The 144,179-nt window shown below is 43.6% G+C and overlaps 3 protein-coding genes across 4 annotated transcripts; 1 reads left to right on the forward strand and 2 right to left on the reverse strand.

The window, feature by feature from the left end:
• Positions 1-1,623: 1,623 nt before the first annotated feature.
• On the reverse strand, positions 1,624-28,604 carry RRP1B (ribosomal RNA processing 1B). Of its 2 annotated transcripts, none has more exons than XM_054973809.1 (16): positions 28,422-28,604; positions 27,982-28,064; positions 26,224-26,281; positions 25,272-25,357; positions 23,857-23,918; positions 21,915-22,044; positions 21,559-21,623; positions 20,716-20,876; positions 19,863-19,954; positions 17,261-17,358; positions 17,041-17,060; positions 16,527-16,652; positions 13,547-14,277; positions 12,588-12,722; positions 4,829-4,895; positions 1,624-4,289 (listed from the first exon to the last, which is right to left on the reverse strand). In XM_054973809.1, the coding sequence occupies exons 1-16, from the start codon at positions 28,564-28,566 to the stop codon at positions 4,099-4,101; spliced, it is 2,250 nt and encodes a 749-aa protein (XP_054829784.1). In that variant the 5' UTR covers positions 28,567-28,604; the 3' UTR covers positions 1,624-4,098. The 2 variants fall into 2 exon arrangements, with proteins under 2 accessions (XP_054829784.1, XP_054829785.1); XM_054973810.1 differs by having other exon boundaries at positions 28,391-28,443.
• Positions 28,605-40,156: 11,552 nt separating this feature from the next.
• HSF2BP (heat shock transcription factor 2 binding protein) lies at positions 40,157-84,377 on the forward strand. The gene is made up of 7 exons (XM_054974268.1): positions 40,157-40,253; positions 42,888-42,991; positions 45,630-45,779; positions 47,938-48,076; positions 50,650-50,767; positions 78,024-78,127; positions 84,169-84,377. The coding sequence occupies exons 1-7, from the start codon at positions 40,172-40,174 to the stop codon at positions 84,375-84,377; spliced, it is 906 nt and encodes a 301-aa protein (XP_054830243.1). The 5' UTR covers positions 40,157-40,171.
• Positions 78,893-79,339, reverse strand: LOC129326122 (60S ribosomal protein L35a-like). Its single transcript, XM_054974266.1, has one exon. It carries the CDS (start codon positions 79,265-79,267, stop codon positions 78,935-78,937), a length of 333 nt encoding a protein of 110 aa, XP_054830241.1. The 5' UTR covers positions 79,268-79,339; the 3' UTR covers positions 78,893-78,934.
• Positions 84,378-144,179: the final 59,802 nt, after the last annotated feature.

A 144,179-nucleotide genomic window follows, 5' to 3' on the forward strand; every position in this document is an offset into this window, starting at 1 on the left:
TGCACAGAAGGACGACGACGATCACATTTTTCTCCTTTAGCTGTCAGCACACAATCTAATCACACATGACATTATAAGCATGGATAGAAGAGACCACTTTGAATGTTACCAAACCCTCTCATTTTTCCTCTGAAGGTAAATTCAACAAAACTTTTCTAAAGAAATTGTGTATTTTGTGGTTGTATGTATCCCCTCATCATCTAATACATTCCTTAATTTTCTTTATTTTAACAGACTGTGACTTGGAATATCAATCCCCTATAGAACATAATGGAGGTCATAGACTTTAGGAAGCACAGCTCCAGCATGCCCTTTTCTTTTGAAATGTGATGTAGGAACAGGATCCCTGTAAGATCATCAGTGGTTACACTGCATGCATCCAAAACTGTTTGTGTTTTAATTAAAGCAGTAACACAGAAAAGAAACAAATACTGGAACCACTCATGATCTTACAATTATAAAAGCCAACTGCAGGCAAAGTATTATATTAATCAAATATGCAATGCTTTATAGGAAAGAAAAAACCCACTCAAGACTGTAAATGAAGTTGCCCATTCCTTTAACTGCATAATAAAACTAAGTTTTAATTTTCAGTGGAACTTGCCAAACGAACTTATTGTGGGGTTTTACCCAATCTGTTGAGGGCAGCAAGAACTTTGTTGTGGATTACATGGCTTGGTCCATGCAAACCAGTCTCTTGCTATTCCATGGTTTGGAATGCAGTTTATTAGAAACACTGCATAATCTTGGAATTGAACAGCATGATATTTCCAAGTCTCCTACAATGGGTTCCAAGTGGGGTTTTTAAAACTCTGTTTAAACCAATTAAAAGGTATGTAAACAAACCACCTCACATTCTACATGTTTTAAGAAGTTCTTATTTAGCCAATAAAATTATCTGAAAGAGCAACAGAGGGAATCTATATTCTTGAGAAGTTTGCAATCTTGTCCTATACATACTTGTGCCTAAGCAAGCAATATAAGATTTGTCCAGCATTTGCTAAGATTGTTAATTATAAAACACGAGAAACTCTTAAAAAGGGGTTGAAAATACCATTTTGCAGTGTGTAAATACAATGGGAAGCTGAAACTGCTGCAGCAATATAGCATGTTCCGGTGTATACTTGTTTTTCCTACATGGAAGGCATTATCAGACTGTGAAAACCAATTTTCAAGAAGTAGCCATATGTCAGGGCAGAGTATTATGTTAACTGTCTGTTTTTCAAAGCATGCGTTTGCAGTCTGGGGAGAAAGACCTGACAAAAGCCAAAATAAATTAGCTTGTTAAAAATGCAAGAACCTCCGTCATTCTTTGTAAGCATAAACTAATATCACTTTCTTGACAAAAGCTTACATACCCATATAAGAATTATTCTTGGTGGCTACTCTAAACAGAGGATGAATGTACTTCCTAAACAGTATTCTTTCCCTTCCCTCCCCAGAAGCACACCTTACTTGCTTCACTGTGTTCTGATGGCTAGAGCTAGACTGTCTTATTTTTGTGTTTTCAGAGAGATTTCATTTAAAAGTTTATGTTGGATTTTGCTTTAAAGTACAGAGGTACAATCCAAGCCTTAGGGATAAAGTAGATTTGCAGTTCAGAATAAGAAAAAAAAAGCCAAGTTTCATGAGAAGAAACAGCTTTATTAGCCAAGTCTAAGCAGCCTATTTTCATAAAGCCAGAGGTAAATGCCACATAATGGACACCCACTTCCCCATAACCACACATTACTTTGATAATAAGATGCAGAGATACCTTCTAGCCTTGAGAAAAACTTTTACACTCCTGAAGATTTTAAATACAAAGCTTTAACTCAACAGGTTTTGTTTCACCAAAACTTCAGCTTAATTACAAAACCATGTCGCTATATTTTAAAGAAAATAAAATCTTTATAAAGTTTTGTTTTTTAGTACAAGCCACTTAACTCTTTATTTTAAAATACATAAATGAATCAACAAACTGATTTGAATGCAGAGATTCCTACTTTCGACATAGACATGTCTTGGGGTGTTGTATTAATTTCAGTTCTCCCAAGTCCTGCAGATATGGCATTAAATTGATACTCTTATTTGAATTAAATTCTTGGCAAAGTACTGGGCAAACATGCAAGGACAGGAAAATGTATACTACAGTGCATGTTTATAGTAACTTTCTTCCAGAAATTAACCATAATGAGATTTACTCTTTCTAGTTCAGAACTCGTATTACCTTAACATTCAGGTAAAAAAGATTGTTGTCACCTTTGTCCTGACAAAGTCATTAATGACTATTAAGATAAGCATAAAACCCTGAGGTTTGAATAGGTAGAAGAATAAATGGAACTCTTGTCCCCAAAACCTTTATATACCCTGATTCTAGTTCTAGACTTAAAACTGGAGGGCCATTATAACTAGTTTTAAAATAATGCATTATGCTATACATTATCCAGACTCCACAAAATGCCTGTTCAAAGGAGCATTCCTAAAGTTTGTTAGTTGAAATTCTCTTAGAGTCCTACTAGCTTTTCCAAGTAGTACAACTGATTTCTTGACCAGTTTCAAGAGAAAATACTAACATTTCTGTTAAGATGTATTCTTTCCACTGGGATGGATTCAAAGTTTATTTTCTTTTAATCTCTGCTCCCTCAGTGGAAAAGAGATTTCTGATCTCCCACTACAGCCCACTGAGCAGCCTGAAATGCTGTTCTTGTGAAACAAGGAACCCTGAGGAACAGCACAAGGAGCTAACTGGGAGCCAGAGATGAGAAAGGGAAGTGGCAAACATTATGGATCCAAGCCACTATATTTCCTAATATATCAAGATCTAATACATCTGATAGAAGAACTCCACAGAATTCAAGTCTTTGAATTTTGACTAGTTTGTACTATTTAAAAGATTAAGGGAGGGAAAAGGCAAGCCTTTTTAAGCCTTCCCAAACCAATGGCACATGGACAAAACCATTCACATAGCACAGTCCACAGGGGCATCCATTTGTTAGCAATTTTCTGAGTTTTCTGGAAAACTAGTCAGTAATGTGATTGCCCAGAGGATCTATCCAACCTGAAGCTGAACTTCAAACATTTATGAAATATGCATTTGTCTGTCATTATTAATGCAATTCTATGCCTACATGCTTTCCTGAAATAATCTGATGAGGAAGGCAGATTAAGTAACAAACTATCTTCGTACTCCGTAAGGGTTGAAATCAACCCAAACTTTATTCCTTAAACAGCAATTCTCAGAGAAAATTAATAATCTGATTCAAAATTATATATATTTCTGTATAGTCGCATGTACATATTTCATTCTTAATGCACATGATATTGTGCACTACAGTTTAAGATATAGCCTTACTTTCAAAGCCACCTTACCCTGTAGTAAAAGATATTAAGGCTTATTAGAAACAAGTGCACTAAAGTTGAACCTTAATGGGAGACGGATAATATTGTTCAAAGGGTAAGAAGTAAATGTTTAAAATGCAAAGGTTCACTAAAGAAAAAAAAATTCCATGTATTCTCTTGCTCCAGAGGAGCAAAAATCTGAAAGAGGCAACAATGCCAATGCAAACAACTGGGAAATGCAAGCAGAGTACAGTAGCTGAGTTACAGTCAATATAATTCATTAACCAATTGATTACCCAATTAAGAAGATTCAGGTGGCTTTTCTACTAATATAATTCATCTGAGCAGATATTCAGAGTTTAATCCAAAACCTTTGGTATGAAGATGGAAGGCTTGTAAGGAAAAGGAACTGTGAGAGGAGTGTTCTTAGCTGCCTAGAGTTGCCTATAAAGATTAGTCCCTCTAATTTAATTGAGGTTTATTAAAATGCCCAAACAATAGTTTAGAATGAATTTTTACAAATTATCACGTGACAGGAATTTTTTAAAAACATACACACGATAGGGCTCTAATTAGAAGCTCAAATTACTTTTCTTTTGACAACATACACAAAGCTATTTCAAAAAGGTACCTGGTAAAATAAAGTACCAGTACCATAAGTCCCACTGACCTTACATATGCTATCCTGTCAACTTAAAAAATAAAATCAAAAATACCTCCAGAAATAACTGGTTATTGAAATACTCTGTTAAAAAAATCAGTCCTCTCCTTCTTTGCTCAGAAGAAGTCTACTGCAGTTGGTCTTTTCTTAGTGGGTACTGAAACGGATTTCTTTATTTCAAACGTTCCAGCAGGAGACTCAGAAGCCAACTTCAGCACTCCATGGAGGGGTTTTTGCTCAGGATTGAAAGCCACTCGGGAAGGTCCCTGGGGGCTGACTAAGATACTTTTGTCTGTCTTCTTAAATTCTGTCAAAGATTGAAAAACAAAAGCTTAGTCAAGGGTTGCACATCCTTAGCTGTTAGCACATTCTGGGGGTTACGAGAGCCATTAATACATGACAGGTTTCCAGCAACCAGGGGTTGTTTTTTGTTTGGGAGAAACAAAGAATCATCTTGAATATTTCAGCTTCTAATGGATTCTTCATCTACTGGTAACAGGCCTGTTGGTATGACATGCTGTATTTGTTTTAGGCTAGGGTTAACTGGAGCCATTCATTCCATGGGCAAAAGTAGTTCAGTACTCAAGAACAGTGTATAGCTGGGAGCAAAGCCTGCTCTTCCTTCTAGGTGAAGGCAATCCCAACAGCACTGAAGTTTGCCCTCACCTTCACACTGCCTCAGATGGCAGCCTTTTTACCTTCTCTCATTGTAACTGTTTTCTACAGAAGTACACAAAACTGAAGCCATTATTACATTTTCAAGCAACTGATGCTAAATAAGTATGCCCTATTCTCTTCTCTTTAACTGGTTTGGTTTCAGAGATGCAATGAAGGAAAGGTGCTCACCCGCTGTCATGTTCTTATTCAGTCCAAAGGTGACTTTTTTGGAGTTGGAAGATTGTAGCTTGGTTAACTACAAGAAGGAGAGAAAGATGGCAGATTATTTTTCTGGACCAATTAAAACCTTTCCTTTACTAAAATATTGTTCCTGCTTCAACTGTTGAAAGTAACTTGTAAAATAAACTTATAAAATACAATCAAATCACAATTGGTAGAGAGGCATCAACCACAATCCCATCAGTATAATAGTGTTTTATACCACCGTTTGCCAACTGCTTAGCTTACAGAGTTGGACCAGGAGTGGAGAGGACTTAAAATATTTTAAGAACAAAGAAATAAGTACAGAGAAAACAGAGTTGCGCTTACCATAACTACTGTTCACTGACGTCGTCTGTGCAGGCCTGCCGACCGGATTTTTCTTTTCTAGCTAACGTCCACTAGGGGGCGCCTGTACGCACCAATGCGCCTGCGCGGCTTTTCCCGCCCAAGCGACATTGGGCGATGTCGCCCCCTTCACCCTCAGTTTCTCCTTTGCCGCCGAATGCCTTCACATTATCAGGAAGAACACAGCAGGGTAGGAGGGAGGGTTTGTGTGCCTGCACAGAAGACGTCAATGAACAGTAGTTACGGTAAGCGCAACTCTGTTTTCACTGTCCATCTTCTGTGCAGTCCCACATGGGAGACTCACAAGCCACTTACCCAGGAGGCGGGCATGTGTTCTCATTGAAAAAGAGACTGAAGTACTGCTTGACCAACAGCAGCCTCTTTCCTATCCCACACATCTAGAGCATAATGTTTAGCAAACGTGTCGGAAGACGACCACGTTGCAGCCCTGCAGATGTCTAGCAAAGGCACTCCCCTAAGGAAGGCCGCAGAAGAAGCTTGCGCCTTAGTGGAATGAGCTTTCACTTCCAAAGGACAAGGTAACTTAGCATGTAAGTAGCAAGCTTTAACCGTCTGAGTAACCCAGCGAGAAACTGACTGAGCTGAAGCAGTTTTTCCCTTCCTGGGCCCATAGTAGCAAACGAAAAGTTGTTTGGCACATCTAAACTGCGAAGTACGTCGAAGGTAAAATGAAATAGCCCTTCTCACATCCAAGGAATGTAGGGCCCTTTCAGAATTATTAGTAGGGTCAGGAAAGAATATAGGCAGGACAATGTCTTGCGAGGTATGAAATTGAGTAGAGACTTTGGGTCTAAAGCGAAGGTCAGGTCTCAGAACTACTTTATTTTGATGGACCTTCAAAAAGGGAGGATCCCATCTTAAAGCTGCCAACTCGCTAACTCTGCGGGCAGATGTAATGGCGATCAAGAAAACCACCTTACAGAACAACCATTTTAACTCACAAGTAGCCAGAGGCTCAAAGGATGATTTCATAAGCCCCGCTAACACTACCTGCAACGACCACTGAGGAACAATTTCCTTGACTTGTGGGAACATGTTATACAACCCCTTTAAAAAGGATTTCGAGAGGCTGTGGGAGAAAACCGTCTTCCCATCTATCTTAGGGTGGAAGGCCGAAATGGCCGCTAGATAAACTTTAACAGAGGAATTAGAGAGTCCCCCATCTTTCAGAGACAGAAGGAACTCAAACACAGACGACAACTGGCAATCCCAAACATTCACTCCTTTGTCACTAGCCCAGGCCTCAAAACGCTTCCATTTAGCAGAGTAGGATCTGCGAGTAGTGTCCCTACGTGCATTAAGCAAAATCTCAGCTACTCTGTCAGACATTCCTTCCGACCCAGAATATGCCAAGCAGTGAGACTCAGTTTGGGTAGGTCGTGATACCAAACCCCTTCGTCGGACAGAAGGTCCGGGTTCAGAGCAAACCGATAACATCACCCCTGTGAAAGCTGCATGACATGTTGGAACCAAGCTTGTCTGGGCCAAAAGGGCGCCACTAGAATTATGTGAGGCCCATCTCTCTGAATTTTGCTGACGATTCGAGACAACAGTGGGAACGGAGGGAAGGCATAAAATTGGTGCCCTGTCCAGCGCATTTGAAACACGTCCCCTAGGGAATGGCGACCTAGGCCTCCCCTTGAGCAAAATTGTGGAGCCTTCTTGTTGTCCTCTGACGCAAAGAGGTCTATCTCTGGGAACCCCCAGTCCAAAAAGATGGCATTCAGGTAGTTGTCTGCTATGGTCCATTGGTAATTGTCGGACTGCATACGACTCAGTTTGTCTGCAATCACATTTGTGGTGCCAGGAATGTGGACCACATGAATAAACATGTTTCTGTCCATGGCCCATTCCCAAATCCGAATGGCCTTGTCGCAGAGTGCCTTGGATGTAGTGCCCCCTTGCTTGTTCAGGTAGAACATCGTGGTGCAATTGTCCGTGAGCACCTGAACGGATTTCTGCTGCAGCGTGTCTGCGAACGCAATAAGGGCATAATGGACCACTCTCAATTCTAACAGGTTAATGTGATCTTCCCTTTCCTGCTCTGACTAAACCCCATGTGCCCAAAGGGCCCCACATTGGGCCCCCCATCCTATCGTGGAGGCATCAGTCGAGATAATGATCTCGGTTTGGATGGACCCAAATGCAATACCCCCAAGGAGATTAGTTTCACTAAGCCACCATCGTAAGGAACGAAGAATCCCTCTAGGGATGGAATATCTCTTGTTCTGAGATTCATGTTCAAAATCATGAACCGAGAGGAACCACAGCTGGAGAGGTCGCATATGCAACCGGGCCATAGGGGTAACTGCTGTAGAAGAGGCCATAAGGCCAAGCAGTCTCTGGATAGCAGTGACCGACTGGAATCTACATCTCGAAAAAAGATTCACCATCCTGCCAATTTTCAATGCACGTTCTCGGGGCAGGAAACCTCTGTTTACCTCACCATCCAGTATCATACCGATGAACAGTATTCTCCTGGATGGGGTAAGATTAGATTTCTTGAGGTTAACCAACAGTCTTAACCGGGAGCAGGTAAGCATCACCTTATTAATTTGGACGAGAAGTGCATCAGCAGAGGGTGCTGCCAAAAGCCAATAATCAAGATAGGGATAGATCGTACAACCCTGTTCTCTCAACCATGCAACTACAACAGCCATACATTTAGAAAAAACTCGGGGGGCTGTTGACAGTCCAAAAGGGAGTACCTGATAATGGTAGGCCTTACTGTTACAAAGGAACCTAAGGTATTTCCTATGGTCAGGATGGATGGCAATATGGAAGTACGCGTCCTTGAGATCCAGGACGGCGAACCACATGTCTTCGGGCATTAGCTTGAGGACTGTATTCAAGGTAAGCATTCTGAACCGTTTAACGAGAACAAACTTATTCAATTCTCTCAGGTCTAAAATGGGTCGTACACCGCCATCCTTTTTGTCAACATGGAACATCCTAGAGTAAAAACCCCAGGAGGGGTCCTGAGGGAGAACCTCCTGAACCGCTCCCTTCTGCAGAAGCGCTATAACCTCCGTCTGTAACTTATCAGAAGAGGATTGCACTGCATAATCAGGAAGAGACAACACCGGGTAAACATCAAACTGAATTTTATAACCAACTGTAACAACGTTGAGCACCCAACTATCACGGGTAATCTCTGCCCATGCAGAGGCAAACTGAGCCAATCTGTTTCCAAAAACGACAGATTATTCAAATTCTAGTCAGAACTGTTTAGGTTGAGTTGCTGACTCTTTGGCATCGGGGCCTTGTTGATTGCGACGTGGGCGGTAACTAGGTCTCCTGCGCTGGAAGGCATTTGCAGGGGGCTGGAATTGCCTGTAGGAACCATAACGTGGATACGGTTGATATCTTTGCTGTCGACCACGATAGCTCTGAGACGAACAATATTGATACCGATTGTCGGTGAACTGCTTGGATGGGAGAATCCCGTAGGAGCGAGCCGTCAGTCGATCTTTATGCTTTTGCGAGAGGTACTCATCCGTTCTGGTTGAGAACAGAGATTGACCCTTAAAAGGTAGATTCTCCACCTTGTTTCGTGTTTCGACAGGCAATGCAGTTGTGCGGAGCCACAAGTGTCTGCGAAGCACGATAGAAGATGCTGGTGCTCTTGCAGAGGTGTCAACTGTGTCGCGACCCGCATTAATCTGTTGTCGTGAGAGTCGTAAGGCCTCATCGAGTATAACTTTAGCTAACACTTGCTGGTCAGCAGGAAGCTTCTCCATGAAGACCGCCATACGATTCCACAAAAAATTTGATAGGCTTCCATGATAGCCGAGTAGTTGGATATTTTGAGCGTCAGGGCAGCAGATGAATATAACTTTTTGCCCAGTGAATCCAACTTCCTGCTTTCTTTGTTGATGGGTACGGCATGGGACCCTTGGCGTTGACGAGCCTGCATCTCCTCTGTAATGAGGGAAGAAGGTGGTGGATGTGCAAAGAGATACGTACAGACGTCATCTCTAGTTTTATATAGAGCTTCCAGTTTACGAGATGTCGGGTAAACTGATGCTGGCTTCTCACAGACAGTGGTAATGATTTCCACTAATCCCTCAGTGAACGGGAATGCAATGGTTGGAGGATTCCCAGACTGGACATACTGCAGAATTTTATCCTTCGGTTTTGGATCTACAGCTGAAATCTCTATGTCCAGGGAACGGGCCATTCGGACCATCTGCTCTGTGTAGAGCCGGTAGTCTTCCGATGGAGAAATACGACCAGTCCCAATAATGATGTCCTCAGGTGACGGGTCAGACGTAGGGCTAGGGCTTGGATCTTGGTAAGGCCCAGGCTGCTGGTAAGGCAAACCATGCCTGGGAGAGCCATAGCTGGAGAACTCACTCCGTGTCACCCCAATACTCTCTGCCAAGAGACAGGGAATAGGATCAGTGAGACCTTGCATAAAGGGAGCCTTCACATTCATAAACTCTCTTTGACGAGTGATAAGGTAGATCCTCTCTACCAGCATAGTCACCAGCAGACCACGCATGGGCCACAAGAGGCAGAGCGTCAGGCAGGTCACCACCATCAGCAGAGGAATGGCACGATGGGGAAGACAGGTGCGGAGAAGGAGTCTTGGGCTTCTCCCATAACACCTCATCAGTTTGGATGGAAGTCGATTGTCTGTGCTTCGACTTCTTTTTTGCCTTCTTCTCACCATGGGAGGTCAAGACACGGTCGGTGCCACGACTCTGGCCGACCGGATCCAGTGTAGATAAGTTAGGCATTGGATCCGAAGCTTTGGGTTCTGACCTGGCACTAGTCCTCGGACCGAGGCTAAGGCGAGTCGACTCCGTAGGCTTCTGAACCGACGGCGTTGGTTCCGGTGCCGGATCCGACAACTTCAGAGCCGATGCAGTTGGGATGTTCGGATCCGATGAAGTTCTCTGTACTTTTGGAGTCAGCATGGAGGGCGGTTCCAACCTCGCCGGAGACTTGGAGCGGTGCCGTCGCTTCCGAGTCGGATCCGACTTTGGCGGATTTTTGCGACCTGAAGTGGACCCCGAGGCGTCTTTCGGATCCGAAGTTGGAGTACGTCGGAACCGATCCGGTGAGCGGGAGCGAGAGGTGGAAGTGGAGCTACGGACAGACTGTTCGACCACCGAGGGAGGTTCAACAGTCCCGCTCACTGGTGGTGGCCCTTGAGGGGTATCCGTGGCTCCCGATGCCCGCATAGACCTTCTCCAAAGTAGGGCATTCAATCTATTCGCCCTCTCAGCCCTGGCCTTAGGCGTGAATCGTTGGCAATGCTCACATTTCTCGACGATGTGTCCTTCACCCAAGCACTCGAGACAGACGGAGTGGCCATCCGTTCTTGTCATCTTTGTCGAACAAGTCGAACAGCGCTTAAATAAAGCTTTCTCAGCCATCTCTGAAAAGACGAACGATCTCACAAAATGGCGTTTCTTCACAGCGGACAGCTAGATCTTCACCGGTCGGCGGCAAAGAAGAAACTGAGGGTGAAGGGAGCGACGTCGCCCAATGTCGCTCGGGCGGGAAAAGCTGCACAGGCGTATTGGTGCGTACGGGCACCCCCTAGTGGACGTTAGCTACAAAAGAAAAATCCGATCGGCAGGCCTGCGCAGACGCAGTCCCATGTGGGACTGCACAGAAGACGGACAGTGAATGGTACACTTCTCCAAAAGCTCATGCTAGTGCCTCAGAGCTACTGCCCCTCCCTTGCTGCTCCAATCTGCCGAAAAAGTGGATTTCTGAGCCATTATTTTTAACACTGCATCCTATCCCTCCATTTTCGAACCTTTACTGGTCATTTTCCTTTGTATCTTAAAATACGGCTCCCCTTCTTGGATAGAAATACAGAAAACATTCTTCAGAGGAACTCTATGCCATCCCTAAAGTAACCTTTCATGACATCAGCTGTTCCTCCTTGCATGGGGAATGAAGCTAGGACTTCTATCCTTTGGCAATGCTAACCTATGAAGGAAAGAGCTGGAAGTATTGCATAGGTTTCCAGAGTAAAAGAGGGAGACTAGATGGGGCAGGCTTATACTGTCACCCTTAAAAATTCCCTCCAGATAAAAAATTGGCATTTAAGTGAGGTTAGGCTGGGACCCAACATCTAGTTCTTTGTGCAAAGCGATTTCTCTTTCATGTTAATCCCGCCTGCAGTCTGGAAGTTATATAGCCCCATTTCAAGTCTACCAGTTTTGAGATGGAATTAATACCAGCAGTTTACCAGAAAGTTCTGGGATTCTCTAGAGTTTCTACTAAGTGAAACAGTGTTTTGCAAACCTATTTATAGAAATGATTGTAATTGACAAGTATTTTTGGAAACATCACCTCCATAATGTAATACATTCATTAAGGGGCAGAAAAGCGGCTCAGCAACAGGCAGGAGTGCATCAACAAATTTAACAGGCTGATGCAGATTTTTTTAAAAAAGATTCCCCATTAGCCAGGAGCCAAACCCTATGAATGCCTGCTCTCATTCCACTACCTCTCCCCAGAGCAAATTTCAACCTTCTCCCGTAACTGCAATTCCGCAGTGCATTAGCAGGTTGATCCAAATGAGATGGTCATGAGCTTCCCTCCTTAACAGATGATCTATCTAGTTAGCCTTGATTGCGGTCAATGTCTGCACAACTGAACTGCTTAAGCACAATTCATAGAAATTGCCACTAATTTCTAACTATGATTATGGGAGCCAGTGTTGTGTGTTCAGCAGCCTAAGGATACTGATGAACTAATAATGCCACTGTTTTTGAAGGACGGTAGATTTTACAGTGCACTGAAAGTATAAAACAAGACCTCAGAACTGACCACTGACAAGGAGAAAAGCAAACTTTCCTGTGCAGCTAATCCTTCTCCTGAACTCTAACAACAGCACTTAACCGTTATTCTCCTTCTGCTTGGACAGGCCACTAGCATTTTCCCCACTACTAAGAAAAGATCCACAGATCTTGTAAGGAGGAAGAGCTGACCTCACAGAAATGCTCTTAAACTACTGCATTATAGTAGCAATACAGTAAAATTATGTACTGTATTTATACCATGACTTTTTGCCAATACCGATATTCCCCAGAGATCATCAGAGGTGTTTCGGCTGCTGTTGTGGCAGCTACTATGTCTGTAAGTGCTGCAATGAGCCCAGAGGGGATCTAGCCCTCCCTATAACACATTAAATACAATGTTAAATCTGACTATTTTTGCACAAATGATTTCAGGCAGACCAAGGGCCTAATGCCAGAAATCTGCAGGACAGTCACATCCGGCAAGATAAATGCCTACTTCCAGCTAACAGAGCATATTGGACTCACTATGAGGGCTTTTTTCCCATCTTGGTATAAACAAACTTCATGGCAGACAATTATTAACATCACTGTACCTGAATGGAAGTAAGGCTTCCTTTAGCTTTTCTAAAGAAGACTGACTTTGGCAGACTAGTCTTTTCAAATTTGATGAAGTCATTCCCAGCTTTGGCCTTCTTTTTCTGCGGCATAATGGCAATCCCACTGGTATCCTGTAGTGAAATAAAAGAGCAGCTGAACACACAAGTCAAGGAGTGATAAATAGTACGATGCTTGCAGTATTTTGCTTGGGATCCTTAGCCTAACAATGGCATCCATTACAGACAAAACACATTAGGTCACTGTTGGTATTACAGAAGTATTTGACTAGGAAGTTGCCCCATATATTTTGAAAACAGGACATCCACAGGGTGACAGCAGTTCACTGGCATATTTTCCAACACGCAAACAAGACAATGTGCAGTAGGGCATACATGAAACATCTATGTGCACAATAACCTGGATTTCTATAAAACTTTCCCACTATTTGTATATGTAGAGTTAGTTTGGTGTAGTGGTTAAGAGCGTGGGACTCTAATCTGGAGAACCGGGTTTGATTCCTCACTCCTCCACTTGAAGCCAGTTGGGTGACTTTGGGCTAGTCACAGCTTCTAGCTCTCTCAGCCCCAGCCACCTCACAGGGTGTTTGTTGTGGGGATAATAACAACATACTTTGTAAACCGCTCTGAGTGGGTGTTAAGTCATCCTGAAGGGCGGTATATAAATCGAATGTTGTATAGTAACAACAACAACAACAACAACAACAACAACAAGCTATTACATGCTCCCCCACCCCACCCCCCACGTACAATCACAGTCCTGCTGCTCATGATGTTTTTATTTTTTAAACTTTCAGCATGCAAACCAGCCACAAACAATATACTGGATGACAACTGTTTGAAACAAGGATTACCAACAATGAAACACCAGTGTTGAGGGGATGGACATGAGTGCACATGGTAGAGGCAGCATAAAAATTACACGTGGATTGACTTACGCTGGTTCTGCACTTTTTGTTTTCAGCTTCAAATTCATTTTCTTGTACAGTATTTAGGATTCTCTTGATTTTCTTTTTGTTTTTCAATCTCACTATTTTCTTCTTTGAACTTCTCATCTTTTCCAAGCTACTCAGTTTTTGTTTTTTTCTCAATTTAACTTTTTGGAACATGGTGGATGTCAGTTTTACACAGCTTTTCTTCTCTGACTGCTTAACGACCTCTTCAGAAAAACCATTTCCAGCAACAATCCCACACTCATTTTTCTGTTTCTGCTTAGTCACTTTATTACCATGATCTATAGGTACACAGTCATCAAGAATCTCTTTTGTACTAGTAGGAACTTGTCCATTTTGATTAATGGTTTCTACAGGAACTTTCTGCAGCGTACCACTTTTCTTCTTTGTTTTTTTCTTTATACTACTTATCAAACATGTTAATGTCTTCTGTGCTAAGCTGCTACTAAGCCCTCCTAGAGGATTGGTTGTTGCGACGGTTTCATTTGCCTCTATACCTAAAGACTTCTTTTGCCTTTTCTTCACATTTGTTGATTCAATGTTCTGGTTTAGCTCTTTTGATTCTTCTAATATGACAGGCACTTTTTGATGAGATCCACTGGCAGTGAGCGTGTCAATAACTTGACTCAACTTCCTCTTTCTCTTCTTCCTTTTCTTTTGCAACCCTGTGTTACCACCATCTTCCTCTGTGGTAATTTTTCTGTTTCCAGCATTATCTATCAAGGCAAGTTACATGGCATTAAATGGAAAGCAAGAGCAGTTGACTAGCACAGTCACACTTGTGGTTCTGTTTTAAGCAAGGTAGTGGTGGCGATAAGATTAGTAGATAGAAAGCAGAACACTGAGCTAGACAAGCCATGCATATGACCCTAGCAGGGTGTGTTGCTATTAAATAACATTTTAACTGTCAAGGTATCCCCAAAGCCTGCTTGATACTGGTATACTCAACAGACAGCTTGGCTTATAGCAGACTATTCCAGCTGATGCTCACATTAGAAGACTGATGGGGGAATTTATGTAATAGTACCCCTACTATCACTTACCTGCATATATTTCAAGAGACCAAACAGTGATTACAGAAGAAAAATGGGTTAATTATTTATTCAATAACTGCATGACACATTCCCCATTTCGGGGAGACATGTGTCAAGACTAGTTCCATTGGAGGGCTTTATATACCTTTAATGCTGTTTGTTTACAGAACAATTGCTAATTGTTTACAGAATAAAAGATCAAAGGTTGGGATAAAACTGTCATAATGATGCATACACCTGTCAAAAATGACGCATTTTCCCAGAGAAGACATCTGACAAGCTTAAGTGAAAAATGAATTATACAAACATTTGAGAAGCCATATATTTGATAATTTCGAGAGGAAAGAACGTAATCAAAGTTGAAGTTTTACTTATTTAATTAGAATATCCCAAAACAAGAAAATTGTTTATTCTTTGCTCGGTGACTTGTCTCACCCACTAACATCCAGGATATTTCAGAGGCTGGAATGTAACACTGGAGCAAGCCCTAACTTTGCCTGTTTGTATGTTTTTGTGTGCTGGTGCTTGCATGCATGCGCAGAGTAATATTTTATGAAATGGGGCCTAACATTCTTTAACAAAGATCCTAACTACACAGCCTGGCCTGAAATGTCAGGCAAGTTTCACTCCTTCTAGTTAACATCCCCATACAAAGAGATTAGGGATGTGTGCTTCAGGTTTCTGATTCGGAAAAAAACCCGAATCAGACCTGATTCCGAAATGGCCCCAGCATACCCAGACCATTTCAGAAACCCCGAATCAACGGTTCCTGAAGCTATTTGTATAGCTTTGGGGCAAGGGGCTGAAATGTCCCTCTCCATGCAGCAGGAGGGAGAGGGACATTTAAACCACGGATCAGCTGTTTGTCAGGGTTTCCGACAAGCAGCTGAGTACTTTGAAGGGAAGAAGGATCTCGGTGCGGCTTGCCGCAGCTGAGATCCTCCTTCCCTTCAAAGTCCCCCTCCCTCCTCCAGCCAGTTGGAACAGGGGAGACATTGAAGGGAAGGAGCTTCCTGGCACTGCTTGCAAGCCGTGCTGCGTTCCTCCTTCCCTTCAAAGTCTCCTCCATTCCAACCAGCTGGAGGAGGGAGGGGGACTTTGAAGGGAAGGAGCTTCCCGGTGCCGCTTGCAAGTTGTGCTGCATTCTTCCTTCCCTTCAAAGTCTCCTCCGTTCCAACCAGCTGGAGGATGGAGGGCTGAGGCTGGGGGTTGTTGGGTGTTTAAAGGGCCCTGCCGCTTGCAAGCAGCAGGTCCCTTTAAACTATCAGCTGGCAGCCAGCAGGGGGGATTCCCCCCGCTGCCTGTCAGCTGATAGTTTAAAGGGACCTTTAAATGGCCAGGTAAGTGGGTTGGAGCGGGGGAGGGGGAGGGTAAATGGGGAGTTGAGGGGTGGGGGAGGGTGGGGGTGCTGGGGGGAAAACCAGCCCCCTGAATCACTTCAGAATGCTCCGAATCTTTACAGAGCATTCCGAAGCGATTGAAATACCCGGATCCAAAGCGGCTTGCCACTTTGGGTTTTGGGTGTTTTCAAATGTTTTTCCTGCTTCGGGTAAACCCGAAGCAGGAAACCCAAATATTTTCAGGGTGCACACACCTAGTAGAGATACGGCAAAAGACATTTCCAGCAAAGAAATTCTATAATGATACTAAAACCCAACAAGAAATGGCTGGCACTTAAAACTGAAAATCAAAGGCTGGAATTGTTGATACTCCTCTTAGTCTGTTGGAGATGTGGTTCTCTGCTGTGGAGTACATTCCTCAAATGAGTGGGAGTTCTTGAAAAATACTGGTCTTGCAAAGTGCCTAGTGCCAGAGAAACATGCACTCTGAAAACTAAGGACTACATCTACAACAGACAAAGAGGAATGTGAGAAGGTGCAAGCTCAAGTGAAAACACTGGAAAGGATGTTGCAAGCTGCTCTCTTCCTCACCTTCTTTGTCCAGCTTGGTTTTATCTAAGAGCTTGCTGGATTTTCTCTTCCACTTCCTCCTGCTGAATGTATCATCATCTTCATCTGTAGAAACATCTTCAGGAAAGTCATCTTGGGGGAAAATCCCTGATATGCAAGAATATTTGAGTAAGACATGCCACAAACAAGTAGTATAGTATTTTGACCATCATCCACCCACATTCCACATTAGTAAGTACTAATTTTCTCTTTAAAAAAAAGAACCGAGTCTTCACAGTATATTCTACTATAGTAGCTTTCTCCATTTCAAACATCAGGCTTTTCATTTAAAGATTAAGGAGGGAAATACCGCCTCAAATGTACCCAAATTCTGAAACAATCAGATAAGGATTCTATTCCTTTTGAGATAAGAAATTCAGGTAAAAGCCCTACAGACATGCTTTCAAGTACACATAAGTCTACCATGATTGTATTTTTCCATCCATTACTGTACAACTTTCAGCCAAACAGAAGCAAATTGATGTTGGAACCTCACCTTCTGCAAGGTCCTGGAACCTGGAAAATAGGTGGAAAAAGTTTTATTTTCATTATCTGCCCACCAACAAAAGAGGCAAACACACTCGTGTCTGCATTCATTTTATTAAAAACCCACCAAGATAAAGTGTACAGGGTAGGACTGATAATACTCCATAATATAGAGGGAAAGGATATTTAGGTAAAACAAATTCTAAAGATTTTATTTTCAGATTACTTACTTTTTAACCAGTTTGTAGAGACGTTTTCTATTGACAGCTGGTGTGTTTTTTCTGCTGGCTAATTCAAACAGCATCTTGGCAATTTTTTTATAATCAAACTATTTTAAAAAAATCACATTATAGCTCTTTAGATCAGGTACGCATGAGCATTTCCCCAGAGATTTTCAAACTTTTTTTAATATATAGACATTTTCTAAGACAACAAAAACTGAGTAACTTTCTCCCAAAGAAAGTTTTACAGATTAATCAATAAACTAGAATATTAAATTGTACTAAGTAAATCATATAAAATGTGACACTAGGTATAAATACCCAATTTTTGAAAAATCCACTAAATTTATCAGTCTGTAAACAAGCTTTCATGCACTGTAAACGAAAAGTTAACTCCTCCACCAGTGCCCTGTCCCACTTGGACTTGTACCAGGATTTTATTCTAGGATTCTGTTTTCTCCATTTCTCAGCACTTTCTAATCTTGTGGCAAAGCTATGGAAGATAAGATTTTTACACAAGATTTCTTTTTATCCTTGAGAAGTCCCTAACAATGAAAAACGTGGATTCATGATGACACCGTATTGAGTTATCCTGATCTCTTCATGAATTGAAAAATGTTGTACCTTGACACAGTGTACTAGCAATTTAAATTTACTGCATTTTTCCTACTCTACAAATATGAATAAGTGGATCCACCCAGCTACTAGAATATTTGTACCACTCTGCCACTACAAAACCGTTCCTACTATGCACCTTCACCTCAGGCCTGAGGTAACAGATCCCACCACTGTCATGGACTTGCGATTCTGTTCATACTTTCTAGTAATCACAGCAGAGCCAAGAGCTCTGCCTGAGTGTGTTCATGTATTTGTGAGGGAAAGGCAACCTGAGTGGAAGCCTGAACTGAGTGTGTCTGTGAGACTATATATTCATTCTATTTGAAGCAGGCAAACTGTGTGTGCACCTGAGAAAGAATTGAATATATAGTCTCACAGACACACTAACATACAGAAGCTATCAGTCAATTAGAAACAGACTTTATGTTGGAGGAGAGAAGCAACTTGATAGTAAAGTTGCTGAACTGATTGAAGACAAATGGAAAGTACTAGAAAAGCTCAGCATGTGCAAAAAAACAGTATAAAGAGTTAGGAAACTTCTTGAAGGATGCTAGCCTTTTAAGTGAGTCACCCAGTGCATCAAACATGAAGAGAGCATGTAAAGAACTGAGCTCAAACCCTGTTCGCAAGAAAGAAACAGACTGTTTAGGAAAGAACAGAATATTGATAAGAGAGACAACCAGAAAAAGCAAACAACGACCTAGTAGAGAAGGCCAAAGCCGAGACAACCTCAGCCCAGCAGTGGAACATCCCAGAGAGCGAGATGACACCCCAGCAGAGGAGGAATGCAAGATAAAGAAACCCAGTACTTTAAAACAAAAACCACAGAAGAGTGAGAAATGGACTTAACAGGAACTGCAGAGACAATAAACTATTCCCTAAGCCAGAGGAAGCTGCACACCACTCTTCTGGAAAAGAGAGGTGTTCCGCTTAAAGAAGGGGGGGGGGGATTTGTAATGTTTTCAAGAAATGGGTGCATGTGTCTTTAAATGTTTGGTGAGATAGGTGAAGAGTGGGGGTGAAAGAGAGAGATGAGTGAGTGATATGATTGGTTGATGACAGAGAGTGGGTGGAGTGAAGGCAGTTTTCAGTTATAGAGGGAGAGAAAAAGGTTCAGTTAGGGCAAGAGAGGCGAGCTGTGTGCAGCCTGAGTGTGTTCATGTATTCGTGAGGGAAAGGCAACCTGAGTGGAAGCCTGAACTGAGTGTGTCTGTGACACTATATATTCATTCTACGTGAAGCAGGCAAACTGTGTGTGCACCTGAGAGAGAAAGAATTGAGAGTGAAAAGAAAACAGGCTAGCTGTGTGCTGTCTGAGGAGTTCTCTGTGAGAGAAATAGAGAGCCTAGAGAAAGAGGCTAACTGTGTGTGAAGCCTTACAAGAGATCTGTGTGAAGGAGTTTGGATGAAGCAACTAGAAGAACTAAGAACTACTTTTATGTAACCAATACGCTTCTTAAAAAATAAACTTTTATTTTGTTTTGTTATATCCTAGAGTATCAGTCATTGTTATCTCCCATTCCTATCCTCAGGGCCACATAGAACCACGAAGGAGCCTGACGCATAAACACGTTACCAAAGGGAAAACTTAAATAAAATATATTAGAATTTAATATTCCTGGTGGCAGCTAACTACCCAGAGGGTGTGAAGGGAAAGATTAAAGCAAAATCCACCCTAAAGAAAGTGAAGATCATAACAGCTACATTTTGGGAAATCCAGAGTTTTGATTGTTCATAGGCCAGTGATCAGGAGTATGTGCAAAAGTGCACAAAGGATACTGGTGTCTTACATCTTCCAGTCAGGATGACACAGCCCCCACTTAATCCAAGTAACATGGTAACAAGTCCTCCCCGCCCCCCAATAAAGTGCAGTTCTTGTGCCCTACTTAAATATTATCTGTGGGAGTTCAAACGAAAGGAAAGTCATTTGTGCAGATATGAAGAAAGCAATCACTGGAATTCAAGCTTGCACCTTGCCCAAGAGGGCACCTACCTGAAGGACAGGCCCAATGTTGTCATGTGAAGTTTCTAAAAGGTTCTCTTCTGCCTCGCCGTCTCGTGGAAGCCTGCTTGGCAAGCTCTTGTCTGCACAGTACAGAACAAACATATTCAACAGTCATTTGGAAAGACTTAGGCAACAGAGCACTCAAGCCAATGTACAGAAGAGCCACTGCACTAACTCTCAGCCCCAGATGAGAGGCTAATCTTTCCTCTCTGTCCTTTCAAAGAGTTCAACTGGTAACGAGCTGTCTCTAGTTAGCATCGCTGCCACAGGGAAAAGTGAGGAAATGAACTTACCCTTCCCAAAGTCTGAGCGGGGGCAGGACCAGCTTCTCACCTAGCCTTAAGCCAGAGAGAAAGACTCTCACTGCTTTTGTCTCAGACTGGCACTGGATGAGCAAATTATCCTGCCTCTTTCCAGAAGGAAAGGATTGGCCACTTGTCTGCCACTAGTGTGGGATTCTGCTGGTAAGAATTTTGCCAGATATTCAGCACAGCATAGGTTGATAAAAGGCTGACTCAGGGGAGAGGAGACGACAAAATTTCTGGCTTAGTTCTCATCCACCAGAAAGATTTCTCCTTGTCAGTGGAGAGTACCTGCAGATTTCCGCACTATATAAAGGGAATTAAAACAGGAGAAAGCAATCTGGACCAAGGACATGTATGAGTTAAAGCCAGTACTTGAAATTGTGCTTGACAACAAAATATGAGCCAGCACCAAGACATGGTGTGTGCATCAGCTCATCCCTACTGAATAGGCTTCAAAGGAAGCTTCAGGCAGAATGCTTTACTGCAGTCCAAGCTAGAGGTTATCTGAGTATGCATCATGTTAGCCACATACTTACCTTTGGCCACTAGCGTATTCTCTTCATCACTCCAGTCATCTTCTGATAGATCATCGTTACTACTTGCTTTCAATTCCCTCATTAAATCTTCTACAGCAAATGGGCACTGATCCACAATGGTTTCAAAGATACCACAGGTTATGGCTTGCAGCAGAAGATGACTGAGTCATAAAAGAGGAAAAAAGTGCATTACAAAGATACTTTTGGAGCTTCCCTTTTACCCTTTGAAAACCTAATTCCCATCCTTTGAAAGTCTAATACATAAAGATTACAAAAATTGCACTGCAATTTGCAAAAAACAATGAATAATCATCAGTTCATCATGTGGATTCTGAAGCAAGAGCTACCAGCTTTTGCTTCATCCAATATTCTTTTGCTAACATCCTAGTATTACTATTGCCATACCCAGAGAACCAAGAGACAGCTAGATATAGTTCCCATAGTTACGCAGTTTCATTTTCAGGCATACAAAAGAAAGTCTTGCTTCACAATGAGCATTCTACTCTGTCTTCTATGCTTAAATTTTGCTCAGGAAGTCTTTTCAGTTACCACCAAGGTGAAGTGGCTAAAACGATTAGGGCTGAAGAGATCCAGGTTCAAATCCTCATTCAGCCATAAAGTTGACTGGGTGAACTTGGGCAGTCATTCTGTTACAGCTTATACTACTCAACTACTCACAGAGTTCTTGTGAAGGTAAGATGGAGGAAAACAAAGTACGCTGCCCTAAGCTCCTTGGAGAAAGGGCAGGATTAAAACCCAGTAGATAGTGCTTTTAAAACAATACAGACATCGCTTTGACATCCAGGGGCATTATAAGTAGCAAAATCCAGCTACTGAACATACTCCTTGGTCTTGGCAGCGGTTTTGCAGAAGGGTTCAATAAACTTGAGATTCTGGTCTGCCGTGAGCTACAAAAATAAAACAAAATAGTTAGGAGAGCCAGGTTCTTACAAAACTATTATAATCCTCTATGAAAAAACATTTAATCACCTAAAATAGTTTTAACTAAGGTATTGCATGATCTACAAATGCAGACATTCTAGCTTAATCCTAGTTTGTTTCTAGTGCTGCCCTTGCAGCAATGTAGGCCTTGATACCAGCTCAGACACGGTGGGAGAGGCGGGGGAGAAAAAACGAGGGAGATGAAAGCAGCGTTTGTCAAGGCAAATCAGAATTTGAATGATCACCTATGATCTTACCACTTTAGCTCCAACTTTAGCCAGTTCTTCCAAGTAGATGTCAATAAAATGCAGTTTTATCCCAATGGGAGCATTGCTCTCAGGGTGAATGACCTCCTTCATTAACAGGTTCAGAAATGGTTCAGTGAAACTGAAGAAGTTAAAAAAGAAATATGATATATTCCCTCTGTGTCATATCATCATCACCAGGATAACATTAATTATTTCTCAAAAGAAAAATGTAGAGCTATGAAATGAATTTATAGGGACCAGAGTGGGCACAACCCACCAGAAAGCTTCCATAGGATTATGCTGGATACTTCAGCAAACATGGCAATATGCTCCTTTTTCTCTGCAACATGGTAGCTATGAACAATTTTTACTAAGAACGCTTAGGATTCTAACAGAATAGAAAGGAATGGTTAGCCTTCTTAGAGTCAGAAGCACTCGTGAAAGGACATCAGGTTATTCTGAGGAAATGTACTGCTAAACATAAATAAAGCTTAGCTTGCTCAATGAAACATCTCAGAATTTAAACAGATAGTTAAAAACCCTCCTTTTCATAGCTTTGTCAGCCTATGAGACCAACAACATATATGTATGCATGAGAGTGACAGCCAAGGCCTGCAGAATTCACAAACTCACTTTCAGTAGTATCAAGAAAACCTACAGAAACTTCCTCCAGTCTTAGAGCATAGCAGCACTTCTTAAATACCAGGACTCGCAATTATGTATATTTTCAGAAGAGAAATGAGGGTCTGTGCAAAATCAAGAAGCTTGCCGTCTCCCTCTGCCAGTATATTTCTGTAGTGAAGTGATTACACAGTTAAGCTTGCAATGAAGATAGCCAAGTCTGAATTCCTGCTCATTCCAAAGCATACTGAGTGACCCTGAGTCTGTCACACTCAGAGTAGATCAATTTCAATCAATCCAATTCAAGCCATGGTTGAAATCATCAAGAAAGAAGTCAATTTTATGAAAAATTTCCACTGGTTAGACAGGTCCTAAATAAAGTATGTACTTAATAGCTATCTAACAATAAAGCCTATTGATCTGAAACAGTATGGGCTTTATTCTACCACAGACAGCAAGTTTCCTACTGTTTCAAAAAGTAATATACTTGTCTATTTCTCATGTTTAGCTACTAGTGCACATGCTGTCAAATAGGGCCTCGTTTACCACCTTAGCAATTACAAGGTTTTTGTAGATGGATGTAGATAGAAGTCAGCACTGAAAGGTACTACTTCTTTTCAGTGTTCCTTTCTGCCCCTTTGTCATATAACTACACTACACTAACACAAAGTAAATAATTTCATCTAAATACAAGGAACATTATTAGTTACTGGGGAGATCATCGTGAGATGCTCTCTGACTGGAGATAGAGTCATAAATATTTACAATTATAATAGTGAGCCAACTGCAGAAAGTGGGTAGTTCCTAGATGTAAGATAAGAATAAAAGATCACCCAAATATCAAACCCCAGTATCCAAGTCATAATATACAAGACAAAAAAAAGTGTGGAAAAGAGTCTGTCATAAGATGGCCATCAGTTTAGGTTTCATTTTAAAAAGTCTGATTTACATTTGAAAAACCATATTCTTGATTTTTATCAACCCTGATCTCTCTGCTTAACTTTATAGAGCTACTGTGATAATAAAACGGCAATTCCCACGTATGTTTCGATAAAAAATAAAGTCAGAGAATACAAGTGCCAGGACAAGCTACAGTCACTTACACAGAATTGAGTCCTATTTAACTCAGTGGGGTTTTCTTCTGAATAAGCATAATCAGGTTATAAATAAAGAATATGAATACCAATGTGGAAAAGATATGAAGGATGAGACCACAGGAAACTTTTGATCTGAACCTCAGTTATGTCACTCATACAAATAATTTATTGGTAACCCTCGCTGTCCAATGGGTTCAGAATACCTTCTCACACACAAGTGGTCACACACATACCTTTCATTCCAACCATTTCTCTTCAGCACTTCAAAAGACTGCTTCAGCACCATGCGAATCAACTAGGTAATTAAAAAAAATGATCTCTTTAACTTACATCTTTCTTAGTAAGAGAAAGGCTATGACTGCAATATTCCAATAATCCATTGTACATTCAACTCAGCATAGTATCTCCATAATATCTAAATCCCTCAGCATCAGTTACATACTTTTAAAATGGCATTAAATGAGAAAGTAAAGTCTCAGTGCTAAAATATTATGCAGAAAAAAAAATTCCACTGAGACCAATGAGCTATACATATACTATGGGTAATCTACACATTAATAAAAATCACACAGTACAATGCATCGCTATCAGTAAGCTTTTAGGATGCATGTTAGGAATCCTATTATGTGTATTTGAATCCCCTTAGCACATCACAAAAATCTGGTCTGTGAAAAGCTGGCTGAGCTACACATTCAGAACCATTATATAGCATATCACTATTGAGATTGTAGGATTTTAGAATGCAGATGAAAGAGTCACTTGATTGACTCATCTTTCATTTTAAAGCAAATGAACTCTACCTGTAGAAAAATAGTATGTGTGAGAGACAGCTAGGCTAGAAATATTCTCTTTGCCAAGCTAGTTTGTCTTTGTGGGGCAAAACGGTGGGGAATAAATTTTGTAAAATAAATAAAATGTGGAGCGTTTTTGGCATGGAAAAATCATTCAAACCTGTGATTCTTATACCCACATCTTGAAACGATACATATGGCTATACCATTTACTTTTTCTGAATTTTGGTGCAGGATCATATTGTAGAGCATTAATATAGATTTCTGCCATCCAATGTTGGAAACCTTCAGTAAGAGAAAGCTAAAAAGAAACTCTTACCTCATAACATTACTATTATAGGCTCAGTTCACATGTCACACCAAAATATGGTTAAGGAAGCTTAACTAGGATTGACATGATGATTGTAGTGACAAAACATGACTGCATAGTTTAAAAACAAACCCAAATTTGCACTTGGCACTACAGGTTGATGTTAATTTTGAATTGACCAGCCATAATTAAGGCAATCACATGGTCTCCATATAATGCTATAACATGGAGGTAACCTTATGAAACCAAGAAAAAAATAAAAAACAAACAAGCAGCACACAACCTTGGTTTGCCTGTGGGAAGCTTAGAAACATAAAGCACGGCTAGGCTGTAATCTGCTGTTAGCATAAGCTATAGTTTGGGGTGGTCTCTAACCCTCAGCCATTGTCAGAAATACTCTTCAGTCACCATAGAAACAACTTGCACATCTCCAAAGTTGTGCATCCACTCTCAATAGCCTCTAGCAATCAATACTGATGAACATTTCGTAAAACGACACTGTATAATGGGATTGTTATATTCTTAAATGGTAGTAGATAGTTCTTACCATGTAAAATTTATCAAGGCGCAGTCTGTCTATTCCGTTCCATTCACGATTCATAGTTTGCCAGAAAGTCTGAATGAACAAATGGCCTGCAGAGAAAAAAGCAGTAATTTTTATTTTCCATCTCAAACATTTCTGCTATACCTTTCATAAGAAACAGTATGAGATTCCATGCAGCACGGAAACCAATGGGAGCAGAATCAAGTGAAACTACAATACTTTAGATCACCATACTCAGAAAATCCAAGAACTCTAATCTGAATAATAGAAGTAGTTGTATTGCTCCCTTGCACTCAGTAAATGCTGTAAAATGCTGAAACAGAGACCTTATAGGTAGCAGGCAGTGAGGAGAAAGGGAGTTATAGAGAATTCACTGGCCAAGGAGAATTTCATTAGGAATAATCTATTGTGCACCACTGCTACTTCATGTCATCCATGCTATACCCGTTTAAATCTTGGTTAGATGAATCCAGCAGCACTGGGAGATATTTCCCTTTCTGGGCACTGCCTTTCACAAGTATTGTGAGAATGAAGGGAAAGAAGCTTAATGATGCAGGAACAAACAAAAAAAGAACTCACATGAGAATGCCAACTTAGTGGTCTCCTTTTAGTGCAGTTAAGGAGCTTGGTACAGTTTGTTATCTAAAGGGGGCATACAATTCCTGGATATACGCATAGGCACACAGAAGCCAAACAGTGGCTCATAATAACCCTAGCATCATTAATGCATTTCCTTATATATTTACATCTTTTGTTTATAGAATTTCTACCAGGGAAACAAAATTCAAGCAGAATTTATTTTCTCCGAGGATAGTTTCTAAATGAACTATGTGTCCAGTTGCTGCCAAAAGCCAAGAAAACGCATGACTCTTCAGAAGCAGGTGTTTCCAAACAGAAAGAAGCTTTGCGTGGTTGGCATTATATGGACCATGCAAATAAAATTACAAAGACTTACGAGCATCCATATTCTCTATTATGTGGATAAGCTGTGATATATTGTTTGATAACTCCTCCTAAAAATGGAAAAGGAAAAAAATGTAGAATACAGTGCCTCAAAAATAGATTCCAATCTACTCCTCTAAGGTAGGACTAATCCCGTGGTTTGGACCCAAAAGGGTAAGCACGTATGCTTCCAATCTTTACTCACTTTCTTTTTCAGAAGAAGAAAAACCTCCTAAACTGCTCTTTAAATATCCCTAAATTTTTAAAGTTATTTGGAAATTTGGCACAAGGACAGAAATGCCTCTTTCTATAGGCAAAATATTCTCTATCCATTTCTTTCTTGATGCCACACACCCAGACATATTTCTCTCTCACTTTCTAAAACTCAGGAACACTTCAATGGGCAATGGGAGGAGGGCACCTTCTGAAAATAAAAGTTGGGAAATGAAAAAACAGTAAGTGCACATGGGAGCACAAGCTGCACCCAGACACAGAACATAAGCACCTATATGACCCAACATCATCACATCCATTACTGCCACTGTGAGATGTAAAAAATCCTGAAACAGCATGGCACACGAGGATGTTAAGCACTAGATGTGTGGTGATACGAGCTTTTTAGATGCAACAGCAGCATCTCTGACCGAGAAAAAAGTTACAGATCAGCACTAAAATCAGGGAGCACTAATAGTCTGAAAGCACTACACTGCTCTGTTTATAGCCATCCACATTGTTTCAAAAATTTGGAACAAGAATGCATAAAGTTGCTCCATTATACCATAATTAAAACGAAATGTATTCCTTGGTTCTGACTGCGGAATTCTAATTCTGTATGCATCTTCCTTCTTTATAAATATATTACTACCTAACAAGCAGATAAAACTCTATTTGAAGAATCATTCAGGACTAATTTTGAAAGACAAAATTATAGTTGGCAAGACTGCAAACTACAGGTACGTTTACTTTGAGGGCAAGCTTGGATAAAATTTCAAACATTCATTTTCTAAAAAATGCTATACAACTGGTTTTCAATATCTTTTGAAAATCTTGTACCAAAGTGTTTAAAATATTTATCTTCCACACCTATAGGTAATTCATAGGCCGAGTAGATATTTCACACAAGTTAGTTCTTGATTGGTTGTTGTGGGTTTTCCGGGCTGTATTGCCGTGGTCTTGGCATTGTAGTTCCTGACGTTTCGCCAGCAGCTGCGGCTGGCATCTTCAGAGGTGTAGCACCAAAAGACAGCTCTGTCTTTTGACAGCTCTGTCTTTTGGTGCTACACCTCTGAAGATGCCAGCCACAGCTGCTGGCGAAACGTCAGGAACTACAATGCCAAGACCACGGCAATACAGCCCGGAAAACCCACAACAACCATTGTTCTCCGGCCGTGAAAGCCTTCGACAATACATAGTTCTTGATTTATTACTCACTTTAATATGTACTTTATCATTGTGTCCAATTATCAGATTTACTTGGTCAGATCTGTTGGTTCGCCTGCAGTACAATCTTAAGAATACCTTCCTGAGAGTAAGCCCCATTACATAGACCTGAGTACGGCTCAAAGCAGGCCTGTTTGGAATTGCTGTGCTGATTTCTCTTTTTAAAATATACAGTTACCAGCCATAGTAGTTTCAACAATGAAATCCATGAACATGAAGTTGAGCTTCTGTGCATGGTTACTTTGGTACTGAGATTTACTTGTCAGTAAACACACACAGTGTAACACTAGATCTTTACATTCTCAGAGAATGCAGTTTTGTTTTGACATACCTGCAGCAGAGGTTTATCCTGCATCCACATACAGTAGAATAGTCCTTTCCATATTTTTAGAAACTCTTCTTGATTAAAACTACCTAAAAAACCAAAAAGAAATTTGAAAAGGAAAGTTAAAACATTTCTTATTAAATTAAAGTTAAGCTCAACTTTATTTCCTACCACTACAGTGACGCCATTACTGCACTCCCCTCACACTCATCATTACTGTTCAACGGCGTCGACAAAGACGAGCCCCCTCTACTACGCAACCCATCCCGTCATGTTCCGGTGCCGCCCGGCTTCACGCGTAGTCTTCCCTCCCCAGTTTAACCATCACCGCGCCTGTCAAAGAGCGCTTGCCGGTGTGTGCGCAGACAGGAAAAACTCGTGCCTGCCTGCCGACCACTCAGCCGAGCTCCCTCACCCAGAACACCACGTGCTCTGCCAACTCATACCCTCCGGTCTCTGGGTTCGCAGAGCGACGTAGCCTCGGAGCTTTTTTAGCGCCCGATCTCGAATCCGCTTCTCGTTGGCGGCCAGTCTCTGAGCGAACTGGATCTCAGGTGGCAGCAGGGCGGAAGCGACCGTGGCGGGAGCCATCACTGCCACCCACCAGTCCCTTCCCAAGCCCAGGCGGCCAACCGAACGCTCACAGATGACGTCACAGCCACACTCGAGTCGCAAACATTCTGAGCATCTAGTTCAGTGGGAAGGCGAAAGGATACAAAACGGAAATGGACACGTGGCGCTTGGAACCAGCCAATCAGCTCTGCCGGAAGAGCCGCGAGACAAACTCAGGCAATACCGAGCGCTCCACGTGCTGGCCATGATTCATTATACCGGTATAAGTCCGATGTTAGGCACGTTTACGTAGAAGCGAGACCCGCTCAAGTCAGTTGCGCGCGCGCGCGCACACACAGAGATAATGCACGTAGCTTTAGCTGCCAGAATCTTAAAACGGGATGGTAACTGTACTGAATTAAATTAAACACAGGACATCATTTTTGAGTCCTCTGTGTAAAAAAAAAATCCTCTTAAGTAAAGACTAGTACATTACAAAGAAAAATGTTAACCAACCTCGTGCTTTTAATGTGCTGTTTTTGTGTTTGCAGGAACTTTATGTAGGTGAGCACTGAAGGTATTATTCAATAGCTTAGTCCAAAGTAGTACAACCATCAGGGCTAGGTCGTTTTATTTCTAGCATTTGTAGACCAGTGCATTGCTCTGCAGATTTAATCCCATTAATGGCTATGATGATATTAAACTAGTCTAACAGTGCAATTCTAAAAACATTCCTGAGAGTAAGCCCCACAGTGTATTTCAATATGTATAAATAAGGGATAGGCTGATTTGGGATTGTCAACCAGTACTAAGTAAACATTTCTATGGCTATTCCCTCTCAGTGTGTGTGCGTGCACACATGCACATCTCAATCAAACGATAACATTTAGCTACATTCATAGTGGTTTGATGAGGTTTTTTTGTCTGATTGTCCATCCTATTTCAATTAGTATAAACTTGGGAGCCAGTATAGTGTTAGGTTTAAAGAGTTTTGACTACGTGTTGGGAGACTCAGGTTCAAAATGTCACTCATTCATGAAGCTACTGAGTGATCTTGGTCCAGTTGCTTTCTCTTTTGAGCAGTTTCTGGAGATATGGGATGACTAAATGCTTTAAATAAGTGAATCCAACCATTTCAAGTATGACATCAAAAAAATTTATAACATCAAAAAAATTCACGCCCCTCACACCAAGTGATAGTAGTTGTACTATTAATATCTACTGACTTTGAAAATACATACTAACAAGATCAAAATGACAAGTGTTTAGTGCACACATGGATTCACAGACCCCTTGCAGTAATTCTAAGCCCCCAAGCTCGCAGGCTGGGAACTGCTGCTCTAAATAAAGAAAACAGAGATCCAAATATGCCACCAGGAACTCAGAAAAAGCACAATAAAATGTAATATCAGTATATTTGTTTAGAACTTTTCTGTTATTGCCAAAGATTCTGGTTAAAATAGCTTCTGTTCACCTGTGTAATTTTCTTCAGAATGGTATTAGCCCGTTTCCATGAAAAATGTCTGAGGATGAGGTAAAGGAGATTAATTTTTCAATAGGCAAATAGTCTTTTAGTACAGCAGCCATGTCTGCAAATTTCTCTTATCAAGATTTTCCACATAAACACAGTAAGATGCTAGTAAAAGTTAGCAACCAAGAATATTTGTACTTCAGGGGTTCCGATCTTTTTTGAGCCTGTGGGCACATTTGGAATTCTGACGCAGTGTGGTGGGTGCAGCAACAATATGGGCTGCCACAAAATGGCTGCTGCAGGAGATGGAGCCAGCCACAAAATGACTGCTTGTCTTCAGTCACACAGTGAAGATCCTTGTGCTTTGGAAGCAGTTTCTACAAAAGCGATGTGTTAAAATATCTGCACAGCCAATCAATACTCCAATGGCTAAGGTTCCCAGGTGACTGCCAGTGGTGGGCAAACTGCTGAGGATTTGCCCCCTTGTCCCGCCACCAGCAAGCACCGCAGGAGCACATGCCATGTGCACGCTCCCACACGTTGTGTTGGCCACAAGAACGTCCCCATGCTCCATTTGGAGCCAATTTAGCCCCCAAAATGGCCGAATCTGAGCTATGCGGAGCACTTCTGGAGCACTTCCAGAAGTGATGTCATCAACGCCATGGCCAGAGTGCACACATGTGGATTCAAAGCTGGGTAGCAAAAGGTAAGTGCCAGGTCCCAACCCTACCGCCAGGAGGACAGAGAGACCTGGCAACCCTACCAATGGCTAATCAGAAGCCATACTTTGTAAAAAACCCACCTGGCCCCACCTACTTTTAAAAAACACTTGGTGGGCACCAGAAAAGAGGTTGGTGGGCACAACTGTGCCCACGGGCACCACGATGAGGATCCCTTGTGTACTGCAAAGGCTCAAGAACATTTTCTTCAATGCCTTTATGACTCACTGCTATTACAGCCACAGCTGATATGCATGTAATGCTATTAACAGGGAGGAAAGATGATGTTCCTCTGTAATGACAACAGTGGCTCTCACTGCTGCTACTAATCTAATGTCTTATTTTAAAAAGTCTGCTGTTTTATTTAAAAATATCTTTAGTGTTTTGAATGTACAAAATGCAAGAGCTACAGTATACCTATTTGTCAACTAAGGCTAATCCTTTCATGGATTGTATAAACTAATTCCACAAATCTTGTAACACAATAAATCTGTTGTCTTTAAGGTGGTATGAGACATTGCAATACAGATAATTTTCTCAAATTTGTTACTAAACTAACAGTGCCTTAACCAGCAGGATGGATTTATTGCATAATTTTGATGCTATGACTTTTACTTCTCAGAATGCTAAAGCAACAGTCGCTCATAGAAGACAATGGCGATCCCAGGACTAAAATAAAAATTGCTCTGCAAATGCTTATGTTAGAAGAGAAAAATAAGCTGACCCGTATTATTTCTTGTAGATGCATAGATAAGTGTGACTGCTTGATAGTGTGCTCATGTTCCGAGTCCAATAGCACCTTAAAGCCCAACTAGATTTCCAAGGCATTAGCTTTCGAGAGTCAAAGATCCCTTCATCAGATATGAGGAGTGGTGATAAATATATCGTTATGTAGACCCCAGAAAACTAATGAAAGGATTCCATGTTTGGGCTGTTAGCAGAGTCTATCATTTGGCATAGGAAGTGTGATTATAGGTGGTTGTGAGTTTGTTCTGCTGGCTGGTGTGTGTGCAGGAGAGAAAATAATAAATCATTCACTTGCTTTATATTTAGAAAGGAAATAAGAGTTCTTTATTGTAGGAACTCCATACTCTGATAGGAAAGGAGGAGAGATAGATCCTAACTACCTATCTAGTCTAAGAATGAACATGGATGCTAGGACAAGGCCTGCATCCATGCTACCAAGATGCAGGGAGGAGAAGGAGAGAGAGGTGTTGCCTGGAACAATGCCAGGAAGAGAAGAAGTGAGAGGGAGAAAGTCAGGAGGAGGAAAGTCTGAGAATAGCAATCTACATATCAAAGGACAATAAGAGCAGTAAACAGTAAACAGAGTGCCCTGACCTTTGTATCTTTCTAACTCTTTGGTTTGTCCCCCTCTGAAACCTGAGGAAAGGGACAGCGCTGAATCCTCCTCTTCCAACAAGTGGTATCTGAGGGAAGGAGCTTTGACTTTCAAAAGCTAATACCTTGGAGATTTAGTTGGTCTTTAAGGTGCTATTGGACCTGGATCTTGCTCTTTGACTGCAGATCAATATGGCTACACTGTGCCCATGTTGTGGGGGGACATGCTGAGAGAGAATGGCTTGTTAGTGGCAGAACAGCTGCTTCTGTCCTGGACCCATTCCAGTCCGGCTTCCATTTGGGCCATGGGACGGAGACAGTGCTGGTCGCCCTCATGAACGATCTCAGTAGACACCTGGATCGACATGATTTGGTGCTGCTGGTGCCGCTGGACCTCTCAGTGGCGTTCAACACGATCAACTGAATTGTTGGCCTACCACCTCACTGACATATAGGGATGGCTTGTCTCTTTCTCCACGGTCAGGGACAGAGGGTGGTGCTTGGGGAGAGGTTATCATTACGCCAATCATTGGCGTGCAGTGTCCCACAGGGGGCGATACTCTCCCCTTCGTTGTTCAATCTCTATATTCTCCCCCTCTCCAAGCTGGTATCGAGTTTCGGACTGGGTTGTTACCAGTATGCGGATGACACACAGTTGTATCTGTCGATGTGAGGCTGGCCTGACTCTGCCCCTGATGCCCTACTTAGAACTTTAGAAGCCGTGTCTGGATGGTTGAAGCAGAGCAGACTAAAACTGAACCCTGCGAAGACAGAGGTCCTGTATTTGGGCCACGGGCTGTCGGATGAGGGGATCCAGGTCCCGGCATTTGATGGGGCACCACTTGTGCCCGTTCCATCGGTCAGGAGTCTTGGCGTGATCCTGGACTCTTCTCTGTCTATGGAGGCCTGGGTCGTGGCAGTTGCCCGGTCTCCTTTTTTCCATCTTTGGCAGGCCAGGCAGCTTGCCCCCTATCTCTCAGCCCATGACCTAACAACAGTGATCCATGCAATGGTCACCTCCAGATTGGACTACTGTGACTTGCTCTACTCAGGGCTTCTCTTGGGTCTGACCCAGAAATTACAGTGGGTCCAGAATGCTGCTGCACGTGTCCTGATGGGTACCCCATACAGGGCACACGTCACTCCAATTCTGTAGCTGCTACACTGGCTCCCCATGGAATTCCAGATCAGGTTCAAGGTTTTGGTTCTAACCTATAAAGCCCTACAAAGACTGGGACCAGCATACCTGAGGGACTGCCTCTCCCCGTATGTATCCCAGAGAGTGCTGAGATCAGCGGGCAAACATCTGTTGGTGATCCCTGGCCCCAGGGATGCTTGGCTGGCCTCGACCAGGGCCAGGGCGTTTTCAATCCTGGCCCCAACCTGATGGAACTCTCTGTCGGATACTTGGGCCCACCAAGATCTTATATCCTCTTGGCGGGCCTGCAAGACAGAGATGTTCTGCCAGGCATATGATTAAGGCAAGCATTAGGTCTATCAAACGAGCTTCCTTACTAGTCTCTTGCCAGCAGGGGGTTACTTAGTCCCCTGCAGTGATTTGTCCCCCATGCATGTAGTGTTATAGTGTAATATCAACTTGCACCTCCCACCCTTACCTTTTTATGTTGATAGGCAGGGAAGTGTGAAGGGGCCCCATCCTGTGATGTCTGAACCCGTATTCTTGATTTTAACTCTGAAAATTACACTATTGAAATTGTTGGTTTTATTGTTTATCCTAAGTATTTTTACCACTGTTGTTCCCTGCCCTGAGCCCGCTTGTGGGGAGGGGCGGGTTAAAAATCAAATAAACTAAACTAGTGGAGTTTACCATCATTGTTCTCATTTTTCAAGGGGATGCATGTTAAAGGAATGTTGAGGCTGTAAGACAGTAGCTTATGATTACCCGGCTACATAGTTCTGTGCTATTACCCCTATATTTCAGGCTAGTAGTGATAACACTGATTTTGAGAAATTGGCTTACACCAACTCTAATGAACTCTTTACATAGCACTGCCTATCCAAAATTGGGGGCTACAACCACCTTCATAAACACTTTGAGGTCATCTTTTTACAATTAAGATTGAGTAGGTGACTCTTAATACATTTACGGTGAGATCCTAAGGGCTTAGACTGGAGTAACTCTGTTTAGGATTTCACTGTTAGTGTTCTTATAAACTGGTATCAACCTCATCCCCCAGCTGAAATGTAAAAACAGTTTCCTGAAAAAAATACAGTAAAATAAATATCTATTAAAATTAACTCCTCTTCTTCGTAATTACTGTTTTCTCAACCAAAGTCATAAACAGCGAGCCATCACCTTATTAAAAGGGAAACCTACAGTTTACTGACAGGGTTACAACGTAATTTTACTACAGTTGCCAAAAATTTAGCCATACACAAAGTTACTTGTTTATCTTCATCTCTTAATAGCCAAGAAGATTTAGCTTCAAGATAATACAATCCTGCTTAAACAGAGGAAAAATAAATTCAGCTCTCTAATCTAAAAATTCAGAACACTCCAAAGAATATGATTTATACTATCAATTAGGTTAGTACCACATCCACAGAGTATGTTAAAATATGGAATACCACAAAGCCTTCTCAAACAACACCACTGATGGCAAGGCGTTCAAATGCACAAGCATAAATGCCCTTCTATACCTCGGGAGAGTTAACTCAAACAAATAATTTGGCATTTTTATCAAAGGAGGGATACCAACTGAAAGAAAAGAGCATACTCTGTGAACTCTAACCAACATGCTATTACAATTAAGATCTCTCAGACATCTGTTGATTAACTTACTCAATTCACTACAACTCATAGTTTCTATTATATAGATCTCACTAAGCATCAGAATGTTTAATTCACCTAAAGCTGTAATGCAGACAAGTATAAAACATAATAATAAAGCAAAATCCTCGCCCCTTTCAGGTTACAGCAACAGTCTAATTCAAATCAAACACCACCTCCATCATCTGTTTAAGCCCCCTAAAAGAGCTCAGAGGAGTTGCAGAGGTGCTGTACTCCATACACTGATGTCGTTAGTTATAATAGACTAAAGCTGCATGACTGACCATTCACTTCCATACATGGTGCTTTTAGAACTCCTAGGACAAAAATGGAACATGGGTCAAAACGAAAAACAAGAGGCATGCACTACTTCTGTCTTTCTATTGCTCTATGGTTTTTCACATCCAATGTACAACATACGGCTTTTATTTTAACCTGATGGAGATGCCAAAGGAGAGAGCGATACCAGCCTCCGACCATGAAGAATTGTTCAGTTTTTTACCAGCAGCTTAGGCTAGGTGTGACATTACCCTTCCTCCATAGCTATGCATTTATCATGTAGTGCGGCCATTGGCGGAAGGACAGTTATAAAAGATTTCTAAGACCCCTTTGCATTACAGTGGCGTTATGTGGGAACCGAGCGTGAGTGCTGCTCTGGGAGGGATAAGAACTTACTAAGAAGTACCAACAGCTGGGGCAGGTATTCTCTCCCCACCACTGCTCTTTATGCAGCGCTTGAAATTAGGACACAGGTCAGGGTGGGGGCTGTTCCCATATAAAAGCGTAGGAAGGATCAGGATTAGCCCCAACCTGTGATACTTGTTTCACTTAGTTGGTTCTCTAGTCTGCATCTCTGCTTAGCCTGTCTGTCTGCGAGCTGCTAGAGTGAGATATGGATATTATCAGGAATCTCCAAACCCGTATTGTGGTGGATAGCGAGACTGAAAGCAAATGACTAAAATGAATCATGTGACAGCCTCAAGCTATTGTGGATCAGTGGATAAAGCACTGGGCTTTTTACTGGGGAAACGGGTTCAGATTCACCCCTCAGCACTGATGCTCACTGAGTGACTTTGAGGCATTCACTGTAGACAAATCCATGCTTCACACCTAAACTGGGTTTACAATCGTTCTTTTTCCTGGGACTTGTTGTTTAGTAAAAGGGTAGGGACCGGGTCATAGATAATTCAACACTCCTCCAAACTACAATCCCCAGGATTTGCTGAATGAAACCATAATAATGAAGACCAATAATTCAGTAGCCTAACAAAATTTGGGGTAGGGAGTGAGCTTTTATGAGTTACAGCTCAAAACTTACTTCTTCAGACACCTTCAGGTCATAGCTCACTGAAAAAGTGAGCTGTGACTCACGAAAGCTCATACCCTACCACAAATGTTAGTCTTATAGGTGCTACTGAACTCTTGGTCTTTTCAACTGCTACAGACAGACTAACATGGCTACCCATTTTGATCTAATTCCATAATAATGAAAGCAGCATGAAACTGGTATCAATTTGATACCAAGACAAACAGTGAAATCTAAGCAGTTACTCTGGTCTAAGTTCACTGAAATCAATGGGCTTAGACTGGAGTAACTCTTCTTAGGATTTCACTGAAAATCTTTGAAATTCCTAGGAGTTAGACAGAAAATAGGAAGATTAATGACCAAATACACATGCATGGGCCCTATAATCTGCCTTGAGTCTCAGTGGTGTAAAAGTTGAATGAGTTTTCTTACTCAGAAAGCAGGACTATCAAGTCCAGGAGAAACTGGAGATTTCAGGTGCTCTTGGCTTTACTGAAGGTGGCAGCAGGTGTGCTTCAAGCGATTCCCTGCTCTGTCATTCTGTAGCATATATCCACTGGACAACTGTAATACGAGATTTGGAAAATAGTTTTCATTTTAGGCAAACTGATTTTTAATTGAATATTCATCTTCCTATATTTTTGTACAAACTTCCACACAAATAACAGTACAAAAACAAATACAAACTTGTATAACATTATAAAGCATTATAAAACAAATCATTACAGGAAATATTATCCAGCAACTTAACATTTTGCAAGCTTTAGATATTAACATTTTTTAAAAGAGGTTTTCTATACATTTTTATCTGTGTATATTGTTTTATTTATTATGTACTAAAACAAGATATTATGTAGGTAGGTCACAGCATGACAGCCACAGTGACCATTGTTTCCCATCTTATTTCATTCATTCTTTTCTCTCATATCCTGCCATCCCCCTCAACCTCTTTTAGCTCTCTCTCTCAGAGCAGATGCGTGGTGTATGAGCTCTTAAGAGGAAGAAACAGATTCCCCCCCCCCCACGCACCCAAAAGGATGGTCCAAACTGGAAAACAGTGAATTTGGAGGTGAGGAAGAGTGAGAAAAAGTCGAAGGGATCAGAATTCATAAGTACGTTGTGGAAAGGAGGAGTGTAAGGACTGTAGAAGCTGGGAAGAAGAAATTATAAGGAGGAAGAAAACAAAATGGCTGACAGCACGAAAGAGTCACCTAAACGAGAAGGTAGTCCAAATGAAAACATGAAGACAACTGAAAAGGCAAGTATTGGGGCCCCGGAGTACAGGGGTGGAAAACAGAAACATTTTGCAAGAGAAAGTCCAAGTTTTAAGAGAGAAAAAGGAAGGTACGGGTCCCAGTAGGCCGCCCCCCAGTCTAAGAAAACCCATGTGAGGAGGGAAGAAAACCCCAACAAAAGACAAATGTTCACAGAGCAGAAATAGGAAAAATAATAGAACAGAAGGCATAGATAGATGAGTGAGTAAGGGAAATGGAAGAGAAAATAACAGCATGTATGAACTCATATGCAATAAGCTGAAACAGATGTGTTGAAAAATAAAAAGAATATAGATCAAGAGCTAAAGGGCATTTTGCTAAAACAAATTAGAAATTGAGAAGCAATATGCAGCTGAGAATAGCCATTAAAGAAAACCTAATCTTAAAAGAACAGAAAGAAGAATTAGAACACAGAGAAAATGAAACACAGCAAAAAATAACAGGAGAAGCCATTTTCATAGGCACTGGAAGCAAGGAGGGAGGGAGAAAAGCAGCAAGTATGCCATAAGGCCGTCTGAAGCCAAACGGGAAAAGACTAACACAACGTGGGCAGAGGCATACCCTAACGTGGAGAAGTAGGAGCGACTTGGAACAGGCTACGAAGAAAGGGAAATGTCTCTGCAAAGACATATGCAAAAACAGTTCCTAGGCAAGGAGCCAGGCGCAATATATCAAGAAGCTGCAAGGTATACATTTCCCGCAAAATGGGAAAGCACAGAGCTATCAACAGTTGCCAAGCAACGAGCTGTGTACAGAGTTCCAAGAGGCTGCATAGCTCAGCTAGTCTGCAGAACCAGGAAGCACAGTTTTTACAGGGGTTGCTAAGAAATGAGCTCGCTTGTAAGGGAGTCTTTAGGGCTACAACATCAAATCATTAATAATTTTTGATTAGTCAAAACCCATTTTAGAATGTATCATTAATTTAAAATATAATTGAGAACTGTTTTAAAGTGATCAGTTTAGCAATGAATACACAAAATTCCTTGGCTTTCGGAGCAAATTGAAACTACAGGATGAGACTGCTGTCCACTTGATGGCTGAAAAGGAGATGGTAGTCTGAGTGCAATTCAGTTCTGAACATGCATATCTGAAGAGTGAGCATGCTCTGGATAAAGATACAGCCCTTTAAGGATGCAATTCTGTATATGCTTAGCTATGAGCTGTTTCGGAGGAAACATGCATAGGATTGGATGCCAAAGTTTGTCTATTCAAAGATGCATTCAGTGTTGACTACAAATAAATTAGAGGTCTGAAAATATATAAAGACAATTTGAATGAATTGGTCATGTATAATTTAATGCATTTGTTCTGTTTTTGTATTTAGAAAATGAATATACAATTGCTTTGGCAACTTGCTTGAGGAGGCTCACAAAATAAGTACAATAAAGTGATAAAAATAATCACCATAAAATTAACAATATTAAAACAAGCTATTAACTCATGTATTGTCTTGTATACACCACCTCTGTCAGTCTCTTGCCATGAAAACCCCACCAAGGCTTGCTATAAATCAGCTAGGACTTGAGGGTGCTCTCCACCACCACTACTGGACACCCTCAGGGAAGTCAGGTGTGTTGGTTAATATGTGACAACTGTATATGTGACCTTTTCACTCTGCATGTACTGGAAGGTTGGTTGCTGCTTCCTAGTGCAAAATACTTAATTTACTTTGGAGTCTACCTTTCTCACTGAGCCTCAAGATAGATTGCACAGGGTAAATCAACGCAACAAATAGGATGAAATACCCATATTAAACAATGCAATAGGACTAGGATTACAAAAGCAAGCAAGCAAGAAAGAAAGAAAGCAAAAAGTATAAGACATATGTGTAACAGCACTGAACATGGAATTATGCAAGTAGAAAACAATATGGAGCAACGGCAGAACAATACATAAAGCAACAGATAACGTATGCTATATACAAAACAAGGCACTAACAGCAGCATAATACATACAACAATAAATAATACACAGTCCACAGTCCCATTCCCTTTATAAAGTGCCTTCCTGAAATGCTTACACACAAATCTGCCTACACACGAGTTGCATGTTGATTCTCATATGTAAAAGTCTTATGTATAGGAATTTTATAGCATATGAATCAGCCCTTGTAATTTTGTGGATATTGCAAAAGGTGTCACAGTAAAAAGAAAATTATTTCCTTGTCACAGTTGGTTAAATGCAGTCATTTTAAGTTGCAACATTACTGTGTTTAGGTTGAATATTTAATAACAATGACAACAACATTTGATGTACATACCACCCATCAATATGACATAACACCCACTAAGAGCGATTCACAAAGTATGGCATTATTATTATCCCCACAACAAACATCCTGTGAGGTAGGTGGGGCTGAGAGAGCTCCTAGAAGCTGTGACTGACCCAAGGTCACCCAGCTGGCTACAAGTGGAGGAGTGGGGAATCAAACCCGGTTCTCCAGATTAGAGTCCTGCGCTCTTAACCACTACACCAAACTCGCTCTCTATTAATTAAAAATAGTTAGCCACCTCATCCAAGTGTACACAATGAGCTTGGTGGCTGATGAGGGATTTGAAACTAGTTCTCTCCTGTCTTAAATAAACACAAAAGTAGAATATTAACTGCTACATCAGTGCTTTGTAGAATGAAGAAAACTTTAAAAAAGAAATAATAATTTGATTTCTGTTGCAGATAACTCAGACTCAAGGGGAATTTGTTAAAGTCAGGAAGAAGGTTTTAGAGAGGCTTACAACTGAAGTGATGCAGTTACACGACATTTTGCCCCAGGTACTGACTGGTGATATCTTGGAGAACTTTCAGAAGTTGGATGCTGTTGAAGCAAGTAAGTTACTTCTGCTGACACCTTAATTAACGCGTTGTTGTTGTTGTTACAATTGTTCTGTTTGAAGTAACTTTGAGAACAGAACAATTGCAAATAGACATTACACAAATGCATGTGACTCAAGCCTGAGACACCCCTTCCCACAAGGGCATTTTCACTGGTAGGCTAGAATTTTGCTGCATGCTGCTTCTAGGGTTGCCAGCCTCCAGGTGGGGCCAGGAAATCTCTGAATTACAACTAATCTCTAGATGACAGAGATCAGTTCCCTTGGATAAAAAGTTGGCTTTGGAGGGTGGACTTTATGGCATTATTCCCTGCTGAGGCCCCACTCCTCCCCAAACTACGTTATTCCCAGGCTTCTACCCCGTCCCCCTCAATTTCCAGCAATTTCCCAACCTGGAGTTGGCAACTGTTAAAGAATTTCTTAGATCTTTTTCTAAAAATATTGATGTGAGCATACATCCCATATGAAAGCACAAATATTTCAGTATCCTTGCCCTAGTGTTACAATTCTTCCTGCTGTGATATCCTGCAGGTCAGCTAGGTCTTGGGTAGATGAGAAGGGTCACCGAGCAAAGTATAAACATCTTCTTGTTATGATTAAGATCTAACTTTGAATAAGCTTTTTCCCAGAAGTATAACAAAAATACGGCTCCAGCTTTTCAGATGTTTCTATAATTCATTTGTCACTCAAGCTTGTCAGGTGCCATGCATTCTGGGAAATGCATCATTTTGTATTATTCTGAACGGGTGTTTATATTAACCTTTTTGATCTTTTATTCTGTAAACAATTAGCAATTGTTCTGTAAACAACTAGTACTAAGGGTATATAAGATTCCCTGATGTAACTGGTCTTTATACATATGATCCAGAGAGAGACAATAGGCATCTGGGTTATTTATAAACAATTAAAAAACCATATTTCTTTATAGATCACTGCTTTGGTGTCTTAATTCTGCCTGAGGTTATTGGCTGAAGGGGGGTTTGAATTGACACGCATAGTACTCTAAAATAAATCCCCTTTCAGCAACCCTAGTTGCTTATCTATTACAAACTACCTTTTTATGCTTTGAACCCTGTAGGGAAAAAACAGATTGGAGGAACAGAGGTAGACATCCTTTTTTGGACTGAGTGCCAGCTTTTGGGCTCAAGGAAAAGTGCCTCCTGAGTCAGTGATTGATTTATAATGGACAATAGGGACTCATTGATATGGTCTTTACATGTCTTTGGTAACCAGGATAGGCAAGGGTCTAAAGTACAAGTGGGGTCCTTCACAGATCCCAGTATCCTGCCAGCACCCATCATAGTAAATGAAGCAAAGTGATCCGTAAAGGGACTGGACAGGCTGTTGGGATTTTCTAATGCCTCCGCTGTATTATAGCAGCATCCAAATTAGAACATGTTTGAGAAATTTCCTCCCCTCAAAACTTTGCAAAATCATCAGTTCCTGAGAATTTAAAGTCTCAGACTTTGGATTCAACAAGTGATGAAATACTTTGAACAGCTGAGCTGGGTATGAACTAGACATTGCAATGGTAGCAACAAAGTAGGGTTTCTTTCTTGCTGTCACTGCCACCTCATAGGTTTTCCAGTGAGTTCTGTAACACAGCGTGTCAGATTCAGTATTCATTTTTGCCGGCTTTGTTCAAGACATAACCAGTTACCCAGTTCCATAGTAAACCAAGTGCCAGATTCTGTTTCAAGAGCTGGAGAGGTTGACAGTGACTAGTGTTAATCGTTTTTAGGAACTTCTCATTCCAAGTGTTCGCCATGGTTTCAACAGAGCTGTCAATTTGAGATCTTAAGACTTTGGATACTAGCCAGAATCATTAGTCTCTGTAGATGCAGCATTTTAACATCCCTGGCTTTTGCAGTGTGATGGTGTCACAATTGTTAGCAGTCAAACCCTTTCTCTCACTGAGGGGAAGTTTATAGATATAATACCATAAATGCCCCACCTGAAATAGCATAAGCGCAAGGTGCTGCCTGGCCTAAAATGAAGCAAAATGAATGCCGGCCTGGGTAAATATTTTAGAAGGAATATCAGAGCAGCCGACTGATTAAAGACCCCCGTCATGCCCCAGAAAGACGCATAATTTCGGACAATAGGTCTTCCAAGAATCTCTTGACACCCAGCCTCATTTCCCCTCACTCATTTACCCTAATCAAGCAACATCTAATATTATTCACCAAACCCGCTAGCTCTTCCCATCCAGTACTCTCAAAATCATAAAGCACCATTTACAGCCATTATCCACATCTGGAAAATTCATCATTGTTTTGGGGGTAAAAACTACAGCTTGCCCCAGGGAGCATTTTACCCTATATCTGGAGCCCCTAGCCACCAATGTATGTGTGTTTTGGAATCTGTACATACACCTCCAAATCTGTTTGGCCTTCTCTCCATGAAATGTTGGTTGTTTCACTGCTGCCTCTGTGGACCTCTGTCTTCGAGACTGGTAATTATAGCCTGCCCCAAAATTGCTTTCTCCCATGAAAAAAATGAGAAGTTAATTGCGTATTGTTCACATTTTATGATATTGTGGTTTACTAACTGATTGGATGCTGGTTGTAAATCATAGTATTCAGTCCATTTGCACTTCCTATTATTTCAGTTATTCCCTTTTTTTACAGTAGTAGAAAAGAAGGAACACGAACTGGAGCAGTTGAGAATGGATTGTGAACACTTTAAAGCCCGCCTGGAAACAGCCCAAGCAGACTGTATGAAAGAAAGAAAGGTAGATAGGATTTGCATTCTGAGTAAGAAACTGTAAATGTAATTGTTTTGTGGTTAGGTCGAAAGGTCATTTTTACCAATGGGTGGGGGGTGATTTTCACAAGTTCCTCACTTTTATTGAACACCCATTACTTCATTCCTGTGCTATTTTTGAGCATCCCCTAACCTCCAGGAGGAGCATTTTAGGGATCATGTTGGACTGCATCTGAAAGAGGGACTGTTCTGCTGGTAGAAATGGCTTCCATCCATGGGAATATGACCTTTAGATCTAACCCATTCCCTCTTACTTTGGACATTTAGAGCCAAGCTACAAGTGACGCCTGACACAGATTGGACACTTGTCAGCTTCCCTCAAGTTTTGATGGGAAACGTAGGCATCCTGGTCTTGCAGCTGTAATGGAGAGCCAAGCTGTAAAACCAGGACGCCTACATTTCCCATCAAATCTTGAGGTAAGCTGACAAGCATCCAACCTGTGAAAGGCGTCACTTGTAGCTTGGCTCTTAGATCTTCCAAATTTCAGCCTCCAACACAAGAATTACCGTGCTAGTTAGGAAAATGTATTGGATCGTTACCAGGCTTACATAATAGTGAACATGAAAGGTTTAATCTTAGGGATTTAATGTAAATAGGGAGAATTCTGTTGGGAGTGGTTTTCTCAGTATTTTATCTCCCCAACCACTCCAGGTGAATTCTTCACATGCCCTGCTTGTTTAAACAGAGCAGGGATGCATGCTAACAAATATCTAAAACATGTTAGTTGAAATTTACAGATAGCTAGCCTTTTGGTGGGGGGTGTCAATAATTAATCATTCCTTTCTATACTAAAATGGCTTTGGAGATTTTAAAACTCCACTGAACTGAGCTGCTATACTTGTTTTATTATTTTAGAAGCCAAGGTAAACAGGGCAAGAAAGGGTCAAGAGGGTCTGATTTTATTATCAGAAGGACTGTGCATGTGAGGAGAGCTAAATGCTTACCTGCTTTATCCCCCCAAAGTCTGTTGCCCCTGACACTTTTCTCCCAACCTGCCTTCCATCCCACTGGAGCCAAACAGATTTCAGGTGATGTAATGGGAAGAATTTGGGTTCCCTTGGCCATTTGTCTCTTTTGATACACTACCAGTATCACACCCACATATACACACTTTATATGCAACTGAGGGTGAGTAACAATCATGTTTGGTAATGTGTCATTTTGATTGGCCCTCATAGTTGTTTTGTGATACTCAGTTATGAGAAAATCACGCAGTTCAGGAGACTGCAATTCTCGGCATAAACACTTTATCAGAGCCATGTATTTTTAGAAGTTTCTTTGGAGCTTGTTGTTATTCGAATGTTCCAAACAGTAGGCACAGTCTGAAGCATCTTTGCTGAATCTAAGAATGTACACAGGTAGGCAGGCATATCCTCAAAACTGTATGTTTATCAGTTGAAGTTCCATGATGGAAGATAAGGTAGGATATAAATAAGTCGGCAATTTTGGGCTGGGATGTCACCAGCTCTATCTGTTGATGGACGACCAGTCTGACTGTGCTCTGGATTCCTTGGCCAAGGGTCTTGAGGCTGTGACAGTATGGTTATGTCAGAGTTGCCTGAAATTGAATCCCTTGAAGACGGAGGTTCTGTGTCTGGGTCGTGGAGCAATGGGGTTGGGGACCTGGCTCCCAGCCCTTAGCGGGGTACAACTGAAGCCTTTGTTGACAGTGAGAAGCCTGGGTGTGACTTTGGATGCCACACTTTCAATGGAGGCTCAGGTTACGACCGTTGCCAGGTCTGCCTTTTTTCACCTTCGACAGGCCAGGCAACTGGCACCCTATCTCTCATCCCAGGATCTAGCCACAGTAATCCATGCAACGGTCACCCTCCGGGCTAGATTACTGCAACTCACAGGGCAACTCTACACTGGGCTGCCCTTGGGCCTGACCTGGAAGCTGCAGCTGGTCTAGAACGCAGCGGCACGCGTTCTTACAGGGACACCTATTCGAGCACATATCCATCCTGTGCTGTGCCAGCTGCACTGGCTTCCAGTGGAGATCCGAATCCGGTTCAAAGTGTTAACTTTGGTGTTTAAAGCCCTCCACGGACTGGGACTGGCATACCTATGGGACCGCCTCTCCCATTACGTCCCTTGCGGAGCGCTACGCTGTGCAGATAAACAACTCCTGGTGGTCCCCGGCTCGAGGGACATCTAGCTGGCCTCCACCAGGGCCAGGGCTTTTTCTGCCCTGGCACCAGCCTGGTGGAACACACTCCCGCTGGAGATCCGGGCCCTGTGGGACCTATTACAGTTCCGCAGGGCCTGTAAAACGGAGATGTTCCACCAGGCCTTTGGTTGAGGACCAGCGGGTGTCCCCTCTTAAGATCGCTACCTCTTCTATGACTGCCTTCGGCTATGCGTTTTACCCACAGCTATAACTTATGGAGGTCTTTTATTAGTACCCAAAGTAGCCTATGTATAATGGTGCTGGAGTATTTTAATAATGTTTTTAAATCTGTTTTTAAAGTCGACTATTAATTTATTGTGTTTTAATGATGGTGTGAGCCGCCCTGAGCCCATTCGTGGGGAGGGTGGGATATGTCAAATAAAATAAATAAATATGTACATGATGCTTAATTGACTTTGTGTTGATTACTTTCAGGAAAAATTAACTATTCGTCAGCAGCTGCATGAAGCAAAGCAGCAATTACTGCAGCAAGCTGAATATTGTACAGCAATGGGAGCTTCAGTGTGCACATTGTTATGGAGTGTTTCTAATAATGAAGAGGCAGTTAAAAGTATTCTAGGAAGTGTAAGTATAGCAAGTGGATAAATCCTAATCCAGTAGGATTTATCTGATAACTTTGATTTAAGGCTCATTCACATTCATTAAAAAAATCTGCCTTGACATTTTGTCAATCTGATTAGCATCAGCACACACCAGAAAGTCACCTGAGTATTTTAGGCTCTAGAATGTCAGTGGCAAGCATAACCACTTTAACCAGGTATCTGGAGAGGCGGCATATAATTTTTTTCAATAAATAATACATTTACACAGTTGTTGGTCACTTGCTGATCCAATCTACAGATTAGCATATTTAAAAGCATAAAATTCAAAAGCAGTTCCCAAGGCACCCTTAATGAACTTCCTTATCATGGAAGAGGCACGGTGTTCTAATCAAGACACTTCTTGCAGTGCCTCGTTAGAGCTCAAGGCAAAGTGAGAATGGTGGCACTGTTAAAACAGAGCCTTGGCCAATTGCTGGCCAACATTGCTTCCCCCTGGAGCTGGCCCTGCTCAACAACATGTTTAGGAAGTATTGGCATTTGTTTTAGTTGCTTTATAGATCTGGAACTAATTCAAGCTTAATAGAAGTAAATAAGCACAAAATGTGTTTTGGTGTGTTGTCAAGCAAAGATAATTGAAGGGTTTACTTTCTCTAGTTGCTGTGATACCAGACTGATATCAGTGCATGATCACCAAGTTTTTTATTTAATATATCAAATCCTCTTTGGGGAGGGCATGCCATTCCCAGTATTTTCTGCAGAAACATTTTATAGCCATTAAACCTTCACTGGTTTCATTAAGCCCACTCAAAATTACTAACTTATGGCTTCATATCTTTATGCTCTACTTATTTCTTTTTGAACCTTTATATATGATTCTTTGCATAATTATTTGTGATTTAAAGTGGTAAACTTCTAAAGAAATGTAAAAATCCTTGTCCCCGTCCACTCTGGGCCATATGCTCTTTATGGGCTTGCATGTGTTAGGTTATCTTAGTTTGATTTGCAAATATCAGTTCTTCTTGTGCTACTTAAGAAATTGATTTTAAAAACTGTGAATTTGAAAAAGCGATGTTGTACTGCAGTGGCAGTTTTGAGCATCGTTAGGGAATGGGATTTAAAAAGACCTGTCACACATACATATCTCCCTATCTATAGTTTTCAGGTAGCAGTAGATGAAAGTCTTTAGCCCTGTTAATACATTTCAGACAAATAACAACAACATTTGATTTATATACCACCTTTCAGGACAAATGAACATCCACTCAGAGCAGTTTACAAAGTATGTTGTTATTATCCCCACAACAATCACCCTGTGAGGTGGGTGGGGTTGAGAGAGCTCTGGAGAGCTGTGACTGACCCAAAGTCACCCAGCTGGCTTCAAGTGGAGAAGTGGGGAATCAAATCTGGTTCTCCAGATGAGTCCCGTCGCTCTTAACCCCTATACCAAACCCCTATACCAAACTGGCTGTCTATGATGACAAGTACTCTGGATGCTGTTTTCCTGTACTCACTTTTAAAAATTCTTCCAAATCTTAACAGCAACTGAGTTAGCCTGTAGTGGACTCATGATTTTCAAGAGGCATTCCTTTTTATTTGTTACATTTTTTTATAAACTAGTTGGAGGTAATGAAAAGAACAGACCATGAATAGATGAGGAAAAGTATTTTGACCTATGGATCAGTATGTAAATTTATTAAATGTTCTTGCTTGGAGTATATTAATGTTGTAGGATGATTTGGCCTATTGGAACATGAACTTTTGGACGTTATTTCCTTCTTTGAGGTGCAATTCACTATGCAGATGATTAAAATACAAAAATTCGTGTGTGCTGTTGTGCATATTAATGCTGTTCCTCTTAAGTTGACATGCAATACATAAATCTATATTTAGGTAAATATTGGTTAAACCTATGAATCTGATGAACAATTTCAAAAAGACTATATGCTTAGTTTTCCTAACAGAATATATAATATCCTTGTTAAAGTTGCCAGGAGAATTATAGTCACTATAAGACATTTGTCTTAATGGACAATTCTTGACAAGTACAAAGAACTATGTGTTGTACTGATCAGTAACGTAGTGTTATAGTCTCTTGAGTACTGCCTCTTGAAAAACCTGTTTGTTGCTTAAAACATGCAGTTTTGTAACCGTAAAAATAACTGTTCCTCATGAACTTTCAGAGTAAAGCTGAAAATTTTTTTAGCATTGCTGGACAAACTGTGGAGAGTTTTGTGAGATCACTTGGTGACGATACCAAACAGCAGGATGTGGATTCTGATGAAAGTCAGTTTGTATTAGCTTTGGCAGGGATTATTACAAGTAAGTCACTTCTGAAATGCTGAGATAATGTTTTGCTTATATCATGGTGGTGGAGCATGCCCTCAAGTCAGAGTTGACTTATGGCAACCCCTGCTGGGGTGTTTAGGAGGAGTAAAATGCATCATGTTTAAATTGATCTGTAGCCAGTGCTTATTTTGTAAAAAGAAAAGTTGTTGGTACTCATATATAAGGCTGCACTGATTTCCATCAAATCACCCCTCAGAACTTGGGAGGTCCTGGCAAAAAGTGCCAGTACTCTGAACCACTGAGTACAACCACAAAAAGCCCGGCCTATATCTTTTTTCAAATATCTCCCTTTCAAAATATTCTGAGGTTATTTTATTTAGACTGCCTTTTTGTAATTTGGTTTTAACATTTCTGTAAACTGATGTCACAATATGAATGACTTTCTGTGTGAGGGCGTGTCTACTCTTACAGTGCAATCCTAAGCAGAGTTACCCCTGTCTAAGCCATTTGAAACGAATGGGCTTAGACTAGAGTAAGAATTGCATTGCCTCTGTACGTATAGCTCTGTGAATTTGACCAGATAATAAGATATTTTCTCACTTTCTTGTCTGATGAAGTAATCATAGTCCCTTGATCAACATACATGTTGTAGGTCACCATGTTGTAGTATATGGTCACTAATGGCTTTGAAGTTTAAGTTAAATTTCTTCTTGAGCAAAGAATAACTGGTGAATGAGTTAAAATAAATTCCTGTGTTATTTCAGGTGTAAGATGAGTAAAATAGCTTAAAAAGAGTTCTTGAATAATTAATAAAATATGATAGAATTAAGAGGAAGATAGTGGGATTTTATTTTTATTTTATTTGCTTGCTGACAATCCCAAAGGTTCTAAACTGATAACATAGTGAGAATTATAATACACATTACAAATTAAAACCACGTCATCCTACTTCATCAGCATGAGACAAATGGAATAAAAATATCTTACACAACTTCTGGAAGATGCTTAGACTGAAAGGGGAAACTCCAAGGAAAGATTATCCATAGCTGAGAGGCAGTCACTTAGAATATCTTTGTACATTTCTCACTTTTCTAAATGGAAGGTTAGGATAGAAGAGGTCTTGCAGATATGTCCATGCCATTTAGGTTTTAACCAGCAGCTTAAATCGATCCTAGAGGACAATAGGGAGTAATTAGTTGCAGTAGCAGAAGTAGCATGATGTGCTTCTGAAACAGAACAACAATTCCCTCAGGAGGTGTGGACATGTTTTACACAACTGAAATTTCCAAACTGCCATCAGTAATGTCCCCATGTAGATTTTTGTATCTATTTCATATGTTAGAACGGAATAGATCTATTCAAATATTGAACAGTTTTGACAAAAGGGCTAACAGACCAGGTGATATTGCCAAAGTTTTCTCTAATACATATATTGATTGTGTATATATTGGGAAAAACTTAATAAAAATGTGCTATGAATTTCTAGGTCCACGTTTGCTGATCAAAAGCACAACAGTACTATTAAGTGATGTTGGTTTTCCAACAATCTACCACTATAATGCTTGAATATTATGCATCGTAACATCAAAACATCTTAGACTCCCTACAGCTACATATCTCTTTTGAAAAACTTTTAGATCCAATTCTCTTTATTTACAGATATGAGTGTTTAGTAAGAATTTGGTTTTATGGCAAAATAATGACATGGAAGAAATAGATGTAATAGAAATGCCAGTTTGAAAAACATTCCAAAGAACAAGGGCAAATGCAACAGTGAAGACGAAGTTGTAAGCAAACACAGAATGGCAGGATATTAAATGCTTTCAGATGACGCAAGTGCTCACTTCATGTAGTGGCATCAGTGCAGCTGATCAGGATTACCAGGGCAATGTGAAAGACATTATTGGAGTGGGGTGGAGGAAAGTGCTGTCAAGTTATAGCTGATTTACAGGGGCCTTCCTGGGGTTTTCAAGGCAAGAAACTAATAGAAATGGTTTGCCATTGCCTGCCTCTGCAGCCCTGGTCTTCTTTGGAGGTCTCTTATCCAAATACTAACCAAGGCCGACCCTGCTTAGCTTCTGAGATCTGATGAGATTGGGCTTGCCTGGGCTATCCATGGCCATTAGAATGTTGGCGCTGTTTATGCAAATTCATTAGACAACACCTCTAAATTCTGATTGGCAGCAATAAGTTCTTTCTTCTGTGTGTTGCTGAGTCCACTTGTGATGTGAATCCAGCATGAGTTACACAGCTGGACAGGGGTGCAGAGAAAGAAGGTGTGTTGACTACATGCAGAACTGAATCAGTAGTTCATCAGATCTATTGTGTGAAGTTTTTTGAATTTTTTTTAAACAAAGCACTATTTAGGTTTTTATACTAAGAAGTTAGGAGGTGCTTCGCCAAATTACAATGCAAAAGATCAGCATATCAACTTTTTTCACAAACCTAATCAATCGTCTTCCTCAAAAATTACAATATTTTCAGTACTACTGCTAAGCTAAAACTAGATTACAGAATTCTGTCTCTCAATCTCATATTCTGTCTTTCTCTCACATACTATCTCTAAAGTGTAGTTTTTATGCTTTTATTTTGTTTTCTCTTTTTAGATGTCGCTGCTTTAGTGTGTGGTCGTGAATTTCTGGTTAACTCAAACAAGGTGTTGTTGGACACAATGATGCAACTTCTAGGAGACCTGAAGCCAGGATGCTGCACCAAACTTAAAGTGTATGATAAGTGAATATTTTTAGAGTGTCTAAGAGTCTAATGTAGTAGAGCTAATATAGTGTGAAGGAGTGGTATAACTTCTTCAGTTTTAGCAAGCCACAGTTCCTCATATTCAAACTACCTCCCCCCAATCCTGCCTCCCAGATCTCTGTTGCAGGTGATAGTAATATTGGTCTTTCTTATGGTATTGTAAGGATTTTTGAAACTAATATATAAAGCTTATTAAGCACTTAGAAGAATGCTATGTAAATACTAAGTATTACAAATTGGAAAGCCAGTTTGGTGTAGTGGTTAAGAGTGGCAGGACTCTAATCTGGAGAACCAGGTTTGATTCCCCACCCCTCCACTTGAAGCCAGCTGGGTGACCTTGAGTCAGTCACAGCTCTCTCAGCCCCACCCACTTCACAAGGTGATTGTTGTGGGGATAATAGTAATGTACTTTGTAAACTGTTCTGAGTGGGTGTTCAGTTGTCCTGAAGGGTGGTATATACATTTTGATGTTACATTAGATTCTGTCCCTCAGCCTTTATCATACTAACCTTTTAATCAAATTGCTTTATTAGAAAAATATTTTATATTGGATATATTAATAATAATGTTTCTTATAGCTTGTTATTTCATTACAATTGGGATGGCTGTGTATTAACTCTTCTTGGGCTGTACTGCCAGCATATTTTTTTTTCTGTAAAGCATATAAAATTTTTTGATAATAAACAATACCTAGCCATTGCCAGTGGGGAGATCATTACATTAAAAGAGAAAGGAAACATAAGAAACGCTACCATAATTATCTCAGATGTTAAAATATGCATGTTCATAATGAGACCTGCAGTTCAGTCCTAAACAGAGTTGCACGCTTCGAAAGTCATTAAAGTCAGTCAGCTTACTATAATGTAAAAGCTTAGGTGGTCCCCTAATAGTGAAACATTCGAAAACATATATTGCTCCCATCCAAATCCAACAACCCTCAGTTCTGTCAGTTGGCTGGCAGTTAAACACCTCCTCTCTTTTTTTAACCTTTTCAACATTCCAATTCACTGTTTGAAAGCGATTGGCTGAGGCTCCTCAAGGGCAGAACTTGAAACCATCCATCACAGTTGTGTAAAATAAAGCGTAAGAACCACTGTTCTCTTAACATGATAACTGGTCTTGAAAGAAAGATAGTCATTAGAAGTAGTCATGCTAACTGAATCTTTACTGCCAAGCTAAGAATCATTGTGTTCAATAGTTTGGTGAGCATTATAATTCCCAAATTTACCTCTAACTTGGATTGTATAGCTGCCACAGAGAATAAGAATTTTCCTTCCTCCTCTACTTTTAACCACACTTATCATTGCTCCAACTGCAACATTAAGCTAGTGGCAGAATGCCATACAATACCCTCATTATACATGAAGATGTAGAATAAATTCCAGGATGGCATAGAACAGGGGTTACACCCAAACACACTGTACAGACTGGCCTTGGTAATGGGTTCTGCTGGTGGTGGTTAGCATCACTTGCCAGATTCCCACATATGTGGTCTTGCTGAAAACCCCAATGGAGCACTAGTTTCCCCTCTTGGAGGTTACATGTTGTTTAAGCTCTAATGCAACAAACATGTGAGCCTCTCTGCAAGAGGATACCATAGAAAGACAACAAATGGTCAACAATTTTGTGAGGAAACTTGGAGAAAAACTACTGTCCCCAAACTGCCTCCATGTGAAACTACCAAAGAAGGAAGAGGGTACCTTCCAGTGGTGGTCATAAAAAGCAGTAATTTGTCCATAACTATGGGAGGAAATCACCCATAGGTTAAGAATGGCCTCCCTATCTCTGATTAGAAGGTACAATCATACTAAGTGAAATATTCTGTTATCTTCTTTTCTTAATGCAAATATATTTGGTTTAAATCGTTTCTCTTGGATTGGACTCAAAGGGTTGCCGTTGGAAATCAGCTATCTACAGAATGGGAACTATCTTGTGGGGTTCTGCAGGGTGAAATCTTATCTCCCATGTTATTCAACCTCTATGTAAAGCCTTTAGGAGAACTCATTCGCAGCTATGGAGTTGGATGTCATCAATATGCAGATGATACCCAACTCTATATCTCGCTATCCAGGTCCCCACAGAATGCAGTGGAAATCTTAGATTGCTGCCTGAGAGCCGTGGTGAAATGGTTGAAAAACAACAAATTGAAATTGAACCCAGACAAAACTGAAGTGATGCTTGTTGGGAAGGCAGAGATCTTGATGGACATTGTACTCCCCACTTTCGATGGAGTTCGTCTGACCCTTGCAGACTCAGTTAAGAGCCTAGGGGGTTATACTGGATCCAACGTTATTACTAGAAAAACAAGTTAAGGCAGCAGCAAAAAATGCTTTCTACAACCTCTCTCTAGCTGGGAAGATGGCTTCTTATCTTGACACTGCTGACCTAGCCACTTGGATCCATGCTATGGTAACATCAAGGTTTGACTACTGTAATGCTCTATACATTGGCCTCCCATCTAAGTTAACTAGGAGGCTCCAATTAGTGCAAAATGCTGCAGTTCGATTGTTATCAGGAGTGAGCAGAAGCATGAACATCACTCCCATCCTACAGTCGCTCCACTGGCTACCCATCATTTATCATGCTCAGTTCAAGGTATTAGTTATTACGTACAAAGTTCTTCATGGCTTTGGTCCAGCATACCTACAGGACCACCTCCCTCCCTGTGTTCCTCCATGGCAGCTTCGCTCATCTGAACAGGGTCTCCTGCAGGTGCCAGGCTGCACACAGGTGAAGTCAGCAGCAGCAGCCCGTTCAAGGGCTTTCTCCGTGGTGGCCCCTATCCTGTGGAATGACCTGCCTGAGGAGGTAAGAAGAGCCCCTACTCTCCTGGCTTTCCATAAACGATGCAAAACCAAACTATTCAAAAAAGCTTTTTACTCAAATGGGAGGGCTGTCTTGTAGGGATGCGGTCTCAGATACTTCACTAACGAGTTGGGGATCATAGACTTCATCACTATTTTTGCCTTATATATTATCTGCGGCTTTAAATACATACTCCTATGTACAGCCAGTGCTCCATGTTGTCTAATGTTAGTCCTAGAATTGATTATGTTTTGCTCCAGTATTTTTTCTACTCTGTCTTGGATCCTTGCTAATGCTATGTCTTTTAAACTTGTATCTGTTTACCTTATGGTATTGTATTGTAATGTACTTTATACTGATTGTATTAACCTCATATGTGTAATCCGCCTTGAGTCTCAGTGAGAAAGGCGGACTATAAATGATGTAAATAAAAAAAAAAATTCACAAGCCAGGCAAAAACAACTGCAGCTAAAGAAGAGGTATTCTTAAGTCTCAGCTTAATCATATGCTAGCAGTTGTTCCCCTCCTCCTCTTCAAGACTATTGCTTCCATTATGAAGAATGAAAATGTGAAAAAGATACTGCTTTAGGGAAGAGGATATAGAAGAAATTAATAAGCAAACTGCATGTTTATCTGATCAGAAGTCGAACAAATTTGTGGCACTTATTTTTGAAAACTCAGAACTAAAATTTCTTGGGTGTATTTGAACTTCAGAACTTAAAAAAACCCTCTTTCATTCCAATAAGAAACACCATTAAAATCTATATTAATGTTTCATTATTAACTTTTTATACAGTACTTAATGTGCAAACCATTTAATAATCTTTTCCAGCTTGACCCCACACCAAAATATTGATCAAAAAGAGTCCAGTAGCACCTTTAAGACTAACCAATTTTATTTTATTGTAGCATAAGCTTTCGAGAATCAAGTTCTCTTCATCAGATGCCTGATCCGAACTGGTCAAATACAGAAGAGGAGGGGAGGGGAAAGAACAGGACATATATCACAAGAAGACAGAATGCAATTAGTGTGAAGGCAATCAAAACATTCCTTTGCTTGTAAATGTAAACATCTCCTTTTGGTGTGGAGTCAGTTTGCCGCAGTGAAGGTATACAATTCCTATGTAGTATAAGCCCTCGATAACCACAGCTCTCCCTGCCAGCTGCAAAAGAATAAATGGACACAAATCTGACATTAGAAATGGAAACGTCCAAAAACCAGTGGGAGAACACTTCAATCTACCAGGACATTCCACCAAAGACTTAAAAGTCGCTGTGGTTCAACAGAAACCCTTCAAAAACAAAATCCAACGGGAGGCTGCTGAATTGGAATTCATATGCAAATTTGACTCTGTCAAGCTGGGACTGAATAGAGACTATGAATGGTTATCACATTATCACAGGTAACAGATTTCCTTTACAGAGGCGTGGTCTGGGGGAGCCCAGAGACGCCTGGTGTGGGCTTTGTTTGTCAATTATCTCAGCCTGAGTGCCTGTGGGCTTTCGGGGACCACAGTTCTCTTTGTCAGATGCAGCTGGCAGGGAGAGCTGTGGTTATCGAGGGCTTATACTACATAGGAATTGTATACCTTCACTGCGGCAAACTGACTCCACACCAACAGGAGATGTTTACATTTACAAGCAAAGGAATGTTTTGATTGCCTTCACACTAATTGCATTCTGTCTTCTTGTGATATATGTCCTGTTCTTTCCCCTCCCCTCCTCTTCTGTATTTGACCAGTTCGGATCAGGCATCTGATGAAGAGAACTTGATTCTCGAAAGCTTATGCTACAATAAAATAAAATTGGTTAGTCTTAAAGGTGCTACTGGACTCTTTTTGATTTTGCTACTAGACTAACACGGCTAACTCCTCTCAAAATATTGATGCATCTCAGTTATTCCAGTTTAGAGACTTGTGACTGAGGATGAGAAGATACTTTGCTAACTTGTCCAAAATGATCTTCTAAGAAAAATCTGTAGTTGAGAGATGTGAAGCTAGTCCCAAAACAGAGGGCCAGGTGCCAAAACACAGCTCTTCTAAGATGCTGTTTTCTGAAAATAGTCCTTTGTGCCATTCAAGAAGCCATGCCCAGATCTCAGGAGAGGACCTCAGAGAACCACCACCAGATAGTACTGACCTTGATAGACTCAAGATCTGACTCAGTATAAAGCAACTTCATAGCAGTCAGCTTTAGACGTAGCCTCCTTAGTGCAAGAAGTGACAAGTCCCAGTGCATGTCTGCAAATCTTTGAGCACATGTATAGAGGCTCCCTGGATCAAAACTGTTAATTATTTTGATGTGCACCTGCTGGGTGGCTAAGGATTTGATCTTTAGCATATTATTATATTTGGTTGAGTCTAACTCTTCAGCAAATGGAGAGACTTCATGGAAAGGATTCTTGTTGCCTTTCCTGTGCTCCCCACGGAAGCTAGCCTGAAGATCAAAGAACTTGCAGGCGTAGTCATTGTTATACCACTGGGGGCTACGTCAGTGATGCAGCAATAAGGGAGAATGGGCAAAAATTGTTCTTTTCTCCAGTACTTTAGCACAAGTTCTCTGAATGGAGTAAACACTTGTAAAGGGGATGCAAATTTCAGCCAATTCCCGCTTCTTTCTGCAACCCCCACACTGCATTCAACACTGTTCTGAGGGCTTTCTGACCTTCCAGTATGACATTTGGGGAGCATAAAAGCGGCAGTGGGAACCAGGAGGTGAGAAATATCTCTTCAATACTTTCTCTTCTGTGGAAAGGTAGGATCCAAGTCATTCTGTATTAAAAACCATGCTTTGTTTTGTATGCTGTTGAAAATAACTTGTTAAAAGTTTTGTTCAACACTATAGTTTGGTACAAAGGATGATCAGCAGAGGGTGCTAGACGCTTTGTAAAATACTAGAGTAGCTAGAGGCTAGAGACTTTTGGTCTAAAATATGTGCTGAAATGTCTTTGATACTGCAATATAATGTTGTTAAAAATCCAGAAATGTTGCTATTAACTTTACATTTAGAAGAAGTTAATAGAAAGGATAAGATATTGTTATATTATATGTTAGTAGCAGCAAGAATTTTATATGCTCAATACTGGAAAAAAGAAGAAGTACCGGAAATTGAAGAATGGACAAGGAGGCTGTTGTACATGGCTGAAATGGATAAATTAATCAGAAATTTAAAAGAGCAAGATCCAGGATTTTTTTTGGAAGATTGGAAGACGCTTAAGAAGTATTTGGAAAAGAAGTGGGATGTTAAAGGACAATTGTGGTCTTTGGAGGGATTTTAAACCTTATTAAATAAGATTTTATTGAGGGAAAAATATATATATTAAGATTTTTACCAGGGTCAATTTAATAGCAATTATAGCATAATAGTAATTTGTATGAATTAACGGGGGGTTCGAGTATTGTTGGAAGTCAGCAGAGAAAAGGGGGAGGGGAGGGGTGGGGTTATATACTTATGAGGATATGCATTGAATAAGTTGTATGTATCAACCAATTATACTATATTACCTCATCCAATAAAATTTATAATAAAAAAAGTAAAATACTAGAGTAGCATTGCTAGTCAGAAAAAAACCCACCTGTCATAAATCTGTATTTTCTTGGCTAATAGAACATTTTGTTTAATTATATAAGTAAAATTAGATACCTGATGAAAATATTTAGATATTTTAAAAATAGGAGTACCATTTTGTACTGCAGAGAAAAGCAAGCCGTTTACGACGGGCAGAGGAGTAATAGTGGGCCATTTGCAGGCTGTGTGCCTGGGTGGTTGTGTACAGTCCGTTTCAGATTTGAACTTTGTCCTTTGGACAGTTTAACAGAAGATGTTTAATCTGTAAGTATGTACCTGTTCCTTTTTAAAAAAAAATTTTTTATTGGTGAGTATAAATTTCAAATTTGATAAATACATTCCCTTAATATCTAGTTAACCCTATCCCCCACCCTTTTCCTCCCCCCTCCCTATTGACTTCCAACAGCTTTCCAACCCATACCCCTTCTTATTACTTAAATCTATTCATTTATACTTTTCTACCACATGTAGTCCTAGTTTCCCTTACTCTAAGCACATTCTTATTTTACAGATAATCTCATACCCCTCAATGTAGTAGACCAGTAAAATATAGTGTAATATATAACAAAAATCTTAATTTAAACATATTCTATTTCTTTTAAACATATAATCTATCAAATATACTACTATCAATATAACATATATAAGACCCCTATTGTGTGCCGTGCCACCAATGTAGCACAGCAACACAGTACAGCAAAACCACATTATATAGTATACAATCTGATCCACTAACGTAATATATTGTATATAGTATACCCCATTAGTATATTTATTTAACTATACTCATATTCATATAATCTGAATAAAATTTCCCTAATCCTTATACTATCTTAGATTATAGTTACATTTCCCCTATATGGTAGGATCCCCTCTCTCTCCTCTTATCCTTATTTTTCTCTAAAAATTCTCAAACTGCCACAGTTCTCCTTTTACATCCCATTTTTTTCCCAAGAATTGTTTCAATTTCCCCCAATCAATAATATATTGCCCTAGGTCAAGGTCTTTAAGTTTTCTTGTCATTTTATCCATTTCTGCCATGTACAGCAATTTATAAATCCAATCTTCTACAGTTGGTATTTCTTGTGTCTTCCATTTCTGCACATACAAAAGTCTTGCCGCTACAGTCATATAAAATAACAATGTTCTATACTGCACTGGAACAGTCCCCATTCCAAGGTTCAGTAGCAACAGTTCTGGGTTCTTATTTATTTGTATTTGTAAAATTTCATTAATTACTTTGATTATTTCTCCCCAGTACTGCTTAGCTACTTCACAAGTCCACCACATATGATATAGTGATCCTTCATGTTTTCTGCATTTCCAGCATTTGTCTGACATATTAGTATTTCCTAGCGCAATTTTCTTTGGTGTTAAATACCATCTGTAAATCATTTTGTAGACATTCTCTTTAATGTTCGTACAAGTTGAAATCTTCAATGTATTTTTCCATAGATGCTCCCACGCCTCCATCGTTATCTCTTTATGAAAGTTTATTGCCCACTTCACCATCTGGACTTTTACTGTTTCGTCCTCTGTATACCATTTCAGAAGTAATTTATACATTTTAGATATTTCTTTCTTGCCTTCTTGTAATAACACTTCCTCCAACTCCAATTTTTCCAATCTTATACCTCCTCTCAGGCAGTCCGCATTATAAAGATCTCTGATCTGTCTATACTGGAACCATCCATAACAAGGAGACAATTCTTCTTCAGTCTTTATTCTCAACTTTGAATATTGTATTTGTGTAATCTCCTTGTAAGTTAGGCATTGCTGTTCATTATCAACAGTTCTCGGATCTATTACTTCATACGGAACCACCCATGAAGGAATTCCATCTTCCATGTACGCTTTATATTTCTTCCAGACTGTGAAGAGGCTTCTCCGAATGTAATGGTGCAAAAACATAGAGTCCGCTTTTACTTTATCATACCACATGTATGCATGCCATCCAAATATTTTTTTATGTCCTTCCAAGGCCAGAAGCTTACGGTTTTTTAACATTATCCAATCTTTCAACCATACCAGACATATTGCTTCATGGTATAACCTTATGTTGGGCAATTGCAAACCACCTCTTTCCTTCGCATCTTGTAGTACCTTCATTTTCAGTCGAGGTTTCTTGCCTGCCCACACAAAGTCTGAGATTTTCCTTTGCCATTTGTCGAATTGTTTGGAGTCTCGGATAATTGGTATGGTTTGCAACAAGAACATTACTCGTGGTAAAACATTCATTTTTACTGCTGCTATTCTGCCCAACCAGGATAGGTTCAATTTGTTCCATTTTATTAAGTCCTTCTCTATTTGTATCCACAGTTTCTCATAATTATTTTTAAACAAATCTATATTTTTTGCAGTCAGTTCAATCCCCAAATATTTTACTTTATTAGTTACCTCACAATCTGTTATCTCCATTAGCTCTTGCTGCTTCCGCTTGGTCATATTCTTACATAAAATCTTTGACTTCCTTTTGTTCACATAAAAACCAGCCAGGTCTCCAAACTGTTTTATTTTCTCTATTACCTTTGGCATATTTTCAATTGGGTCCTCTACTATTAACATTATATCATCCGCAAAGGCCCTGACCTTGTAGGAGAACTCTTTTATTTTCATTCCTCGAATTGTATCGTCCTCACGAATTTGAATCATCAGTATTTCCAAAATCAAGATAAACAACAATGGTGACAAAGGGCACCCCTGTCTTGTTCCTTTACTTATTTTCAATTTTTTAGTCAAGTCCTCGTTCACTATGATTGCTGCACTTTGGTCTCTATAAATTTCCTTAACTGCTTGTATGAACTTTTCCCCCATTTGCAGCTTTTCCATAGTGGCAAACATAAAGTCCCAGTTCAGATTGTCGAATGCTTTTTCCGTGCCCATGAAGAAAAAACCAACCTCTCTGTCACAGTGCTTATAATATTCAATAGCGTTTATCACTGTCCTCAAATTGTCTTTAATTTGTCTGTTGGGTAAAAATCCCGCCTGTTCCTCAGCAATAAATTCCAACATCCATCCTTTCAATCTCTCTGCCAACACCTTTGCAAATATTTTATAGTCATTATTCAACAAGGAGATTGGTCTATAGTTTTTAACATTTGTCAAATCTTGACCGTCCTTCGGGATCAGTGATATGTTGGCTTCATTCCATGAATCAGGAACTCTTTGGTCTTGCATTGCTCCATTCATTGCCTCTTTCAGGAAGGGTGCCAGTTCATTAACCATCACTTTGTAAAACTTTGCCATTAGGCCATCTGGTCCTGGCGCCTTTCCTAATTTGGTTGATTGTATAGCATCCCTTATTTCTTCTTCTGTCACTTCCTTATTTAATTTCTCTTTCAATTTTTCGGAGATTGTCAGAATTTTCATCTTCTCTAAATATTCCGCTATTGAACTCTGACTCACTTCTTTTTTTTGGTACAGTTTTGTATAAAATTTAAAGAAGGCTCTACTAATGGCAACTTGATCCATCAACACCTTATCATCTTCCAGAATTTTACTTATAATTTTCTTCTCCTTTCTTTTTTTTAATTGCCACGCCAAATACTTCCCAGGCTTATTAGCACCTTCGAACGACCTCTGGTTCATCCTCTTAAGATTCCACTCTAATTCTTTGTTATCTATTGCCGTCAATTGCTCCTGCAGGATTTTAATGTCCTGATATATTTTCTTTTCCCCCAGTCTTTTCTTAAGCTGTATCTCTTTGGCTTTTATTTTGTCCAGAATTTCAGATCTCTTTTCCTCCTTTTTCCTCCTGCTCCTTGCATTCAAGTCCATTAGTACGCCTCTTATCACTGCTTTATAGGTGTCCCATACCTTATTAGTCGGCACTTCCTTATTCAAGTTGTATTGTATAAAAAATTTGGTCTCTCTTCGCAGCAACGCAATATTTTCTTCTATTTGTAACAGATCCTCATTTATTCTCCATCCTTTTCTTTTGAAATTTTTCCCGAATCTCCACATTGGATTATGATCTGAGCCTACCTTAGGCATTATCTCCACGTCTCTAGTCCATAATACCAAATCTTTGGAGGCCCAGATCATATCAATTCTTAATAGTGTAAGACGTTTTGCAGAGTAAAATGTGTATTGTCTATTTTTAGGGTATTGTCTCCTCCATACATCCTCTAGGTTTTCTTGTTCCTTAAGCACAAAAAAAGTCTTAGGCAATAGTCCTCTTTTTTTGTGAGCTGCTTTAGACTGCTTATCCTCTTCCAAATTTGTAACTCCATTGAAGTCACCTGCCAAAATTATGTGATCATAGGACAGGTCATCTAATTGTTTCTCTAAGTCCTTAAAAAAGTTCTCTTTTGCACCATTTGGTGCATAAATCCCAATCATCAATATCTTCTTAGAATTCCATATAATTTCCACTGCTACATATCTGGCTTCTGCATCATTTAACACTAGTCTGGGCTGCAACTCATCTTTTATATACAATACAACACCTCTCTTTTTCTTTTTAGAAGCAGCAACAAATTCTTTTCCCAATTTAGCAAGTTTCAAATATTTTACATCTTGTTTTCTAATATGCGTCTCCTGCAGACAGACTATGCTACATTTTTGTTTTAATAGCCAATGGAAGATAGCCTTACGTTTACAAGGTGAATTTAGTCCATTAACATTCCAAGATATGATTTTACACTCCATGATCACTTTCTTGTACTTTTTGGTAAGTCCTTTTCATTTTCCCTAATAAAAGTCTCCATCTCCTGTCCAGATCTGATGCTCTTTCTTACTCCACCGAACTCAAATGTCAGTCCTTCTGGTATTTCCCATCTGTATCTGATTTTCAACTCTTTTAACATCTGAACCAGTTCTCTATATTTTTTCCGCTCCAACAGCACCGATCTGGGCAACTCTTTCATGATTCTCACCTCTTTTCCATCGACTTCTAATGAATCCTGAAATTGTTTGCTCACAATTAATTCTGTTGTAGTTCTGGTCATAAATTACACAATCATATCCCTTGGTAGTTTCCTCTGGGCTGCAAATCTGGAATTAATTCTGTACACCACGTCCAGAAGAGCTGCAATCTCTTCCTCCTCCTTCTCCAGGTAGTCTGCCAAAATCTCTGTAATCTGATCTTTGGGTGTTTTTCCCTCAACTTCTGGGATCGCACGAAATCTTAATTGCTTTTCCATCTGTTTACATTCCGCAATGGCCATTCTCCCTCTCATTCCCCTCATCTCAGTCTTATGCGCTTCTGCCAGCGTTTCTACCGTTTCCTCCACCGCATTAACTCTCTGCTGTGTAACTTGTAGGTCATTCTGTATTTTGTCCATACCTTTCGTCAGTTCTGCCATTTCCAATTTAAGTGTCTGTTTAAAGTCTTTTAATTCTTTCACCATCTCTAACATCATATCTTTAAGCTCTTTATTCCCCTCTGAAACTTTTTTGTCTAAATTCTCCATCGTGATTTGCCACTCTTTCTTCGACATCGTGGGGCTTGCTCTGCTTCGCTCCCACGAGTCTGCCCATTTCCTTAACTCCGTGGCGCCAATTTATTACTTTCTAAAGTTTTAAAAAGTCCAAATCCAGTTTATTTTTGTCAAACGCTGTTTTAAAGTGTTCAAAATGTTGGGTGTTTTTTCTCTATGGTTTTATACTGAAGTATTCGCCCTTACCTTCTTCAAAGATGGCCTACTTCCGCTTTCATTGAGGTCTTCCTAAGTATGTACCTGTTTCAACATTTCTTTTCCACACTGCTTTTCTGAATTCACCACAACCAGGCCCTCAGTTCTTTACAGAACAAACAGCTAAAAGAAAAGCACAGAAAGAGCCATGTTTTTCTATATAATTTTAAATCTGTTCTGTTGGTAAACAGACTGTGAGACCAGGCCCAGTGGTATTATTCCCTTTTATTGTAGGAATTTTTATACAAATTTGCTTTGGTTGATGGTAATGAATCCTCGGTGTTCATGTTCTCTACCCAAAGACAGCAGAACATGCTGTATTGGGATAAAATGGAAGCGAACCATGTATGTCACTGATCTCTGAACAAAAGATAGCACTGTAATAATTGAAACCCTTCTCAGAAATGGGATAGGCATGAACAAATTAAAAAATCTGGACAGAGGTGAAACTTTTCCCAGTTGCTTTTCCGTCTCAATAAAGGCAAGGTTGTTATGGCAGGTGGGTGCCATTTTCATTCCCTCTGTACCCACCTGCTGTTGAGGCAGACAGATTTTTTCTTTTGAGAGAATGACAGAAGAAGCAAAGGATAGGAAATGCAGCATTTCCTTGGCCTTACCAATGATATATTATGTGAGGGAGGGCCAAATAGAACTTTGGACCAGAAACAGCTGCATAGGTGATCTTTCTAGATCCTGAGCCTGTTCCAACCCCACTTCCTTGAGGGCTTGTTGAGCAGTTCCTCATATTATAAGGAAGAAAACTCTCCACCAGAGTACTTGGGAAACACTGAAACCCAGCAGGGAGTTGTTCAGGATTCCCCCTTCACACCAAAACCTGGCTTCAGCCCTCCAAGGACATCACTGTTCTATGGACAGAGAAGAGCTAGACTGTTCTTTTCCTGTTGAGGACAGAAAGTACCTCCAATATGGTTTTAGCTAGACTACCCCATCATAAATTCCTTCTGCTCCCTTTCTGTGCTAGGTAGGAGTACAGACCATATTGTGTTCCAGGCATTCAGAGTGTGGCCCAAATGCTGAGACTTCATACCATACAAGGTATCAGAGTCAAATACAAATTGCCTGGGAATTCAACCTGGGCCGATTCCAGACGACTAACCTTAAATCGCTCCATGCCGCCCTCTTCCGGATCGCAACGGGGAAAATGCGAAATATCGCGTTTCCTCGCGCGAGTTTTGCGCGTCGTCGTGCAAAACTCGCGCGAGGAAACGCGATATTTCGCATTTTCCCCGTCGCAATCCGGAAGAGGGCGGCATGGAGCGATTTAAGGTTAGTCGTCTGGAATCGGCCCTGCTCCTCCCTCCCCAGTGTTATGCAGCAAGGCTGTCAAAACAATGAATGAAAGAAAGAAAATGATGCCACACTACTTCTTCCTTCCCAGCTCAAGGACTTAATTCCTTCACACCATAAAGGATTCCTTCACAGCATAAAGGATTCCTTCACACCATAAAGGACCCCATAAAAGCTGCCCAGAGGCTTGAAGGCAGATACTCAAAATATGCAGAGACGAGAGAGGAGTTGGGATGGTCAGATGGAGGTGCTGTTGCTGGTATAGAGCAAAACATGACCAGTTATTCTCAGCAGAGAACTTCTTTCACCTGCTCTCCAAGGCATAACCTTTCATCTGGAGTATATTGACAGGTACTAGCTCAATCTTTTTTAAAAAGTCATTCCCATTCTTTGCTAATCCACTTCATGTGATTGTTCTTTGGGTGAGGATAAAATGGTCAGTCTTCAGCTACCCAAGGAACATGCCCCTGCAGTAGTCCTTATATCATCTGTGATAATTTCAATAGAATAGGTTGTAATGATCAGAATGATTAACTGTGCTGAGATGACCCATCATGGAAGTTTCGAGTCATCCTTCTACATCCTCTTCTCAGAGCATCTTCCATGACATTTAACACAAGCTGAAAGTTCCTTCTTAGCATAAAGATCTTAAAAGGCTCCAACAGAAGATTAAGGGGCGTACATACATCACAGTGCCTTTTCTGGCCAGTTCCACTCTCAGGGACTGGGCAATGAATTCCAGATCCCCAGGTGTTCCAATGTCATCATGTAGCTTCTTCATTAAGAAATTGACCCTTACTCTAAAGCAGAGACTATCCCTAGAGGCAAGAGTCTTGGAGAACAGCTGGACCTAGTCTTGACAAAGGGTAAAGATAAGAAAGTTCTTATTCTACCAGCTGATGAAGAGGAGCATAAACTGAAGACATATTCATTGTATTAAGGCATATACTGCTTTCATAAGATCCAGATACTTAAAACCCAGTGGAAACCAGCTCAAGTCTTTCTCCAAACTGGCATTAGGCTTACTCACAAGAAACAGGAAAACTTCAGCCTTGCTCAGGCAGTCTTCAGTCTCAAAGACATCAATGACCTGTGTTTATTTGCACCATGAAGGGAAATATTCATCTTCTTAGTTTCTCAGAATCAAGAGAGGTGTCACAGGATCCAGGTTGTAATCTAGGAATCTTAGCATTTAAGATTTTAGAGTCTTTTCCAGATGTTGAGCAACTTAAGGAAATATTTTTCTTCACCTTTCTCAAAAAGGATAGGGAAGTTGGATGGGTGGGTGGCTAGAAGATACTAGACCTAAAAAGAGTCAATGAATTCCTACTTAAAAGCATTTAAGAATGGAATCATTTCATCCCATTCTGGCATGTCTGGTAAAGGAAGCTTTCTTGGCTTCCCTGAATCTGATGGAGGCCTGCCCATCAAGGAAGCTCACCTTTTGAGTTTTGATTTGGGGGTCTCCAGTTACAGTATTGTACAGTGCATATTGCCCTACATATGCCCCAACAATTTTTCCCAAAAGTCTTTGGTGGTTTAATCCAGACGATTTTTCTATATACTGTTAGATGGATTCCTGGTCCACATATCATCCAGAGCTCAGAAACAATGAGACTTTCACAAATAAATATGGGTTTCTAATCAGCAAAGGAAAAAGTAATTTCTTTCCTCCTTAAAAATGCAACTAGAAATATATCTCCATGTTTTAGTAAATTCTTTTGGAGGAAGGGGCTCTCAGATTTTAGTGTGGTTGCTCTGAACAAAGTATTCCCAGATCTGATGATTCTAGCAAAATTCCAAACATTTTTGATTTCTGGACTGGAAACAACATGATTTGAGTCCAGTAGCACCTTAAAGACCAACAAGATTTTCAGACTATAAGCTTTAAAGAGTAAAAGCTCCTTTCTTCGGATATAAGAAGCACTTGCCTGTCGAGCTCAATCCAGTCAATTCTTGTACAATGTTAGACAAATATCACTGAGAAACAGCTCCTGAAACTTCTGCTTCAGCCAGGAATGTGTTTCTTCTGGAGTAGTGAAGCAAGCTGCATTACTCAAAGGGAGGTCAACCATTCTCAGAATCTCTTTATCACTGTTAATCCAGATGACAGGCTAACAGATGGGATTGCACATGGTGGGGGTTTCTTCATATAGGATGTGATTGGGCCCCAGTAAGAGCAGCCTTTTCCTGGAACTCAAGATGATTCAAGTAATTCTGGAGAAATATTTATTGGAAATACCAATTAAAGAATTGAGCATAGAATTATTTTAAATCAAGCAATAACAATACAAGAGATAAATTCTGCAATTAAAACTTTGAAGATTGCAAAAGCTCCAGGTCCGGGTGGATTCACAGCTGCTTATTACAAATCTTTTGAGGATATATTGGCTATACCGTTGCAAAAGGTGATGAATGAGATACAAACTAAGAAGATCTTATCTCCAACGTGGCAAGAAGCAAATATAACTTTGATACATAAAGAGGGGAATGATCCATTTACACTGCAATCATATAGGCCTATATCTTTTTTGAACGTGGATTACAAGATATTTACAATAATAATGGCTCAAAGATTGAAAAGATGCATATGTGAGGTGATACATGAAGATCAAACAGGCTTTGTCCCAAAGAGGTATATGAAAGATAATATCAGATACCTCCTTAGTGCAATTGAACATTCAAGACGAAAAGGTGAAAAAACTGCATTTATGTTTGTTGATGCAGAGAAAGCCTTTGACAACGTCTCTTGGAAGTTTCTTATGAAGACATTGCATAGAATGAATTGTGAGATTGAGTTTTTGAATTGGATTCAAAGTATTGACACCAAACAGCAAGCTGCAATCTTAGTTAACAGTTCGTTTATGAAGAAGATTGAAATAAAAGGAACATGGCAAGGTTGTCCAATTTCACCACTGTTGTTTATACTTGCTCTTGAAGATTTGGCAATGAGAATCAGAGAAGATAGTAGAATTGTTGGAATAAAAGAGGGGAAAGAGATGTGTAAGATAAAAAGTTATGCAGATGATATGGTTATATCAGTGACAAATCCACATACCTCCCTGATTTATGTAATGGAGCAAATATCAAGATTCGGGCAGCATTCTGGATATAAACTGAGTAAGAAGAAAACAAAGATAATGTTACTCTCGACAATGAAAGAGGAATCTGAAAAGATCGGAAGCATAACCGACTGTACCAGTACTACAAAGCCAATAAGATATTTAGGGATAAATGTATCTTCACAAAGTGAGAACATCTATAAAGATAATTATCAAAATGTTTGGATGGGAATTACTGAAGAATTGCAGAGATGGCATGGTTAGGAAGAATTGCGACTGTTAAAATGAATATTTTACCTAAATTAAATTTCCTTTTTCAAATGTTTCCAATTTACATTGAACAAAAGATTCTTAACAGATGGCAGAAAGCTATAAATGACTTTATATGGAAAGGGAAGAAGCCAAGGATAAGATTTAAAGTATTACAAGATGATAAAAATAGGGGAGGACTGGCTGTACTGAATAGCAAATTGTATCATCAAGCAGCCGCGCTGGTTTGGATAACAGATTGGATTATGAATCCTAGCAACAGATTGATTAAATTGGAAACAGCTGATGCTAAGGAAGGTGTAATGTTTTCAAGTAAATGTGTGCATGTAATTTTAAATGCTTGGTGTGAGATAGGTGAAGAGTGGGGGTGAAAGAGAGGAATGAGTGAGCGATATGATTGGTCCAACTGCCTGTATTGTCTGGGTGAAACCCACAACACTCAGGCATGTAAGCACTGCCGTACCTTCACTCCGAAGGCCAGAGCAGAATGGGCGGATAGACTGCAAGCCTCCCTATGGCAGCATGCCATGGCTGCAACTGATGCACCGGCCTCAGCAAAGACCACTGCCTCGTCCGGTTCGGCTACCCAGCCTGGGCCCGAATCTTAGGGAGCCAAGACAACATGCTCCCACTCATCACTGGCCCATTCAGAGTCTAGACCGCCATCAGATCTGATCGTTTCTTCGACTCAGAGTAACATGAAACCGGCCATGCTTACCTCCTCAGATCTGATTCTGTTGGGGTCAAAGACCCCTCGAAGCAGGATGCCTTCAATGTCTATAGTGCTTTCGGAGCATTCTCCTCGGACCCAGCATGACAATCCTGCGGCTTCGAGAGCTTCGGAACTGAGGACTCCTCAGAGTGGAACACCATCAGTGTCAATCGCTTCGGACTGACGATCCCCTCAGAACTGATGAAGTGACTCTTCAGCTCTGAAATCATCAGCTCCAACAACTGCCATGGAACCATGAGGCTGGTTTGGAGAAGAAGAAGAAGAAGAAATGCATCATTCTTCTAAACGTGACAAGGCAATCTTGGAGAGTGTAATCTCTCCTCAACCGCCTGCAGAGCATCGGAGTGAGGTCGGATCCGAGCCCCCCAGCAAGAAACATGGTGGGGTCAGGCGACCATTCATCATCCCGCAGTACTCCCTATTCTAGGAGTGGGATGGAAGAGGATGTCATCCTCATGGAGAAACTGCCTACCCCTTTGGGGCGATCTGGATCTCCCTTTCAAGGCTCCCAGTTGTTGCGTTTGTCCCAAGAGGAGAGAGGACGTTCCAGGCATAGGGCTAGCCCTTACACTCGTAGGTGGGACAGCCCTTATTTCAGAGGCAGCCAATTACTCAACAAGCTGGCTCCCCACCATCATTACAGGGAGAGTTCTTATTTTTCGGAACTCCTGGCAAGAGATCATTTTGGATCCATCTCCGTAAGGGCCTTTTCCTATTCTGGCTCCAGGCGGACCCTGCACTTGTCTGAGGCGGAGTTTGAAGAGGGTGCTCGGTACCCAAGGTCCAGTGACACACCTCCATCGGATTCACCTAAGGGAGTAATTGGTCTGGCGGAAGAGGCTTCCCCCACAGATGACTTCTGTGCTTACAACGAACTGCTCCAGTGTATTGCTAAAGATCTGGAGATTGACATGGCTTCCACGGAATCGAGGTCTAAAGATAAGATCCTTCAGCATATCTATTTGGGATCGACTCCTGCTGTCGCCTTCCCAGTGATTGAAGGTTTCGTTGAGCTTCTGACTGGACTGAATCTGAAACCAGCCTCCACTCCTGCTACAAACAGGAAAGTCGAGAATCTCTACAGAATAAAAGATGATCTCTGTCCATTTCTTTCAGTGCATCCTCCTCCTCCTCCCCTTGTCACCGAGGAGATGCAGGCCAAGCCCATACAAGGGTTTTTATCCGTCTCTTCAGATAAGGAGAGCAGGAAGATAGATACCATGGGGCAGAAAGTCTACACCTCTGCCACTTTTGGCATAAGGTTGCCAATTATGTGGCAATGATGGCTGCTTACCAGCTACTCCTTTGGAATAAAGTGGCTACCTTCATTCCCCAGTTACCTGAGGATCATAGAATCTTCCTCAGAGTTATCCAGGAGGAAGCAGTCCATCTATCCTGCCACCGAATTAGCATGAGCCGTAATATGGCAGATACCTCCACCAGATCCTTGCTTTGGGCTGTCGTGCTTCAAAGGTTCGCATGGCTGAGAACTACAGCATTATCTGTGGAGACAAGAAATAAGGTTGAGGATCTCCCTTTTGAAGGACAATCTTTATTCTCAGAGAGGATGGATGAATATTTATCCAAAAAGAGAAAGAACAGACTTACGGCATGCTCATATGGTGTCCTCCCTCAGCAACATCCCTCCAGCAGGTCGCAATATAGATCTTTTGGGAAAGGTCGACAACATCGCTTTCACCCTTACCAGGGGTATGCCTACCAAACTTAGCAATCTTACCTGAGCCCACAGGCATCCTTTTCTAGAAGGAAGCAAGGTCATAATAGTAAACAGGGAGCTCACTAGCAACAGGCTAAGAAGCAGTCCCACTCCCATAAGCAACTCTGACAATTCTGACCCAATGTTTGGAGTCAGGCTGAGTTCTTTTTTCTCTGAGTGGTGCAATATCACCTCTGATGTTTGGGTTTTACAAATAGTTAATGTTGGCTATAAAGTTGAATTTTTACAGTTACCTCATCTATGACTCCCTACATTCTCTGCTCAGGGTTCTCAACTTGGGGTGCTGTCTGAACTTTCAGCTCTTCTGGAAAAGGGAGCTCTCCGGGGTCTGAGTCCCAGCCCCCAGACTTGCCAGGAGGGAACAGTGGGAGGCAACCGGGAGGCAGCGGCCCTGCCACCCCAGCCAGCAACCAGGTCCAGAACCTGCCTGCTCCAGGGGGAAGGGGTGAAAGGCCAAAGCCTCAGAGGGCTGGAGGGAGCAGGGAGAGACCAGCTAGTCCTACCCTCCAGGGGGAAGAGAGGGGGCTAAGCAGGTCAGAGGAAAAGGGCCAAGGCAGGGGGAATAGGGACCCAGCAGCAGCCCAAACAGAGCCCTTACCAGCCAAGAAGGAGAAGCAGCCACTACAGCCCAGAGCCACACCCCGGCTAGAAGACAGTAGCCTGGCTCAGGAGTTGCTAGGAGCCAAGCCCCTCCAGGTGGAGCTGCCACAGGCATTCTGGGGGAGGAGATGGGTAGCCCCGCCCAGCATCAACGAGCAGGCAGCCCAGAAGCTGGCCAGGGCAATTCCTCACAAGCAAGGCCAGGGAAGCTGAGCAGCACAGAAGCCGGCTGGGGCAGCTCCTCGCGAGCAAGGCCAGGCAAGCTCAGCAGCTCAAAGGCCTACTGGGGCAGCTCCTCATGAGCAAGGCCAAGGAGACCTCAGCTGGGGATGGCTCGCATTCAACCCCACCCTGCCAGCAAGGCAAGGAAGCCTAGAAGGGATTAATGATAGGATGGAAACACCTGAGGGAAGGCACAGCTGGGCCAAGTCAGGAGAGGGAACAAGCCTGGAATGAGGGCAGGGCGGAGAAAGGAAACCCTATAAAGGGTGGCTAGGAAGAGCTCTGGGGTGGTGGGTGTGAGCAAGGAGTGATGGTGTGGAGTGAGAGCAGAGCAGTGTGAGAGTGGAGGCTTAGAGGAGAGTTCTGGGAGGAGGAGATGATGGAGGACGCAGGGGGTGAGCAGGCCAGCAAGTGGACTGAGAGGGAGTCTGGGTGATGTATACCACTCCTCCTTCCACAGATCAGGGTCCTGCAGCATCCCTGGTGCCCCTCTGATGTCAGAGCCGGCCCAGCTGGCGCCCTGCCCAGCGGTGGCAGCGACAAGCCCTGACAGGAGCTATTAAGGAGGTTATGGATAGTTCCTCACAGTTGGGTTTTTACTCCAATTTGTTTGTTGTTGAGAAAAAGGATGGGGGTCTCCGACCAATCCTAAATCTCTGTGAGCTGAATAAGCTCATCTGAGTTCATAAGCACAATGTCTTTCAATATCTCTGCCTTCTCAACAAGCATCACTTCAATCTTGTTTTGGTTCAATTTGCTATTTTTCGGCCATTTCACGATGGCTGTCAGGCAGCAATCTAAGATTTCTACTGCATCCTGTGGGGACTTGGATAGTCATCTGCATATTGATGACATCCAACTCCATAGCTGCAAATGAGTTCTCCTAAAGGTTTTACATAGAGGTTGAATAACATGAGAGATAAGATTGCGCCCTGTGGAACCCCACAAGATAGTTCCTATTCTGGAGACAGCTGATTTCTAATGGCAACCCTTTGAGTCCATTCCATGAGAAACAATTTAAACCAGTCCAGGGCACATCCTTTGATGCCCACTTCTGTTTCTAAACACCTCATCAGGATGGCGTGGTCTATTGTGTCAAAGGCTGCAATTAGATCCAGGAGGAGCAATAAGGTATGATAAAGTAAAGGTCAATGTAGACTTCATAAACCATTATATTAGGAGAGCTATCTTGAGAATTTGGAATAAATATAAACTGAGATTATCACAGAAAACACCACTTTGGATTTCAACACAGGAAGCATTTTATAGTGGTGAAATGACTACTAAATAGGAATGGCTGACTTCTGGAGACTTACCAAAATTCTCACAAGGAGACTGTAAATTGAAGACAAGGGAAGATTTAATAGCTAAAGGTTATAAATGTCAATGGTTTTTCTATGCCCGATTTCTAGAAAGGTTTAAATCAGATTTTAAAATTATGGGGCTTTGGTTACGAAAAGACCAAGTTTGAAAAAGAGCTTTGTACAAATGATGAACACGTTATTTCTAAAATGTACAAACTTTTGTTGAAATTTGAAATGGAAGAAGGATGTGTGAAAGACTGTATGGTAATATGGGCTAAAAAAATTGGCTATAATATACAAATGGACCAGTGGGAAAATATGTGGGTAAAGGTTCACTTTGAGTTCCACACTTAAAGAAAATTTCTATTAAATGATGTACCGGTGGTATATGTCTCTTGATAAATTAGCAAAAATGAGTAAAAATGTGAGCAACACGAAGGAACATTTTATCATCTTTGGTGCACTTTGTCTACCTTTATGGTTAACTGGAAACCCCTTATTGACTTTCTGCGTGAGACAAGGAAAAATGAAAATGAGGTTTTGATTTTTAAGAAGATAAATTTGGTGGAAATAAATAGAAGGGGGGCAGTATTGAAAAAGTAAATTTTGGAGATAGTATAACTAAAAGTATAATGTTTGTTAAAATATGATCGGTGTTGTAGAGAAAAATGGAAAATGAAACATATTATTTTTCTTTATTTTCAATATTTGTTCTTTTTTTCTTTTTGTATTTTTTCCTTTAATTTTTTCTTCTCTCTCCCCTTTTTATTAGGCTTTTAATCTTATTAATAAATTAAAAAGTATTCCTATTTTTTTAAAAGACATCACATTGCAGCAAAAAGGGGAGATATCTGCATTGCAGCAAAAAGGGGTGATAGACCATAATACTATCCTTATATTGTTCTGATCCATTTATAAGAATGTCCTCCTGAACACTTCTGTTTTTCACATTCTGCAAAACAACAGAAGCATGGGGGCCTTTCTTGATGAATACAGGCAGGCCTTTCCATAATGTGGGAGCTACCACAGAGCATGTGTGTGAACGGGCAGTTGCCAATTTTAACTGTCTGCAGGGTGGCTTTGCTCAGATTAGTGCACCTGTTGCAGTGAAACATAGCAAGAGAGGTGGTCCTTCATGTATGTGATAGCCGGAACCTTGAACTGAATCCAGGAGCTGGTTGGTAACCAAAGAAGTGTCTGCAGAATGGCAGCGATATGCATCTTCTGCTTAGCACATGATAGTAGCTGGGCTGTAGTGTTTTGTACCGATGCGTTTCTGAGTTGTCTTCAAGGTCAGACCCACATAGAGTGCATAACAATAGCCTAACCTCAAGGCAACTGTAGCGTGGATCCATGTGGCCAGATCAGCCAAGTCAATATAGGGGCCATCTTCTGATCTACCTGAAGCTGAAAAAATGCTTTGTTACAGATGCATTAGCTTGCTTCTCCAGCAGTAAAGCTAGATCCAGTATAACCCCATGGGTCTTAATATTTTCCTGATGACTAGGAATTTTGCTCTCTCAATTTTTGAGTTGTTATTCAGTTAGGTGCCATTTCCTCAGAAGAAGAAACATATTTTTCATGAGAATAAGCCCTAGCCCTTCCTTTGCTCTAGAAAAAAAGTCAAAGCTATGAATACTAATATGTTTGTGTTCCTGGGCTTGAGTTTGACATCTTTTCCCACCCAGAACAAATACTGCTGTAGTAATATTACTTAGTTGAGAAGGTGGCATGGTATAGTCCAGTCTGGTCACATTTTGGAAGCTAAGCAGGATCAGTACTTGGATGGGTGACCCCCAGGGAAGGCTCTGCAGAGGAAGGCAGCGGCACACCACCTCTGCTTCTCACTTGCCTCGAAAGCCCCTTGCTGGGGTTGCCATTAGTTGATTGCGACTTGATGGCCCATACACAGAAAATGACATTCTGTTGACTGACAGATTAAAATAATTCTGTTTAAAACAAAAATCCTAAAAACAAAGCAAATTAACAGTGCATTTCTAAAATACTTTCCTAGAAATAAGATCTATTAAAAAGACTTCAGTAGGATTCTCAGTAGACCACCTTAGAAATGTACTGTAAAAGACATCTGTTGCAACATTACTAAATAACAAGAATGTGAGATAAATTTGTTTTGATCTGTTAGCAATTGTTTAAATTTCTTCTTCCGAACCTGTATTCAAGGTAAATTCTGAGGAAGATAAGATTAACTTTTTGGCCATCAGTTACAAGAATAGGAAAATAAGTAAATGTATTTGTTTTAAAAAGTTTTCTTAGGTCACTGGCAAGTGTACAAATTAACAAAGCAGTTGGTAATAAAACACACTTCTGGAGTTTTTTTAAAACAGCTGACAGAGCATAGCACTTACCCAGCGTGTATATTTTCAGAGTGCTGTGTAAACAGTAACAAGTGGTTTGACAAGAGTAGATCACTGTAAAAATAATGGTATGGTGGGTGACTTTTGTGATCTAACTAAATAGAGGATCTCTCTAAAATGTAAATAAAAGAAGGATGAATTGTTTGTGTTTTCTACTATTTCTGTAAACTCAGAATTAGTTTCTGTTTAATATCAGGGCAAAATCCTGTGTTTACTATCCAGATTCAAGACTGGTAATTAAGGAAATAGGAAGTTTTAAAGTTTTGATTCCTAAGATTTAGGAACAGTATTTTTCTTATTTTGGTAGCAATTGTTTTTATTGTGTATACCACTGGAATCATCATAACCTTTACTGAATTTATTGGTATTGCTGACATTATCACTTGTATATGCTCAATATGTTTGTTTGTTTGTTTGTTTATTTATTTATTTATTTATTTATTATTTCGATTTATAAACCGCCCATCCTCATGGGCTCTGGGCAGTGAAGTTCAATATATGAACTTCAAATGCTAGATGTAAGATTTCAGAATTTAATTATATATACTTCAAATAGGGGGTATTGCTTTAAAAACAGCTTACCTCAGTTTTGCTGTGTGTTTTAAATTAAATTGATAATTTCTGTTCCAATGTTAAATTGACAGAATTTTAGCTGTGTCATTATTATGTTTTTTAAAATGTGTAATGATCTTGTGATAATTCAGACTGTGGTTTTCCTATTTTTATTAGAATCTGTTAGTTTTAATACATCAAATACAGGGGCAGTTCTGTTATTATAAGCTGAAAGCAAAGTCCCTTCCTGGGTGGAGAGAAAATCCAAGACAATGACCAAAACCAAAAGCCATGCATATCAACTGTATTACATGGTCTCTTTAATTTGATTTTCCAAACTGATCTCCAGCTCAAAAATGGACCAGCGGTCAGGCAGAGGGGAGGGAAGCGTGCAAAGTTAGTTGGAGCTCAGGCTGCCTCCTCTCTTTAGAATGGAATCAGACAAGACCCTCCCCCATACAAGACACGCACTCTCTCTCCAGAAGCAGAATAGTTGTTGCTGGGATAACAGAGGGTAATGTTAAGACTGATTGTTTCTTCCCCAGAGAGGAGCTTTCTTGCTAGGCCAATTTGTTTTCAGCCCCGAAGGATAAAGGGGGAAGGTTGCTCAAGATCCTGATTGAGCCAGGGGAGGGAGGATTTGATGACAAAAAGCACTTTGGAACAATGATTCTAACTTTCACCCAGGTGGGAAAGGTGAAGGCTGGGCATACTCTACATGAGGGGCAAACTACCTAGGTGGGAAAATCTTTGATGATTGCACTGATTCCCTCTCCTTGGAGGAGGGGATTGCGGAGCTGGGTTGGCAGTGGCAAGAAACCTCTGAAGGATGACTCCCTGCTTATGCTTTCATCTGGCAGTCACATACATGCTGAGGAATCAATATATATATAAGAGAAGTTATGTTGGAACCAACGGAGCTTAATGCTCAAAGTTCCACCACCAGGTCTAGGCTTCTGTCTCCTTTCAGGTGAGGCATGGATTCACCCTGAAGCTTTAACCTAGATGGGAAGTTAACAGTGCGCTCCTAAGCAGAGTTACAGTCTTCTAAATTCGTTTAAGTCAGTGGGCTTAGAAGCATTGAAATCTGAGGACTGAATTATTAGTGGCCTATGAGGAACGTACAAAAAATGTTGGTCTTTTTGTGAGACTGCTTGTCAGTGAATTTCTGACATGAAAAATGTAGAGTCTGAAGACGCTGACTGAAACCTTATCCATTCCCTCCCACTCCAAAAGATGGTCACCTGAATCCCAAGTATAATGAGGCTAGTTATGATTACTCAGGTTGTGGTGCAGGGAAAGAGTGGATGGGTACAGTTCTACCAGCTCAAAAGTCACTCTCAGTGATCAAACGTAGCTTAAATCTTTTATTAAGATTTAATGGAGAACCAACTGAAGTGTGTGTTTAGTATTGCAAACTAAAACTCTGTACAAACCTATGAAAAAAATGTCTATCCATTTAACTTCCCATACTTCCACTTTGTCTTATAATGAAAATATCTTTTACAGTTTTATATTATGTGAACATTTTTGCTGGATTTTTTCTACTTGTTTGAAAGACCAGGCTGCTTTACACCAGAGTCCTTTGGTGTAAAAGCAACTTGACACACAGAAATTTGTCACTTTGAAATATTTCTACTTATCTCTATGGCAGGAAAAGTTTCACCTAATACAGTGGGGTGGAGGCTTCTCTTCAAAGCAGCACATAATAAAATAATAAAAAAATGACAACCCTTGAGCAGCCACTGTAATACTACAGACCATGCTTCCCAGTTAGATTTACCTGCAGCATCATAGAAATGCAGGTTATGGTCATATATGTGCTGTACAGCCTTATGTGCAACAGTTTGTACTTGGCTTTGCAAAGTGTCCTCCATTCATTTTGTCTGATAGTGGGAAAAGTCACTGTCCTAATTCATAACTGATCATGGCTTTTTAGAATCCAGAATCATCCTAAGCAAAGTTATACTCTTCTAAGTCTGTTGAAGACAGTGGGTTTAGAAGAGTATAACGACGTAAGATGACTGTAAAAAACTACTGCATTTTTAAAAAAAAGTTAGTCATTTCACTGTATTTAGGCTGTATCACTTCAGGCTGTGTAGGAGCTCACATGGCTGAACACTCTCCCGTTCTTTCTAAAAAAGAAACACTGTCAGAGAGAAAAGTATACTCGCCTGGAACTCTTCTCCTTTGACATCCAATGTGCAGAGATTTGGGGAGGGGTATATGAAGCAGCATTCGATTATATTAAGCCCTATCTTCAATCTCAAGTGGTACAGCCCAAGTAAAGGCTTGCCGCCTCTGTGAAAACTGCCCTCATTCACAACTGCATGATTTAGTACTTAGGATATTTTCGGGTCTGATACAACATAGCTCCTGAGTAGCATTATTTCCAGTGAAGCATTAAAAATAAGGTACCTGTTTTATAGCTATTTTGTGCCTGACTCCTACCTTGGAGAAGGGACATCGATGGTGAAAAGATCAGCCGGAGCTAGCAATGAAGTGGTGCTGTGTGAATTTTTAAAAGCATATGATATTTAGAGAAGCTGGTGTTTCTTTGGGTTTTTTTTTAAGACTGAAGGTATAAAGAGAATGAATGAAGTGAGGAAATAAAATTGTCTTGGGGTTTGTACTTGTGTGACAGGATTTTAAATTAAGCCCCCTCAGGCTAATTTTTTTAAGTGCCCTTTTCTGTTTGTCAGGACAAGTAGCTTAATCAGGATGAAAAGCTGTCTGCTGGGGACTCCCAATTAAGAGGATTTCACTGAAAGGTGTCCTGTGTTCATTTAAGGCCATGTTCATGAGTTCAGTGGCACTGAGCTGCTGTTAGTTTTTTGCCACTGCATTAGTACAGTAATGTGCATCTGTTAAACATTAATAAAAAGGAGCATATAGGGGTATACTGATGTAAGTAGGTGTGCCCTGTGTTAGAAAGTGCAGCTTTGTTTTTTGAATCCAGGGACTATATTGTTTGTTGCTGGCTATCGAATGTATAGTGTGATACAAAACTGCACAATTCCATCTCCCTTTAAACACTTTTTAAAAAAATTTCAGGTTGATGATGATGTCCTTATACAATGTAAGTATCAACGTAAAAGGCTTGAAGTACATCAGTGAAAATCCTGGGTTCTTCCCATTGCTCTGGTGGCTCCTAAATGGTAAGGACTTTAATGAATGTAGGACTAGATCATGGTTTTACTAGAGCACAAATGTAAATATACATCCAAAGGGGGGGGGGGGATTTAACCTTATTACCATTCATTAAATCACCAGGCAACTAAATCCATATAATTTGCAGTAAAAGGCATGTTTTGGAAAAGAATGAGTGAGACTGGGAGGATGGGTTTTATAAGAGAAACAGAGAACTGTGAACAAGACTTTGTTAGGAGAGATCTACCCTACCCTGGCTCAAGATACAGAATGTAGGTGACATTGAAACTTAGGCTCTGAATTTTGTGTGTGCATCCTTTCTGATTACCACCAGAAAAGGAGATATATCAGTGTGGAACTATTTCATTGTGGAAAAAACACATAACGACCTCTATGTAGCGGAGAAGTTTCCGGTGAGCTCTAACTTTGTGGAGAAATGGTTCCCATTTTTTGAACATGTTGAAAAACAACATTCAGCCGAAATAAAAAATCCTTCAAACAATAACTCTGTCCAAGGGTTTTACACTGTAAGGTTCCACAATGTATATAACTTTGTTGGCATGTGCTTACTCTCCTTCTGTAACAGAATTCCATGACTTGAATTGATTGTTAGTTTGTTGTACATGTTCAAGTTTGTATGTTGTAATTGTTTTATTTCAATAAAAAGTTATAAAAAAAAAGAAAGAAAAGGACGTATCAGGAACTATTGTCCTTAAGGTATAAAGACTATATGGCAGACAGTCTTCCAGTATTTGAATCCTTGAGCTCTGCCCTTTTTTTTTTAATATACTGTAAATTTTATTTTCTGCCCACATTTAGTCTCTAGATGGATACAGCATCACTCGGATACTGTGTCCAATGGCTTTGGCAGGCAAGTTGGAGCGGAACTTTGCTTGCACCATGCTGCTGTTTCCGTGGGAGCGGGTCACCTTCCCCCAGATCACTCTGGTTCTGTTGGGTTTGCCACCAGGAGTCACTGTGTTGTTTTTTGTTTTGTAAACATAGGTACATTTCTTGCCCAAGTAGAATTCTGTCTCATTGCGGGAATAAACGCCCTCAATCTTCAGAAGGGCCGTGTGCTCCCTCTGATTGTGGAGTCCTTGCTTGTAGCCAGCGAAAGTGGCCTTGGACCACAACCTGCCAGTCATGGTGCTGCCTTGAGGTCCTGTCTCCAGTAGGGCTCAACGGCACCGGCCCAAGATGGTGGCCAGAAAGAGCGAGCGCAGGTGCGGGGCAACCTTGAGCTCTGCAGCAGAATAATCAAAAATAAATGCTGTTGTTTAAATAGTTGGTCAACCTTCTGTTGATCTTGAAATAAACCTTCAAGACAAAACTGATTCATAGGCTAAGTAATAATAGTCATCAAGCGAAGAAAGTCTGAGGTTAGGGAAAAGATTAAAGTAATCTTTGTTTTCTTAATACTTCCTATGGATCTACTTTAGAAAAACCAACCTCTGCTTTTCTACATCTCCTCCTTGCCCCTGTCTTATCCACCCAGAGTTTGTTCATATATAAGTAGTACAATTCAAGATATTAAAACTGTTGTGAATCTCAGTAAGATGGCTTGATAAACTACCCAATATACTTCTCAAAGAAGATTGCATTGTCATTTTTCCTAATGTATAGGAAATCATAGTTTCCACATGTAACTCCAGTCCTAACCACATTTACAAGGAAATAAATTTCATCAAACTTAATGATACTTCCTGCTGAGAAAATATGGATAGGACTTTGTTAACCAACTGTGACATTTGGGAGTGTTATTTAAGTTAAGGGTCTAAAATATGCCCTTCAAAAATGCAGTATTATAATAAAGCTGTTCTTGTGTAGAATTGCACATTTGGTGTTACTTAGTATTTAATTAAATGTCTTGCCATCTTCTGAAAACACAGAGTATTACATTACAAATGGTGATGTAAAGAAGAGTGGAAAATTCTCTATTCCAAAGTACCCCCCCAACTTAATTTTGGTTTTGGACATGTATACATGTGGTAGGTGGCTTCATCAATTTTCAGTTTAGGGTACAGTGTGTTTTTATTTCATTATTTATAGTCCACCCTTCTCATTGAAACTCAAGGTGGATTACACAGTGTTAAGTCCATATGATCAGTGGCCTGGACATTCAATATTAATGCAATAAGGTATGGATTGCAGAATTATGAATACAAAAAGAAATTTGAATACAGAGTTAAAATAATGCTGAAACAAAGTATAAGCGCTTTGACATAGCATATTAAATGATGCTGAAGCTTTCCAGTAGGTACACAGTATAGGCTACAGTCCCTATTCCTTTTCCAATTCATGTCTTTAAACCATTTCCCCACAGTACAGCCTTCTCACCTGTGTAAAAAACCCTCCTGAATAGTTCAATTTTGTGTCATTTGTGGAAGGCCAGGAGAGTGGGGAGGCCATTAAATTTTAAATTTCTTAAGTATTTGTTTTTATTATAATATTAAACTTATTAAATTTCTTGTTTGCTCACAGTTGGTGACAGTACTAAAATCAAAATTAAATAAAACCTACAACAAAACATATAATAATAATCACTATACTACAATATTTTTAAAATTACCTGATATCTATATAGCCTTAGCTTTCAGAAGTGAAGCACTAATTAAAATGCTTTTCTGCACTTTGGCAAATGTGAAGGCTTCTTACATGTCCATAAGTGGGGCCAGCCTGAAGTGTGAAAAGGGACATGGATGCAAAATTTATCTTTGGGCATATACAGTTAGTTCACAGTATGTTACAAATAGGGAAAAAATCTTCTGAAACAACTACTCATTTAAAAACTTGACTATTGAGAGAAGCCTGTTCCCAACTCACAGCAATTAAGCTGATTTTTTCCAAGTTGGACTTTATGGAATAGATGAGTTTAGATCAGAGGTTTGCCAACTATTCTGTCAAGCTTTATTCACAGAGGTTCAGTCTCTTGTAATTCCACTTTCCCCTACCTTTTACTGTGCGTTCTCTGTCAGCAAAGCATTCCCTGCCTTCACCCCTCAGGGAAATACCCAACAACCTTCAAATGGTACAGACTGGAGACTTTCCTGTAATAGATTTAACATTTTCCCACTGATGAAATCATCTATCATTAGCAGGTATTTGGAAGTTCATTGTGCCTAGATCTGGCACAATGTTTGCTATTTCTCACAAGCATAGGGATGTCTCAGCCTGTGTACAGCAGTGAGGCCTAACTCACCACAAATATTATTGTTTAGGGATTTTATTTTCTGTGTTTAATAGTACTGGCCACTGTTTCATCACTTCTGGGGTTTCTTGTGCACTCTGTCTCTGGAAATAGATGTTCTGTCCTCATCCTGAGGATTCATGTTCTAAAAGAATACAGGAAATGGAAAGAGTGGATAGTACAAATCTCAAAATGTTGGTCTTCAGTCTACTTTTTTTAATGGCATACCCTCTTCCCAGGTAAATTCTTTACCAAATCATCCCCACCAAACCTTTTCCCTCTCGTTTCTGAACTTCTGCCTCCTCACAGAGGAGACATACCTGTTGCCTAGCTCAGGCCCTCACAATTCCTTCATTGAAACCATCCTATGATGTTAATGTTAGTGATAAAAATATCTCTGCTGTGCTTTACTCCCTGTGACCACAATCTCCATTGCAGCCTCATCATGCTTAACTGGAAGTAAGTCCCACTGAATTCACTGGGTAAAGTGCATAGGGCACAGGCTTCTGTGTGTTGCCAGTGACCAGGCCGTAATAAAACAATATCATTGCCAGCATGACATGATGTTAAAATGTTTTCGTGTTGGGGGGGGGCGTATTTAGAAAAGCTAGTAAATTAGTTCAGCTTGAACTTGGTACCCATTATTTGTAAGACTAATAAATCCTGCTCCTGCATCTGATGACCTCAGAATGGCACGTGCCAGTTGAATTCACAGAGGCTATTACAGATTAACAGTTTAGCATTGATGTAATGCAATTACTTAAGCCCCATTACAGAGAATAGTTCATCTGAGAATTTACTGCTAATGACACACGTGACTGCCATATCTGTCTGCCTTATCAGGTGTATTTGTTAATGGATGAATGCTAGTGACATCAAACAGTGATGGTGTTAAGAAAAAGTGAAGATAGATTTTTAATATGTCATTAATGCATGCTGTTCCATACCATTAGCACATAGAAGAATCCAGAGTATTTTCTATAAATGATTAACAGACTGTATTTTTAAAAATCACTTGAAACATTTCTGTACCAGTCCTTTGCGAGGATATGATGTCATTTCACATTCCCTGCTACTCCAAGTGGGAAGGAATTCCCTTGGGAATACTAAAAATTTGTAGTGCTTTCACAGTATTGCAGACCTTCTGCAGTAATCATCCACATATCTTTTATCTTGCATGAAATCATTTGAGAGACACTTGGCTTATGGTGGAACTATTCAGGAAATGGCTTTAATAGTTAAGATCAGATCTTGGTAGTGAGAAGTAGAATGTTAAGGCCAAATCCTATGCACCTAGAAATGAGTTCCACTTTGTTCATTAGGCTCATTGACTACTATATGTACAGAGGACTGCAGTCTTAACATTGCTTCTGTGCTTAGAAAAAATGTTCACAATTTGTATTGCAGAATATATTTTTACTCCAAGCCAAATTTCAGTGTTTTGGGCTGCTAAAATTGTCCCACCAATTTTTTTGTGCGTTGTGACAATAGTTAATATGTTTCACTGTACTCAGACCCAGCCTGAAAATACACTTTCAGATGAGTAGATTCACCCCTTGTCTTGCATATTAAATAACTCATACCAGTTCTCTTCATTTATAAACTGATAGTTTTTATTTTCAATTTGAAACAACCCCTACCATGTTTTAAACCTAACATGTTAGAAAACTAACATGTTAGTTATACAGTTTAAAGAAAAACATGTAAAATATAGTAATTTCTAATCTTCATATCTTGGAATTTATGTATACCAAAAACATTTCTCTCTGGTTTTTTTCATATCAGGAATGAGGAAGGTCAGTATCTCTTTAGAGCACTTAAAGTGCTTGCCTGAATTAGTATTTTATGTAAAAAATGGATCGGGTGTTTTTGTTCCCCGATATGTTATATATACTGGAGTAAAATAAGTACCCCAGAAGTCAAAATCATTAGTTTCTGGGGTTGCTTTTTACACCACGTTTTATTTTTGGTTTTTTGCTTATAGGAAAAAAACCTGTAAAGAGTAAGTTGCTGTACTTTAGGGGCACTGTTTACCAATTACTAAGTGGCAATTTCCTAAGAGTACAAAGTTATATAGATTCCTACTTTTCTATGTGTCTCTGTAGACAAGACATCTTACATGAGGATGCTCGAGTGAAGAGAGTCGCAATGTTAGCTGGGAAACGTAGGAGACAGCGCAGAAGACTTTGTCACTTTCACCTCTCTACAAAGAGCGGGGAGATGCTCCTCAGAGGGTTTGTTAATTTTCCCTTGCCCCTTCTCCTCCCTAAAGGCTATGTTAATTTCACCTCCTGGTTAGGGAGGCAAAGAAGAAACAAACCCTCCAAGGAGCAATCTCCTGTCTCTTTGTAGAGAGGTGAAAGTGACAATGCCTTCTGCTCTGTCTCCTACATTTCCCAGCTAACATTGTGTCGCTCTTCACTCGAGCATCCTTGTGTAAGATGTCTCGTCTATAGAGACTCTCAGTATTCTATCAAAAAACATGTAACCAGGATAGAATTCACACCCAAAGTCCCCAAAGCTGGTAGCAAGGTTTAATCTTGTTTTTCTTCAACAGCATCCTATCAGCAGTGAATGGTATCCTCAGTCCACTGCTGAAGAATTTAAAAACAGCTCTGCTTTAGTAATCCGCTAGGTTGTGATGCCATTTTATGCCAGAATTCACTGATTGAAAACCAGTTGGTAATAATGCAAAAAGCAGTAATACGAATAAAATAAGTATTTATGGGATAATTACATTTGAAATATAGAGCAAGGCAATAAAATGATCAAGTAATGAAAGTCAGCCATAGAAAACCTTCATATGGGGTGACTGTTTAAAACTCTGCTTAGCTAGATTATTTTCTCTATCACTTGTAGATCCAGATCCAGAAGTGTGTCTTCATGTTCTACGACTTCTCCAGTCTGTGATTTTGGAGCCAGAAGTTTTAGCCAAGTCAGCTGCAGAGATACGTGACACTATGCCATTGTCACAAATTCTTACATTATCAAAGTGCCGTAATAGAGATCTTCAAGTGCTGGCCCAAGAACTGCTTGAAGACATTAAAGTATTAGAATGTGAAATATAAAGATGGACACTATGATATTATCTTTTAAAATTTCAAGATTTTTTTTCAGTTTTGTTGCCTGTAAAACACTGTTGTTCATTTTAACATTGAGAGCTAATATGCATTTGAAAAAGTCAAGTTTGTGAGTGTGCAGTGAGTGAGAGCCTCGCTACAAGTGACATCTTTCACGTGAAGGGCACTTGATCATTTTCGCAAGTCTTTCTGGGTACTGAAGTTCCTCTCCCACACCCCTTTTCCTTCTGTTCCTTCCCCTCTCTGTTAGCACGGCTGCCTGAAGAGACGGAGAAAGCCTACGACAGCAGCTTTTGCAAATCGTCTTGCTGGGGGGGTGGGGAATGCTCTAGAGAAAGCTGACATGTCGGGGAAGTCCTCCCCTCTCTGTTAGAACTGTTAGGATCACTGCCTTAAAAGTCAGAGAAAGCCTGCGTTTGCAAATCGTTTCTCTAGTCACAAGCCTGCTCTCAATGATCTTTGGGGGCGGGCAGCTGCAACTTTGCAAATCGTCTTGCTCGGGGAGGGGGGGGATGCTCTGGAGAAAGCTAAGAAAGTTGCAGCTGCCCGCCCCCAAAGATCATTGAGAGCAGGCTTGCGACTGGAGAAACGATTTGCAAATGCAGGCTTTCTCTGACTTTTAAGGCAGCGAGAGGGGAGACTTCACCGACATGTCAGCTTTCTCTAGAGCATCCCCCCCCCAGCAAGACGATTTGCAAAAGCTGCTGTCGTAGGCTTTCTCCGTCTCTTCAGGCAGCCGTGCTAACAGAGAGGGGAAGGAACAGAAGGAAAAGGGGTGTGGGAGAGGGACTTCAGTACCCAGAAAGACTTGCGAAAATGATCAAGTGCCCTTCGCGTGAAAGATGTCACTTGTAGCGAGGCTCTGAGTGTATTCTTCTGCAGGAGAAACTAATTTCATCATAGGTATAAGTGGCATGTGTCAAGTTTTCTAGGGTAACCACATGATAACACCCCCCCCAATTAAAAACTATGCAAAGGCTGATGTTATCAATAAACTTTTGCCAAAAGTGGACAAAGAGATTAATAATAAAGAGTTCTAGTGAGTCTATTCAATTTCTAATCCATATCAACACCTTGTGGCAGGCAAAATCAAGTACCTCTTCTTTGGAGCCATCTTCTCCTATTAACTATACCAGCTTTCATCCTATTCCAATAATCACAGATTGAGAATAGCTTTTAATTTTCTGTGTTTGACAGCAACAGAAAAGTTAGTATAAACATCCAGTAAACGGAGAAGCAACCAAACAATTTTGTAAATATTTTTCAGTCAACATTTTAGAAGGTATGTTATGTACAAGACAAGGAAGATAGATTCCATGAATGTAGTGGGTGCACAGGGCTCTGTCAGTGATATTTTCCCATTATCACAGGTTAAGAGTCCTACAGTTTTGCTTCCCCCTACTCCTTACCCTTTGCTCACTACAGTTATCTTTACACAGAGAAAGATAACTCCGTTATCTTTACACAGAGCCTCCTTAGGCTGTAAACCCAACAATATTAGAGTCATGTGAAAATGCTGTCCCTCCTCCCATGTGAGTAATAAATATTGAAAAGGCTCACTGATGGGTAGGATGCATTAAGACCATGGAGCTACTGCTTGCGGTCTAAAGGCCATCTGGAAAGCCAGAGCTATAGAAACAATAAATTTACTCTCAAGAAAGATACTACAAAAATAAGATAGTATTGCAGACCCATGCTGGTTACTTTAACCTATCTGATAAGGAGTACCATATTATGTAGTGATCCTGTATAGAAATATCCTTTGCATATTAATGACTTAGAGAATTATCAAGCTATTCCACACATCTTTAAATGTTAGTGAATGATTAAGGGCATGTTATACAGCCAAGTCTGGATGAGCGCTGCAGTCTGTTCTACTTTAACATTTTATCAATAGTTACAAGAGTCAAAACTGGTAAAGAGCAAGTGCAAAGATTTCCTGTCAGGCAAGGGTTCTTTATACTTTAGGGTGATTTCTGTTAGTTAGCCATAATGCAGTAAGTTCCTTGGAAAATTGTTTGACGTATTGCACAAAAAATAGGCTATTTAGCACTGCTCTGTGGTTTCTTGCAGGGTTCTGTCTTCTGATTTCAGGGATGTATGAGTTGGATTGTTGAAAACTTTATTGGTGCAGCAGCCCCAAGTTCCTTGTTCTTTAACTACATATTAATGCAGTTCCTGGACAGACCCTAGTTTTGATCACATGGCCAAAAACCAGGCTATGAATCAAACATGACTGAATAGCACCTTGCAAGCACCATCTCCTATTACACGCACTTATGAGTTTGGGTGGTCAAAACTTATTTTGAAGTGCAGCAATCCCCAGTTTATTTTTATCTGTTTGTAAGTGAAAACCAATGGAATTCCTTGGAGCACCCCACTTCAGACTGCTTTGTGGAACACCAGGCTTTGGATCAGGCATCTTACAGGAAACTGTCTCCCAACTTCAAGAATATATGAGTTGAGGTGATCCAAAGCTTAATCTGAAGTGCAGGAATCATTAATATTTGTGGTTGGGATAGAGAATATGGAACCAGGACTTGCAACTAGGGAACTGGGAACCAGCTTTAGCTTCATTATATATCCAGCCATTCTACTGTGATTAAGTAAAAATGTGTGCTAACCTGAATTAATAGCAGGCTTGCATGTTTACCTCATTCTTTTCCTCCCTTTTTTATGCAGAAAATTGCAGCTAAAAACTAACTTGGGTTATCTATCATGTATGAATGTAGGCACCCTGGTTGGTAATCTCAGTTACTGGACAAGGAGAATTAACTCCAGTTAACCTGGGCACTTGAATTTTTACACCATGGTTAGTTTTTAATCTCAGTTCTTGGTTCAAGAAAGGGACAGGAGGAAGAGTGCAGGGATATAACCTCCCTCTGTTAGCTAGGTTCATGCATATTTTTACTTATCCATGGTTAAATAAGATGATAGAGTGATAAAGTTGACCCATGACTGTCCTAGTTGATATACACTCCCATAAGAGGAATATGACCACAAACAAGTACTATGTATAGTTACTAGTAACTATCTGGGAAGAATGACTGTATGTAGAGAGAGGAGGACTGCATTACTGGCCCTTCCTCCAACCTTATGCAGGTTTCATGTAACTTGTAATAAGAGTGTAGATGTGTAGATCATAGACACACAATCGGGACTCAGCATTTTTCAGTGTCCCCAGTTGCACAGGTGAAGCTGATATTTGTATACGTACAGGTTCTTGCTCACTTGTTCATGCACAGGATCTTGTTTACCTTTTACCTTCAGGCCCGAGATATGTGTGGGCTTCAAACAAGATAATTTCCAAATGACATCCATGCCCATTTATCATGATGTTATGTCAATTGTAGTCTTACCTCTAGATATTCTTAACGCAAAGTTGGATGTGACACCATTACAAGTTATTACAAGTTTAATGTTAGTATCACACATGAAATGTTTCCACCATGTCCCTTGAATTCTGGATGCTGTAAATAAAACAATAGTAGTGATATTCAGTTCACATATAGTGGGTTTTTTTTGATGGGCCATATAATATGATCTGTCAGGATGAGGTGGTTAGCTGCAATAATTATCTGGTGGCCTGCACACTACTCAAGTACTAATGTCTGGATGAAATTGTGCTGTAAATCTCAAGCTCCTAAGATCTATAATCTTAGGTTTAATATTTGGTTTGAACACATTTTGGTACAGAAGAAACTGCTGGTGCAGGACAAATGAGAGGTAAGTAAACTTGACATTTTAAAGTAGACACTACCATTATATGTTCAATTTCTGTGGCTATAGTCCATTGTATCCGTGGAAATGCTTGAGAGTAGCCAGCTTCGTTGGTCAAAACGTGTGTGTGAGCAAATATTATGTCCTTTAGGAAACCAGTCACAGTAGGAGATTACCCCAACAGCTCAGGTCCTACTGTCCTGGATTGCATGCTTAGAATGACTTCCTAGATGTTGTTCAGACAGGGCTTCATGTGCATTGTCAATGTGTTCATACATGTAGGAAATAATTTGGTGATAATTCTGTATCAGCCAGCAAGCAATGCCTTATTTGGTCCAATTAGATTGCCTTCTGTGTAGTGCAGTGGCAGAAGTAATTCAAGTTTGCTCTGTCTCATAAATAACTGGATTTCTAGCAACACCTGCAGATGATGAGAAATAGAATCAGAATTTGAAAAGATCAAAAGGCCAACCTATTGCCCTGCTACATTTATCACAAATGAGCTCCTGACATCAGTGAATCCATGCAAATCAGACAGCATGCTATAAACAGATGTTCTGTAAAATTTGCTTGCAGAACATAGCTCCAAATGACTCAGCAAAGTAAAGGGAGAACCCAAATGGGGATTAATCTAACCTGGAAGAAAATGTCTCTTTGATTCCAATTATGATTTCCCTAAAGGTGAGTAACACATTGCATTTCTAAAAGAAATTATATTGAGATCAAAATATGAATTCTTCTACTAGCTTTGAGTTGCTAAATCCACTTTAAATGACTACTTAGAATAAACTGTATCCTACTACTCTGATAATCAAAACTTGAAGCCTTTCTCTAGCCTTAGGAATCTTCCTCAAACTTGTAAAGAGTCTAGTAGCACCTTTAAGTCTAACTTTACTGTAGCATAAGCTTTTGAGAATCACAGTTCTTTTCATCATCGAGAACTGTGGTTCTCGAAAGCTTATGCTATCAGACTACTATTTTGCTACTACAAGGTGCTACTGGACTCTACTATTTTGCTATTACAGAGTAACATGGCTAACACCTCTGGATCTATTCCTCAAACTTAAGAGTGAAGACTTCAGATTTTGTTGAGTGGTAGGATACACGTCAGTATTCCACTTTGATAGCCAGTTTCTTATACAGGAACAAAATTTATCAGCTCTTCTCTGTAGGCTAAATTAGATCACCTTTCTATCCCCTTCCTATCCCCACCATAAAATAACAAGCAGGGGATCTAATTGGACTTGCAGGGAACATTGCATTTTCCCCTCTCCCACTGTTTCCCCCTTCCCTGAAAACCCCATAGCCTTTCCCACTTCCCTGCTTCCTTTCCGCCCATCTGTCAGCCTACCTTTATCTGCCTCCTTCCCTCCTCCTGGCAGCCTTTTCCCTAGGACAACAGGCTGAATTGTATGTTGTCCAGACCCTGTTACATAGAGGAGAACCTGCAAGGACTTGTGGGGGACATCTCAGTATCTCCTATATCCCCCTTCCCACACTATTTCCTTTTTCTCTTCTCCAGGCAGCCCCCATATTTCTATTTCCCTTCTTCCTTCCCTCCTTTCCATCCATCCACCAACCTACCTTTTATCCCTCCTACCTTCAGCTGTTTATATTATTTATTTATTTACTCTGCATTTCTCAGTAATAGGAACCAAAAGCAGCTGATATCGTTCTCCTCTGTTTTATCCTTACAATAAGCCTGTAAGATTAGGCTAAGTATATGCAGCGGCGTAGTGTGGGTTGGCAGCACACAGGGCAACTCCTGGCAAGAGGTGGTGCCCCTGGCACCACATGTGCACGCACTTTGCACATGCGCTCCCGGGAGTGCATGATGATGCCACTTCATTGTGCAGGGAGCAGCTGCCCCCCTCTGGGAGCTCTTCTGTGATTCAGGCAGCTCACCTCCCTGCCACTTACCAGGCAGTCCTTTGCGGCAACTGCCTGCGTTGCTGCTGCAAGCTCAGCACATTCCTTGGCTGCAGGACAGCCTGGACAGCTCAGTGCCCAGCAAGCCACCTGCCCTGTCAGCACAGCAGGCGGCCAAGGTGCCGTGGGTGGCCTGTGCAGAGCAGGCTCTCCTCGGCACGACACTTGTGCCCCACCCCCCCTGGGAGAGCTCTTGTGATTCTGGCCGCTCGCCTCCCCGCCCCTTACCTGGCAGCCCTCTGCGGCAGCTGCCCACACTGCTGCTGCCAGCTTGGTGTGCTCCTTGGCTGCAGAACAGCCAGACCAGCTCAGCGCCCAGCAAGCCAGCCACCCCATTGGCACGGCAGGCAGCTAGGGTGCTGCGGGCAGCCTGCTGCAGATGCAGTGCAGGTTCTTTTTAGCATGGTGCCCCCTAAAAATTATGCGCCCAGGGTGGCTGCCCTTCTGCCCCCACCCCCAAGCTACTACACTGAGTATATGTCTAACCGAAAGTCATCTAATGAATTTTCAGGGCAGACTGGTACTTGAACGTCTGTTTCTCATATCCTAGTCTGAACCTCTAACCAATACATCACACAGGCTTTTGTGCAATGGATACTGTTGAAAAGTAGCAAGCAGCCAAGCCTGGGTGTGTTATAGAAGTCTTGTAGTAATTTAAAACATGCTAGATTGAAAGCAAAACAGTTTGAGTGTAAGCTGGATCTAAGGGCAAAAAGAGACGCTCTGCAATGGCAAGTCGCTGATTATGACCATGGACACTTGCAACTGCAACTACACCATTACTTGACATGTGCATGAACTAGGGTTACAGGACACATGTTAACGTGGGGTAAAATGGATATGGGCAGGTAGGAACAGACATGATTCTAGACACTTGCATAGCCTCGTGTAATTCGTCTCGTCTAGTTCAGCTCTTAGACTTCTCTTTCCTATTTGGTCAAACTTTTTGTTGAACTTCTTTCCTCTCCAGTCAGTTCTTCTCCTTGGACAAAACGTCCCCAAAATCCCTATTCAAGAACTGCACGCAGCGTGAGACTAAGATGACTCACACTGATGAACATGGGCTTTGCCTCCTCGGGTTGAGTCCCACAACATGGCTGCTTGCTGTCATTGACAGAGATTTACCCCCAAAGCCAGGAGCAATCACACCTCAAAACTAAAAGCCACCCTTTGGGAAAAGGTCTTGTCAGGCTCAGAAACCCCGCACAAGAGCCCATTCCCAGAACCAATTCTACATCTTCAGTTCCAAATGTTCTGGTGCCTGCCTTACATTGGCACAGATCCTCAGTTCTGTTGTCCTCAGAACACTGTGTTTTGGAACCGCTGGCCAAAGTGAAAACAAAACATCAAAACCTTTGTCTCATTTCTAGCACCAAAAGTAATCTCACCCATCTGTGCTGGTTCCAGTCTTCACCTTGGCCTCAGCTTCTTCTCTTTCAGTTCTGCCTGACAGGGACAACAGCAGTGTGGTTGACTTACCATCATGGATTTCCTCCCTACTTCACACACCTTCACCACATCTGGGCAATGTGGATCTGACGCCAACCAAGGAAGCTATCATGGATCCATCATTGGTTTTGTTGTCAGTTCTGGTACCATCTACTTTAGCTCTACAACAGATACATTCTGTAACTCCAGCTTGGACATCTCAGTCAGCCTCATGGGCATCTCAGTTGGTTCCTTCCCAGTTGGTTCCACCATCACAGTTGGTTTCATTCCACTTGGTCCCTTCATTAGTGGCTCCATTCCAACCAACGTCATCACAGTCGGCTCTGTTCCAGTCTACCTCATGGCCCCCATACATGATGCCTTCACCTGTTCACTTGGAAAACTGGTAAGATTTTTTCCACTGGTCTCAACAACTTCCACTGACTCCAGCCACTTGCCACTTGCATCAAATGGGGATATCATTTGCATTTTCGGGAGATTCCACCTTTAGGTTTTCCATCATCAGTCACTGTTTCATGCTCTGATGACTTGCAACAGATCCTGATTGACTTACTTTCCAACAGGGCAATACCAAAGTTTCACAACAAGCCCCTTTACTTCGGTTTTATTCCAGATATTTTCTGTTCTTCAAGAAGGATGGATGTGTTTGGCCCATCCTGGACATAAATCAGTTAAAGAAGTTCATCAAGTTTGAAAATATCACTACTATGTATTACCTTAAAAAGCAAGGGAGAATGGCATTGTTCATGCTCTGTGCTGAAGCTACTGAGGTCTGGAAATGGGCAATCACCAACAACGTGTCCTTTCAGGCCATACATATAGCAGGCATCTCCAATGTCCAGGCAAACAGTCTCAGCAGGGTCCTCACATCCAACCATGCATGGGTGGTTACAGACAAGTATATCCCCCCTGTTTTACAGAATAGGAATTCCCTGCCATCAATCTCTTCACAACTTTCACAAATATCAAGACATGGTGTTCTGCTCACAAGTAGCCAGCGACATCCTATCCATTGGGGATGCTTTCTCATTACATCTCTAAACAATTTTTGAAGGGTCTCTTTAACACCTTCCGATGGACACCTTCCCCTGTTCATCAATGGAGTTTATCCCTGGTGTTGGCTAAACTTATGCTGCACCCCTTTGCGTCCATGGTCTCCTGTTCCTTAGCTCTTCTGTCATGGAAGATTAGTTTTCTAGTAGCCTTCACCTCTGCTAGGAGGTTCCGAGAACTGTCAACACTCAAGTCTGTTCCACCCTTCCTTCCCTCAATTTCACCCTGAGAAGGTGGTTTTGCACCCCAGCATAGAATTTTTACCCAAGATTGTCTCAAAATTTGTCCTGTCACAAACCATAACATTACTTGAGTTTTTCACACACCAGTTATCAGACTTGGTGTATGCTACTCAAATTAGATGCCAAAAGATCTTTATTATATCACTTGATATAATAACTTGAACATAGGCCTTTTTAAAGTTAAACCATTCCCCCGCCTAGCACCAAACCGATCCAGGCCGTTTCAGCCCCAATCCGGGCCAAAACAGGCCCAATCCAGGCCAAAACAACCCAAAATGGCCAACAACGGCCATTTTTGACACGTTTTGGCCAGGATTGTGGCTGAAGCTGCTGGGACCGGGTTGGTGCCAGGTGGGGGAGGCTCCCACTGCCTGGCACCAACCTGATCAGGGCCATTTCGGCCCCAATCTGGTCCGTTTTGGCCCCAAAATGGGCCAAAATGGCCATTTTGACCCATTTTGGCCAGGATCGGGGCCAAAACAGCCAGGACTGGGTTGGTGCCGGGTGGGGGAGGCTCCCCCTGCCTGGCACCGATCCAATTCTGGCTGTTTCGTCCCCAATCCGGTCTGTTTCAGCACCAAAATGAGCCAAAAATGGCCTTTTTGGCCAGGATCGGGGCCAAAACGGCTGGGCCAGGGTCGGTGCTGGGTGGGGGATGCTTACCTCACCCGGCACCAACCCGCTCTGGGCTGTTTTGCCCCCAATTGTGGCCATTTTGGCCCAAATCGAGGCCTAAACAGCCCAAAATGTTTGAAAGTCAGGTGGGCGGAGCCACCTGACTTGGGGGAGCTACCGGAACTGTGTTCTGGTGCATTCCCCCTTGAAATGAGCCCTGTTTCTGCTTAATCCATATCCAGATGACTGGTAGCAACCATTAAACTGTTATGCACAAGCTGGTGTCTCCTGTTCTATCTCTGTATGTGCTCCCACCTTTTCCCCCCCTGCCACCACTTGCCTGGCTGATGGGGGGAAAGGCGGGGAATGGGCCTCCTGGGCGCATTTCCGGGGGCCAGTGCAACAATGTCACTGACATCATCATGTTGCCCTGAGAGCACTCTTGCGCTTTGCAGTGGGCCAATTTGGGCCCCAAACAGGCTGAATTGGTCCCATTTGGTGCCCAAATCATCCAGCAGCAAAGCACACATGCTCCTCAGCCTTGCATGATGACGTATTTTCCCAGAAGTGACATCATTGCACCGGCACGGGGCCGGGTGCAAGTGGCGTCCTGGAGCACCAGAAAGGTGCTCCCATACCTATCTCATACCTATCAATCAAAACCTTGCTTTTACTCATTGTCTGAAACACAGGGAAAGTGGAACAGTTTGTTTCCACTGCATAAATTAGGCAAAAACTGCCTGCAAATTTTGTGTTCCATTTCCTGATATTATAGGCCTAGAGCCTTGCTTTATTTTCAAAATGGAAGTTGGTAATGGGGCAGGCAGGCAGAGATTCTGGGTAAAACCTGCTGACTGGGCAATATGGCTACCCTAAATTAAGTTATTTTGTAAAGTGCCTGCTTACTAATTAGTTACTCAGTAATGAAGACAGTGAACTCATATCAATACCAAACCCCTTCTATAAATTGATTAATGGAGGAAAAGAAACCATATCAGTAGAAGTATTCTATCAAGTGTCCAGAGCTAAAACCAGTGACTCAGTTTCAGGCTCATTATAATAGTAATAGACCAACGGGAAGGTCCTTTCCAGACATTAATGGCTGGCTGAGTTATAGGCTTCAAGTAAAGGCTGCAATTTCTTTAGATGGTTGCCCCAGAAATACCTTCACCAGCAGTTATAGCTAAGCTTCTTGTCGAAGAGAAGCAGCAGTGAGGCACGGGGTGGGGAGGAGGGCTGTACAAGGAACAGTTGAACAGTAGGCAGTGTATATATGGTGGAGCACAGCCTGTTTATAGTACAAGGTCAAGCTGTTATGACACTTGATATGCGGTCAGTGGTGGGTGTGTACAGGAAAAAGGGAATGGGTAGGGTGAGGAGGACATTGTGTGCCACTTCTGTTCCATCCTTGCTTTTTCATAGAAACATCTACACTTTCTCCTTTCCCTGTGCAAAATGTAGCTACATATCTTTACAATGATATCATCACAACGCTGCTAATATTTGTGAGACACAGGATTTGATTCAGAGCCTAGTTTATCTTGGTAAAGTAATACATGTGCCTCTGTGCCTTTCTGACCAAGACTTAGGGAGCAAACCTAAGCAGGTCTATTCAGAATCCTACTCAAGTCTATTAAATAAGACTTACTTTCAGGAAAGTGGTCTCAGGAATGCACTGTTAATCTAGCAAACTATATCCCAGTAAGCAAAAAGAACAAAAATTACCAATAAAGTTCTGCTGAATTTGATTTATAGGTACACATCCTAGCTAGTTCTGGGATCTCTAGGATATAATTCTAATGATCCTTAAGTGAAATGACAAAGTTGGGAATGTTTCTTATAAACCACAAATGTTCAGTCTGGGCTGTGGAATGGATATGTGGCATTTCCAGGGCCTTTTAGAAGCTACTTATGTGTCAGACATTCCGCATTATGTGTTTAAGGGTCCCCTACTAGACTGAAATAAGTTAATAATGCTTTAGTCAACGGCAACAATTAGCAGCCAAGACTAGATTATCCAGCTACAGCTTATACAGGACAAACTGTTTCATTTATTTATATACAACTTACCACCCATGGTACCCTAAAGCTTCGGCAGATTTCTCAAAATTGGGATCAATCTAAAGACTCACATTTACTGTGGGAGATCATGAGGCAGAGAAAGAAGAGAAAGGCAGAGAAATAGAGAAATTTTGGGAATATTTGTGAAACTGCTGGGGGGGGGGAAGATTCAGTTATTCTCACCTTTATCCTAACAGTTTCCTCACCTGTATTATAACTAGACATGGGCACAAACAGCATTAGGAACAGAAAAAACCATGAACAGGCCATTCGTCTGTTCATGAACAGGTCATTCATGAGGCACCATTCCAGACGAACAGGTGGTGGTCGCAAGCCTTGTTAGCTGCGTTCGTCCGCTGTTCAGGAAGCCAGACACTCAGGCGCCTTCAATCAATTGCCTCGGCAATGGAGGGAGGGACTGCCTGAACTCTGTCTGCACTCCCTCTGTTGCCCTGGACACCCCAATCAAAGCCCAACTTAGCTTGAAGGGCAGGTCTTCCTTCCAGGTGTGGAGCTGCAAATTGGTTACAATTGGTAACATGGGAGCAGACACCAGGGGGGAGGGAGGGAGGTGTTCTGTGGCCATGGGAACTCCAATCTCATCCCTGCAAACCCTGTTAGACAGTTCTGACTGCCAACCACAGACCTCCTGCTTTTCTCAATGATACCTCTGCTTATAAAAGGGCACTGTGCTCCCAGATCTGGCTTTCACTTTCATCAAGCAGTGGAGTGGGACAGAGCTGTTGATAGCCTTTTGGGAGAGAGACAGGGAGAGTGCATTGGAGCTAGGCTTTTTTCTGTGTGTGGTGGGTGGGATAAGGATCTATCCCCTCTGGTTCCAGGGCTGCTGCCAGGCCCTGGTGCCAAGCTCAGTGGGCACCTTGGCTGAGGGCTCACATTATTATTAGTGCCTGATCTGGTCAGGTCTCTGGGAGTGCTGGGCTAGGGCTCTACCCCCTCCCTCTGGTTCCAGGGCTGCTGCCAGCCCCTGGGGCCAAGCTCAGTGGGCACCTCGGCTCACAGTTATTATTAGTGCCTGATCTGGTCAGGTCTCTGGGAGTGCTGGGCTAGGGCTCTACCCCCTCCCTCTGGTTCCAGGGCTGCTGCCAGCCTCTGGGGCCAAGCTCAGTGGGCACCTCGGCTCACAGTTATTATTAGTGCCTGATCTGGTCAGGTCTCTGGGAGTGCTGGGCTAGGGCTCTACCCCCTCCCTCTGGTTCCAGGGCTGCTGCCAGCCCCTGGGGCCAAGCTCAGTGGGCACCTCGGCTGAGGTCTCACAGCGTTGTCTCCTTTTCTTTCCTCCTTGTTTGCTGGCACAATAAGGCTTCAGCCAGGGGCAAAGGGTGGTGTTGGGGGGAAGTGCAAAGATTGTCCCGGTTGCCCCAAGGGAAGCAGTACTGGGCAGGGCTCTGCAGCAGCAGAGACTCCCACTCCCCAAAAATCACCTGTGGGGGTTGTGGAGGAGGCCAAAGAGCTCTTTCTACCCGGGGAAGAGGAACTCTTTAAAATGTTTGAGGAGGAGGAAGCTGAGGGATCCATGGAGGAATGGTTTGGGTTTGATGAAACATCCATCCGTCCCCATCCCAAACTCCCGGTGCTGTCCCTGCCTGCAGTCCACCCCTCACTCCATCTTCTGTTGCCAGTTCTGCAACGCATCCAATAACCCTTCATCCTCCCTCCCCCGGAAAGGTTAGCGGGCCACGGTTCAAATCAGCTCTATGGAGGCATTTCCGGCCCCTTCCAAATGACTCCAGTGTGGTGCGGTGCCGTGTCTGTGATGGCCTGGTGCACAGGGGCAATGACCCAAAGCACCTGTCATCGACAGTCCTGATGAAGCACCTAAAGATGCACCACCCGAGCCTGTGGTCTCCGTCCTCGGCCAGCGAAACATCCGGCAGGGGGAGACAGAGGGCTACCAGCTCCTCTGAGCCGGGATCAGTGGGAGGGTCACCGGAATCCACCCCAAGCAAGAAGCCTTGCCTCAAGGGTGCTCCCAGTGGGAGCAGAACAGGCAGGCAGGCTGCCCTTGGGGAGGTTGTTCCATCGGGGTCAGGGATAGTGCTGTTGAAAAGGATGAGGTCAAGGGCTCAGGAGGCAGGCATTCATGTGGTGGCGTAGAGGATTTCCCTGCAAGGATTTCCCCTATCCATTGTGGAGGGCATGGGCTTCCAAAGGCTTCTTCAGCACTTTGCCCCATGGTTCTCCATGCTGTCACGGTGCACCATTGGGCATCAAGTCCTGCCTGCCCTCTACCAGTCTGTGTGAGACATGGTGCTCAGGGAGCTCTCGGCCGCCAAAGGCCGAACCGTACACTTCATGGCCGACCTCTGGAGTGGCTACCATCATGAGTACCTTGCCATCACTGCCCACTGGTGTCAACCAGAGGATCTCTGCCATCCCAGGCCAAGAACTGTTCCCCAGAAAAAGGCGCCATGCTTGACACCAGGCTACAGGGTAGTTCTTCTCCAGGCCCAGGGAATGGATGAGGTCCATACTGGGAAGAACATTGCCACCACCGTGAAGGCAGCCCTGAGGGACTGGACGGCAGGGGTGGAAGGATTTGTCCGTGGCTTCATGGCGATGGACGCGGGAAGCAACATGTTGGCAGCCCTGAAAGAGTCATCCCTCCCGGGCCTGGTGTGCATGGCGCACAAGCTGCACCTGGTGATGAGAGACGTGCTCGGGCTGGGGAGCAAACCAAGGGACAGCTGGGATGAGGGAACCTTGCAGACGCGCAGTCTGCTGGAGAGCTACCACTGCATCGCTTTCCACTTCTCCCACAGCATCAACTCTTCCCACGAGCTGTTCCAGAGGCAGGGGGAGGGGGGACCCCAAGCACCAACTCTTTCAGGGCCTGTCCACCTGCTGGAACTCCACCTATGACATGATATGTCATCTGGTGGAGCAGAAGGGCCCGTTGCAGGACATCCTGTCATCCATGGACGTTTTGAGGAGGGAAGAGGAGCTGAACCTCAGCTCCATGGAATGGAGAATCCTTGCCTAGATGTCTTGGATGCTGAAACCTTTTAAAGAGGGCACCGAGCTCCTGTGCTCCTACAAGGCCAGCCTGGGTCAGGTCATCCCCCTCATCCACGGGCTCGACCAGTTCCTGGCCAAGGAGCTCAAGCACGAGAAAGAGCTGCTCCCCAGGGTCCGGGACTTTGTGAGGATCCAGGCATGCATGGCCGAGTACTTTCATCCTCTGCGCCACGAGGTGCCGTACCAAATGGCCTCCCTCTGAGACCCCCGGATCAAGGGCAGCATTGCCATGCAGGCAGGTCAGATGCAGTGCTGGAAAAAGGAGTTCTGCACAGCGGTGCTTCGTTACCAGAAAGAGAAGGCTGGCCTGAGGGAACCGGGCAAGGGCGAGGGGCGGGCAGGGGAGGAGGGGTGGGGGAGTTGGGAAGAGAGCCATGCCAGGAGAGACCCACCCAAACAGTCCCATTTGATCTATGGGCCTTGTTGGCAGGCTGCGTGGTTGGCTGCAGCACAGTGCGCGCATCGCTCACGATGGAGGACTTGGCAAGGACTATGGTGCAAGAGTACCTGGCGGAGTCCCCCGAGCCCCCCCTCTAATCCCTTAGAATATTGGGCAAGAAAATCTTCCATACGGCTGTGTCAGGGCTTGCCGCTGCTGCCGCTGGGCGTGGCACTGGGCGGTCTGCTCCTGACGTCACAGGGGGGCCAGGGATTCTGCAGGACCCTGCTCTGTGGAAGGAGGGGCGGTATACCTCACCCAGACTCCCTCTCAGTCCACTCGCTGGCCTGCTCAACCTGGCCTGCTTACCCTCTGCGTCCTCCTTCATCTCCTCCTTCCAGAACTCTCCTCCAAACCTCCACCCTTGCATCTTACTGCTCTCACTCCACATCATCACTCCTCACTCACACCCACCACCACAGGGCTCTTCCCAGCCAGCTTTTATAGGGCTTCCTTCTACTGCCCCACCCCTCTTCCAGCCTGGCCTTGGGCTGCACCAAGCAGTTGCAGCTGGGGTAGCTGATCTGGCCCCACTGACCAGCACCAGCTGTGCCTTGTTCTCTGGCTGCCCAGCCTCCCTGCCTTGGCTGATTGCTGAAGGCATGTCCAGCTGCAGTCCCCCGGCTAGCAGCCCAGCCTCCCTGGCAGAGCTGATGGCTGAAGGTGGGTCCAGCTGCGGCTCCTTGGCTGGTTGCCCAGGGCTTCCTGCAGAGTGCCTCCAATAGCCCCACCTGGAGTGGCTTGGCTTTTGGCAACTCCTGGGCCAGGCTACTATTTCCTAGCTGGGGCATGGCTTTGGGTTGTTGGGGCTGCTGCTGCTTCTCCTCCTCAGGTAAGGTCTTTGGGTGGGTGACTGCTGGGCTCCCAGTCCCTCTGCCCTTGCCCCCTTCCACCTTGCCTAGCCCCCTTTCCCTTCCTAGGGGAGTGGGACTCGCTGGCCTCTCTCTGTCTCCCTCTGCCTCCTGAGGCCCTGGGCTTTTGCCCCTTGCCCCTGGCACTGGCAGGTTCTGGCTCCATTTGCCTGTGGGAGGGGTTGACCTGCTGTACCCCAGCTGCCCCCTCTGCCTGCCAGTCAGACTGGTTGACCTGCTGTCAGCTGGCTGACCAGTTGACCTGCTGTCTGCTGGCTGCCCCCTCTGTTTGCCCGTCAGCCCGGCTGACCCGCTGTTCCCTCCTACCAAGTCTGGGGGCTGGGACCCAGACCCCGGACACACACCCCCGCTTAGCTTTGAGTTGTGGGGGTCAGGGTCAGACTCAAACATGCGGGACATGAAGTCCGCATCCACATGCTGCGCCCCCTTGCGGTACTTGATGGTGAACCGGAAGGGGAGGAGGGAGAGGTACCACCGCAGCACACGGGGGTTGTGTGCCTTCATGTGGTGGAGCCACTGCAGGGGCGCATGGTCCGTTAGTAGGACAAAGGGATTATTGGCCAGGTAGTATTGCAGGGCCCCCACTGCCCACTTGACCGCTAGGGCCTCCCGCTCCACTGTTGCATAGCGCCTCTCTGCGGGCTGCAGCTTCCGACTCAGGAAGAGGATGGGGACGTCGGTTCCGTCACATTCCTGAGTCAGGACTGCCCCAAGGCCGGTGTCAGAAGCGTCTGTGGCCAGCGTAAAGGGTCGGTCAAAGTCCGGGTTCCACAGGGCTGTGGTATTAGAGAGGGCTGACCGCAGGTCCTTGAAAGCTGCTTCTAGTGCTGGGGTCCACCGGACTTGGTTGGGCAGCCCCTTCTTTAAGCAGTCTGTCAGGGGGGCGGCTCGGGAGGCAAAGTGGGGGATGAACCGCCCGTAATACCCCAGTAGTCCCAGGAAACGTCGGACCTGTTTCTTGGTCCGGGGCTGGGGGGCATCAGCTATTGAGGCCACCTTGTCTGGTGGTGGGCGAACTCGGCCTCCCCCGACCACAAAGCCCAGGTACTGGAGTTCCTGGAACCCCAGGTGGCTCTTCTTTGGGTTAGCCCGTAGTCCGGCTCGCTGGAGGGCCCTCATGACAGCTTCCAAGTGTTGGAGGTGGGTGGGCCAGTCCGGGCTGAAGATGATGATGTCATCTATGTACGCCATTGCATACGCCCGGCACTCTCCCAGCACTTGGTCCACCAGCCGCTGAAACGTGGCCGCTGCCCCGTGTAGACCAAACGGCATCTTCTTGAACTGGAAGAGGCCTCGTGGGGTGGCAAAGGCTGTCTTCTCCCGGTCCGCTGGCCGCACGGGCACTTGCCAGTAGCCCTTCGTCAAGTCTAGGGCCGACAGGTAGCGGGCGGACCCTAGGTGGTCTACCAACACATCTGCTCGGGGCATGGGGTATGCATCGAACTGGGCCACCTTATTCAGTTCGCGATAGTCGATGCAGAATCGGGTGGTCCCATCCGGCTTGGGCACCAAGACTATCGGGCTCCTCCAAGCGCTTCGCGAGGGCTCGATTACCCCAAGCCTGAGCATCTCGTCGGTCTCCTTCTCCACTGCCTCCCACCGCTTCCTGGGGATGGGGCGCCAGGTAGCCCGGGCTGTCTGCCCCGGGTCCGTTGGAATGGCATGTTGGATCAGGCTCGTGCTGCCCGGCCTGCGGGAGAAGACCCCGGGAATCCGAGCCCAGAGGTCTTGTAGCTGGGCCCTCTGAGCTGGGTCGAGCTGAGGGTCCACCTTGGGCTCCTCAAACTCCGGGGCATCAGTGGTCCAAGGCAGCACACTGTCAGGGAGCTCTAGCGGATCCTCAGCCACGCCGCACTCCTCTTTTGGGCGCTCGTGCCACTGCTTTAGGAGGTTCACATGCAGGGTCTTCCGCCGACGCCGGCCAACCCCACACTGGACTTCGTAGGTGGTGGGGCCCAGCACCCTTCGAATCTGGTAGGGACCCCTCCATGGGTCCCCTTCCTCTCTTGGGAACACCGAGTGGTGCACGAGGACCTCCTCTCCGGCCTGGAAAGTCCTCATCCGCGCACCCCGGTCATAGGCGGCCTTTTGCTTTGACTGGGTGCGAGTCAGTCTGCGATTTGCCTCCGCTTGGGACTGTTGCACCCGGTCACGGAGCCGGCTCACGTACTCCTGTATGGGGGGCGCGGGGCTGCTGGCCCGGGGCCCCCAGCGTTCCGTCAGCCGGGAGAGCATCCCCCTTGGCTTGCGCCCATATAGCAGCTCGAATGGGCTGAAGCCAGTGGAGGCCTGCGTGGTCTCCCGGAGGGCGAACATGAGCGGGTCGATGTACAAGTCCCACTGGTGAGGCTTGTCCCGCGTCATCTTCTTCAGGGCCTCCTTGACAGTCTGGTTCAGCCGCTCTGCCAACCCGTCTGTTTGGGGGTGGTACGCCGAGGTGAACACCTGCCGGATCCCCAAATTCCGGCAGAGCTGACGCATGGCTGTGGCACGGAACGGGCCCCCCCGATCCGTCAAAATTTCATCTGGCAGCCCCACCATCGCGAAAAACTTGGACAGTGCCCGTACCATCCCCGGGGTCTGCATGGTCTTCAGCGGGATGACCTCGGGGAACCGCGTGGCATAGTCCACAATCACCAGGGCAAAGCGATGGCCCCGGGGTGTGCGTGGCAGCGGTCCGATGAAGTCCATTGCGATGCGTTGGAAGGGCGTCTCCATGACGGGCAGCGGGGAGAGGGGGGCCTTCGGCGGGCGGCGGGCTGCCACCCGCTGGCAGGTGGGACACGAGCGGCAGTGGGCCTTCACGTCTGCATTCATGGAGGGCCAGAAGAATTGCTCAAGAACCTTCCTCAGGGTCTTGTGGTGCCCGAGGTGCCCGGACCAAGCATGCTCATGGGCCGTGCGGAGGACTTCCGCCCGATAGGCTGCTGGCACAAGTAGTTGGCGGACCTCCCCCTGGCCATTTGGGGCACGAGCTATGCGAACCCAGACCCCTCCTTGCTTCTCGATGCGAGGGAGCCGTTGGGACCTCCGTTCATCCCGCACTTGCTCCTCCTCACGAGCGGCTGTCTCTCGCAAGCGCTGCAAGGACTCATCTGCCCCTTGGGCATCACGGAATGGGCGATCTGTCAGGGTTCCAGCTGGGCCTCCCGTCCGTGGTTCTGCCCCTGGCCTGGTGGAGGGACCCTCTCCCGGGTCGTTGGCCTCCTCCACTTGCAGAGCGGTGGCAACTTGTGGGCCTGTCACTTCCCCTGCCGCCTCCAGCCGAGACCCGGCGGTCCCTGGGGTGTCTCTTCCCAATTTCTTCGCTGCCTGCTGGAGGAGCCTGAAGAAACCTGGGGCATCTCTTCCCAGCAGTATTGGTACGGGTAGGTGAGCTAACTGGGCAACTTCCATTTGGTGGCGGACCCCTAGGTACTCTATCGTGATTAGGGCCGTAGGGTACGGCTGGGTGCGGCCCATCACATCCGTCACCGGGATCCAGCGGTACACTGGGGTGGCAGCTGGGAGGAGCTGGGGCCGAATTGCTGAGACTGCACTCCCAGAGTCCAACAGGGCTTGTAGGATCAGCCGGCCTATCTTCACGGTGGCGCATAGACTCTGCACCTGCTTGCCAGGCGGTGGGTTATTTTCCCAAACGAGGGCGCAAACCCTTGGCAAGGCCTCAGTGAGCACGCCGGCTTGCCTCTGCAGCTCCGCTGTCTGTGCTAGTTCTACTGGAGCGGCTGGGTAGGCTGCCTCCAGCTTTCCCCACATCCTATCCTGGCGTTCCTCCAGCCACGGTCCAAGCTCCGCTGGGGCGGCGGCCTTGGGAGGCCGCCCCTTGACTGGTGCCTGCGTTGGAACGTCTCTCCCCGTACGGGCCACCAACTTGTCAGGGCTTGCCGCTGCTGCCGCTGGGCGTGGCACTGGGCGGTCTGCTCCTGACGTCACAGGGGGGCCAGGGATTCTGCAGGACCCTGCTCTGTGGAAGGAGGGGCGGTATACCTCACCCAGACTCCCTCTCAGTCCACTCGCTGGCCTGCTCAACCTGGCCTGCTTACCCTCTGCGTCCTCCTTCATCTCCTCCTTCCAGAACTCTCCTCCAAACCTCCACCCTTGCATCTTACTGCTCTCACTCCACATCATCACTCCTCACTCACACCCACCACCACAGGGCTCTTCCCAGCCAGCTTTTATAGGGCTTCCTTCTACTGCCCCACCCCTCTTCCAGCCTGGCCTTGGGCTGCACCAAGCAGTTGCAGCTGGGGTAGCTGATCTGGCCCCACTGACCAGCACCAGCTGTGCCTTGTTCTCTGGCTGCCCAGCCTCCCTGCCTTGGCTGATTGCTGAAGGCATGTCCAGCTGCAGTCCCCCGGCTAGCAGCCCAGCCTCCCTGGCAGAGCTGATGGCTGAAGGTGGGTCCAGCTGCGGCTCCTTGGCTGGTTGCCCAGGGCTTCCTGCAGAGTGCCTCCGATAGCCCCACCTGGAGTGGCTTGGCTTTTGGCAACTCCTGGGCCAGGCTACTATTTCCTAGCTGGGGCATGGCTTTGGGTTGTTGGGGCTGCTGCTGCTTCTCCTCCTCAGGTAAGGTCTTTGGGTGGGTGACTGCTGGGCTCCCAGTCCCTCTGCCCTTGCCCCCTTCCACCTTGCCTAGCCCCCTTTCCCTTCCTAGGGGAGTGGGACTCGCTGGCCTCTCTCTGTCTCCCTCTGCCTCCTGAGGCCCTGGGCTTTTGCCCCTTGCCCCTGGCACTGGCAGGTTCTGGCTCCATTTGCCTGTGGGAGGGGTTGACCTGCTGTACCCCAGCTGCCCCCTCTGCCTGCCAGTCAGACTGGTTGACCTGCTGTCAGCTGGCTGACCAGTTGACCTGCTGTCTGCTGGCTGCCCCCTCTGTTTGCCCGTCAGCCCGGCTGACCCGCTGTTCCCTCCTACCAAGTCTGGGGGCTGGGACCCAGACCCCGGACAGGCTGGACCTGTCCATCGTGTCAACCAACATCCTGTCCTGCCCTCCCACCAGCATGCAGAGCATGGGAGACCTCCTCCATCTTCGCCATGCACGTCTGCACCCGGACCTGGTGGACATGTTGACCTTCGTGAAGGTCAACCTCAACCTCCTTGGGCATCCCTCCTTGGACCTGGACCTATCTGCCCTCTGAGCCTCCCCAAGTCTACTGTGGCTCTCGGCCAAGCTGCTGTGCAGTGGGCTCCAGCACTCCTCGGTTCTTGGGGCTGCTTCCACAGCTGGCAACCTGTGGTCCTCCTCTCCCAGACAAGTTCCCTGACGGTCCCTCTTTCTACTTCTACCTCTCTTGATGGCAACTATATGACCCCTCCCCACAACCTATTCTGCCCATCTTGTCCTCTATCTGACAATTCCCTGGACGTTCCCTCTTTCATCTTCGCTGTCTGCGGTTGCAACCGCTCCAACCCCTCCCAATGACCTCTCTTCTCCTGCCCACCCCCATCCTTTCCATGAAGGCAGGAGGGTGGGTGATGCTGGCGGCAGCCTCCACCTCGAGACTGGAGGGGCAGACAAGCCTCTCGTGGAGCAGTCTGCATAATCCAACACAGTGGATGTTGGGGTCTTCCATCCCGGTCCTTCTCCGCAATGAGTCCATGAAGCCTTGGTCCTACTTTTATCCTTGACCCGTTCCTGGTCCCTCTTTCAACCTCCCCATCTCTGGAACCCCACGGACCCCTCCCAACAACCTCTCCCGTCCTGCCTGTCCCGTCCTTTCCGCAAAGGCAGGAAGGTGGGTGATGTTCACTGCCAACGCTTTACAGCGTGAGGGGCAGCTCAGAAGCTGTTGCAGAAATGGTTGACCCGCATGGTGCCCCCTATCCATAAAAACCTGCTGTCTCCTCTTAGCAGGGGTGAATGTGTCCCGCCACGACTCACGTCCTTTCCACGAAGGCAGGGTGGGTGCTGTCCACTGATGCTGGTTTTGTCCACAAGGGACAGCTCAGCTGCTGTTGCAGATTAGGTTGTACCACTCGGTGCCCCCTTTCCATGGGCACCTCATGTCCCCTCTGAACAGGGGAGAATGGGTCCCGGCCGCAATACCCATCCTTTCCACGAATGCAGGAAGGTGGGTGATGCTGGCAGCAGCCTGCCTGAACTGCCTTGACAGGTAAGCTGTCTCTGATTGGAACAGATTCTGTGGAATTGCAGTCCTCTGTTGGGGAACCCTTTTCCCTCCTCTCCCAGACAAGTTCCCCTTCCCTCTTTCAATCTCTCCCTCTCTGGATGGCGCCAATACCACTCCACCTCACAACTTGTCCTGCCCATCCCATCTGGTCCGCGAAGGCAGGAGTGTGGGTGATGTCAGCTGTCTCCACCTTTGGACAGGGGGGACTATCACGTTGTGGCTGCCGTCTTTGGTCCTTCCTGGTCCCGCTCTGCAATGCGGCCGTGACAAGCAACCCATACCCTCCTCTCCCCGATAAGGTCCTGGATAAGGTCCTCTTTCAACCTATCCCTCTCCGGAATACTTTGTCCCTTCCCAATGACCTCTCCTCTCCTGCCCACCCCATCCTTTCCAAGAAGGCAGGATGGGAGGTGATGTCAGCTGCCGCTGCTTTTGGTCATGAGGGACAGCTCTGCTGCTGTTGCTGATAGGGTTGCACCAAACGGGACCCCCCCTTTCCATGGCACCTGCTGTCCCCTCTGAGCAGGGGGGAGTGGGTCCCACCATGACTCACATGCTTTCTGTGAAGGGAGAAAGGTGGATGCTGTCTGCTGCTGCTGCTTTGGGCCATGAGGGGCAGATCAGGAGCTGTTGCACATGTAGTTGTGGAGCACGGGGCCCCCCAGCCATGGGCACCTGCTGTCCCCTCTAAGCCGGGGGGAATGGGTCCCTCCAACCATTTCCGTGAAGGTGGGAAGGTGAGTGCATTGCTGCTGCCGCTGCTTCTTGGCACGAGGGGCAGCTCAAAAGCTTTTGCAGATACGGTTTTGCGGCAAGGAGTGCCCCCACATGGGCACCTTCTGTTGCCGCTGTGCATGGGGGGAATGGGTCCCACGACTCACTTCCTTTCTGCAAAGGCAGGAAGGTGAGTGTTGGCCGCCTCCAGTTATACACAGCAGGGGCAGACAAGCCTCTCCAGCAGAAGTTTGTGCAATCCTTCAGGGTGGATGTTGGGGTCGTCCGTACCGGTCATGCTGCGCAACCCTTCCAACCCTCCTGGTCAAAGGCCAGGAAGCCTTTGTCCTTCCCCCCCTGTCAACTCCCATGTTCCCTCTTTCAACCCCCCTTTGTGGAACCGCTCCAACCCCTCCCAACCACCTCTCCTGTCCTGTCCATCCCGTCCTTTCCATGAAGGCAGGAGGGTGGGTGATGGCTGCTTCAGCTGCTGACAAGATCATTGGTTTTCAAAGAGGAAGGCTCACAAAGGATTGGGTGTTTCCCAGTCCTGCTTCGCAAGGCGGCCAGGAACTGGTCACCCTCTGTCGTTCTCTCCCTGACAAATTCTCCATCCCTCTTTGCACCTCACCCTCTCTGGAACCGCTCTGACCCTTCCCAACGACCTCTCCTGTCCTGCCCATCCCATCCTTTTCACAAAGGCAGGAAGGAGGGTCATGTCAGCTGCTGCCGCCTTTGATCATAGGGGACTACCACACCACGGCCACCGTCTTTGGGCCTTCCCGGTCCTGCTCTGTGTTGCAGCTGTGACAAGCAACCCGTTGTCCTCCTCTCCCCGTCAAGGTCCTGGACGTTCCCTCTTTTGACCTCTCCCTCTCTGGAACTGCTCTGACCCCTTCCAACCTCTCCTCTCCTGCCCTCCCCGTCCTTTCCGCAAAAGCAGGAAGGTGGGTGATGCTGGTGGGAGCCTACGCCACTTATTTAAAGTGCCTGTCCTGCCTGCGCAGGAAAGGTGTCTCTGAGTGGTGTGGACTGTTCTATCACCACTCAGTTCTTGGGGCTGCTGTTCCTTATTTAAACTTCTCCCTGTCTGGAACCACTCTGACCCTTCCCAACCTCTCCTGTCCTGTACATCCAGCCTCTTCTGTCAAGGCAGGAAGGTGGGTGCTGCCTGGTGCTGCTGGTTTTGGCCACGAGGGGCTGCTCTGAAGCAATTGCTGTCTGTTCTGAGCAGGGGAGAACAGGTCCTGCAATGCCCATCCTTTCTGCGAAGGCAGGAAGGTGGGTGATGCAGGGGGCAGCCTACAGCTGCACACATGGGCACCTACCTGTCTGCCCACAATCCTTTTTCCTAGGGGAAACGATGCCTCCCCCATGAGGGGGGAGGGCATCCTCCACTGCCTCGATGGCCAGCACATGAGCCTCTGCTTCTACAGGTTAGGGGCGGGCCCCACCTCCCACCCTTGGTTCTTTCCTTCCAACTTCCAATGATGGAATAACACAGGTAGTAATGCGATCCACCTGTCTCCCCAATATCCCTGAACATGGTATCTGTCTCTCCTGTCAATCTAATACAGGTATTCCATGCACCCCTCTATCCTATACACCTATCCCATACAGTTATGTACCTGTCTATTGAGAAACCTATCTATCCCATGCTCCTAAACATCCAATGCTCCATGTCCAGCTGGTGCGTTTGTGTGGTAACAGCCTCTGCACCACGTGCGGTGTGAACAAGAGCATTGGCTCCAATGCCATAATGTCCCCATCTGGTGGACGTGTGTTGGTGTCTCTGACCCACCAGGGTGTGTGTTTGTGTGTGCAAGGCCTCCGCGCATGCCATCATGTCTTGCTGGAGGGTTTTCTTTGCAGACTTGCTGGGCCAGCGGCCAGACCCCTTGCCCCCTACAGAGGAGGCGCCCCGCCTTCAGGTCCACTGCACAGGGCCAAAGTGAAATGGGGAGGGTGGCTCCATTTGTATCGAATGGGAGTTTCCTGGGGGCGTCAAATTTGGGAATGTATAACTCCAAGATCCATACTGCAGTCTTGACCAAACTTGGGTCATGGCTGGAGGAGAACCTGCTGCACATTCCCTGTGAATATGGACTCTCTAAGTGCTAAGGGGGCCGCTCTGGCGCCGACGAATAATGAACACATTCGTTAACGGGACATGTTCGTTTCCATTCATTTGTTTGTGTTCATCGGCGGCAACAATGAACAGCATGTTCATGTTTTTTTTTCTGTTCATGCCCATGTCTAATTACAACCCTCTCCTTGAACATCAGCACTGGCCCAAGAATTTTAGATGTTTTTGACTAGGGCGGGGAAGCCATCACCCTCCCCCCTCGCAGCCCTGCCCATTGGGAAGGCAGGAAACCGCTTGCCCTCCTTCTTCCAGCACCTGTTAATGCTCACTTGCTGGGCACTGGTACTTCTGTTTGCTTTCTGCCTCTATCTGAATGACAAGGTGTGCAAAAGGGGTGGATGAGAATAAAGTAGTGGTGGTTGGGATGCACCTAATGGTGGGAGGCCTCTTGCTCAGTTCCCCCCCCCCCCAATCCTAGAGTGAGCCATCTAGCAAGCTCTGGGCACTGAACCTGCTACCCCAGTTCCACTTGTGCATTCAATGAAAACCTATCGAAGGTACTCAAGGAGCTGTCAGGAAAAGATATCTATTCCAATTACAAGCTAGTTGTCCTTGGCAAATGAAGGTTCAAGCACCAAGAAAGTGAGATTTTGCAACAAAGAGTTTAACTCCAAAAGTTTGCTGGACTACAAACAAATGCTTCTGTCAGGCAAGAATAATCAACAATGGCAGATGCAGTAGTAAAAAAAAAATTCTATTGCTACTTATGCATTGGAGGTGCTCTTTATTCTGAGGTTGTACTGCTGTGGGGTTTAATTGTTTTATTTTTTATTCATTTGGCATTTTGTTAGAAATTAGAATTTTTATTTTAGATATGATTTTCTACATTGCAAGGAGCTGCAGGAGCCTTACTTTGCTGAACTGCAGAGTATGTATTTTAAAATAAATACACAGATGAAATAAAAAGAGCATTCAGAGCTCTCGGTCAGGAAGAATGAAATGTACTTTCTGTCATTTAAAGACACTGTTCTTTGCATTAGGAAGGCTGGTCTGATATTTGCCAAGTGCTTTCTGCTACCTTGTAACAAGTCAACAGATTACACACATTACATGGGAAGCTGGCTGCTGTTGGGAAAGTGTATTTACGTATTTTAACCACTTGACCTTTTGAGTTAATTTATCCTCATTGCGCCTCTGCATGTCTCCTTACTCTTTTGACTATGTGTACTTGTTGACCTGGCGTCACAGTTTCTGCACTCCTCTAAACCATGGAATGGTTAATTGGAATTCTGTGGCAAGCTGCACATTCCTAACATTGTGTCCTCTCATTCATTCTTCTATTGTTGACCTGAACAGGGAGGAATTCTAAAGACTTCTAATATTCTTTGTGTGTAATTTGATCAAGGATGAGCAGGTGGTTCCTTCTTACTTCCAGTCAAGGCCTTAAGGCAGATGATTTCACTCCTCAGCTTTTTAATGGCAGAATTTCCAGTTCCCTGAATATCAATCACAGCTGCTTCGGGTACACCCCACAGTCACCTCCCTTTCTCTAGTGAGGCTTTAACATGCATGGCATAAACTCAGATTGTGAAGTTTTCCAAATCTACGCGTCTCTGTTGAAGGTCTGCTGATCACACAGCTGTCAATATACAAGACCCTTGCCAGGAAAAAGGTAACAACCCTGGCATTCCCAAAGTAAAGAAATCCTAGACAGATGGAGCATCCTCAGCTGTTCAGTCAGACTCTAGAAAGCACCCGTTTCTATTCTTACTTTGACAGTATCAGCTAACCCATTCAATATGGCTAAAAAAACCCATCAGAAATATGCAGATCAACCCATCAACAGCTGCAGAGACTGAATCAGCTGTTAGGGTAGAAGTATGTGGTTTAAAGCACCTTCATAATATGTAGAGGCTCACAACTGTAATGAAGATTTTGGAATTTGTGTTTAAGAAGAGGAATATACCCCCTGCAGAGTAATTAAGAATTCTCCAAATGTTTGGTACAGTTATTATGCAGCAACCTGAGAAGCTGGGTGTTGCTGACTTTAACAGAGAAGTTCCAAGGATTGCCCTAACATTACCTGGGCAACTGCCAAGGGTTGTGTTCATTTTAAGGGTGTGTTAGTGTTGGATGGGTGAGTCAGAACGGAAGCAGAGATGGTCTGGAACTCTTTGAAAGATGAAGAGAGGCAATAGAAATAGAAAGCACAGGCTGAAAGCAGGGGGAGGGGGAATCAAGAGGTGAAAAAGTCTTGTTGAGCTGAATGGGAATGTATCATAAGAGGTCCCTGAAAGCTGCCATTGTGCCCAACCAGCAGTGTTTTAGGATTTCATCGGCACAGGATACTAAAATGAGCGTCACTGAACTGGGAAAAAAAGCAATTTTCTGTTTGGAGTTTGCCTACTAGATTATCCAGTCACACAGTTATCATAATTAAGTATTATATACACTGAGACTTTGTTACATGCCAATTCCAATAGAATGAAGATGTGCATCAAACTAACTAGTACATATTGAAACATTGATGTTTTCCTTTCCATAATAACTGTACCAATATATGGAAACTTCTGTAGCGAGTTTCATATGGATACCATGCTACAGTTATACGGCAAAGGCTAACAAATATTGTGTAGAATAACTTTGATGAGCCAGAGTCACTTTGTCAATATACTGAGTTTGTATCAAGTCTGTTGGTGTGTTGGTGCTCAGTCCTGGCATTTTCATTGATATGCAGAGGTTCTTAGGTGATAAGCTTTCAGTGGAAGCCCAAAGAAGTTTGGTTTGTTTAAATATAAGATATATGGCATTTATGAAACTTTCTGTTTTAGTACCACACACTCAAGAAGATGGCTTTTTATTATGCATTAATATACCGGGCACTCAGAATTAATGTAAGGATGTTTGCTTCCATTATAGCATGATTAATGAGCCTTCTCTAAGGGCAAGGAGGTACAGTCAAGCAACTTCCTCTGAGTGGATTTTCTAGCTTGACCCAAATGAGAAGATCCTCCATTGTTTTCTCAATCCAGCTTCAACATTACACTATTGTGCTAACTGGTACTGCAGCCCTTTCCCAATGCAATCAAGTTGTGATGCCTATTATTCTAAAAATAGGTAATGTATAGAATTAAAGAAATTATTTCATGTCCTTTGCTATTTATCTCTTCCTCAAATGACCATTATAAAAGAATGTTCATTGTTGTGTATAATAAATGGTAAAGGTGACCAAATGAAGTAGGAGGCAAGGATCCTTAATAACTGTCATACTCAGGGTAGAATTTTCAAAGGTGCTGCGTTTCTCATCACTATTGAACCATTGTATGGCAAGCTAAGCTGTACCTACCAAAAGTATCTCTTCTACACAAAAATACAGGTCTTCTTTCTTTTGTTGCCTGTGGTGAAATGATGGAGAATTTCATATTTTTATCCTTATTTAGAAACCAGTCACTTCAGCATTTTTGGCTTTTATATTGTTGTGAGGTAGTTACTCAGTATATTTTGTGTCAAGCATACTAGATGAAGTAAGCATAATTTCAGTATAGCAAAGAAAGCCATTTTTTGCAGTGATTAAATGAGACTCTGGGCAGATCAATCTTTCCAAGGAGCAATAAAACACTCTTCATACTGTGTTCTTCTACCTATACAAGAGGCAATGTTAATTTGTGTTTAGAAATATGCTTAGGATTACAGCTATATGTTTTCTCGAAAGAAAAAAAGGTTGGACAATGCTAGTTTATTTAAATATATTCAAATTTTAAACACATCCCTTTCTTAATATTGAAAATAAGGTACAAGTGTGGCTAACACAGAATCCTTCCTAGCTTTGTTATAATAAAGTTATTTTGGTATAATCTGTTAATAAAGAAATGCAGGACAACTCATTTCTTTGTTCAAATCATTCTGGGGGGAAATGGTAAACCCAAGCACTGAAGTTGCCTATTTGATATTCTATTGAATAGACATTTGCTACGGTCCAGTTTTCTGGTATTGCCGTATTTTGAAATATGCATGCTGTTTCTTGGAGGAAAAGCAGGATACAAATGTGCTGGCACTCACACAGCCATCACAGTACAAATAGCTGAGGCAGGTAAATTTGGGAATATCTTATTTGGGAATAGCCTATGTACTTATCCATCAAATGTTTCATTGAGGTCTCATTAAAACAATCCCAGGGGGTGTGCTTCACTCTAACATTCATACCCTGAATCCTCTTGAAAAAGCCACACAAAGAAGGATTCTCAGTGTCTGGCTGACCACTCTCAGAGACTATACCATATGTGGCTCTGTAGTTCAGAGGTTGGAATTCCAGACATGTACTTGTCTTTCCCCCTCTTTCTGTGATTTAAAGCAGCCATTGGGGGACATCTCCAACCAGGGAAATAGCTAAATGAAGAGTTAATCTCTTCCTTGTGCCATGGCCCTGATCCATATTGGGACCTCCCAGGTTTGCTGTTTAGGGCCCAATTACACATCTGCAGTTCTGGTCACTGGAAACACTGTGTAATACCATATCTTTGAACTGACCTTTAGTGGCTAGTATTAATTTGGTACTTTAATGTAACAGAATACTGATAAACAAAAAAAATATTTTATTCTGTTATTACCTAGGTTGTTGTTACCTACTTGTTATTACCTAGGTTGTTGTTACCTACTTGGGAGGGGCAGGATTAGAAATCTAAGTAAATTCTCAATAATTTACTCAGCTTTGAAACAAAATACTAATTACAATTTCTTCCATAGGTGAAAAGAGACAGGTTGTTGAATAACAGAAACGTATTTTTATGAGTAATCAAATGGCCTGACACATCCACAATACAGAATGGCAGAAGTTGCCTGTCAAAGGTATATCAGGCTCCACTACCCCACACTTCATCTAGTGTGCTTATAAATAAAATATAGGCTGTTTCTTTGGCCTTGTCCCACTTTCCAAGAAATGTGGCTCTCCCAGAAAAATACAGGTATCCACGTCTCCCAATCTGCCACCTGTCAAAGCAATTGAAGATTTACAAGTGACAGCTGAGTGCTAATGTTTGCCACAGTTGGTCTCCAAATAGCCGGTGCATTCCAAATCCCTTGGCTTTTATGTCAATTTTCATGCCCTTATTTCCAGACCAACTAGTAACCCAGTGGCCGTTTGATGTGAATCATTCTGCTAAATACATGTCTTCCAGACTAGTTACAACTTGCAAGGGGGGGGGGGAGATAAGTCATTTTAAATGATAGAAAGTCAAATTTTGCCCCATGATATTTCTATGCATGCAAGAGAGATGCATGTTTATTTTTAGATTTTTTCTCTTTTCTGCAAATATTGTTTTTCATGTGGAAAGTTCATCTGGAATGTCATGTACAAATGCTCTGTCCTTGGCATGTCTACTATTTGACTAAAGGTTTATTTCGCTGGTCTTTCTTTAGTTTTTTTTATCAATGACACTGTAAAATCTGGTTGTAGGTGGCTTTGTGAATGTTCTCTTTACAACTTGTTTTCAGCATGCGTCGAGATGATCGTTGCCATTTTGAAGCATTTGGGTCACACTCCTTGAATCATCAGCTACAGTCATGAGGAGAAAACGTGCTGCTAGCTCTTCAGCAGTTCAGGGCTTCAGTGACTGCAGGCAAAAGAAAATAGGATGTTGATTGTACAGCTGAGGTTGTTCCCGTCATTGGCATACAGATTAAAGTTGGTTCCACATTAATCATTTTGTTGGGAGTAAACATCATTGGTTCACTCTGTTTTTATGAAGAATCCAGATGTCATTGTCAATATATTCTAACACATATTTCTGTGTTGTTTTTCTGTCTTGTTCATGCTTGATTTATGACATTTTTTCACTTAACACACAATTGCCATACCAGCCAGCCAGCCAGCCTTTCATGTCTTGATAAAATGGCAATATGTCTTCCCAGAGCTACTGCACCTTTAAATTTCCCTCTTGTATTAAAGTATCTTACTTTTTTAGCCTTACTAATTACTTTCTATCCACTCACCTAACATTTTTGAATCTTTAACCAGTTCTTGATCTGTGTAGCTGTATGAGGAAGTTTAATTACTACGTATCTATTTGTACTAAAAGCAATTGTTTGCTAGTTTTTATTTTGCTATATTCATTATTAGACATAAGATAGAGGAGAGGAGAATGATATAAACCACTTTGGGTCCTCACAGGATGAAATATTGCATATAAATAAAGTAAACAAATATATAAATCACTAAGTATGATCATGAAAGAAAATTAGCGAACGTTGGTTATAAAGAGAAAAGCAGCAATTCACCAAAGCCCGGAAAACCCACAACAGCCATCACCAAAGCTCCTCTTCAGGAAAAGGAAGTGATTAAGGATCTGTTCAGGAATGCCAACTACTTTCAGTGAACAGAAAATAATTAAGCATGGAACAACAGAAGCACTCCCAACCTCTCAGTGCAACATAGGAAAGTAACAAAAAATAAAGAACAGTTGCTGAGACAAGCAAGACTAGACATGGGCACAAACAGAAACATAAATCAAATTTTGTGATGAATTGGGCTGATTTGTGTATCATGAAAATGCATTTCGTGGGGCTGCGTTTTTCACGAAATCCATGACTTTTTGGCTGATTTATTTGATTCGTGAATGCTTTGTGATGCCAGACAGGCTGGCGCCAATCCATTGATTCCCTAGGCAACATAAGCCTGGAATGTCTGCAGACCTTTTGTTGCTGTGGAAACCCCAATCTTAGCCCACATAAACTTAATAGGCAGCTCTCCCTGCCAACCTGAGAGCTCCCATTCTGTTCTATGAGAGCAATAAGCAGGGGGGAAATGGGCCTTCTGTAGCCATGGGAACACCAATCTCATCCCTCCAAACCCTGTTAGGCAGGTCTGTCTGCAAACCAGAGAGCTCCTGTTCTGCTCTATGTGAGCATTTCTTATATAAGACACAGTTCTGTGACTCCTGCTTTCAGTTCCAGTAGACAGAGGGAGAGGGAGGAGCTGTTGCTGGAAATTGAGGTGACAGAGTGGATTTGAGAGCTTTGGGCTAGATTTGCTGCTGTTTCAAAAGAGACTGAAAAGCCTCTTTCTTATTTTCTGCTCTTGTCCTTGCTGGGAAGGTTGTTGGGTGAGGGTGCCTTTTTCCCCCACCCCACCCCAGTCTCAGGGCATTGCCTGGCTCTGGGGCCTAGCTTGACAGAGACCACCCCTACCCCTGAGCCCGTGGCACCTGGAGGGACAGAAGGGAGGTGGTCTCCCAGTCATCCTATTGCAATCTTCACCAAACTTGGAGGGTGGCTGGAGGAGAGCCTGCTGAAGTCTCCCTGTGAGTTTGGCATCTCTGGGTATGAAGGGGGCCAATGTAGGGATCTAACGAATCATGAACCTAATAAATCATTTCACAAAATGGGACAATTTTGTGAAAGTTTGTGGTACTTGGTTCATGGAACGCAGCGAACCATGAAACTCAGGATTTGTTTTTTTCCCATTTTGTGCCCATCTCTAAGCAAGGCCCTTACTGAATGGGACTTGCTTTCAAATTATTTATCCATGGGCCAGGCATTGCCAGATTTCTGTGGGGAATGCATTGCTATAATGTGCTGTGAGAAATCATAATTCTGCCTGCTGCCAATTGTGGAAAACAAATTCTTCAGTAGTGTAAAATAATTTTTATGCAGAAGCAACGTATTAACCACAGCTGCATCCACACATGACTGAATAATAATGTTGTACTATACCAATATGCCACCTGTCAAAGCAATAATCATATTGTCCCTCAGTTGTCTCTGGGTACTGTGCCAGTACTGGCTCCCTCTTCCAGTTGCAACGTTAAGTAGTAGTGTTTGAGTCCATGAATTATGGGAACCATGGACTTTCATGGCCTTCGTCACCAATATGGGAGGGCAGATAAGATGTAGATTGGTGTATGGGTATGAAGGAGAGAAGGTAGCAGGGAAATGTAAGGATATAAAGGTTGCCAGGAGGAGTGAAAAAGGAAATATTGTGGGGAAAGGAAAAACGAGACCCCTCCAAGTCCTCGCAGGTCCCCTGCTTGTGAAAGATTGATATAATTTTTGAAACTAGCAATATATTCTGTGGACAGCAAGCAAAGCAGTAATACAATCAAAGGAAGCTATGGGCAGGGCCTCAACCACTGAGAGTTTTGGAAGATAGTGCTTCGTTCAGAGAAATCACCTCCCATTTGAAGAATGCTGTATCACAAAACTGATTCTACACTTCTCCAAGCCAAAGACTGTAAATGTCAAAGCAGAAAGGAAAAGCCCCATAAATTATTCTATGAAGTGTATGCAGGACTCATGGGAGAGCTGTTTCAATGCTTTTTTGGCAGAAGAATGAACTGAAAGGCAATTGAGGCCAAACTTAAAAGGTTCAATGGGATACCTGGAAAATCTAAGCAGACCTGACCTTTACAAAGGCATCCTCACTTCTTACCTATCTCTGACAGAAAGTGGCCCGATGTTAAACACTCTATACTATATACATTTTAAGGTGAAATTCTACTATATAAACGCCACAAAACCCAATAGCCTAATACATACTTAATTGATGTAACGTAAGTTTCAAACATTATTTATTTATTTAATTACATTTTTAGACCGCCCTCCCCGTCAGATGGGCTCAGGGTGGTTTGACAACAAATTAAAAACAGTAAAAACATTATAAAAACATTAAAACATCATATAAAAAACCATTAAAATTGGCGGGTGTAAAATATTAAATATTAAAATGCAGAATTGTCCTGCATGGGTGGTGGAAAGTCTTCAGTGGTATGGCCAGCGAGAGGACAGCCTAGCCCCCACCAAATGCCCGGTGGAACATCTCCGTCTTGTTTATCTCTCATAAACAAACTAGAATCACTATTATAATTTCCAGGCCTGTTATCAAGTGTACTTTGTACAATGTAATTAACATGTTTGGACTGTGAATCTGGACTGTGAACCTGCCCAAACTACCAGACAAATATCAGGAGTGGTGGAGACAACACACCTGTTCCCCTCCTTCTCAGCTCTCACGTGGTTGAGTCCAGCATCCTTCAGGCTCAGTGGGATTACAGATGCACCTCATAAAAATGCTCACATCAGCCAGATGATCAATAGCAGATGGCCCTTTAAAAGTCAGGCAACAACTGACAGCAAGGCACTTTGACAGACAGCTGACAGTTCCTGGGAAGCTCCACCCAGGTGGTGTGAAAAGGGAGGACTGGGACAGAAATTGCTCAGAAGGCATTAATAGGCCTTCACAGGCTTGGCCATGTACCTATAGGGCTTCTGGGGAGAGGGAGACCACTGGGCATGCCCCAGGCCTGACTAGGGCCTTCAAAAGGCTTGAGGGAGGAAGCCAAGGAGGACAGACTAGCTCTGGCTCCAAGATCAGAAGTAGTGAAGAAGACATGGATTAGGGTGATTAATCTTTTAATCAAAATACACAAGAAAAAGCATAAAACCAATCTGTATATAATGGAAAAATAATACACAAGAAGTACAAAAACAGAAACAAAGGCTCAATTCAGACTTAATACGAAACCATGCTTTAGTCTGTGAAACCAGGATTGATCCCATAAATGAGCATAGAATCCTAGTTTATCTTGTCAATTCTTGGTTTTAGTGCCTTCTCCAACTTCTGCAACTGAGACCTTGCTGGTACCCCAGCCTGCTTTGTAAAGTGCAGCTGAAAGTAAAGCCTTGCTGGATCATCAGGTCCCTTATCATTGCCTACCAGCAATGCAAGGTGAAGATTCAGCCACTCTCAGAATAGCAAGCAGATGCCAAGTGATGGATCCCTTCACTAAGATTTGGGGAAGAAGCCAGATGTACTGGCTGATGGTTTGTAGACATTCTTCACTTTGGCGGAGTTGGCCATCTGAGGGGGGGATCAACACATGCACAGAATAGGAAGCCTGCCCTAGAACCTGGGGCTCTGGATTAGGATTGCCAACTCTGGAGTGGAAAATTTGGAGGTGGAACTTGGGGAGGATGGGTATGGGAAGGGGACAACCTCAGCTAGGTATAATGCCATTGAGTCCATCCTCCAAAGCAGCCATTTTCTTCAGGGGAACTGATTTCTGTAGTCTGGAGATCAGTTGTAATTTTGGGAGATCTCTAGGCCCCACCTGAAGGTTGGCAACCCTTCCAAAGAAGCTGCTCACCAACTTCAGGTTCATGTGGCAAAACTCCACTAACAGAAGGGAGAGGAGGGCACAGTACTTGGGAGGGGGGGACTGGATGGCATCTTGCTTAGGGCATCCCAAAAACTGGAGTTACAGTTGCCTGGTCCCCCCCAGCAACCAGTTGGTGGGCAGGGATACTCACTCTGTCTTCCTCACTAATGCGCACCAGTGTACATACATTCCCATGCTCCCAATGATGATATTACTTCTGGTATGACCACAAGCAATATCATTGCATCAGAAGGAGCCCGCAAGAGATTTAAGGAAGTAAAACCTGAAAACAGGGAGTCCTACCCAGAGTTAATTTATAGACTGGGGAAGGCCTATGATCTATGGGTTGAAGTAGCTGCTGTTAAGATCCTAGCTGATGTAAAGGCTCTAATATGCATCGATCGGTTTCTGACTCTCATTCCTGAGCACATTAGACGCCCGCTTATAGATAAAAGCCCATCCACTCTCCAAGAAGCAGGACAGTGGGCATGTCATAGCCCAGTCTGAGAGTGAGGTCTCCTCTGGAGGAGAGGAGCCTCGTGTAGCCAGCCAGGACTCCTCAGGAGAAGAAGAGTTCTGTGTAGCCAGCCCTAGCCCTGACTCAGCAGAAGCCAGCAATCATGAGCAGCAGCTGCTGGCTGATCAAGGCTCATAGCTAGCAGCTGAGACACCAGCACCCTCTAGCCCCAATACCACAGGGGAAGCTCAGCCAGGAACTTCCACAGGGGAGGCTCAGTCAGGGACTGCCAGCACCACAGGGGAAGCCCAGCCAGGGGCTTCCACCCCCCCAGGCTCACCCACACCTAGAGAGCGCCGCAGGCAGCGCCAGAGACTGGAACTGCAGGAGAGACGGCGCAGTGCTCGTCTCCTGAGCCAACGCCAGCTGCTGGAGAGTGATGATGAGTAGCATCAGGATGGAGCCCCAGCAGCTGGCTGAAAATCACGCCTGGCTATAAAAGCCAGTCAGGAGCAACTGCCAGGCGTGGAAGCAACGTGTCAACTACCTGCAACCACTCCCTGGTACCTTGTGTCTTGCTCTTGCCTGCACCTTGACTTGATACCCTCGTGCTCTGACTTACGGACTGGACTTGGCTTGGCTTTTTGGATCCTGGAGGCAACCCTGGCATTAACCTTGTGCTCTGACTACGGACTGGACCTGGCTTGTGACTTTTGAACACCCCTTGGCTTCGTGCTAGTACCTGGACTCCCAGCTTGGGCGGGCCCAGCCCATGACAGATTGCTTCCACCACAAAACTTCCCAGCATGGACACGGCGATGCCCACCCTGGGGAGCCTGGCTCTGCTGCAGGATCAGGTACTGCAATTGACTCAAGCACTGGTGACTTTGCAGCAGCAGATTGCCACCCTACTTGCTGCCCCTGCTGCACTGCCGCCTGCTAAATGCCCAGTGAAGCTTCCTGACAGTTTTGAGGGCGATGTGGAGGAATTCCCAGCATTTCTTGCCCGCTGCCAGCTATATATTGAACTCCGGGCCAGAGACTATCTCACAGATAAAAGCAAGGTCGGCTTTATCCTCAGCCTGTTAAAGGGGCAGGCGGCAAGATGGGCCACACCCTTGTTACTGGCCAAATCCCCACTGCTAGGGGATTTCCCAAACTTTGTGGCCCACATTTCTGCCGCCTTTGCGAACCCCCTGAAGGCCATCAAAGCAAACCAAAGAATACGTGCCCTCACCCAGGGGAATGGGACTGTGGCCCAATACACCACTGAATTCCAGTTACTGGCCCAGGACCTGGGCTGGAACGAAGCTGCCCTCACCGACCAGTACCTGGAGGGCCTATCTGAGGAGGTATTGGATGAAGTGGCCCGATCCGAACAACCAAGAGAACTACAAGCGCTCATTCCCCTATGCTTGCGAATCGATGGGCAGCTAGAGAACCGGAGACAAGCCCGTGTGCTAAGCTGTCCTCTGCCCCAGGCCTCACCTGCCAAGGCAGCAGAACTAGCACCCTTGAGCATGCCTTGTACCCATTTGCCTCCTGAGGAGAAGGAACGGCGTCACACCCACAACCTCTGCTGGTACTGTGGTGGGGTGGGCCACTACGCCAATGACTGCCCTGCAAAAAGGAGGGCCCCAGCTTTAGCTCTGGAGCGGACTCCTGCTAAACAACTTGTTGGAACAGCCAATGCCTCCTGTGACCATCCCGAACCATTCCTGGTGCCTGTAAAGCTGTGCCTGCCCGACGGCCGATGCCTATTTGTGTATGCCATGGTAGATTCAGGGGCATCCCGCTGCTTCATGGATATCAAGTTTGCCGCACAGCACAGGATTCCCTTGCGGGCAAAGAAGACCCCCACCGTAGTGGAGGCCATTGATGGGTGGCCTCTGCGTTCTGGGCCAGTGGTCAAGGAAACCCAGGACCTTCTCTTGCAGATCCAGCATCACCGTGAGCAGCTCTGCTTCGATGTTGTGGGCATCCCCCACTTTCCGCTGGTCCTGGGGCTCTCCTGGCTCTGTTGCCATGATCCGGTTATTCGGTGGGGCCAGCAGGACCTTCGCTTCCGGACACCCTGCCCACATGAAAATAAACGCACGGGTACAATTGCGGCCACTGCACAAGGGGCCTTTGCACTACCGGAGATATATGCAGATTTTGCAGATGTGTTTGAGGAAAAAGGGGCAGACCAACTCCCCCCGCATCGGCCGTATGACTGTGCTATTGACTTAATCCTCGGCGCCCCCCTGCCAGTGGGACGCCTGTACTCGTTATCAGAGCCTGAGCTGGCCGCACTCCGGGACTTCCTCACAACCAATCTGCGTCGAGGATTCATCCGCCCCTCCACCTCGCCCACCTCTGCCCCAGTCCTCTTTGTTAAAAAGAAAAGTGGAGAACTCCGGCTCTGCAATGACTACCGGGCCCTGAACAAAATCTCTGTCCGAGACCGGTATCCACTGCCACTGATCTCCGACCTCCTGGAGCAAGTTAAGGGAGCCCAGATCTACACCAAGCTGGATCTTCGGGGAGCCTACAACCTGGTGCGCATCCGGGAAGGCGATGAGTGGAAAACTGCCTTTAGTACCAGGTATGGACAATACGAGTACATGGTAATGCCCTTTGGCCTGACTAACGCGCCCTCGGTGTTTCAGAGGTTTATGAATGATATCTTTCGTGACCTGCTGGATCAGTTCGTCATCATTTACTTGGATGATATATTAATTTATTCCCGGAACCCGGCTCGACACCCCCAGCATGTGCGCATGGTGCTGCAAAGACTCCGGCAGCACGGCCTGTTTGCCAAGCTGGAAAAATGTGCATTCCACCTGCCTGCCGTAGAATTCCTCGGCCATGTGATCTCGCCCCGGGGTATCCAAATGGACCCAGCTAAGGTCGAAGCGGTACAGACCTGGCAACCCCCCCGCTCACGGAAGGATGTGCAACGATTTCTGGGGTTTGCCAACTACTATCGGCAGTTCATCCCCCAGTTTGCATCCATAGCTGTTCCCCTTACCCGGCTTCTCCGGCCTCGAGAACCCTTCCATTGGACACCGGAAGCCAATGAGGCATTCCAGACCTTGAAGGCACGCTTCATCACACAACCGGTACTCCGATACCCAGATCCCCAGCTACCCTTCGTAGTTGAGGCGGATGCCTCCAGCACTGCCATCGGAGCGGTGCTCTCACAACGCGCAACCTCCTCCAGCGTCCCCCAACCCTGTGCCTACTACTCTCGCCAGCTTACCCCTGCAGAAAGGAACTATACCATCTGGGAGCAGGAGCTGCTGGCAATAAAGGCAGCCTTCGAGGTTTGGCGGCACCATCTGGAGGGGGCTCAACACCCTGTCCGAGTGCTCACTGATCACCGGAACCTTGAACATCTCCAAACCGCCCGCCGCCTCAACCAGAGGCAGATCCGCTGGTCATTGTTCTTCTCCCGCTTTGACTTCAGGATCACGTATGTCCCCAGTTCCCAGAATAAGAAAGCCGATGCTCTGTCCCGGAAACCAGAGTACAACTCATCCCCAGGCTGGGAAGAGCCTCTAACTACTATCCTGGCTCCCGAAACTTTCACTGCCGCGCAACCCTCCCAGGGGCTGGTTGAGGAGATACTGGCTCAACAGGTACTGGACCCAGTTGCCCAGAAATACCTCCAGAAGGTCCGGGAGCCGCACCAGCTCCAGGCGGATGGCTTCGCAGAGGAAGAGGGGCTACTGACCCATCGAGGCCGAATTTATGTACCACCTGGCCCGCTGCGAACGAAAGTCCTGCAACTGGTCCATGATTCCAGACCCGCTGGGCACTTCGGTCGCCACAAGACAACCCATCTCTTGACCCGTGACTTCTGGTGGCCCCGGGTGCAATCAGGTGTGGCCCGGTACGTGGCAGCCTGTGAGACGTGTAGGCGGGCCAAGGATTCCCCTGGCAAACCCTCCGGCCTTCTGCATCCGCTACCCACACCCACCGGGCCATGGAGGACTATTTCCATGGACTTCATTACAGATCTGCCCTGCTCCAAAGGCCATACCTGCATCCTGGTGGTGGTGGACTTATTCACAAAAATGGCCCATTTCATTCCCGGTTCTGGACCCCCCACCGCTCAGGACACTGCACACCTGTACCTTCAGCATGTCTTTCGACTTCACGGGCGACCGGACCATGTAATTTCCGATCGGGGAGTTCAATTCACCTCTAGGTTTTGGTGGGCACTGCACTCCCTTCTTGGCACCCAAGTCCACTTATCCTCAGCACACCATCCCCAGTCCGACGGGCAAACGGAACGCACCAATGCAACCCTGGAGCAGTATCTGAGATGCTATACAAACCATCAACAGGATGACTGGCTAGCCCTACTGCCTTTGGCCGAGTTCGCATATAACAATGCAGTGCACTCCTCCACCCAACAGACCCCCTTTATGGCTAACTATGGCCATCACCCTCGCTTCTTTCCTAGCACCGCACCCTCGTCAGGAATCCCAGCTGCGGACGATCGCCTCCAGGAACTTCAATCCATGCATGAGCTGTTGCGGGAGCAACTCCAGCTTGCCAAGGAAAACTACAAGGGAGCTGCGGATCGGAAACGGCAACCTGGTGTTCCCCTGTCCGTAGGTGACCAGGTCTGGTTATCCACCCGCCATATCCGCAGCCAACGGCCCTCCAAAAAGCTGGATGCTCGGTTCCTTGGACCCTTCGTGATCACCGACCAGGTGAACCCCGTAGCCTACCGCCTGCAACTACCACCGACCCTCCCGATCCATCCCGTGTTTCATCGGTCCCTTCTAGTCCCGGCGTCACCCCCAGACCTGCACCATCCCGGGCCACCACCTCCTCCGCCTCCGATTACCATTGAGGGGCAAGAAGAATATGAGGTCGCCCAGATCCTGGACTCCCGTCGCCGGCGGGGGCAAGTGCAGTACTTGGTGGACTGGAAGGGGTATGGACCGGAAGACCGCTCATGGGAGCCGGCTGTGAACATTCATGCCCCCCGTCTAGTCCGACAATTCCATCGGGCCTATCCTCAGAAACCGGGGGCGCCCGGGCCACAGAGGAGGGGGGGCCTTGGGAGGGGGGATGGTGTCATAGCCCAGTCTGAGAGTGAGGTCTCCTCTGGAGGAGAGGAGCCTCGTGTAGCCAGCCAGGACTCCTCAGGAGAAGAAGAGTTCTGTGTAGCCAGCCCTAGCCCTGACTCAGCAGAAGCCAGCAATCATGAGCAGCAGCTGCTGGCTGATCAAGGCTCACAGCTAGCAGCTGAGACACCAGCACCCTCTAGCCCCAATACCACAGGGGAAGCTCAGCCAGGAACTTCCACAGGGGAGGCTCAGTCAGGGACTGCCAGCACCACAGGGGAAGCCCAGCCAGGGGCTTCCACCCCCCCAGGCTCACCCACACCTAGAGAGCGCCGCAGGCAGCGCCAGAGCCTGGAACTGCAGGAGAGACGGCGCAGTGCTCGTCTTCTGAGCCAACGCCAGCTGCTGGAGAGTGATGATGAGTAGCATCAGGATGGAGCCCCAGCAGCTGGCTGAAAATCACGCCTGGCTATAAAAGCCAGTCAGGAGCAACTGCCAGGCGTGGAAGCAACGTGTCAACTACCTGCAACCACTCCCTGGTACCTTGTGTCTTGCTCTTGCCTGCACCTTGACTTGATACCCTCGTGCTCTGACTTACGGACTGGACTTGGCTTGGCTTTTTGGATCCTGGAGGCAACCCTGGCATTAACCTTGTGTTCTGACTATGGACTGGACCTGGCTTGTGACTTTTGAACACCCCTTGGCTTCGTGCTAGTACCTGGACTCCCAGCTTGGGCGGGCCCAGCCCATGACAGGGCAGAGCGGTTGGCAGAAGCATATGGGGGGTAGAGACCCAACACTCATCGTGACTGGTGCCCGAGGGAACCCCTGAAGCTCCCAACATGGTCCAGAGAGCAGCCAGAAGCTAGAGGAGAGCAGCACAGGCAACAGCATCCTGATTCTTCAAGCCCTGATACGAAATTGCCAACAGGAGATCGGAAGATACCCCGGTGTTACGCATGCGATGAGCTGTGACACCTCTGTAATAAGTGCCCTAAGTCCAACACACATGCACACCACATGATCCCGATAGGTTCTCAACCCACCCCTCCTGATTCTGACCCAGAATATATTCCTTGGCGCCACCATAAGGAGGTCAACGTGAACGGCTGTGATGTCATAGCCTGGTGAGACACCGCTTCCCTCTTGACCACAGTCAATTGCTCTCACGTGGATCCTAAGTATCTTGTCCAAAGAGAGGAAAGATGAGTGCGGCGCCTTCACGAAACAGAGGGGATTACCCTCCTGGTGGCCAAGATACCAATTCAGTATGAGGGGTGGAGCGGACAATGGAAGATTGCTGTGCATGATTACACCCCAGTGGCTATATTTGTGGGGGAAGACTTGGCAGAACACGTGCTCCAATGGAAAGAAGAACAACAGGAATTAGGACCTTCAGAAGCTGAGACTGATCCTGTAACGGACGTGTACGTGCAGTTTCTAAGAGACTTTGAGGTTACACTTGATGATCTCAGCCTGGGGACTGAGAACTTCATAGGAGTGTTAACCCGCAGCCAGACAAAGAAACAGCCTAAAGGAGAAGTAGCCGTGGTAACTTCTCCGGACCCCATCATAAACCAAGGTGAAATGGAATCTTCTCCAGTGACAGCAACTGTTTTCCAGAAGGAGCAGGAGGAGGATATGAGCCTCGGGGAAGCTCGCCAACAGACACTGAAGAATAACCCTCTAAGTGAAACTCTGTTCCAGATTTGTGTTGGACCATGGTTTGTTGTATGGGGAGTCCCTTCAATCAGGGCATAAAAGTGAATGGAAAACGCACATGCAGCTAGTGGTACCAAGTAAATATCGCCTCCAGCTTATGAAGCTAGCTCACGACCACCCCAGTAGTCATGCTGGAGTGAGGAGGGCCGAGGACCGTCTGAGACAACAATTTTATTGGGAAAGAATGGGTAAGGACATTGGCAAGTTTGTCCAGTCCTGTGAGGTGTGTCAAACTGTGGGGAAAGCCCAAGACAAGAATAAGGCTCCACTCCAGCCTTTACCAATCATCGACATTCCCTTCCATCGGGTAGCTATTGATGTGTTGGGACCACTACCTAACAAGACTCCAAGGGGGAAGCAAAGCAGTAGCACTTAGCCATATTGATGCCAATACTATTTGTCAAGCCCTAGCAGATGTGTTTGCCAGGGAAGGCTGGCCTTTAGAGGTTCTCACGGATGCTGGGACTAATTTCCTTTCCGGCATGATGGAGAAACTGTGCACTAATCATGGGGTCCGGCACCTGGTAACCCTCCCGTACCACCACCAATCGAATGGCCTAGTGGAAAGGTTCAATGAAACTCTAAGGGAAATGATTAAGAGGTTTGTTGCTGCCCATTCAAATAATTGGGATTTAGCTCTACAACAGTTGCTCTTTCCATACAGGGCTGTCCCACACCCTAGTTTGGGATTCTCCCCCTTTGAATTGGTTTATGGAAGGGAAGCACGTGGGCCGTTGGAACTGGTGCGACATCATTGGGAGGGACAGATACCCTCTCCAGGGACTAATGTTTTGGACTTTGTTGATAAGCTTCAGAATCGTTTAAGAGAGGCTTTGACCCTAGCTCATGCTCACTAGGGAGAGTCACAACAAAAACAAAAGGCTTGGTATGACATGAATGCCAGGAGGCGGGTCTACAACCCAGGTGATCTGGTAATGGTCTTAAAACCAGTGAAGGCTAATAAAATGGAAGCCGCCTGGGAGGGACCATTCCAAATTAAAAGTTGCCTGGGAGAGGTGAATTACTTGGTTGAATTCCCACAGGTCTCCCACCATGAGTTTATCATGCCAATGCCTTGAAGCCATACTACTTTTGAGAAACCATTGTTTGCCATCTCATCCTAGAATTAGCTGAGAGTTTTGGGAACCCTGAAGAAATGTGCGCTGGGAGCCATGATGAAGGAGGAGTGGAGGAGATTACCTTCTCCTCCTTATTGTCTAGGGACCAGCAGGAAGAAGTTAAGCAACTGTGTACTGAATTTGCTGAACAGTTCTCTGCCCTACCTGGTCGTTCCCAAATTGCAAGTCACTCTATTTTCATGGGGGATGAGCCCCCTGTGGCAGAACGGGCTCGTAGGATTCCACATACCCAGCGGCAGGCCATCGAGAAAGAGTTAACTGAGATGTTGGCGATGGGAATAATCAGACCCTCTGAGAGTGCTTGGGCATCACCGGTTGTGCTAGTCAACAAACCCAATGGGGAGGTCCTTTTTTGCGTGGATTATAGGTGTCTTAACTGTCAGAATTGTGGCTAGATAATGTCCTTACTCCAGATTAACTTCTGCAATCAGACAAAAGCCTGTTGTTTTCAAAAGTTTACTGAAGAAAGAATTCATTATAGTCCACGGGCCCAGATACAATATCCAGGCTGGTACACGTGTAACCTCCATTGCAACTCGCCCTGCTCGACTTTTATCCGATGCCAGCACCAGCTCCCAGGCAAGAACTACCCATGGGCTGGGTAAAGTTAGAAGCTACCTTTGATGAAGACCCTTCCAAACTGGGATTTTTCCTCGTACAAGCGGTGCAGTTTTTTAATCGATGGGGACATCTTTTTGGAAGTGAGGCCAGTCAAATCGAACACCTTGGATCGAGGCTTCAAGGTAAAGCTGCAGATTGGTATGTAGGACTTTACGATATCGGTGCCCCCGAGTTGAATACTCTTCAAGGGCTAGTGGACGCACTCCGAGCCCAATATGAAGACCCTCTAGAAGAAACTAGAGCCCGGACTGAATTACAGTCCATTAGGCAAGGAAGCATGTCGGCTAGGGACTATGCTACAAAATTCCGACAGCTTGCCGCCAAATGTCCAAGATGCGAAGAATCCACCAAAATAATTTTGTTCAAACAAGGGATGAATCCCAAACTCTTGGATAGAGCTCTCATGCAAGACAATCCTCCTACCCTTTTGGGTTGGATCCAATTGACTTGTGAAGTTGAGAACCGTATGCTAGAAGTACGCTTAGTGGAACAACAACATGCGGGACAAAGGCGCTCCTCAGTTCTCGTTAGAGGAGGCAGAGGTGCTGGATATGCTACCCGAGGAGCGAGAGATGCTAGATGGCAACAAGGTTTGTGCCTGCAGTGTGGTCAAAGCGGTCATAACCCGACTGGACCGATACCCCATGCCCCGCATAGATGATTTGTTGAACCAATTAGCCCCATCTAGGTACATCTCCACCTTTGACCTCACCAGAGGCTATTGGCAGCTGGAGCTTGATGAACAGTCAAAGATGCGTTCTGCCTTTGTGACACATAAAGGACTGTATGAATTTAATGTTTTGCCATTTGGTCTTCGGAATGCTCCCGCCACCTTCCAGAGGGCCATCAACAAGCTCCTGAAGGGCCTGGAAGATTTTGCCGTTGCATATTTGGACGATGTCGCTGTATTTTCCCTGACGTGGGAAAACATTTGGTGCACCTGCGAACGGTGTTGGAAAGGATAAAAGAAGCTGGATTTACCTTGAGGGCCAAGAAATGCCAAATTGGCCTCAACCAAGTTACATACCTTGGACACAAAGTAGGACAAGGGACCATTTCTCCTGGACAAGCTAAAGTTGAGGCCATTCGGGACTGGCCCATACCCAGAACAAAGACACAAGTCTGATCCTTCCTAGGGTTGGCTGGATATTACTGGAAGTTTGTACACAACTACAGTCAGTTAGCATTGCCACTAATAGATCTCATTGGGAGGAATAGGCCTGAGAAATTGCAATGGACAGCACAATGTCAGCAGGCTTTCGATGAGCTAAAAAACTCCCTCATCACCTGTCCCGTTCTAAGGGCTCCAGACTTCAATAGACCCTTCATCCTCACAACCGACGCCTCTGACTGTGGAGTGGGGGCCATGTTATCTCAGGAGGGGCCAGATCAGGAGCAACATCCCGTTGCTTTCCTTAGCAAGAAACTTACTGAGCAGGAAGCGGGTTGGGGAATCCCCGAAAAAGAATGTTATGCAATTGTATTTGCTTCGGGAAAATTCTGGCCCTACCTGTGGGGTCGACGTTTCCTGCTATGAACCGATCATTCCCCTTCCAGTGGCTACAGACTGCCAAGCTTACCAACCTGAAGCTCCTGTGATGGAGCCTAGCCATGCAAGACTTCGATTTTGAGATTGAGCACATTGCAGGATCTCGGAATAAAGTAGCTGATGCTCTATCCCGCAGGGCCTGTGATGATTAGTTATCTTGCTGTATGTAGCTATTTTCTGTTGTTTCATCACTGCAGTGTTTATCCATGTTTTCCACTTGGTTCTATCTTAATGGGTTACAGAGCTTGTGTATTAAGTTTTAGATGGTTAAAAGAGCAACCCACAGCTTAGTTCTAGACCTCATCGATGGGGATCCAGATAGCCAGACCCCATGATTTGGTCTAGCGGGGGGGGGGTGTTATGAGCCTGGGCCTAGTGAGGCCTAGTGGCTCTGGGGAAGCCTGCACTAAAGTTACTGCAAGGCCTACATTTCCTAGGTTCCCTTTGGCCCCTGTGATTGGGTAAGAGGGGACATGGAGGGAAAATTTGCACCATTAGGAAAATAGGGGGATGGTGCCTGACAGAAGAGATAAAAGGCCTCATCACAGTGAGAGGGTGTTCACTGCTAGGGAGCAGAGCTGAGGAGAGGCTGCTGCAGACGGAGTGATCCCTCATCCAGAAGGGGTGAGACAGTTGGAAGACAGTCACTAGGAGACAGTAAGAACAGTCTAGTTAGATGCGTTAGGGTATTTTAGTTTTGTTTGTTCACCAACCTTTACTATTCTCTTTAATATACAAAGTTTGAAAACCAGTTATTAATAAACCTTTTAAATAAAGTTCTTTATTATTCTGCCTGGGTCCTCATGCCTCATTTGGTCATGTAATAAATCAAACCTACTGGGAAAGAGTCAACAAAAGGTGTTGGTTGGGTGCTCTGGGCCCTTCTTTAGGAAACCTGTACCAGAGTGGTGGCAGCCTACAGACAGCTTCCCTGGGCTCCAGCAGCTGTGACAGATGCCATTGTTGGGAGTGTGTGCATGGTCATGTCCCTGGCCCTGCCTGCCAATGGTGAGTAATCTCTGAGTGGCCTGCCTCCTCCAGCCAATTTTCAGTGAACAGGAGGCAGGAATCCCTGAGATTGCCTACCATTGGCATGCTCCTGAGGTCCCTAGAACCAGGGAATTCATGGCTAATAACATTTGCTTTTAGCCACTGTGCTGCATGAGAGATGGTGCTTAGGAGTGTGTCTTGGGAAGTTTCTAGTTCAGTTCTTGCTTCATAAATTCCCAACTCATTGTCCAAGTCACAGTTGCTTATCTGCAATATGGAGCAACAATATGGACTTTAGTTGCAAATGCAAGGAACTATACTAGAATCCAAGGGCATACAATGAAGCTGATGGGCAGTAGATCCAGGACAGATAAAGGAAATGCTTCTTTATACAACAAGTGATTAAAATCTGGAATCCAGTGCCAGAGGATGTAGTGATGGCCACAGCTTTAAAAGGGGATTAGACAGATTCATGAGGATTGGTCTATCAGTGGTGACTAAAGGGAACCTCCACATTCAGAGGCAGTAAACCTCTAAACACCAGTGCCAGTGCCAATTTCAAGGGAAGGCCTCAGCCTCTGTGCCCTGTTGTTGCCTTTCCAGAGTAACTGGTTAGCCACTGTGTCAGACAGGATGCTGGACTAGATGGAGCAGTGGCCTGATCCAGCAAGCCTCTTCTTATGTTCTTAATCCAGTTTGTGTAGGCACTGTATGTTCAGTTAATTCTGGGATGTTTTCTAGGATATAAACTTCTCTTACAATCTACACACAGTGCAATTGACCATGGTCAAATCCACATTCACCCATTACCCGCATGTTTATCGGATATCTTCCGTTTGCCTCCAATCCGCGATTTTTTCCTCTTCGTTCACATTCCTGCTTCCAATCCGTCTTTCTCGCGCATCCCTCCGGTCACACGGCTGCTCGAAAACCGCTTTTTTGGGCGGGACCTTTTTTTCCCGCCCATTTTTAAAAATTTTTTTGAGCGCACTTTTCCGTTATTTCGATCTTGCCTTATAAAGAAACATCATTGAAGATAATGATGCCTCTCTTTCCCCCACTGACAGCACTGATGGCTCTCTCCCGTTTCTTTTTTGGAAGTTTGGAAGCATGTGGGAAGCTTTCGTGGGCATTTCCTATGCAGGACAGTTCAGTGCCTGAATTTTACTGAAGTTTCACTTCCTTGGAGTGTCATTATTTCAATATTTCGTAATTTCGATATTACAGTAATATTAAAAAAACAATAACAGTTAAAAAGGAAGTTTCGCGAGTCCGTTCTGAGGATGGATTCACCCCAAAATGATTTTTCAGACTACCAGATTTGATTCAGAAACAGCATAATCAATAAATCCAATGCTATGAAGTCAAAAACAGTCTTTTACAGACTACGGAGCACTTGCAAGTTGAATCAGCCAATAGGAACTCTCGGAACGGCCGGAGAGACAGGAAGGGGGGTGGTTTAAAAAAAACAAACGCATAAATTGCGCATTGGCCTGTTCACGGCCACCGTGAAACTCCCGTTGAAAACTTGTGACCACATATTCGGGAGAAATGCGAATGAAATGCGTCTGTTTAATGAGGTAATGTGACCGGCACTCGGGATTGCATGGGGAATGCGGGGAACATGCGACTTAGAATGAGTAATGTGGATTTGCCCCATATCTGCATGTTCTCCCTCTGCATAGATGGAAAGTATGGTTGCTAACCGCCAGGTGGGGCTTGAAGCTCTTCCAGGATTACAACTGATCTCTAGCTGAGATCAGTTCCCCTGGGGAAAATAGCTGCTTTGGAGGATGGACTCTATGGCATTATACTATGCTGAGTTTCCTCCTCTTCCCAAACCTTGTTCTCCCTAGGCTTCACACCCAAATCTTCAGAAATGTCCTAACCTGGAGTAGGCAACCCTAATTATAAGTGGCATTGAACATCCAGACAGTACACTGGGTGAATGTGGAGATAAAATATGCCCCCCCCCCCCCGCCATGTGTGGTACAAGTATTGTCTGACCTGGACGTAAATGTCTAGGCAACAGTATACTTCGAAAGCATTAATTTAGTGCTGAAAATGAAATTAAGTTTCCATATACTTGGCAAAAAGATCCCAGCATTTCCCATTTGGGGAATATGAAGAATAAAGCATCTGTGGCTAACAGGAAATCAAAGGCCCTTGTTTCCTGCCAAGCTGGGAGAAGAACAAACTGAGGGAAAACACTTTTGCAATGACAACCGTATATGCACGCAATTGCCCTGGCAGCCCCCATGATCCAAATAATAAAAGAGGGGATAAGCTGGCTCTTAAAATTACTTGCTGATATTTTGCTGCACACTATGTCATAAAATAAATTCAAGTCAAGGTTAATTCCCACCCACCCCCACCCCCGCCCAAGCAATTATGCAAGTTTTTTGAGGTAAGTGTCTTTTATGCTGCAATAATAAGACTCTAGTTGTCAGTGAAAAATATTAATCTTTCTCAGAGCAAAACATGACTTCAACAGTCAATTCTGTGATAATAAGTAATCAATAAGTGGGACCAAAATTTGTACATATGTGAATTTCACCCAGTCTATAGTGACTTGAGGGCACTTTTAACCACACCACTATAGTGATACAACAGGAAGAAAACAACCACATTCTCAGAGGCTTCCCAAAAGAATTCTGCAGGTAAGACCCAGTAACTTATGGGACTGCAGCCACAAGCCTGTTAATGTTGTTAATAAATACAGAATTTAATCAGGAGACGTTATGCAACAAGAGGAAAACCTTCACAATAAGCCTGTTTTATTTGTGACTTTAAATTGGAGCCACATGGGTATACATGAATAGTGCCAAGCATTTGAGGCTCTATAGTCTGAAAAGAAAGAAACTGTTCTCAGGCTCCCTGAGGCAAAACTTTTTCAAATAAACAAGTAGGTGTCCCCCCCGCCCCCCCGCCTCCACAGACTTGAATAAGAATAAACTTTAGCATTAGTACTCAAGAAAGAGGCATTGGTTTGAAAAGTATCTATATTCTTTGGCTGTCTACTGCTTCTATCAGACTGAGAAAGGCAAAACTTTAATAATAATGCCTCTTATGCCCTACCTGTAAGACATGCAAATAAATGTGTGACAAAAAAAACCCTAACAACCATTTTGATTAAGGAAAAGGAGTTTAGGGAGAGTTACTAAGACCATAGGGAACTCTTGTAAGAACTCTTTCTGCTTTTCTACTACCACTTTCCACAGCTGCTTTTCCCTATGCAGGACTTTAGATACTTTTTTACTCTTGCAAACATCTGTTTAGAATTTATCAAAAGGAAAATTATTTTTGAGAGGAGGGGAATAGTTACAGTAAAAAAGAATGAAGTGGGGAAAAGGTTAAGTATATATATGTCCACATGTCCACAATGCACCTCTCACTGGTCTGCTCCAAATTGCCTCCTTCCTGAAATTCCTTGCCTTGAACGGAAGGAGCTGTTGGGATATTGCTAAATATATTTGCATGTAACTATGGCTATTTCCATTCATCCTTAAAGGGATGGCCTACTAACTGAACGCTGCCAGCTTTTCCCCTTCACTCAACACATCTCAGATTTCCAAACGGTAGCAGGCTGTTTGGCTTCCATTTTGTCAGCGCCTTTTTGGGAACAGTGGGAAAGTGCATTCTCAGAAAAGGCACCAAAAAATGGAAGCTAAACAGCCCACTACTGTTTTGAAACAGTAGTGGAAAACCCACAACAGCCCACTACTGTTTTGAAAATGGAGATGTGTGGAGTGAAGGGGGAATGCCAGCAGCATTTGGTGAGTGGGCTATCCCTTTAAGGGTGCGTAGAAACAGCCTATATGTGATGTTGTATGCTGTCCAGCTAGGGTTTTCAACCTCCAGATGGGGACTGGAGATCTCCTAGAAGTAAATTACAACTAATCTCCGACTGACAGAGATCAGTTACCCAAGAAAAAATGAATGCTTTGGAGTGTGGACTGTATGGCATTATACCCTGCTGAGGTCCACCCTCCCTTCCCCAAACCACTCCCTCCCTAGACTCCAGATCCAAAATTACCAGAAATTTCCCAGCCTGGAGCCAGCAATACCTATGGCCAGTCCTGGAATCCCTCCTCCTGCTGCTGTTATGTGAGAATTGACCCTCAAATGTCCCCAGGCCTCAAAATAGGGAGAGGAAGGGGTGCACTACCTGGTTTGTCTCTCTCCTGCAATCCTGGAGTAGGATTCATAACTTCCTCCTAGGCATGCTGTGGGATCTGTTTTTTATAGTTTAGGTTTAGCCCCACCTCTCCCCAGCCTTCCCCAATCCCCTGCCCTCTAAATGGTCTGGCCTAGCAGAAGGCTGAGTTGGTCCCTTTCTACCTTCTCTCCTCATGCTAGGTCCTCTCTGCGGCTGCTTGCTGGTCTTCGCCTGAGTGACCCAGGAGGTCTGCTGGGGTGGAAATTCCCACCAGCTGGTCAGTGCCTACCTCCTGTGGGCTTTCCTGTTTCAAGTGGCTGCCCATACTGCTGGTTCTCTATTTTTCCCACAGGCCTCTTGCTTTGTTTTGTGATGCAGTAATGTCTACTGCAATCCTCTTTGCTACTGGGCCATTTCTCTGGAGTTCCTGATGAGCTCCTGTCAGTTGTGGTGAGTTTGGAACTGCAGCTCTTGCAGCTCCTGACAGTCACTTTCCCATCAGGTTGGGTTCTAGAAACTGGGGGTGGGCCAGTGGGCTTTTGGCAAGTCCTGCACTGGGCCTGTCCTCAACACTATTGTTAAGCCCTTTCTAAAGTAGTTATCTGCCCAAGTACAAGCAATGTAGTAACCAATTGTATAGATCTGTTCAGAGAGTCAGTAGCTCTATGCAATTGCCTGCTGGAATGGTGGGGCTTATTATTTAACCTATTATTTAGTGGAGGGGTGTGACTCCTGAATCAGCTCCTTGTGGGGCTCTGCAGTAACAAGTAACCCTTGCCAGAGGGTAACAATTGGGGTTGGGGAGAAGCAATCTTAGGAAGAGACATTTCTTCTCCCCAAGCTATTATACACTTAACAGTGGCATCCTCATACTACTTTATAAGGATTTATGGTTCTGTCATATATAGCGGCACCTTTATTTAACCTGCCATGGACCTTCCTACTGCTTGAAAAAGTGGGAAATATGAAACAATAAGTTTAGCAATAATTTTGTGGAATCTATTTTCTGCATATTGATATGGGGGTTTGGCTTTGTAAACTGCCTGGAACATGTATCCAGTCAGGAAGGATATAAATGAAACAACAACAGTAATTAAAAATGATTGTATATGTATGTTATAAGCCTGGGCCTGCATAGTGAGGCCTAGTGGCGATTTGGGCCTGTGATTGGTTAATAGGGATTTGGAGGGAAAGCTTGCACCAGTAGAGGAGTAGGGGATGGTGCTTGGTAGGAAGGGATAAAAAGCCTTGCCCAAAGTGGGAGGGTGTTCGCTCCTAGGAAGCAGAGCTGAGGAGATGCTGCTGCTGCTGCTGCTGACAGAGGGACCCCTCATCCAGAAGAGGTGAGGCAATTGAAGCCAATCACTAAGAGACAGCTAGGAACAGTCTAGTTAGATGCATTAGGCTGTTCTATTTTGTTTGTCTACCTACCTTTATTCCACCTATCATTATTCTGCAAATTTTCTTGAAAGCCAGTTGTTACTAGACTTCTTTTATAAAAAAACTTTATTTTTCAGCTTTAAGAAGCTGAATCTCAGCTTTAAGAAGACCTTCTGTAACTTTTTCAATGATGACGTGTTCCCATATTTTACTGTAACAGTTTGTTAATATGGGTGCTTTTTGTGATTTTCATTTTGTGGCTATTGTTTTAGCAGTTCTTATAAGGTCCTGTTTGATTTGTGAAATTTTTGTATTGTGCCATAAGTCTAAGAAGATTATTTCTGGTTTCGGTGGAATAGTGTGGCTCGTTATTTGTGTTCCAAAATAACGTCTTTCCAAAATTCTTTGATGACATTACATGTTCACCAGCAATGGGCGTAGGAGCCTAGTTCTCCAAATTTTCTCTAGCATAATGGAGATTTTGTTGATAATATTGGTGCCATTTTCTGTGGCATACAGTAGTATCGGTTCATGATTTTGTAGGTTTGTAGTTTGGTGTTAATTACTTGTGATTTTACTGAATCTGAGGTCTAAATTAAGTTCCAGACTTCTTTTGTTAATAGGGTCTCGCAATTTTATTGCCATTTTTTGGGTATCATAGTGGTTTAGATTTGTTAGTGAGAAGGATCAAACTGTAGATTTTGGAAATTAGTCTTTTGTGAGGGAGTACCAATTTATCTAATATATTCTTTAAATCTGTTTTGGGTTTTCACATTATCTCTGATAGTTTAATTTGATTTGTCATGTGTTTGATTTGTAGATATTAATTTTCTGATAAATTTTTGTTTCTTGTTCTGCTTTCTCCAAAATCCCTTTCTCGGTGGCTACGTCTTTTAATCTTATTACGTTGTGTTGTCTCCAGATTTCTTTATTAAGAGAGTTTTGGTCAGGAAAAAATCCTTTGTGCGCTAGGAATGTGGGTAATCGTGATATTTTAGGAACTAGTTAGGTTCCATAGAGGTTCCATGTTTTAAGAATGGATGATAGGATTATATTGTGTTTAGTTGCTGAGGGATAAGAATTTGGTTTGCACCAGATCAGTTCTTGGATGGTCAGTGGGTTGTGAAGTGGTTTCAAAATCTTTATCCAATTTTGTTGTTCTCCTGTTTGGAGCATTAGTGTGATGTTAACTATGTGTGATGCTCTGGAATAGGTGTCAAAGTTTGGGTAATTGAAACCCCCTTGTGCTTTTTTTTTGTTTTAGTGTGGTAAATGCTATTCTAGGTCATTTGTTTCACTATAGGAATTTGTTGATAGTGGATTATCAGTTTTTCATTAACAATCAAGGTATTTCAATTGGTATGGCACACAAAAAAGAAGTTTGGTAGGATAAATGACTTAATAAGATGGTATCTATTGTACCATGAGTGCTGTTGGGTGTTCCATGTATTGAGGTCTTTTTTTATTTCTATCATTTGGTTCAAATTGGTTGGTATTAGGATTCCCAAGTAAGGTAAGTATGTTTCATTCCAGTGGAATTTGTAATGTTTTAATGTTGTTTTAATGAGTTTTCAGTTTGAGAAGTAAGTTGATAGGTTTGTTTTTGATTGATTGACCGTATTTTGTGAAGGTGTCTTGTAGATGTTGGAGGGATTCCTCTGGTTTTGTAACATAGAGTAAGATGTCATCTGCAAATAAACTCATTTTGTAGACATTGGAGGTTATAGTTATTCTTTTGATTTGGATGTTTTCCTGAACGTTCGTTGCTAGGAGCTCCAGTGCTGTTGCAAATAATGCTGGTGAGAGAGGGCATCCTTGTCTGGTTCCTCTTTCCAGTTGGATAGTTTTGGATGACACTCCATTAATCTGGGCTGAGAATTTTGAATAGATTGTTTTGATGTTGCAGAGAAAATTATCTCCAAATCCCATTTTCTGTAATAGGGTGTAAAGGTTTCAAGGGAGTCAAATGCTTTTTCAATGTCTAGGGAAAGGAATATTGCTTCAGTTTTGTTTTTGCAACAAGATGCCATTATGTTCAAACTTTTATATATGTTGTCTGTCAAATCCCTCCCTGGAATGAATCCTGCTTGGTCTTGGGGAATATATTTAGCTATAAAGGTATTAAGTCGTTTTGTCATGATTGTTGCAAATATTTTGTAGTCTTGGTTCAAGAGGGAGATTGGTCGGTATGATGTCGGGTTTGTTGGGTTTTTGCTTGTTTAGGAATTACGACTATGGCTGCTGTGGACCACAATGGAGTTGATTATCTGTCATTAGCATGTTGTTGTGGTTGTGCGAGAGTTGTGATACATTTTTTTTTGTAAAACTCTGGAGTATATCCGTCTGGTCCTGCTGCTTTGTTGTTTTTCACAGTGTTGATAACTTCTTGTAGAGTGATAGGGGTTTCTAGCAATTGCTTGTGTTGTTCTCATTTTTTGGGTTTTTTGGGTTGTGTGAGATAGTTTGAGATAGATTCAGGGTTTGGTTTCATTGATGAATATAATTGGCTGTAGAATTTACTAAAGATTTGTACTATGTCTTCTGGTTTGGTGTAATGTTGGCCATTGTTGTCCTGGATTTGATTTACATTTCTGGATCTTTCTTTGTTTTTTTATCTTCCAGGATAGCAGGCAGAGTGATCTTGGTGTATTGAACCAATGTTTCTGTTTAATGTATAAAAGGTTTTTTTTTTAAATTTGGCTTGTTTCTAATGATCTAAGTATGTTATGTTCATTCAAGAGTTTCTGGTATGTCTTTTTCCCTCCCCTTTCTTTGTGCAGTTGTTCAAGATGTTCTATTTGATCTGGTATTTCTTGTTTCTGTGCCATTTTGCTTTTGTTCCAGAATGTGGATATTGAGATAAAATGCCCTCTTAGTACTTTTTTTTAGGGCATCCCATACCATCCCATCCCATACCATGTTCTGGCGTCTCTTTTGATGTGTTTTCTTTTAGATATGACTTGATAATTTGTTCAATTTCTTTGGTAATATTTGTGTCATATAAAAGTGATTTGTTTAGGGTCCATTTTCTTTCCTTAGTGTTTTTTATTCCTAGTCCTATTATACAGTTTACCCATGTGTGGTCTGACCATGTGATGTTACCTATTTTGGACCATGTGATGTTATCTATTTTTCACTGACCATGTGATGTTACCTATTTTTCATTTGTTTGTTAAGGACTCTGAGATCAGGATAAAGTCAATTCTTGTATATATGTTATGTCTTGCTGAATGGTACTGTCCGGGGTCAACAGCCCAGCCCCTGGACTTACCTGGAGAAAAGGACGGGAGACCCCCGGGAGTCAACTGCCCAGCTGCCTTGACAGAGAGTGTGCCAGGGTGGAACAGGTGCGGCACCCCAGCAGTCGAGGCGGAGAGTCCAGAGGCTCCAGCGAAGGCAGCACAGCCAGCATCCAAGAAGGGAGGGGAAGAACCAGAGGGGAAAGCCAGCCAGGGAAGGGCAGCCACGCCCAGCATCAACAGGCAGGCAGCCCAGAGGCTGGCCGGTGCAGCTCCTCAGGAGCAAGGCCAGGGAAACCTCAGCTGGGGATTGTTCACATTTAACCACACCCTGCCAGAAAGGCAAGGAAGCCTAGGAGAGATTAGTAGTGGGAGGGAAACACCTGAGGGCAGGCACAGCTGGGCCATGTCAGGAGATGGAAAGAGCCTGGAAGAAGGGCAGGGCAGAGAAAGGAAGCCCTATAAAGGATGGCTCGGAAGAGCACTGGGGAGGGTGGGTTGAGTAGGAGTAATAGAGTGGAGTTGGAGCGGAGTGAGAGCGAAGGCAAGGAGGAGAGTGGATGGAGGAGGAGATGATGGAGATCAAAGTGGATGAGTGGCACGAGTTAAGCCGACCAGCAAGTGGATTGAGAGGGAGTCTGGGTGAGGCATACTGCCCCTCCTTCTACAGAGCAGGGTCCTGCAGCATCCCCGCCCCCCCTTTGACGTCAGGAGCAGACCGCCCCGTACTCCACCCAATGGCGGCGGCGGCGGCAGCAAGCCCTGACAAGTGCGTATAGTTTTTTTCGTTATTATGCGTGATACACCAGATATCAGCTAGGTGGTGGTTCTTAAGAATTGGTGCTAATTTGGTTTATTGATTACTCTATTTAGGTTTTGCTTTGTTTAGATATGAACGGTTCAAGGTATGGTTGAGTATGAAGTTGAGGTGTCCTGCTATCACATGTTCTTCTTGAAATTTTGTCAGTTTTTTTAACATCTCCTCTAGAAAGTTGATTTGTCTGTTGTTGGGAGTGTATAGTACGGCAATTGTGTAAGGCTGTTCGTCTCTTAGGCATTTGATAAATATATATCTACCTTGTGGGTCCATAAGCACTACCTTGTGTTGGAATCTTATGTTTTTGGAGATCAAGACTGAAACTCTCTGAGCCTTTTCTGAACCTCTAGCATGATATTGGTTTTGAATCCAGTTGGCTTTTAGTTCATATTTGTTAGTGGAGTGGTTATGTGTTTCCTGGAGTAATGTTATGTCTGATTTCAGTTTGGTAAGGTTAGTTAATTTTTTTTTAAAACCAGGTTAAGTCCTCAGACATTGAGAGAGATTATATTCAGCTCAGAGTACATTCTGAGATTTTTTCCTGGTAGTAGTTTCTTCCAAATGTTGTGTCAGTTAGGTGCAAGATTGACAAAATTAAATTAAAACTGTTAGTAACTTTTTATATTTGTTGGTAGTGGAGTAAAAAAACTCAGTGCAATGGAATGTATCAATAGCTCGTTAGCTAGTAGAATTAGACTTGTCAATAAATGTCACAAAACTGAGATGTGGTATGTGTATGTACACACACACACATATATACACACTTGTTTTATATATATATATATATATATATATATATATATATATATATATATATATAATTTTCTTTGATGTAAATTTTTGATTTAAAAATTTATTAAATTTGATTTGTTTGTGTTGTTTTTTATATTTTTTGTTTTTTTTACTCAACAATAGATGCAAATGCACTTAAACTGTAATTAAATATTTATAATTTTTAAATAGAGATATTACTATTTCTGTATTAAGTTCAGTAATAATAGACTTATCTATAGATCAAGAACAAAAAAATAGAAAAATAAATATATGTATGTGTTTTTAAAGCTATTCTCTTACAGACTAAACTATAATTCTCCTTTCCCACTCTGTAAAACTATGTTCTATTTAATGTAGTAGGTTATCCCTTCCTCCCTTCCCCTCTCTTAGAAAATCTAACACACACACAAAATAATCCTAAATGGTTGCTAGATTTCATCTTAAATGAAATTGTTTATTATTCTATCTGGTTCCTCACGCCTCCATGGGCCTTTTTTGGCATTTCTTTTCTCTACTGAAAGAGCATATGATACTACTATGCTAGTGCTATTCCAGCTTCAGCACCATGCCAGTGCCCAAGGTTTAATTTGCTACTGGAACAGGGCTCAACTCTCAGGGTTTCTATTGTTCTTTATTTTTGTTTGTCAGTAAATTGAAGCTGAGCAGTTTTCTCATCTTTAGATTGGCACATAGATTTTTCATGGGAAATGCAAGTAATTTGCCTAAGGTATCCTGAGCCAGAATTATCACACATTTGTCTAATAAGTAACCTCAATATAAAAAGTGCCTTTACCTTCTTTGTTCTAAGATTGGTTGAATCCACACTCACTTACTTCCTGCTTTTCTAACACAACGATTGCATTGGTTTCTATCCCGCAATCTTCCATCTGCCGTTCACATTCCCACCCAAATTACATATGCATTGCGCTATCAGCTGTTCACATTCTTTTCAGAAATAGCGGGATATAGGGCAGAGCTTGATCTGTCATCACCGATGACAACAGAATTTCTTTTACTTTTTAATTAGATGTACGCTATATCGAAGTTGCGCTATTTTGAAATGTCAGCAACCCCACCCTAATGTTCTCTGTGATAGGCAATTTTTCTTTATACTCATTGGTCCATTTTCCTGGTGGGCAAAGCTGAATTAATATTAAAAGGAGGAAATCCTGAAAAATCTCTTTGTCAGAGGAGGTGGCTTGCTCCTTGGACTCACCACCATGGCACCTACCTTACTTTTGATGGCGCAAGCAGTACTGGCTTTGCTGTGGTGCACATCTGATATGTGCCTTGCATACCGGCAGTATATTGTTAGAAGGAGAAGGGCTGCTGTTCAACTCCTTTATGAAAGAGAGAACTAACACTCAACTGTGGATCTGAACAACCAGGTGCAACAGGTGGTTGTTGTGGGTTTTCCGGGCTGTATAGCCATGGTCTTGGCATTGTAGTTCCTGACAGTTCGCCAGCAGCTGTGACTGGCATCTTCAGAGGTGTAGCACCAAAAGACAGACATCTCTCAGTGTCACAGCAACAGGGTTTGCCAGTGGTATGCTCTGGCGGAGATGGAGGAGCCATGAGAGCACTGGGTGTGCCCACGTAACAGGGAGTGGTGGGACAAGATTGTCTTGCTATGTTGGGATGAGTGGTGTTGGATGCACCGGTTTCAAATGTCAAAGAGGACCTTTTTGGAGCTGGTGGAGGCACTTCGGCCACGGCTGCAGCAGCAAACAACCTCAATGCACACCCTGGTTTTGGTGGAGAGGCGAATGGCAATGGCGGTCTGATGGCTAGCAAGTGGTTCCAGCTATCAAGTGGCCAGCGACTTATTCGTAATTGGCCGATCAACTGTGGCAGCGGAGGTCGTGGAGTTCTGCCTTGCAGTGGAGGTTGAACTTCTCTCCAAGACCGTGAGCTTGGCACCGAGATTGGAAAGGTAGGAGATTTTTTTAATGTAAAGATACAAGAATAGTGATATTGCGATGAAACAAAAGAATACAAAAGAAATATCTGCATGATATTCTGTGAGGAATTTGTTATGTTAGCATGTGTTCCTTGTTTGACATTCCAGTGATGTCATTTTAGTATTCCATGCATCAAGCTACACAAAATAAAGTTTATCTAGATAATGGTCCAGTGGTTAGTTTTACTGCAGACGATGGATTAAACGAAATGGATTAGGAGTTCAAAACATTGCTATTACGATTTTCATATAATTTTTCATGTCTATTTCCATTGAGTTAATTCTCTGTAGGAAACTAGTTTTATTTTGGAATGAGTTCCTTGTTCAAGAAATCTAAGATGTGTTCAGTCTTCTCCATCCATCATAATTCACAAACTGTTATTTTGAAAGTTGTGCTGTTGTGCTTTCAACATCTGACAAACGTGCAATTTCATGAGCTTTCAGTTGCCACTGCTCTCTTGGTCGGATACACCTGACAAACAGACCAGTTCTTCTCATAAGCTGTTACAACTCTTCGTTTGTTTGATCATTCTGCTGTGACTGGACTGTGTTGTGTCTTGCTAGAACAGACTTTACAAGCCAATTCCACTGACTCCATGTATTTTACCTTTTTAATTGCAGATAATGGACGGATTTCTTCGTCTCGGCTTCTCGCACTGCATTGGTGCAATTGATGGGATGCATATTCCCATCAGTGCACCGGGAGGAAGCTGGAGCAGTACTGCAACAGGAAAAATTATTCCTCCATCTTGCTACAGGGCACAGTGGACCACACAGGACACTTCATGGACATGGAAGTAGGGTGGAGTGGCAAAAATCACGACGCTTTCATTTTTGCCCACTCCGTATTCTGTGTGGCCATGGATGCAGGGTCCCTGGTTCTGGGAAACCCCTGCATGGGCATGGATGGCATAATAGTTCCTCTGGTGGTGATCTCAGATGGGGCCTACCCCATGCAGCGGTGGCTTATGAAGCCACCAAGACTCACCGCCACTTTGATCACAGCCTATCCTGTGCAAGAAATGTAGTGTAATACACCTTTGGGAGACTGAAGGCATGTTGGAAGTGTCTCTCCTGCCATCTGCAGGTCCAACAGCACAATGTAGTTTCAATTGTGACCACTTGTGTTGTGTTGTGCAATCTCTGTAAGCAGAAAGGGCATGCAATTCTTGGAGACAGTTGAATCCCGGCACCTGTGCTTCTTTCAAGCACAGAAGATGTTTTCTCAACAGACAACAGGCATCTTGATGCTGGCAAAGTGGTCCGTGATGCCTTGGCCAATTTTATGGCAGGGGGCTGCAGGCAGAACTGACCCATTTCTGTGCAACAGTGAATTGAGTTTGAAAAACATTGCTGTGTTCTTGTAAATAGTTGTATTGATATGCTGTAAATAGTTCTCTTGTTTGTTGGTAGTTGAAAAA

The sequence above is a fragment of the Eublepharis macularius genome, chromosome 3, assembly GCF_028583425.1.
Source record: "Eublepharis macularius isolate TG4126 chromosome 3, MPM_Emac_v1.0, whole genome shotgun sequence".
Lineage (NCBI taxonomy): Eukaryota > Metazoa > Chordata > Lepidosauria > Squamata > Eublepharidae > Eublepharis > Eublepharis macularius.

What these genes read in the sequence shown, in the direction of transcription:
- HSF2BP (XM_054974268.1), top strand. Translation starts at nt 40,172, where the DNA reads ATGCAGTTACACGACATTTTGCCCCAGGTACTGACTGGTGATATCTTG. An exon ending in ACTGTATGAAAGAAAGAAAG is followed by an intron (nt 42,992 to 45,629) that starts GTAGATAGGATT and finishes GATTACTTTCAG; the next exon opens with GAAAAATTAACTATTCGTCA. An exon ending in GCTCTGGTGGCTCCTAAATG is followed by an intron (nt 78,128 to 84,168) that starts GTAAGGACTTTA and finishes TATCACTTGTAG; the next exon opens with ATCCAGATCCAGAAGTGTGT.
- LOC129326122 (XM_054974266.1), bottom strand. Translation starts at nt 79,267, where the DNA reads ATGACTGGCAGGTTGTGGTCCAAGGCCACTTTCGCTGGCTACAAGCAA.
- RRP1B (XM_054973809.1), bottom strand. Translation starts at nt 28,566, where the DNA reads ATGGCTCCCGCCACGGTCGCTTCCGCCCTGCTGCCACCTGAGATCCAG. An exon ending in AATAGAGAATATGGATGCTC is followed by an intron (nt 25,358 to 26,223) that starts GTAAGTCTTTGT and finishes TTTTCTCTGCAG; the next exon opens with GCCATTTGTTCATTCAGACT. An exon ending in AACCAAGCTGGACAAAGAAG is followed by an intron (nt 14,278 to 16,526) that starts GTGAGGAAGAGA and finishes TTGCCTTGATAG; the next exon opens with ATAATGCTGGAAACAGAAAA.